The 144,179-nt window shown below is 39.4% G+C and overlaps 3 protein-coding genes, 1 non-coding gene and 1 pseudogene across 4 annotated transcripts; 3 read left to right on the forward strand and 2 right to left on the reverse strand.

The window, feature by feature from the left end:
* The first annotated feature begins 48,370 nt into the window (after positions 1–48,370).
* On the forward strand, positions 48,371–48,969 carry LOC119804519 (annotated as a pseudogene).
* A 2,660-nt stretch (positions 48,970–51,629) lies between these two features.
* On the forward strand, positions 51,630–64,107 carry Dkc1 (dyskerin pseudouridine synthase 1). The gene is made up of 15 exons (XM_038316125.1): positions 51,630–51,856; positions 52,530–52,597; positions 53,045–53,131; positions 55,002–55,093; positions 55,304–55,488; positions 56,256–56,320; positions 56,697–56,823; positions 57,180–57,310; positions 57,791–57,934; positions 59,774–59,894; positions 60,845–60,963; positions 61,411–61,514; positions 61,869–61,947; positions 62,751–62,882; positions 63,297–64,107. Exons 1-15 carry the CDS (start codon positions 51,841–51,843, stop codon positions 63,363–63,365), a joined length of 1,539 nt encoding a protein of 512 aa, XP_038172053.1. The 5' UTR covers positions 51,630–51,840; the 3' UTR covers positions 63,366–64,107.
* LOC119805630 lies at positions 57,395–57,521 on the forward strand. Its single transcript, XR_005283946.1, has one exon. It is a non-coding gene; the product is annotated as a small nucleolar RNA SNORA36 family (small nucleolar RNA).
* On the reverse strand, positions 63,165–94,520 carry Mpp1 (membrane palmitoylated protein 1). Its single transcript, XM_038316126.1, has 12 exons — positions 94,264–94,520; positions 85,247–85,390; positions 84,877–84,955; positions 81,139–81,224; positions 78,396–78,464; positions 72,918–73,114; positions 71,101–71,207; positions 70,519–70,599; positions 69,872–69,952; positions 66,939–67,141; positions 66,621–66,695; positions 63,165–65,288 (listed from the first exon to the last, which is right to left on the reverse strand). The coding sequence occupies exons 1-12, from the start codon at positions 94,363–94,365 to the stop codon at positions 65,112–65,114; spliced, it is 1,401 nt and encodes a 466-aa protein (XP_038172054.1). The 5' UTR covers positions 94,366–94,520; the 3' UTR covers positions 63,165–65,111.
* Positions 94,521–133,744: 39,224 nt separating this feature from the next.
* On the reverse strand, positions 133,745–137,251 carry Smim9 (small integral membrane protein 9). The gene is given in 4 exon segments (XM_042054372.1): positions 133,745–133,867; positions 135,223–135,323; positions 135,826–135,933; positions 137,056–137,251. Coding segments are annotated over 4 exon segments (528 nt in total).
* Between the last annotated feature and the right edge of the window lie 6,928 nt (positions 137,252–144,179).

A 144,179-nucleotide genomic window follows, 5' to 3' on the forward strand; every position in this document is an offset into this window, starting at 1 on the left:
TAAAGATTCCAATTTTAAAAATATAATTAATTTGAGGGCTGAAGAGATAATTCTGTGATTAAGAGCACTTGCTGCTTTTGCAGAAGACCCAGGTTTGGTTCCCAGCACCTATATGGTAGTTGGCAATTGCCTGTGACTCCAGTTCCAGAGTATCCAACACCCTCTTCTAGACTCCACAGGCACCTGCACACATGACAAGCACATGACATGCACATCCAGACAAGCAGACAAACACACAAACACATTAACTCAAAGTAAATAAATATTTTTTCTAAAAAAAAGAAATAATCAACAACAACAACAGCAAACTATCACTGCAAAAATAAAATAAAATAAAATAAAATAAAATAAAATAGAAAAGGCAAACCCAATTCATTGCAGGGGAAAAAGAGACGAAATACAAAATCACAATGCCAATGAAAAAGTTTCTCTACAGAAAGTAAAACAAACAAAAATCATAGAAATTGTTTTGTGACATTGTAACTAGAACTGATAACCAGGATGATATGGACATGTTTCTAGGAAAGTATATTTTACCAAACGTGATTTAGAGTGACAGAAACTAAACAGATTAAGTTCCATAGAAGAAACAGGGAAACTTGACAGTGCTTTCTAAGCACACAAAAAAGTACCAGTCCAGTTTTAGAGAAGAATTCTGCTAAAATATGGCAAGTTTGTAGTTTTTATGAGCTAAATATAACATTTATGCCAAAATCTTCTAAAGGTTTACAGAAGATAAAACCAAAGAGACTAATCTCACTTATGAATATAAATATCCGGAACAACTGGAATTTACTCCAGAAATATACAAATAATCCAGCATTAAGTAATCTATTAATAGAATTGCTGCTTTACTAGAAAAATGAAAAAAATAAGATGATCATCTCTAGAAATACTGCAATATTTTAATCAGTAAAATGCTTTACTAGTGTGGAAAAAAATGGAATTTTCTTGGCCTTAAGGCCAATATTCTCCATAGCAAGAAAACAAGGGTTGTAGAACTATCAAAATGACAGTCCATTCTATCCTGACTAGTTTGCCCTCCCAGGAGTAAAGGCTGGGCTCTGACATAGCTTCTGACACTTTTCATGGCAAAATCCACAGCAGCACTTACATCCCGGCCTACCCCAAAATAGTTCTCAAAAGCTTTGCTTGCTCCTTCTACCATCCTTGATTCAGATAAGATACAGAAATGAGATCTGGCTTCCCCAGTGACAAAAGGAGATGAGATCTCTAAGGGAAGTGGCAGATAATTTTTTTCCTTGTTACAAAACAGTATTTGAGGTACAATGGTTTTTATAGAACCTGTTCAAATAAATCCTCCATAACTCAATAGCTAGCTCTATTTTCTTGTAAAGCTGTAGAAACTGAGTAAGAAAACACTTTTTCTGTTCTTTTTTCATTATCCTCACTGTATTGGGTTTATGATTCTAACAATACATTGGTTGAAGTCCTGATTTTTAAGAAACCCAGGTGAATACACAAACAATAGTTTTATACAGTCAAACAACAAACATTTAGGAGATATAATGGAGAAAGGCCACAATTACAAATAACCCAAACTGAAAAATGCTAGGCATAAATTTAATAAGAAATGCATGAAAGTCAATATGAAGAAAACTTACTTAAATAAACTTTTTGGCTTTTCGAGACATGGTTTCTCTGTGTAACACCACTGGCTATCCTGGAACACCTTGGAACACCAGACTGGCCTTGAACTTACTGCCTTTATCTGAACTTATCTTACTGCCTTCTCTTGAATTTGTCTGTCAGCCTCCGCCTCTTGGGTGCTGGGATCAAAGGCAGGAGTTACGTTGCCCAACCAAAATAAGCTTTTATTTACAATTTTTCATACAACGTAATTTTAGTCAAATTCTTTCCCCTCCGCTAGCTCCTGCCAGATCATTCCCACCTCCCTATCCACCCAAATTCATTCTTCATTCTCCATCTGTCAAAAAATCAAAATAAAAAATCTCAATAGGACATACATAAATAATCATGCTTGGAATTCATTTTATGTTAACAACTATTTCTGGGCTCCACTCACAGAGACAGTGACAGCACCCACAGGATCTGCACAAGATCAAACCAAATAAAGGGCTCAGGAAGGGAGTGAATACAAAGTCCCACCCCTAACCAAGAAGCTATTTGCAATTGATACCTGCTGGGGAAAGGTAAACAAACATTTTAATAAATAATATTACAACAACCACATATCTACTTGGGAAAAAAGTTAAAAATATTTATCCCTTATATCTTTTTCTTTGTTTTGTTTTTTTTCTTTTTTTTCTTTTTTTTTTCTTTCTTTTCTTTTTTTTTTTTTTTGGTTTTTCGAGACAGGGTTTCTCTGTAGCTTTAGAGCCTGTCCTGGAGCTAGCTCTTGTAGACCAGGCTGGTCTCGAACTCACAGAGACAAGGTTTCTCTGTGTAACAGCGCTGACTGTCTTCAAACAGGCTCTGTAGACCAATCTGGACTCAAACTCACAAAGATCAATCTGCCTCTGCCTCCTGAGTGCTGGGATTAAAGATGTATGTCACCATGGCTGGATTTCCTTATTTCTTTTTGTATCTCTAACATCTGCACTAAGAAAATCTCCAAATTAGCACTGGACTGAGCTCCCAAGGCCCAGATGAAGAGCAGAAGGAGGGAGAACATGAGCAAGGAAGTCAGGACCGCGAGGGGTGCATCCCACGAGGGGACTGATCTAATGGGAGCTCACCAAGGCCAGCTGGACTGGGACTGAATGAACACGAGATCTAACCCGACTCTGAATGTGGCTGACAACAAGGGCGGACTGAGAAGCCATTGATAATGACACTGGGTTTTGATTCTACTGCATGTACTGGCTTTTTGGGAGCCTAGTCTGTTTGGATGCACACCTTCCTAGACCTGGATGGAGGGGGGAGGGCCTTGGACTTCCCACAGGGCAGGGAACCCTGACTTCTCTTAGGACTGGAGAGGGAGGGGGAAGGAGAGTGGGGGGAGGGGGAGGGAAATGGGAGGACATGGAAAATTTAATAAAAAAATAAAAGAACTAAAAGAAAAGAAAATCTCCAAATGCATCATAGATTTAAGAAAACTAATAAAAAGAAACCCTGCAAATCATCAAGTGTGAAAGGCCTTCTTAACATGACTCAAAATCTAGATGTTGGCAGCTGAGAAAATGGCTCAATGGGCAAAACACTTGTGTAGCATGAAGACTAGAGTGAAAAGCCAGGCTTGACAATACATGAGAACAAAGGAAGATCCTGTAGGTTTGCTGACCATCCAATTTAGCCAATCAGTGAGCTCCAGGTTCAGTAAGAGACACTGCCTTGAAAAAATAAGGTGAGAGGTAATTAAGGAAGATGTCCAATGTTGACCTCAGGCCTCTAGTCATGAATATATAGACACAAACACACAGACACCATATGTATATAAAAGTCTAGATGCTACAAAAGAAAATATTGGCAACTTTTATTAAAATACAATTTTGGGGGGTATGCATACACACTCAAAAAAACTTGAGAAAAGTCAAAATGTGGGATATCAAAAATCAAAAAAACAATGGGATGGCTCAGCACTTTGCCACCAAACTTGATAATGAATTTATTTTCTAGGATCATCTTGTCTCTACACAAGCTCTACTGTGTGGCCTCTCAAAATTAACAAATAAATGCAATAAAATTTTAAAGTGAAGCCTGGTGTGGTGGCTCACACCTTTACTCCTAGCAATTAGGGGCAGAGGCAGGCAAATCTCTGTGAGTTCGAGAACAGCCTGGTCTACAAGAGCTAGTTCCAGGACAAAGATACATAGAGAAACCCTGTCTTGAGAAAAATATTAAAGTGAAAATGAAAAAAGTCAAGTGAAGAAAATCTATACAACTCTTCTCTTTTTCTTCAAAATAGAGATTAAAACATGGAGGAATAGGACAAAGGAAATGGTAAATAAACAAACATATTGAGAAATGTTCAAAAATCATTTGGAGAGCTGAGGGCAAAGTTGCCAGTAAGAAACTTTGTTATAACCTTACTCCTCCAAGAAAGAACCCATTTACATAAAAGAGTCTGTGTAATTTCTGAGTTGCTGTAGAGATTGCAGCTAGGCAAAGCATGACCACTCTATAGATTACTGAACTATAGATTATTTATTACTGTTCCTCTACAAATCCCCCCATAAGCACAGTTAACATACACAGGTAGGTTGAATTCAATTCTGCACAGCATTTAACAAGACCTTCAACCTTGATGGGGTAAACCTCAGTGCATATCTTTGTAGTGCCTCAGTATTACCAGAATGAAGAATCAATGCTGCTTCTTATATGACATATTTCATTTCCTCCCTCCCCAATTTAACACTCATGGCACTGAGGATTTCAAGTGGAATATACTGTAGTAGACTTCAGTTTCTTTGCATAATTTTTGCAATTTATATTATATTTAATAACCCTATTGTATGTTTTTAAACTAAATTATATGACTTGAATAAACATTTTGTTCCAGTGGGAGTCACATAAAAGGTCATAGGGTTCTTTATTACACACAGTTCATTGCAACCTTAAACATTTAAGGAGAATGGTAATAGTAAGAGCGTATGAATCGACCTGTGACACTATTTTTATGGAGAAAAGTGTTCATGTTGAGTGGCATTTTGATGGTGGTGCACCACAAACCAACCTGATTGTCAATGGCTGGTTAAGTATTATGCTGTTATGAGATAATATTTGTACAGTATAAATATGCGTCTTTGCCAAGGCACCTTTTGATTGGTTTAATAAAAGAGCTGACTGGCCTGTGGCTAAGCAGGAAGTATAGGCAGGACAGCAAGACACAGAGGACACTGGGAAGAAGAGCAGAGTCTCAGCAGTCTCAAGAAAGTCACAAAGGGCTGTTTGGGCTCTGGGGACCTGGAATTCAGTGCACCCAGACCGGTGGGAGGTCCCCTCCTTCATTTGACTGCCCGGGGCAAGGTAGGCCTTTGTCTGAGAGCTGCTTGGCCTGCAAGGAGACCTGACAGTCTGCCAGAGGATCCATCATTCTTTGGGGTGAGTGAGGAGTGAGTGCCCGAACCGCGGCAGCTGCCCGGAGAGGGACCACCGACATTCCACAACTCCCCCTGCCACCAGCACACTTCCTGCTCTTCCTGCAGGGGTCATTCTCCCCGGATACTGCCTCTCTCTCCCTGTCCCTTCTCAGCTTGCACCCAGAATCCTCCCCCCTCCCCCCGCCTCATCCTCCCGTCTTTGGGGCCAAAAAATCCCACAGCTCAGCCTGTTTGGGCTCTGGGGACCTGGAATTGAGTGCACCCAGGCCCGTGGGAGGTCCCCTCCTACATTGGCCTGCCTGGGGCAAGGTAGGCCTTTGTCTGAGAGCTGCTTGGCCTGCAAGGGGACCTGACAGTCTGCCAGAGGATCCATCATTCTTTGGGACACTGCAGTCCTGATGACGACTTCTGGAGATGCACTTTCATACCTCGCTGACCTCTCAACACATTAGCACCAGTGATATTTTCTTAGTTGTTCTCAGGTGTCCTGCTCCAGTTCTAAGGCCATCCACCCAAAGGGGTCAGACTCTGGCCTCCACGCAGGTCTGAGGATTCCTGCGGAGGGGTGCGGGCTCCTTCAGATTGTGCTGCCAGGTTCGCTGTGTGGTATTCCATCCCGCCCTGCCCCCACCTTGGCCCTTTTGTCTGGGCTGCCACCCTGGGCTGCCTGGAATCCCTGATCCTGTGCACTGACATTCCATCTGAACTGGTGAGTGAATGCGGACCCTGGGGCAACCTGCCCTGGAAGACAGCACAGACCCCCTACCCCCACTTCCCTCTGCAGGCTTGTGTCTGTTTCTCCCGTCCCTGTGTCTCCCAAGCTTTCCCTAGTGTTCCAATGCAGGAGCTCCTCCAACAACATGAAAGGCAACATGACATCACCACAAGCCAGACATCCCGAAACAACAAGAATTGAACACCCTACCCCAGAAGATATAGAAGAATCCGACCTTAAACAATACTCTATGAAAATAATAGAGGACCTTAAACAGGAGGTAAAAAACTGCCATAAAGAAATGGAGATGACAAACAAAAAGGTAGACGAAATAAATAAATCTCTCAAAGATACCCAAGAAAAACAAGAAAAAGCAATCAAACAGGTAAGGGAAACAGTACAAGACCTGATAAATGAAATGGAGGTATTGAAGAAAACACAATCTGAGGGACGACTGGAAATGGAAACTCTGAGTAAACGAACAGAAACTTCAGAGACAAGTATTTCCAACCGAATACAAGAGATGGAAGAAAGAATCACGGACGCTGAAGATACTATAGAGGAAATAAACTCACAGATTAAAGAACTAAACAAATCTAACAAATTCCTAACACAAAACATTCAGGAAATCTGGGACACCATGAAAAGACCAAACCTAAGAATAATTGGGGTAGAAGAAGGAGAAGAATTACAACTCAAAGGCCCAGAAAACATATTCAACAAAATTATAGAAGAAAACTTCCCCAACCTAAAGAAGGATGTTCCTATGAAGGTACAAGAAGCCTACAGAACACCAAATAGACTGGATCAAAAGAAAGCATCCCCACGCCATATAATAATCAAAACACAAAACATACAGAATAAAGAACAGATATTAAGAGCTGCAAAGGAAAAAGGTCAAATAACATATAAAGGGAAACCTATCAGAATTACACCTGATTTCTCAATGGAAACCATGAAAGCCAGAAGAGCTTGGATAGATGTGCTACAGACACTAAGGGAACATGGATGCAAGCCTAGACTACTATACCCAGCAAAGCTTGCATTCAATATTGATGGAGAAAACAAGATATTCCAGGACAAAAACAGATTTAAACAATACGCAGCCACAAATCCAGCCTTGCAGAAAGTAATAGAAGGAAAATCACAAACCAAGGAGTCCAACAACACCCACAATAACTCAGGCATCTAGCGACCCTTCACCAGCACAACTAGAAGAAGGGAAACACACAAACTCTACTACTAAAAATGACTGAAGTTAACAACCACTGGTCATTAATATCACTTAATATCAATGGACTCAATTCACCTATAAAAAGGCACAGGCTAAGAGACTGGATACGAAAACAGAATCCAACATTTTGCTGTTTACAAGAAACACACCTCAACCACAAAGACAGACACCTACTCAGAGTAAAGGGTTGGGAAAAGGTTTATCAAGCAAATGGCCCTAAGAAACAAGCGGGTGTGGCCATACTAATTTCCAACAAAGTTGACTTCAAACTAAAATCAATCAGAAGAGATGGAAAGGGACACTTTATACTCATAACAGGAAAAATCCATCAGAATGAAGTCTCAATCCTGAATATCTATGCCCCTAATATAAAAGCTCCCACTTATGTAAAAGAAACACTTCTAGAACTCAAGGCAGCCATCAAACCACACACACTAATAGTTGGAGACTTCAACACTCCTCTCTCACCAATGGACAGGTCAATCAGACAGAAACCTAACAGAGAATTGAAAGACTTAATGGAGGTAATGAACCAAATGGACTTAACAGACATCTATAGAACATTCCACCCAAATAGGAAAGAATATACCTTCTTCTCTGCGGCTCATGGAACCTTTTCGAAAATTGACCATATACTTGGTAACAAAGCAAACTTCCACAGTTACAAAAAAATATTAGTAACCACCTGTGTCTTATCGGATCACCATGGATTAAAATTAGAATTCAACAACAATGCTACCCCCAGAAAGCCCACAAACTCATGGAAACTGAACAGTCAACTACTGACCCACACCTGGGTCAAGGAAGAAATAAAGAAAGAAATTAAAGTCTTTCTTGAATTTAATGAAAACAAAGACACAACATACTCAAACCTATGGGACACAATGAAAGCAGTGCTAAGAGGAAAGTTCATAGCACTAAGTGCCCACTTAAAGAAAACGGAGAAAGCACTCATTGGTGCCTTAACAGCACACCTGAAAGCTCTGGGAAAAAAAGAAGCAGACTCACCTAGGAGAAGTAGAAGACTGGAAATAATCAAACTGAGGGCAGAAATCAACAAAATAGAAACACAGAAAACAATCCAAAGAATCAATGAAACAAGAAGCTGGTTCTTGGAAAAAATCAACAAGATTGACAAACCCTTAGCCAAACTAATCAAACGGCAGAGGGAGAACAAGCAAATTAATAAGATCAGAAATGAAAAGGGGGACATAACCACAGACACAGAGGAAATTCAGAGAATCATTAGATCTTACTACAAAAGCCTGTATGCCACAAAATTGGAAAATGTAAAAGAAATGGACAGTTTTTTAGATAAATACCATATACCAAAGTTAAACCAGGACCAGGTAAATGCTCTAAATCGTCCTGTTAGTCGCGAAGAATTAGAAACTGTTATCAGAAACCTCCCTACCAAAAAGAGCCCAGGACCAGATGGTTTCAATGCGGAATTCTACCAGAACTTCCAAGAAGACCTAATACCTATACTCCTTAAGGTATTTCATAATATAGAAACATAAGAGTCACTGCCAAATTCCTTCTATGAAGCTACAGTTACCCTGATACCTAAACCACACAAAGACTCAACCAAGAAAGAGAATTACAGGCCAATCTCACTCATGAACATTGACGCAAAAATTCTCAATAAAATACTGGCAAACCGAATCCAAGAACACATTAGAAAAATTATCCACTACGATCAAGTAGGCTTCATCCCAGAGATGCAGGGCTGGTTCAACATACGAAAATCTATCAATGTAATCCATCATATAAATAAACTGAAGGAAAAAAACCATATGGTCATCTCATTAGATGCTGAAAAAGCATTTGACAAAATTCAGCACCCTTTTATGATAAAAGTTTTGGAGAGATTAGGGATACAAGGGTCATTCCTAAATATAATAAAAGCTATTTACAGCAAGCCGACAGCTAACATCAAATTAAACGGAGAGAAACTCAAGGCTATCCCACTAAATTCAGGAACACGACAAGGCTGTCCACTCTCTCCTTATCTCTTCAATATAGTGCTTGAAGTTCTAGCAATAGCAATAAGGCAACATAAGGGAATCAAGGGGATTCAATTTGGAAAGGAAGAAGTTAAACTTTCATTATTTGCAGATGATATGATAGTATACATAAGCGACCCCAAAAACTCCACCAAAGAACTCCTACAGCTGATAAACTCCTTCAGTAACGTGGCAGGTTACAAGATCAACTCCAAAAAATCAGTCGCCCTCCTATACACAAAGGATAAGGAAGCAGAGAGGGAAATCAGAGAAGTATCACCTTTCACAATAGCCACAAATAGCATAAGATATCTGGGAGTATCTCTAACCAAGGAAGTGAAGGATTTATTTGACAAGAACTTTAAGTCTTTGAAGAAAGAAATTGAAGAGGATACCAGAAAATGGAAGGATCTCCCCTGTTCGTGGATTGGGAGGGTCAACATAGTAAAAATGGCAATTCTACCAAAAGCAATCTATAGATTCAATGCAATCCCAATCAAGGTCCCATTAAAATTCTTCACAGAGATTGAGAGGACAATAATCAACTTTATATGGAAAAACAAGAAACCCAGGATAGCCAAAAAAATCTTATACAATAAAGGTACTTCTGGAGGCATTACCATCCCTGACTTCAAACTCTATTACAAAGCTACAGTATTGAAAACAGCTTGGTATTGGCATAAAAACAGAGAAGTTGACCAATGGAATCATATAGAAGACCCGGATCTTAAACCACAAACCTATGAACACCTGATTTTTGATAAAGGAGCCAAAAGTACACAATGGAAGAAAGCGGGCATCTTCAACAAATGGTGCTGGCATAACTGGATGCCAACCTGTAGAAGAATGAAAGTATATCCATATCTATCACCATGCACAAAACTCAAGTCCAAATGGATAAAGACCTCAATATTAATCTGAACACATTGAGCTTGATAGAGGAGAAAGTGGGAAGTACTCTACAACAAATGGGCACAGGGAACCGTTTCCTGCGCATAACCCCAGCTGCACAGACATTAAGGGCAACATTGAATAAATGGGACCTCCTGAAGCTGAGCAGCTTCTGTAAAGCAAAGGACATTGTCACTAAGACACAAAGGCAGCCTACTGACTGGGAAAAGACCTTCACCAACCCTGCAACTGACAAAGATCTGATCTCTAAAATATATAAGGAACTCAAGAGACTAGACGGTAAAATGCCAATTAACCCAATTAAAAAATGGGGTGCTGAACTGAACAGAGAATTCTCAACAGAAGAAGTTCGAATGGCCAAAAGACACTTAAGGTCATGCTCAACCTCCCTAGCCATCAGGGAAATGCAAATCAAAACAACTTTGAGATATCATCTTACACCTGTCAGATTGGCTAAAATCCAAAACACCAATAATAACCTTTGCTGGAGAGGTTGTGGGGTAAGGGGTACACTCATCCATTGCTGGTGGGAATGCACACTTGTGCAACCACTTTGGAAAGCAGTGTGGCGGTTTCTCAGGAAATTTGGGATCAACCTACCCCAGGACCCAGCAATTCCACTATTGGGAATCTACCCAAGAGATGCCCAATCATACAACAAAAGCATATGCTCATCTATGTTCATAGCAGCATTATTTGTAATAGCCAGATCCTGGAAACAACCTAGATGCCCTTCAGTGGAAGAATGGATGAAGAAACTGTGGAATATATACATGTTAGATTACTACTCAGCGGTAAAAAAACTATGACATCTTGAATTTTGCAGGCAAATGGATGGAAATAGAAAACACTATTCTGAGTGAGGTAACCCAGACCCAAAAAGATGAACATGGGATGTACTCACTCATAATCAGTTTCTAGCCATAATTAAAGGACATCGAGCCTATAAATTTGGGATCCTTGAGAAGATAATAAGAAGGTGAACTCCCAAAAAAAGATATAGTAATCCTCCTGGATATTGGAAGTAGACACGATCGCCAGGCAAAATTGGGAACTTGAGGGTTGGGCAAGACTGGCCAAGGGAAGATGGGGAGAGAAAAGTGTGAAGGGGAGAATGGGGGGAGCTCGGAGGAATGGGGTGCTTGGGATATAGGAAGGGTGGATATGGGAGCAGGGAAGCATATATCTTAATTTAAGGAGCTACCTGAGGGTTGTCAAGAGACTTGACCCTAGAGGGGTTACCAGGTTTCCAGGGAGTCGCCTCCAGTTAGTTCCTTGGGCAGCTGAGGAGAGGGAGCCTGAAAAGGCCAGTTCCTATAGCCATACTGATGAATTTCTTGCATATCACCATAGAACCTCCACCTGATGATAGATGAAGAAAATGACAGAGCCCCACATTGGAGCACCGGACTGAGCTCCCAAGGTCCTGATGAGGAGCAGAAGGAGAGAGAACATGAGAAAGAAAGTCAGGACTGTGAGGGAACCTCCAGCTGGCGACAGATGGGGAAGGTGACTGAGCCCCACATTGGAACACTGGACTGAGCTCCCAAGGTCCTGATGAGGAGCAGAAGGAGCGAGAACATGAGGGAGAAAGTCAGGAACGTGAGGGGTGCGTTCACTCATGGAGACGGTGGGACAGAACTAAAGGGAGATCACCAACTCCAGCTGGAATGGGACTGATGGATCATGCAACCAAACCCGTCTCTCTGAATGTGGCCAACAGCGGGGGCTGACTGAGAAGCAAAGGACAATGGCGCTGGGCTCTGATTCTTCTGCATGGACGGGCTCTGTGGGAGCCTTCTCAGCTTGGTCGATCACCTTCCTGGACCTGGGGGGAGTTGGGAGGACCTTGGACTTAGCATAGAGTGGGGAACCCTGATGGCTCCTTGGCCTTGAGAGGGAGGGAGGGGAGGTATGGGTGGAGGGAAGGGGAGGGAAGGGGGAGAAGGAGGGGAGGGAAGGGGGAGGAGGAGTGGAGGGAGGGGGGAGGAGGAGGGAAGGAGATGGAAATTTTTAAATATATTAAAAAATAAACCATAAAAAAGAAAAAAAAAGAAAGTCACAAAGGGAAGCAAGATGAATGTATTATGTTGAAAGAAGGTACAGCCACATGGCAGAGATTAGATAAGAAATCTTGGTTAATTTAAAATAGAAGCGTTAACCAACCTGAGCTATCAGCTGAGCCTTTATAATTAGTAAGTCTCTAAATGGTTATTTAAGAGCAGCTGCAGAGACACAGAGAAACTCCATTTATACCATACCAGTTAATTTTCATAAAAATTTGGCAAGTATGTTGCTGCCTAACATGTTGCAGAGCTTGGGAGATCTCCAGGATTCAGGCTCTACCATGAACTGAAGGTGAAGTAAAATGTAAAGATGTAGTACAATTCAAATGTAGTACAGAGTTGTTAAAAGCAATCAACTTCTTTTCTACTTGAAGAAGAATCATCCTAAAATGCAGCAATACTTCAGAGACTCAAATGGTTATCCAAATAACTTTTGGTTCAATAAAACTTGGATGATTGATGCTATTGCCTTGAAAGTGGAACTTCAGATGGAACCTAGCTCATTGTACATAATTAGTTAATATGCTGACTTGGTGAATGATTCTAATGAAGCTTCTGTAGGGGTATTGAAATGCAGTTTTACTACACACAAGCTTGACAGAATTGTAGTCTTTACATTTAGATTATGATCAACCTATTTGAATATTTGGCAAAAGATTCTTTCTGGTCAGCATTTTAAATATTCTTATGAGGGGCTGGAAAGATGGCTCAGTTGATAAGAATACTTTATGTATAAGCATAAAGGCCTGATTCTATATCCCCAGAATCCACAGAAAAGCAAAATATAGCCACTGCATCCACCTGCAACCATACTGCTTTCTTTAGGAGGCAGAGATACAATAGGTGGGTTTGCAGACTACCTGCATATCTTCAGATTTACTGAGAGATTCTACCCCCCCCACATATACACAGTGCTCATTATTCAGACCAAATTAAAAAATGTTTGAAAATTTTATATATTTACCTGTCTGTCTGTTTAAGTATGTGCATCAGATGTGGGAAGTCCTTCTGTATATGTGTTGCTTTTATTGGCTAATAAAAAAAGCTGTTTAGGCCAATGTCTTAGCAAAGTATCAAACAGAGATATATAGAGTAGGCTGAGTCAAGGAGACGCCATATAGTTGTTGAACAAGGACACACTGGAACCTTACCTGGTAGGCCACAGCCTCATGGCGATACAGATGAAAAGAAATGGGTTAATTTAAGATAAAAGAGATAGCCAGGAATATGCCTAAGCTGTTGGCCAAACAGTATTGTAATTAATATAGTTTCTGTGTGATTGTTCAGGTCTGAGCCACTAGGAAATGAAAGAGCAGTTTCCTCCTACAAAATGGCACCCAAACGTGGCCAGCCACATATTGACTCTGGGTGCTTGTATGCCTGCTCAGGGTTAGAAGGAAAGTTGCTGAGAGCATGGCTGCTGCTCAGCACCCCTGCCTAGGCAAGCAGCTGGATCAGGTCTGCTAGGCAAGCACAGGCAGGAAAGCATGACGGATTCGCACCACCATACAGAGAGACATTTCCAGGCCTCGCAGCATGTTGCATGGCAGATTTAGCTTTTACTCAGACAAAAGGGTTTATGTGCTGCACAGTGCTTCCCAGTTGAGGTGATAAGCATGGGTCCTCCCAGTAGTCCCAGAGCTGGAGGTGAATGTACCTCTGCCATAGTGAAAGGCAAAGAGAGGGAGAGCCAGCATCCAGGGCTGCCATAACCACACTGCTTACCATTTTAAAATGCTCCTTGTCAGAAAAGGATTTTAGATACACAATAAGACAGATTCAGACAAAAAGACCTCTAAACAAGACATAGTGTGTTAAAAAAATGTATGTAGGCTTTTGAGAGAGAGGAAAAAGAGTATAGACAGTTATAAAAAAGCAAACTCTTTAAAGAGACAATAAAAGTAATATAAAAGAGTACAGACAGTTATAGATTAAAGGAGTAAAAGAAAAAGAAAAGCCGCAGAAAAATGAAAAATACACAGAGAGTCTGGATTATGCATATTACTCTGTTTTCTTTGAATTTTTTGACTGTAGAGAGAGATTTGATTCTGGAGGCTGCAAAGTTAAACCAACATAAAGGTATCTTGACTTCAAAATTTGGGTCTAAGGATATGTTACTTTGGAAAAGAGGTTCTGCTTTTGTTTCCACAGAGGATGAGAACCTGTGGAATCCTTCCTGGCTAATGTGATCTGATGGAATAAGACCCCCAAAAGGTTTCTGTGAACCCTAAAATACTTCAACCAACAAACAGCAGAAAGCAGTTTGGAGAAAACTACACCCAAATTCCCACAAAATATGAGAGCCTGTGGATTCCTTCCAGGCTAATTTGGTTTGATGGAACAAGACCCCCTAAAAGGTCTCTGTGAACCCTAAAATACTTTATCCCACAAACAGCAGGAAGCAGTTTGGAGAAAACTATGCCCAAATTCCCAAAATGGGAATTTTATAAATGTTTATTTTTATTTAAAGGGGGTTGATCACAAGTGATTAATGGTCACAGTCAATTTAAAAAATAAGGAGAATATTATATAGAGATGAGTACTTTGCATTGGTATAGATCTTGGTCTATTGATACATTTTTAAGGTTGATTTTGTTATACTGTATATATATTTCTGCGCTTGTTTAAAGTATTGTGATTGTGCAGCCCATTTAAAAATGTAATGTACAGATTAATAGATAGTAATCTATAATAGTCAAACTATAGTCATGTTAGTTAATTTTTTCTAGATGTACAGATATATATTCCAGGATCTCTGTGAATTCAAGGCTAGCCTGGTCTACAGAGCAAGTTCCAAGACAGGCTCCAACGCTATGCAGAGAAACCCTGTCTTGGAAAACAAAACAAAACAAAAAATTAACAACAGAGATATATTTCAGTTAGATAGAGAGATAATATTCAACATGTCAAAGACCTAAAGAATATGACATTTAAAATGTTTTAGGTACTTAGACTTTTCTCAAAAGTGAGACATGTCTGCTCCAAAAGGAAGATGGGCATTGAAGAGTCTCCTTATGGAGTTTGTTAGTCATTTGTGTGCTTGCATAAGTATGTGTGCAGTTGTATGCACCTATTTGTGTACAAAGGCTAGAAAAGGGTGTCATCTCCCTCAGAGCTAGAGTTCTGGGCATCTAGAGGTTACTCAGCTTGTTATGTGAATGCTGGGTTCTGAACTTCAATCCTCATGACTATGCAAGAAGTACTCTTAACCACTGAAACATATCCAGTACCATACCCCATGGCCATTTTAGTTACATAGTATTGAGTTATACCTTTAAATATATTCATATGTAAAAATTTATTAGTATGTAATAAATGTAGATTAGGTTTTGAAACTCAAGCATAGCAGTGGTATATTTTTAATATATTTTCTATTGTTTTTATTATGCTATACATTTTTCTCTGTTACCGTCCCTTCTTTCCCTCTCCTCTTTTACACTCTAACATTACCATTACCCTCCAAATTTACTCAGGAGATCTTTTCTATTTCTCCTTCCTATGTAGATCCATATATGTCTCTATTAGGGTCCTGTTTGTTGTCTAGGTTATCTGGGGTTTTGGACTATAGGTTGATTTTTTTATGCTTTATGTCTAAGAGTCACTTATAGTGAGTAAATATTGTATTTATCTTTCTAGGTCTGGGTTACCTCACTCAATATGTTTTTTTCTAGATCCATCCATTTTCCTGCAAATTTCAAGATGTCATTATTTTTTATTGCTGAGTACTACTTCATTGTGTAAATGTACCACATATTCCTTATCCATTCTTCTTTTGAGGGGCATTTAGATTGTTTTAAGGTTCTGACTATTATGAATAATGCTGCTAAGAACACAGTTGAGTACATGTCCTTGTGGTATGATTGAGTATCCTTTGGGTATATACCTAAAAGTGGTATTGCTGGGTCTTGAGGTAGAATGTTTCCTAATTTTCTGAGAATTTGCTATACTGATTTCTAAGTGGCTGTACAAGTTTGCACTCCCACCAGCAATGGAGGAGTTTCCCCTTATCCCACATCCTGTCCAACATAAGTTGTCATCAGTGTTTTTGATCTTGGCCATTCTGATAGGTATAAGATGGAATCTCAGAGGTGTTTTGATTTGCATTTCTCTGATGGTTAAGGATGTTTAACATTTCTTTAAGAGACTTTCTTCCATTTGAGCTTCGTCTGTTGAAAGTTCTCTGTTTAGGTCTGTACCCAGTTTTTATTGGATTATTTGTTCTTTTGATATCAAGATTCTTGAGTTCTTTGTATATTTTGGAGATCAGTCCTCTGTTAGATGTGGAGTTGGTGAAGATCTTTGTTTTGTTAACTGTGTCCTTTGCTTTACAGAAGCGTCTCAGTTTCAGGAGGTCTCATTCATTAATTGTTGCTCTCAGTGTCTGTAATACTAGGGTTATATTTAGGAAGTGGTCTCCTGTGCCAATGCACTCAAGTGTACTTTATACTTTCTCTTCTATGAAGTTCAGTGTGGTTAGTTTTATGTTGAGGTCTTTGATCCATTTGACTTGAGTTTTATGCATGGTAATAAATATGGATCTATTTGTATTCTCCTACATGTTCATATCCAGTTATGCCAGCACCATTTATTGAATATGTTTTCTTCTTTCCATTTTATATTTTTAGCTTCTTTGTCAAAAAAATCAGGTGTTTGTAGGTGTGTGGATTGACATCCGTGTCTTCAATTTGATTCCATTGGTCAATCTGTCTGTTTTTATGCCAATACAAGGATGTTTTCATTACTGTAGCCCTATAGTAGAGTTTGAAATCAGGGATGGTGATGCCTCTAGAAGTTTCCTTATTGTACAGGATTGTTATGGCTATCCTGGGTTTTTTTTTCCATATGAAGTTGAGTACTGTTCTTTCAAGGTCTGGGAAGAATTTTGCTGGGATTTTGATGGGCATTGCCTTGAATCTAGAAATTGCTTTTGGTAAGATTGCCATTTTTACTATGTTAATTCTACCTACCTAAGAGCATGGCAGATCTTCCCATTTTCTGTGTCCTCTTCAATTTCTTCCTTCAAAGTTTTAATTTCTTCTTGAATAGGTCTTTTACTTCTTTGGTTAGTGTTACTCCAAGATATTTTATGTGATTTGTGGCTATTGTGAAGGGTGATGTTTCTCTGGTTTATTTCTCAGCCCATTTATCATCTGTATAAAGGAGGGATACTGATTTTTTTAGTTAATCTTGTATCGTGCTACATTACTGAAAGTGTTTATGAGTTGTAGAACTTCCCTTGTTTAATTTTTGGGGTCACTTATATATACTATGATATTATCAGCAAATAGTGAGAGCTTGACTTCTGATTTGTATCCCCTTGATCTCCTTTTGGTGTCTTATTTCTCTAGCTAGAACTTCAAGTACTATATTAAATAGATATGGAGAGAGTGGACAACCTTATCTTGTTTCTGATTTCAGTGGGATTGCTTTGAGTTTCTCTCCATTTAGTTTGATGTTGACTTTTGGCTTATTGTATATTGCCTTAATTATGTTTAGGTATGTTCCTTTTATCCCTGTTCTCTCCAAGACTTTTATCATAAAGGGATGTTGTACTTTCTCGAAAGCGTTTTCAGCATCTAATTAGATGATCGTGTTGGGTTGTTTGTTTGTTTGTCTTTCAGGTTGTTTATATGGTGGATTACATTGACAGATTTTTATATGTTGAACCACCCCTTCATCTCTACGATGAAGCCTACTTGGTCATGGTGGATGATTTTTTCAATGTGTTCTTGAATTCTGTTTGCCAGTATTTTATTGAGTATTCTTGCATCAATGTTCATGAGTAAGATTGGTTTGTAATTTTGTAATATCTGTAAAGATTGGTTTGAGTATCAGGGTAACTGTAGCCTTGTAAAAAGAGTTTGGCAATGTCTCCTCTGTATCTATTTGTGTGGACCAATTTAAGAAGTATTTGTATCAGTTCTTCTTTGAAAATCCTGTAGAATTCTGCACTAAAACCATCTCATCCTGGGCTTTTATGGTTGGGAGATTTTTGATGACAGATTTTATTTCCTTAGCAGTTATAGGTTTATTTAATTTGCCTATCTGTTTGTAATTTAATTTTGGTAAGTGATATTTATCCAGAAAAATTTCCATTTCCTTTAAGTTTTCCAATTTTGTGAAGTACAGGTTTTTGAAGTATGACCTGATGGTTCTCCAGATTTCCTCTGTGTCTGCTGTTATGCCCCTCTTTTCATTTTTGATTTTATTCATTTGAATATTCTCTGATGTGGGATTTCCCTCTTTATGCTATGAATATGCTTTATTGCCATTGGTTAATAAAGAAGCTGCTTTTGACCAATGGCTTAACATAAAACTAAACTGAATGCTGGGAGAAAGTAGGCAGAATCAGGGAGAAGCCATGGAGCCACCAGCAGAAGACAGATGCCTCTGCTGGAATCCATCAAAACTTTGCTGGTAGGCCATGACCTCATGGTGATGCACAGATTAATGGAGATGGATTAGCTTAGGATATAACAGCTATCTAGAAATATGTTTAAGCTATTGGTCAAACAGTATTGCAAATAATAAAGTTTCTGTGTGATTATTTCGTGTCTGGGCAGTCAGGAACAAGTGAACAGCCTCCGGCTACAATTCTCTCGCTGTCTTTTGGTTAGTTTGGATAAAGGTTTGTCTATTTTATTGATTTTCTCAAGGAACCAATTCTTTGTCTCATTGATTCTTTGTATTGTTTTCTTTTTTCTATTTTATTGATTCAGATCTCAATTTGATTATTTCCTGTCATCTAGTCCTCCTGGGTGAGTTTGCTTCTTTTTGTTTAGAGCCTTCAGGTGTTCTGTTAACTAGCTAGTGTGGGATTTTCTTCAGCTTCTTTATTTAGGTATTTAGTGCTATGAACTTTCCTCTTAATGCTGCTTTCATTGTGCCCCATAAGTTTGGGTATGTTGTGTGGTCATTTTGTTGAATTTTAGGAAGTCTTTAATTTCTTTACTTCTTCCTTGACACATTAGTAAATAAGGTGAGCACTGCTCAATTTCTATGTGTTTGTGGGTTTGCTGTTTAATTCTAACTTTAAGCCATGGTGATTCGGGTAAGGTACATGGGGTTATTCCAATTTTTTTGTATTTGCTAAGGTTGCAAGACGAGTATGTAGTCAATGTTTGAGAAGGTTCCATGAAGTGCTGAGAAGAAGGTATATATTTTATGTTTTGTTGGAATGTTCTATAGATGTCTGTTAAGTACATGTGAGGCATAACATCTGTTAGGTTTCTGTCTGGCTGCCCTGTCCATTGATGAGAGTGGAGTGTTAAAGTCTCCTACTATTAGTGTGTAGGGTTTAATTATGATTTAAGCTTTAGTAATGTTTCTTTTAGATATGAGGGTACCCTTGTATTTGGGGCAGAGTTGTTCAGAATTGGGATTTCCTCTTGATGGATTTTTCCTGAGACAAATATGAAATGTCCTTCTTTGTCACTTTTGATTGCTTTTAGTTTGAAGTCTATTTTGTTAGCTATTAGGATAGCTACACAAGGTTGTTTTTTAGGTCCATATGATTGGAAAAAATTTCCAACCCTTTACTTTGAGGTTGAGGTGTGTTTCTTATATGCAGCAGAAGGATGAATTCTGTTTTCCTATCCAATCTGTTAGCCTGTGTCTTTTATAGGTGAGTTGAATCTATTTTAGAGTCACTATTTGACACCATTTAGAGTCTTGCTATTTTAGAGTCACTAGTTTTTTGGTTGCCCCACGTTGTTCTTTGTGTTGATGAGTGTGTTTTAAGTTGCTGTCTACCCATCTTTTCCTCCAATTGGCAGAGCTGGGGGTGTGTCTCTGGTGATCTCTCCTCCAGGTGCCAGGCTCAGATGGTTGCTCCTCAAAGACGGAGTGAGGCCACAGTTCTGGCTGCTAGGCACTCCCTGAGGTCAATTGGGCCATCCTGCCTGCTCCTTGAGGACACTCAGGCCTTGCTTGCCTGCTCCTGGGAGTTTGTTTGGCCCTCTTGAAGGTTGTCCAGGAGGACACCCTGATAAATATTTTCTAGTCTGTTTTTTGAAACAGTCTCACTGTGTAGCCTTGGCTGGCCTAGAACTCACTTTGTAGACCAAGCCTACCTCAAGCCTGGTGTATTTTTAGTATTACACTGAACGAAAATTCTAGAAGCTAAGAATATTTTCAACTCTATGTGATTTGTTCCTTTAGTTACGTCAAACACTGTAGGATCTATATGGTTATACTTACACATTTTATGTTCACCTCCCCCACAATTATGCCAGCATACAGCAGTTTTGCTCAACCAATTTTTAAAACAAAGTCTTTTACTTTAACTTTTTCTTTTCTTTCTTTCTCTCTTTATCTTTCTTCTTTCTTTCTTTCTTTCTTTCTTTCTTTCTTTCTTTCTTTCTTTCTTTCCTTCCTCTCTTTCCTTCCTTCTCTTCTTCCTTCCCTCCCTCCTTCCCTCCTTCCTTCCTTTTTTCTTTCTTTTCACATTTCTTTATTTATTTCTCAGGCAAGTTGAACATTTAACTTTCTTGTTTAGTTGCTTACTTGCTTGCTGAGACAAAGTCTCATTCCATAACCTACACTGTCTTGGAACTCATACAGCCCGTGGTGTCTTCACATTCACAGAATCCTCCTGCCTCAACTTCCTATATACTGGAATTAGAGGTGTGAATCATCATACCTGCTTGTTTGATGTCTTTCAAAGTCTTGCAATGTGAAACCTCAGTTTTGAAAACATGCATTCTTAGAAAAGTACACATCTTTAATATTGTCTTCCAAAGATTGGTGGATAGGATTTGTGAAGGATAAATCCCCTACCAGGTAATTCTAAGTAGAGGCCTCCAACTGCTCTTTAATCCATGACCCAAAGAATAAGCTACTAGTTCATCCAACCCAGGACCTTGTCCTTCCTCTTCACCATAACCAGAAATATGCTCCTGTAATTAAAATAGATACCAATCACTAAGATTCTCACTTAAGCTGAGGAAATTCACTGTTCCACATAAAACAGAATTGCTCACATTTGGCACTATTGGCATTTTGGCCTGAATTCTATTTTTGCTTGTTTTTTTAATTAGCAAAGTAATAGGTTTCAACACGGCATTTTCATTTTTAATATGCTGATATTTTTCCCACACTATCCCACATCCCTGCCCTTCCAACACTTTCATGTCATATGTATACACTCCACATTTCTTTCCCTAAAACCTCTTTTGCTTCCTCTCATGATCCCCTTTCTAGTTTCCTGACCTCTATCCACACTAAGACAAAAAGGCAGCCTACTGACTGGGAAAAGATCTTCACCAACCCCGCAACAGACAAAGGCCTGATCTCCAAAATATATAAGGAACTCAAGAGACTAGACTTTAAAATGCTAATTAACCCAATTGAAAAATGGGGCACTGAACTGAACAGAGAATTCTCAACAGAAGAAGTCCGAATGGCCAAAAGACACTTAAGGGCATGCTCAACCTCCTTAGCAATCAGGGAAATGCAAATCAAAACAACGCTGAGATACCATCTTACACCTGTCAGAATGGCTAAAATCAAAAACACCAATGATAGCCTTTGCTGGAGAGGATGTGGAGTAAGGGGTACACTCATCCATTGCTGGTGGGAATGCAAACTTGTGCAACCGCTTTGGAAAGCAGTGTGGAGGTTTCTCAGGAAATTTGGGATCAACCTACCCCAGGACCCAGCAATCCCACTATTGGGAATTTACCCAAGAGATGCCCAATCATATTACAAAAGCATTTGTTCAACTATGTTTATAGCAGCATTATTTGTAATAGCCAGAACCTGGAAACAACCTAGATGCCCTTCAGTGGAAGAATGGATGAAGAAAGTGTGGAATATATACATATTAGAATACTACTCAGCGGTAAAAAACAATGACATCTTGAATTTTGCATGCAAATGGATGGAAATAGAAAACACCATCCTGAGCGAGGTAACCCAGGCCCAAAAAGAGGAACATGGGATGTACTCACTCATAATTGGTTTCTAGCCATAAATAAAGGACATCGAGCCTATAATTTGTAAAAAATCCTAGAGAAGCTATATAAGAAGGTGAACCCAAAGAAAAACATATAGTTATCCTCCTGGTTATTGGAAGTAGACAAGATTGCCGGACAAAAATGGGAACATGGGGGTGGGGTGGGATGGGGGGATGGGGGGATGGGGAGAGAAAAGTGTGAAGTGGAGGATGGGAAGAGCTTGGGGGAATAGGATGGTTGGGGTATAGGAAGGGTGGATATGGGAATAAGGAATTATATATCTTAGTTAAGGGAGCCATTCTAGGGTTGGCAGAGACTTGACTCTAGAGGGGTTCCCAGGTGTCCAGGAAGATGACCCCAGCTAGTTCCTAGGGCAGCTGAGGAGAGGGTGCCAGAAATGTCCAGATCCTATTGTCATACTCATGAATATCTTGCATATCACCATAGAACCTTCACCTGGCATTGGATGGAGAAAATGACAGAGCCCCACATAGGAGCACCAGACTGAGCTCTCAAGGTCCTGATGAGGAGCAAAAGGAGGGAGATCATGAGCAAGGAAGCCAGGACCGCGAGGAGTGCTTTTACCCATTGAGACGGTGGAACAGATCTAATTGGAGACCACCAAGTCCAGTCGGAATGGAACTGATGGAACAGGGGACCAAACTGGACTCTCTGAATGTGGCTGACGATGGAGGAGGACTGAGAAACCAAGGACAATGGCAATGAACATGAACTCTACAGCATGGACGGGCTCACTGTGAGCCTTGTCAGTTTGGTTGCTCACCTTTCTGGACTTAGGGGGAGCTGGGAGGACCTTGGACATAACATAGTGAAGGGAACCCTGATGGCTCTTTGTCTTTGGAGAGGGGTGGAGTGGGGGTATGGGTGGAAGGGAGGGGAGGGAAGGGGGAGGAGATGGAAATCTTGAATAAAAAATGAGAAAAAAAAAGAGGAACCACAATAGACTCCACTTAAGACATATTCCTTCCCCCTATTATTTGGCAGATTCTAGTGCTAGAGGACTTGGAAAGAACCTCTAACTCTTTCTCTTTTTTCTTTCCTGTTTTACTATTTCCAGTATAGTTTTTGTTTTATCTTTTTCAAAGCACTTACGTCTATTTTTTATTTAGACCAAGTCTCGTGTATTTTACATTGGCCTTGAACTCACTGTGTAGTTGGTGCTGGTCCTGAAATCCTGCTCCTCCTGTTTCCACCTCCCAAATGTTGAGATAGCAGGAGTGTATCATTGTGCCTGGTTTATGTATGTGGTGTTTGGAGTCAAATCCAGGGCTTAGAGCAAACTAGGCTAGGCTGGGAAGTGGTGGAGCACAACTTTACTCCCAATATTAGGGATGAAAAGGCAGACAGTCCTCTGAGTTAAATACAGAGCAAGTTCTGGACAGACAGGGCTATGCATAGAACCCATGTGTACTGGCTGATTTTGTGTGTAAAGCTGACATAAGCTAGAATCATAAGAGAAGAAGAAGCTTCAGTTAAGGAAATGCTTCCTTGAGATCCAGCTGTAAGGCACTTTCTCAATTAGTTATAAATGGAAGAGCGCTCAGCCCATGGTGGGTGGTGCCATCCTTGGGTGGTAGTCCAGAGTTCTATAAGAAAGCAGACTGAGCAAGTCAGGGGAAGCAAGCCAGTAAGCAGGACCCCTCCATGGCCTCTGTATCAGCTCCTGCCTCTGGGATCCTTCCTTGTTTGAGTTCCTATCCTGACTTCCTTTGATGATGAACAACAATGTGGAAGTGTATGCCATATAAACCCTTTCCTCTCCTACTTCCTTTCTGGTCGTGGTGTTTTGTTACAGCAATAAAAACCCTAACTAAAACACCCTGCTTTAAAAAAAAACAGTTTTTAAAAAGGCAAGCTAGGCTAGCATTCTACCAATTGAGCTGCAGGTCCAGTCCATTTATGTTTTTATGTTTAATCTTCTGATTACTTTTATCCAATATTATTTAGGCATTTTCTTTATTTTTTAATTGGATGCTTTCTTTCCTTTTATTGAAAGTAAATTTTTTCCTCACATAATATATCCTGATTATACTTTCCTCTCCTTCTACTTTTCACAGTTCATCCTAACCTTCCCTCCATCTAGATCCACTTCCCGTCTCTCATTAGAAAGCAAAACGGCTTCAAATGGATAATAATAAAATATAATATGATAAAAATATAATGATAAAACAAAAACACATTGGAATTGAACAAAACAAATACAAGAAAAAGAGCTCAAGAGAAGGCACAAAAGCAGAGACCTTCTTGTTCATCCACTCAGGAATCCTATAAAAACACTAAACTGGAAGCTATAATATATACACATGCTGCTTCAGCCTCTGTGAATTCATATGAGTTTTGATGTTGATTTAAGGGATCCTTGTTTTCTTGGTATCTCCTCTCTGAGTCTTACACTCTTTCTGCCTCCTCTTCCACAGGATTCCCAAAGCCCTGAGGGGAGAAATTTGATGGAGACATCCCATTTAGGGCTGAATGTTCCAGACATTATGTTTTCTGCATAATGTCTGGCTGTGAGTCTCTGTACTTGTTCCTATCTGTTGCAGGAGGTAGTTTCTCTGATGATGGCTAAGCAAGGCACGGATCTGTGATTGTAGCAGAATGCCATTAGGAGCAATTTTATTCCTATGTTCTTTCAGTAGAAAAGTAGTATTTAGTTTTACCCTAGGTCCCTGAGCTATCTAGTCTCAGGTTCTTGGTCTCCCAAGCAGTGTTGGGTATGGGTCCCATCTTGTGGAGTGGGCCTTAAGTCAAAATCAGATATTGATTGGTTACTCCTATGAGTTTTGTGCCCCCATTGTACTTGCAGGCACCATTGTAGGTCAAAAGGTTTGTAGTTGGGTTAGTGTTTACATTCCTCACTTAAGGAGCATGCAGAATACCTTACTGTACCAAAGACAATAGCACATAGGAGTGAAGGCTCTATGTAGGCATCAGTTCAACTTCTCCATGTTCAATGAGCTGTATAGGTGTTACCTTTAGCAATGGGGCCTTGCTGTAGATTTATGGAAAACAACCTATAGTCTGGACAACAGCTAAGATTGATTGGGGATTTCCATGGTGCCACTTTGGCTAACAACTCAATTAGATGTAACCCAATATTGGTTCTAGAAGCTTCATTTGGCAATAAGAGACCTTTCTTCCCCCATTATTTGATGATTTCATTTGGATTATCTTCATATATGTATATATTTTAGGAAGATTCTACTGCATAAAGTTTCAATACTACCCCTCAAATGGACCTTAATTTTAGCTGTCTCTCCCTGTATTTCCCCTCTCATCTTAATCTCCCCTCTTGATCCTTCCATTCAAAGACTCCCACCCATCCATCCATAACTATCTATTCTCTCTTTCTGAATGAGATTTATGTGCCCCCCCGCCCAGTCCCTTACCCTATACCTAACGTTATTAGTGACTTAATAGCTAATATCCACATATAAGTGAATACATACCATATTTCTCTGTCTGGGTCTGAGATATTTCACTCAAGCTATTTTTTCCATTTCTATCCATTTATCTTTTAATTTCATGATGTTTTAATAACATGGTAAAGATCTAGGCAGTGGTAGCACACAACTTTAATCCCAGCACTTGGAAAGCAGAGGCAGATGAATCTCTATGAGTTTGAGGCCAGTCTGATCTACAGAGTGAGTTCCAGGACAGGCTCCAAAGCTACACAGAGAAATCCTGTCTCAAAGAAAAAAAAAACTGAGTAATACTCCCTTATGTAAATATGCCATATTTTCTTTATCCATTCTTATAATGGATAAACATCTAGGTTGTTTCCAGTTTCTGGCTATTATGAACAGAGCTGCAATGAACATGTTTGAGCAAGTGTCCTTGTGGTAAGATGAAGCATGGTGGCATATGACTTTAATACTCGGGAAGCAAAGGTAGTGAATCTCTGAGTGTAAGATCAGTCTGCTGTATATAATGAGTTCCAGGCCAGTCAGTGATACACAGTAAGACCTTGTCTCAAAGAAAGAAAAAATACTAATCTAAAAGGGAGTGTTCTATAAAAACAAAGAATAAATGAAACAAGTAGCAAGACAGACTAAAATTTAGTCACATTAAGTGTAAATACTATAAACAAAAAGATTGTCAAATTGAACAGAGAAGCACGATTAACTATAGACACTTACAATAACAATGTTAATGAAAATGCTAAAAAATTAATGTAAAATGATAACTACATAAAGCTATGAAAGAAAACTGGGGTATATTAGCATCAGACAATATAGGTTTTGAAGCAAAAAACAAGATGTTAATTCATAATAATAAATGAACCAATTAACCAAACAATTCTAAAAGATCTCAGTTTGCAAGGCAGCTTATGAATCTGAAATATGGGGAAATACAGAAGCCTGCAGGGAGGGACAAAAAGCACTACTTGTTTGCCTGGTAAGTGATTACTGTATCAGTAAGAAAACTTCAGCTGAAACAGTGAGTTGGAAGCAGAATGTAGTCCAGTGCAAGACTTCTTAAACTTTTTTTCTACTTGTGATCCCCCTTCATCCAAGAAATTTTTATTCAACCTCCAGCACATAAGTATATAAAATAGGTATACAAACCAAGCATCCTTTAATAATAAATGATAAAGAAAAAATATTTTTAAAGTGTTTGGTATACATATAATATTATCATTTACTTTGATGAAAGCAAATTTTCATACTACTATAATGTATGTGCTTATTTATTTTTAAATAAAAAATTAAATTTTTAGCCTGCTCTATAGGTAAAGACACTTATCACCTAGTCTGAAGACCTGAGTTGGATCCCTGGAACCCTAATGGTGGAAAAAGAGCACAGACTCTTGTAAGTTGTCCTTTGACCTTCATAATGTGTACTATGGTTCACGTGTGCACATATGCTCACATACTTGTGCACACACACATACCAAATAAATATAAAAATTAAACTTACCTAAATATTTGATTCTTCAAGACATAGAATATTTTTCAGAGGTGATTGATACTTTAATTTTATAATCATCAATGTTCTTTGCATAAATATGTAGTAAAAATGACAAAAATTTAGGGCCATTCCAGAAATTGTTGGAGATTTTATATTAATCTTAAATCAAAGTCTATTTAATGACTTTTTATGAAATGCAAGCCAGCACACAGTAATTTTAAAAACCAAAGATTCTAACATAATACAATGCAAAGATAGACAATGAGGAATGTCAGCAGGAAAATACTGCAAGTCTTTGTTTTCTCTAAGTCATTATTTTTCTATAAAAGCAGAAAGATTTTATAAACCATATGAAAACATATTTTATAACATTATACTGTAATAACCTGTGCCAAGATATATGGTGGCTTGCATATGAAAAATATGCATGTATGTTCAGAGCCAAGACTTCAGTGAAGTTGTAGGATACAGCATGCAAGCATTGCCATAAACACCTTGGATTTATTATTCATTTGGTTTTGAATTAATTTTTGATAGGTATACATTTATCAAGGTTTTACTGTTGCCAAATTTTGCTCAACATCCACATTTAACCCTCTGTTGTGTGATAACCCACAGTTTAAGAAGGCGGAGTATATTGGAAAAGGTTGGGCCCTTGGACACTCTTAAGTATGGGAGAGTTAAACTCTGTCAGGCTTTTCCTCCACAATTCCTGTCAAGTACTTATCAGGCCAGCAACCATAGAGTAAACCCAACAGACAATGAAACACTCCTATGAGTACCACAAGAAACTGACTATGAGGGAAAACACAAAAAGATATCATTTAAGAGGTATAGCTCATTGGAAGAAGATTTGGGCACCATGAGTAAGGCCCTGGGTTCGTTAGGCCGTGGGTTCGTTCTCTCTCTCTCTCTCTCTCCTCTCTCTCCTCTCTCTCTCTCTCTCTCTCTCTCTCTCTCTCTCTCTATCTCTATCTCTATCTCTCTCTCTCTCTCTGGTTTTTCGAGACAGGGTTTCTCTGTAGCTTTGGAGCCTGTCCTGGAACTAACTCTTGTAGACCAGGCTGGCCTTGAACTCACAGAGATCTGCCTGCCTCTGCCCCCCCTGCCCCCCTGCCCCCCCCCAGTGCTGGGATTAAAGGCGTGCACCAGCACCGCCCAGCTTGGGTTGCCTCTCTTGTGCTAAAAATAATATTATGGGTTTTTTTCAAAACTACAAAGAAAAATGGGCAAACTGGCCAGGGGGTGATGGTGCACACTTTTGATTCCAGTATTTGGAAGGCAGTGGCAGTTGGCTCTCTGAGTTCGAGGTCAGCCTGGTCTACAGAGTGAATTCCAGGACAGCCAAGGCTACACAGAAAATCTCTGTCTAAGCGGGGGAGGCGGGGAGAGAAGGAAGAAGGGGAGGGAGGGAGGGAGGGAGGGAGAGAGGGAGGGAGGGAGGGAGAGAGGGAGGGAGGGAGGGGGGGAGGAGAGAGAGAGAGAGAGAGTGAGAGCGAGAGAGAGAGAGAGAGAAGGAAGGAAGGAAGGAAGGAAGGAAGGAAAGAAAGAAAGAAAGAAAGAAAGAAAGAAAGAAAGAAAGAAAGAAAGAAAGAAAGAAAGAAAGAGAGGAGGAGAGTTGAGTGAGCCTGGGGATGCAGGCCTACAATTCTAGCTACTCAGCAGGATGAGGCAGGAAAAATGCATTTCAAGACCATCTTAAACTACTCTCTCTTTTAGCCTAGGGACAGTGTGGTAAGGGAAGAGTTCCTTTGCAAAGACAATCAGGGTCTGGGCCATAAACCTGAGACTCCCACAGACTGCTCCCCTGAATTAGGGACTGCTAGCCAAATCTCAAAGCTCAACAAATAAAATTAATATTTTAATGTAATAAAACTAGCCAGAGTAACAACAAAATTAAGCCCAAAACCATCAGAAAGAAATAATAAAGATGAAAGAATAAACCAATGGAATTAAAAAGAAAGAAAATAGTAGATATCAATGAAAAAGAAGGCTAAAATCCTTGAAAATATCAAAAATTTACGAAAACTCTAGCCAGAGTCTTCAGAAAAACAGAAAAACAGATGGCCTAAGTTACAGAATAATAAATGAAAAAGAAAGCACTGTTACAGATCCTATAATGGGAAAAGAGCAAGAAGGAATGCAGCAACTAACTTAATTTTGATATATCTGACAATTCAGTAGAAACTAAGAAAAGCCTTGGCAGACTAAACTACTACAGATCATTCAAGAAGATATGGATCTTCTAAATAGCTCTTTAAAGAAATGGAATTTTAAGTTAATGAATACCCTTCCCAGAAAGAAATGGTCAATTTCAAATTGTTTCAATAATGAATTCAACCAGATATATTTAAGGAAGAAGGAATACTAATTGTATGCAAAATCTTTCAGAAAATGCAAGAGAGAACACTTCCCTTTTTATTTTACATACCCAGCATTATGCTAATATCAGAACCAAACAAAGATAGTCACGTACACACAAAAAAAGGAAAACTATGTCTGTATCTACCATAAACAGAAGTACAAATGCCTGCAGCAAACTACTAGCAAAGCAAGTCCAAGAATACATGACAACCACATGAAGTTTATCCAGGGAGCTCGTGGCTGGCTCAGCATTAAAAAATCATAGGAGTCTAGGGATCTTGGTAATAAAGTGCTAACTAGTAACATGTGCAAAGCCCTGGGTTCCATCTCTACTATCACAAACATAAAAAGGAATCACAGCAAAACCCTTCTCAAAAACAGCAAAAATCAAATAAAAAATAGCCAGGAAGTCACCATAGTAACAGACTAAAGAAGAAAAGCAAATTATTACTTTATAGATTAAAAAGTATCAATTCTCATTTTAAAAAAAATCTCAGTAAACTGGGCAGTGGTGGTGCCTTTAATCCTAGCATTTAGGAGGAAGACGCAGATGGATTTCTGAGTTTTAGGTCATGCTGGTCTACAGAGTTAGTTCCAGGACAGCCAGGACTACATAGAGAAACCCAGACTCAAAAAAAAAAAATACCAACATAGACAGACAGACAGACAGACAGACAGACAGAAATGCTCAGCAAATTCAATTTGTTTAAAAGTGTCTACAAAATACCTATAGTTGAGATCAGAGAGCTGCTCAGTGTTTAAGAGCAGTTGTTGATTGTGCAGAAGGCCCAGGTTTGATTCCCAGACCCCTCAAGGTGACTCACAACTGTTATAATTCAAGACCCAGGGGATCTGACTCCTTCTGGCCTTTATAGGTACCATATTTCATGGTATATAGATATGCATGCCAGCAAAACAGCCATACACATAAAACAAAAATAAACTTTAGTTGGGCGGTGGTGGTGTATGCCTTTAGTTCCAGCACTCAGAAGGCAGAGGTAGGCAGATTTCTGTGAGTTCAAGGTCAGCCTGGTCTACAGAACAAATTCTAGGACAGCCAAGGTTAAAAACAGAGACATCTTGTATCAGAAAAACAAAAATAAATAAATAAAAAATAAACTAAAAGAAGACCTATATTGAAATATTTGAAATTAAAAAAATTAAATGCTGTTATCCTTAATATTGACATGGCAAATGATATCTTTTCTCATCATTTTTATAAAATGATCATACTACAAGTTCTAAGTACAAGTAAGGCCACAAGTACTAATAAGTGACTAATTTCAATAAAATCAATTGACACAGTAATTTATAAATTATTATAGAAAAGCAAATGACTTAGAATGGTCAAACCAACTCAGAAAAAGTAAAACAAAGATAGAGGCTGAAACTAAATTTTTATGAAGTTATGCTCATCAAAAAGTATGATATTGGCATAGAAATGAACAAATAGTTGGTCAATAAATTAGACATTCAAAATCTGATATTTTGATTTTCAAATTTTTGAAGTCTTAGTTGGGCATGGTAGTTCATGTTTTTAATTCTAACATTCCAAAAGCAGGAGAATTGCTATGAGTTTGAGGCCAATGTAGGCTACGTAGTGAATTCCAAGCCAGCCTGGACTATAGTATGAGAACCTGTCTCAAATAAAAAATAAAATAAAATCTTGGTTCCACAAAAATGCTGTAAAGAGAAAGAAAAAACAAACTATAGAGTGGTAGAAAATATTTTCATTTGCATGTCCAACAAAAAAATTGTATCCAGAGGCAAAAGAAGCACCTGTCACTTAGTGTTATATTGGCTATAATATATATATATATATATTATATAATATAATATATTGATATATATGTTGTTATATTGAGCATAGTCTGACATGTGCACATGTGTGTGAGTCCAGAGGTTGACATTGGGTGTCATTCTTCAATCACTTCTCTACTTTACCTTTGCTGACAGTGCCTCTCACTGAGCCTGAAACCCACCAATTATGCTAGACTGAATAGCCAACAAGCCCCATGTTCCTCATGTTTCCACATTCTCACTTGTAGTAAGGAGCTGCGGGCTGTGTTCCTGTCGCCCTGCTCCTGATCGCCGGCTAGCTTAAAACCCGAAATAACAACACACAAATTGTATTCTTTTAAACACTGCCTGGCCCATTATTTTCAGCCTCTTTCTCACATCTTGACTAACCCATATCTAGTAATCTGTGTAGCACCACAAAGTGGTGTCTTACCAGGAAAGATTCAGCATGTCTGAACGGCTGGCTCCATCGCATCTCTCTCCCTGAGCAGAGGCATGGCAGTCTGTCTAACTTAGGAGAGGCGTAGCATCTGACTGAGCCATCTACCTCACTTCCTTCTTCCTGTTCTGTCTACTCCGCCCACCTAAGGGCTGGCCAATCAAATGGGCCAGGCAGTTTCTTTATTAGCCAATGAGAGTCCTCCATCACTCACTGATGGAATGATAGGTATACATCACTGTGCCCAGCTTTTACGTGGGTGCTGGGAACCTAACTCGGGTGTGACTAAGCTATCTTCTCAACCCTCTAAGTAATTTAAACATTACTTAAACCAATGGAACAGAAGTAAGCTAAAAGTTCATCAATAGAAAACTTAACTAATGATACACCTATTATAAGGAATATTATACAATAATTTGAAAATGAAGTAAATCTATATGCACTAACTTGGAATAATATATAGACTGGTTGTAAAAAAGGAGAGAAAATTATTGGACAATCTCATTTATGTGAAAAGAAAATTACAGATTTTCTAAGAAAATTTCTAGAATAATACCACAGAGCTAACAGCTTTTGTCCTTAGGAACAACCCTGAGAAGGGTAGGATATGGGAAAACTTCTATTCATTCCTACAATGTTTGAATTCTGATGATAAGAATAAATGTCTAGATTATTTGTGAAACACAAAAAAGAAATCAGCTTTCTTCAAAAAAGGTTAATGATAAAAACTAACTTTTTGACGGCCTTGGCTCATGTAATCGAATAAATGAAATACAATGTACTGAAAGATTTGCTTGAAAACAGACTGAGCTTCCATTTGTTAATACAAACATTGATGGCCTGCCAACACAAAGAACTGGGTTATTGTTCCAGTTGTGCTAACTAGCTTCATTACATTAGTATGCTAAATATATTATAACTATGGAATGTGTAAGAACCTAAGTCAATTCTTTTCTGTTTCTTCTGAGCATCAAACACTGAGCCTACTTTAGAGATATCAACCAATTAGGGAGTAGAAACTACTCACAAGAGCTGAATTAAACAGCACTGCCTGACCTTGTCGAAGTGTCTCATCGTTACCCTCTAGTGGCAAAATGAATTCTTGCATCCCTTAGTAATCAGGGATTTTTCAAAGATAGAAAAAAAAAAGAGCAGTCTCTATAAAACAAAACAAAAGGTTCTCAACCAGGGACTAAAAGATTAAGGTTTATGCCTAGGTTCTGTTTCCAATCTTATCTATCAAGCACAGGGCCATTTTAACAACAACAACAAAAAACTACATATGACAAAAGATCTACTCAAGTCTTCCCAAAATTATGAAACACTAACAAACTTTCCTAAACTAGCCTGTTGAAGACAAAATACAAACCAAATTGGAGGGGGGTTCGGGAGTCACCCATAAACCTTCTTCTCCAGACTCATCTTTCTAAATCAACTATTAGAAAGTTTGTTCCACTCTGAAAATGTCATTTAAATGACTCTCATTAAGGGCAGCAAGGAAAGCCACTCAGGGAGCAGCACTGCAAGCCTCACCTGCACATGTAGAGCAGAGGAACATGTTTTTGCCTCCTGCCTCCTGCCTCCTGTTTATCAATGCATCTTCAAAATAGCTGAAAACTTAGGGAAGCAGCTTGATGGTGCAAAGGATGACAGATGGGGGACTTTGGGCTTAGGAATTTGTGGAATCAAAAAAAATGATGCAGGGCTAGGCATGGTGACACACAGCTGTAATCCCAGCACCTGGAGGCAGAGACAGTCAGATCTCTGAGTTCGAGGTCAAGCTGGTCTACACAGTGAATTCCAGGACAGACAGAACTATGTAGAAATGCCCTGTCTGGGGGGGGGGAAGGGGCATACTGTTATTATTCAAAGAAATGCTCATATTTCTGCATCTATGATGGCTACATACTAAACAGAACAACATTCTTTGATTCAGCAATACAAACAACAGAAACCTTTCCAAAGACTCCTAAGAGTAAGATACTGTCTAACCCAGAAATAGAGGGGAGGGGAACCACTGGGCAGCTTGAAATTCAGGAAGTGCTCTTGTTACAAATTCTAGAAGTGTCCATGTATTATTGCACTGTTTTTATAATCCCACCCATGAACTTCTACATGATATGTGCTCTTCAATATGGAAACAGAAGAACTGGTGAATATGGACAAAATAGGGACACCAGTTGGAAAGCTATAAACACAAGTACTAGGTAGAATTGCATTTGGGGTGGGATGCCTCAGCAGAGTGCAAACCATGGCAGGGTAGTTACCACCAGCACACTTTGATTTCCCAGAGAAATAGGAATTATGAAGGACAGGGATCCATCAATGTACTTCCAGCCCCCCCCCCCAATAAAGGGGCAAGAAAGGCTAATATCTGTTTATTTGCAGCTCCCTGGGGACTAAAGTGGTTCTTGCTTTGCTAATGGCTAAAGACAAATCATTAGCAATTAGATCTTTAAGCAGAATATTTTAAAGATCTTATCCTGAGAACTCTATATATAATGAACTTTTGAGTTGTGGGCAGCTTAAAGATGGTCATATAATGTGTAGAAAGATGTGCTTTTTCAAGTGTCCCTTATTTCATAATAGCAAATGTCAGTTCCTGCTGTACTAAAAAAGCATAGTGTCATCATAAAGAATATGCTGAGAAGGGACATGATGAGAAAAGAGTTACACTGTATGGCCCCCGGTGTCCTATGATAGCTACAATGACAATACTCATTACAGTCCAAGAGGAATGCAGCAGCTTCACTAAAGTATCCCACACAGGTATCCTCTTACTGTCCACTTCCCTGTCCCTCTCTCTGTTCTCCTCACTGTGAAATGGAACTCCAGTCAGACACAGGGCACCCTTTAGAGATGTCTCTGTGGCTGCTCCAGAATACAAACTGGCATTGGGATTTTAGCCCCAACCCACCTCCCTCCACAACTGACTGTGGCAGCATAGAGTGATTGAACACAGCGGGCAAGAGGTACCAGGCCAGCCTGCTGCAGCAACACAGCTCGACGTACGATTTCACTTTCCGTCGTCCACCGGCCTCGCCTGCAGCTAGGGCGCTGAGAACAGTTACGTTTGGCGCGCCTAAAACCAGGGACTCCCCAGGACCACGTACGGCCACCCCACGGGCATAGAACCGAGGACACGAAAGCCAGGGGTGAATCGGCGCCCCTACTCACATAGCGCTGCAGCTTCCTCTCGGGGGGTGACTTGACGAGCCAACCCGTGCACACGGCGTCGCCCGTGCTCATCGTGGCCGCCAATGCCGCTACTGCGGCTTCCTCCAGCTGGGCTGGCCGCCTGCAGCAGGAGGAAGTCTAGCTAGGGATGCCCCGGGGCGGGCCCGCCAGCATAGCGCCGCCCCAAGCGGCCGCGCGACGCCCCCACCTCCGGCCCCCCGGACTTGAGGAAGGGACGGCAGCCAGGCGCTGTTCTAGAGCCTAGATGGCCAGGGCAAAGAACAAGCAGCAAAGTTAAGGAAGCCCCTTCGAGCAATTGCTGTGCCACAAGAGGCTCTGCCTCTGGAGACCCCCAAGCAGGACGACCTGCAGCTCTCACCCGAGTGCCTAGAGTGCTATCTTCATAGTCATAGTAAAGGAAGGAAGGAGCCCGCCCACGAGAAAAGCTTTAAGTGACCCAGTGGTAGCATAACAATGAAGCTGTTGCCTCCATCCACCTCTGAACACTCATGCCAACAAGGGTTGGTCTGCTGGCCTCAGAGATTCAAGAACAAAAACCTATGGCCCACATCTGTCATATATATAGTTCAGAGAAGAACTCCTCTTCCATTTTCCTGTCCCACTTGATTGCTTGCAGAGTACTGTGATTTTTCTGCCCCTTTTCCAAAGATTATTGTCTTCAGCGATGAGCTACCTGGGCAGAACTGTTTAAACATTCTAATATATATTGTCAATTTATTATTATTTTCTCATCTTATGCCCTCTCTGATTCTGGGGCTTTAAAGAATGAATATAGGGTTGATTAAGCCAGGTTGTGTGCTATGTACATACTCTAAAAACAAAACAAAACAAAACACTAATATTTATTGTGATCGTAGTACCATATGCTTTCCATTATCATAAGTGCTTCACAGCACCTACACAAACATCCTATAAAATGTATTGTCAATTTTGACCAAGCATAAGATGAGAAATAATAATAATGTTCCCTGTATATAGCACATACCCAGGAAGTCACCCATAGCAGTTAGAGTTAGTTGTCTGTCTCAAGACTTGTCTGTCTCATCCCTCTAAAGACCACCTGCTCTCTGTGAACACACTTTAAAAACTGGAAGGCACCACAATAAAGTTAGAATTAGCATCCAACAGACCATCCACGTGATGTTTGCTGGCATCTGGTCAGCTTTCTAATCTGCAATGATCTTTTCCTCTGGTGTGATGCTTCTTATTTGGAAATGACACTTAGAAGAAATAAAAAATTTACAAAACAGTTACCACGCCACATTCACAATGTCTAGGGAGAGATGACCGTCTATATGGTATGATTCATTGTCATTGTACAACCAGGGAGAAAAAAGAATTCATTTGAGGTGTTTCAAGTGGGGAGGGATTAATTTCACAAAGGTGGTACTTAGCAAACTCATTGGCAGTACAGCAGCAATGAAATCAAGGAGTGCCATTAGTCAGGGCTTCAAGGCACATCCAGAGTACAAAGCAGAGACTGAGAGTCAGTTTCTGTCACAAAGCTGGATTCCAGCTGCTGCCAACTCATGTCTCAGACCCTATTTCATTCTGACTATCATTGCAACCATCTGCCTCCTCTCAGAGTTTCAAGTCTCACATTAGCCTATATAGTCAGCCAAACCCAATTCACATGGAGAAATATAGATAAGAAACAGAGATAATATCTTTATTTAGCTTTCTTACCTCTCCAAATACAGAGGGGAAATCTAAATTGAAACTCTTCTTGCTAGTTAATACATATACACACTCATTGTACACAAAATAAAAAAGCACAGCCAGGTGGTGGTGCACACACCTTTAATCCCAGCACTTGAGAGGCAGAGGCAGGCAGATCTCTGTGAGTTTGAGGCCAGCCTGGTCTACATGGTGAGTTCCAGGACAACGAGGACTGTTACACAGAGAAACCCTGTCTCGAAAAACAAGTAAACAAACAAAACAACAACAAAAACTATAGAAACAACACATTCACACAAAGCAATGCCATTATCTTTTCTACAAGCTAAGGAAATACCCCTAAAAGAGCTCAATGGTTCCATTGTATTGTACAATTACCCAATCTAGCCATGTCTGCAGGATAGTTATTCTTCTCCTAGTTCAGGTACCATCCCATATCAATAACCTACAAACTAAAGAAAAATATATAAAACTAAGCTTTATGAACTTTTACTTGACGTGCACAAAATATAGGCAAAAGGAAGACAGGAAAAGTTGAGGAGAGGGAGAACACAACAACAATATTCTGTGGTTGTTTATAAGACTAATTGGTATGTCTAATTTATTTCCTCTATTTGCTTTCTAGCTAGGCCATCAACTGATAAAAATTCTTTTTCTAGTGCAGTGATTCTCAACTTTCCTAATGCTATGACCCTTTAATACAGTTCGTCATGTTGTAGTGATCCCCCCACAACCATAAAAATTATTCCCATTGCTGCTTCATAACTGAAATTTGGTTACTGTTATGAATCATAATGCAAATAACTATGTTTTCTGATGGTCTTAGGTGACCCCTGTGAAAGGGTTGTTCAACCCCCAAAGGGGTCAGGAGCTGCAGGCTGAGAACTGCTGGCCTAGTGGGTGAACAAAACCTTTTTTTTTCCCGGTTAAGTCTAGAATCCCAGTGATCTTGCCTGAGTATCTCACTGTCAGGAGATGCTCTGAGGATCCTGTGGATTCAAAAACATAGTCCCTCTGGTCTTCTTGTTTAAATACAACCCTTGATAAAATTTCCACTTGATAATCACATAATTCATACTATAATTCATACATAATCACATAATTCATAGCTAGAATCTATGGTTGCAAAGTTTCCTGGCATAAAGAATGTCAAATGGCCAGGTGACAGTCTCAGTTTTCAATGTGTCAAAACCAATGTCTCATCCCTGGAGAAGCATTTCTCCCATTGGGAACCAAGACTTTCTAACCAGAAGAACTCAAAGTTCTGGTTATGGAAAGAAACACTTGAAAGTGGGTTGTTATGTGTAATCATAAAAGGAGCTACTGCAGATTGCAGCTCTTAATTCCAGACATTTATCAATCCCGACCTTGGGGAAGTAATGTTGCTTAGTGATCACTAATTGAACATATAATGATTTTCTTGGCAGAAGTGCTGTTACTTGAAACATTGCAAATGCAAATATAGAGATAATCCGGTAAGCGTAAGAGCCAGAAGAAATGTGGCTTTGAAAATAAATTCATGAAAAAGTAAGTGTCTATTAAACTGAAAACAAATTACTGCCTTTCCAGTGGATATAGTCCAATTTCTGCTGCCAGGTGCCTGGTTGGCCCTTCCAGAGAATTCAACTACATTTGGGGAACTCATTGTTGGACTTGGTTGAGGGAACATTAAACAATGAACATTGATTACGAACCTATCAACTGTTTCTAGTTTTAGGGGTCTCATTTATGGATTATTCTCAACCTTGTTCACACCTCTATAAGAAAGAGCAGTCTAACCTTGAAAGGGAGGGAATTTAAATAGCAAATAGATTTTTTGTAGTGATATTTCATTTGTATTTTAATAAATAAAGCTTGCTTGAAGTTCAGAGAGTAAAACAGCCACACTGATCAGCCTTACAGACCAGGCAGTGGTAACACACACCTTTAATCCCAGTAGCCAAACTAGATTGCCATAGAAACTAGGTGGGGTAGTGGAACATGCCTTTATTCCCTTTATAAAATAGAAGGAGACAGCTCTCACACACAGTCTCATTCTGAGGCTTCCTTGAGGTAGGATTGCCACTCCAGGCTGAGAGGTTAGAGCCAGTGGCTGGCCATTTTGCTTTTCTGACCTTCAGATTGAACCCCAATTTCTGTCTCTGGGTTTTTATTAATCGTGCTACAATTTTTGGAAACTGAATTCACTTTTACAGTTTATTTAAAATAGGTCTAGTGAAACTAGGTAGGGTAGCATTGTGTTTATCCTGGGTTTAGTTTTATAGTTCATTCAGTAATTTAAATCCCATAACTAGAAGGAATCATAGAAATGAGTGATTGCTATTACAGAAGAGTTTCTTTGTCAATTATGTCAAGAAAATCATAAGAATGGCTCAATGGTTAAGAGTATATACTCTTCTTACAGATGACCTTAGTCAGTTCCTAGCACCCACAATCATGAGGCTCACAACTGCCTTTAATTCTAGTTCCAGGAGAACCAATGTTTTGGGCCTCCATGAGCACCTGAATTTCTATCTACACAACACATTTTAAAATGGTCATGAGGGCTTATTTACTATGAGAAGAGGGAAAACTTGAAAAGTACATGGCCATAGAAAATTTTTTTCAGAAGGAAAATTAGAAAATCCAAATCATAAGCAGACTAGGGGAAAGAATTACGTATCTGTATAAGGGACAATAATAAGGTTGGAAAGCTTGGGCCTTTCTATAGCTCCTCCCTCTTGTTCATTTTTTACTTGAGTAAATCTATGAAGCATGAGACTTAAAAGCCTGAAGTGCCAGGGTATAAGTTTAGATAGGCTAACCCACTCTTTCCTATGTAAACATCTACAAAGTGCTTCTTTGTAAGTGAAAGCCACTTCCATATATCCATCTTAAGGTTAAAATTTGGCTTTTTCTTTTGTTATTTCTATGAAATTTTTCATTTCAAATTATACTGTTTCTCATGTCTCACAAAAGTTCTATCATTATTGATATACTTAAAAGTTACATGAAATTGTCCCAAATCCAGATTAAATACATCTTAACTCATTCTATGAAGCCACTATTATTCTGATACCAAGATCAGAAAAAGGTTTTGAAAAGGAAATGAAAACTATAACCCAATATGGCTAATGAATATATACACAAAACCCTAAGCAAAGTAAAACCAACTAAAACAAATACATAAAAATAATTGTATACTATGATCAAGTGGGCTTTATCAACAGAACGGTGGCTTGTTCAGTAATTAACTACTAATAATAAACAAAATTTTCTAGGCATATAGGCAAAAATTGAAAAGCCATGCCCTAATATCAGTTAATGAAAAGCAAGCATCTACCAGAATCTAACACCCATTCATGACAAAAACTCTCAATAAATAAAATAAATAAATAAATAAATAAATAAAATAAAATAAATAAATAAAGAACAGAGGGAAAACACCCTGTCTCAAGCACACACACACACACACACACACACACACACACACACACACACGTATGTGTGTGGCACAGATGGGGAAATGACTTAATCATTAAGAGCACTTGCTGTTCTTGCAAGAGGACTAGGGTTCATTCCCAGCACCCACATAACAGCTCACAAACATCTGTATTTCTAGTTCTCGGGGATCTGATGCCCTCTTCTAATTTTGGATGGCATTAAACACTCATGTGGTACACAAACATACATGCTGGGAAAATACTTACATGCATAATATAAATAGATCTTTAAAAATAAAAAACAAACAAGAAATGAATCTTAGATGTAAAATGTAAAGCTTTAAAGCTTTCAGAAGACAGCAGGAGAATTCATCTTTGGGATTTGGAACTTGATAAACTCTTAGACATGGTACCATATGCATAATTATAAAAAACAAGAATAATCTGGAATTTATTGAAATTTAAACTTTTGTTCTACAAAACACATTGTTAAGAGTACAATTAAACATGCTACAAACTGGGGGGAATATTTTAAAATTGTGTAGTCTGACAAAAGATTGTGAAGAGAGCCAGGCAAGGCCTATAAGCCAAACATGTAGGAGGCTGAGACAGAAAAATTGGCATGAGTTCAAGGCTAGTAAAGGCTACATAGTGAATATCAGGCTCAAGAATCTGAGTAGAAGTCCCCAGAACCTTTGTAAAAAGCCACAAATGGTTACATATGCATATGCATATATATATATATATATATATATATATATATATATATATTCCCACACTTGTGTAGTAGCACAGAGATGGGTGACTCCTGAGAGATTTCTGGCCAACCAGCCTAGTTGAAATGGTGCACTTCTGGTTCAGTAAGAGACCCTATCTAAAAGAAGTAAGGCAAAAAATGATAGAGGAATACATATATCTGATGTCCTATTCTGGTATCCCCATATACACACATAAGTGAATGCACTCTCACACTTACATGCATGCACCATACATGAAAGAGCACAATTATAACTGGAAGTTTCTCTCCTGCCTTCTAGCTCCCAAATAATCATTCTGAGGCTTAATATTAATTATAAACTGTTTGGCCTATTAGCTCAGACTTATTATTAACTAGCTCTTACAACTTAAATTAACATATTTCTATTAATCTAAGTATTGCCATATGGCTGTAGCATTACCAGGTCACTGGCATGTTGTTCCTTGGGTGGCTGGTTGGCATCTCTCAGACTCTGCCCTTCTTCTCCTGTATCTTTGCTTATATTTTCCACCTGGTTCTATTTTGCCTTGCCATAGACCAAAAGAGGTTATTTATCAACCAATGAGAGCAACACATATTCACAGGGTACAGAAAGACATTCCACAGTATACAATGAATCTTGAAAATTACTATTGCATAATGATCTCATAAAGTAATGCATTAATCATGTTTTTGTGATTTTTGGCATTTACAGGCCTACATCATGGTCAAAGGTATAGAAGTATAGCACAAACAATTACATACAATACATACTTGATAATGAAGAACTTATTGGATCATATATTTACAGTATTATATTCAACATTATTTAAGAGTGCATATATACTCATTTTAAAAACTTACTATAAAATTCATTCATCTTAGCTGGGCATTGGTGTTGCATGGCTTTAATCCCAACACTTAGGAGGCAGAATCAGGGAGATCTCTATGAGTTTTGAGGCTATCATGATCTACAGAGCTAGTTCTAGGACATCTAGGGCTACACAGAGAAACCCTGTCTTGAAAGACAAACAAAAAATTTATTCATCTTGTGATTGCATCAGGAGACCATACTATAACTGATGATGTCTGAGATTTCTGTCCTCCCACCAGATCCCACAGTCTTTTAGCCCCCCAAAAAATCACACAGAGGTCTATATTAATGGTAAACTGATTGGCTCATTAGCTCAAGCTTCTTATTAACTTTTATAACTTATATTAACCCATTATTATTATCTATGTTAGCAACATGGCTCTGTACCTTTTTCAGTGGGGCAATCAAATCTTCCTTCTGTGGTTGGGACAGAACTGGGGAGTAATGGAGGACTCTCATTGGTTAATAAACTGCCTTGGCTTTTTGATAGGGCAGGATTTAGGTGGGTGGAGTAGACAGAACAGGATGCTGGGAGTAAGGCAGACACCTCAGGCAGTCGCCATGCCTCTCCTCTCCAAGACAGACGCAGGTTGAGATCTCTCCTAGTAAGCCACCCCTCGTGGTGTTACACAGATTACTAAATACGGGTTAAAGCAAGATGTTAGAATTAGTTAATAAGAGGCTGAAACTAATGGGTCAGGCAGCGTTTAAATGAATACAGTTTGTGTGTTGTTATTTCAGGGCATAAGCTAGCCAGGTGTCCGGGAGCCGGGTGGGATGAAAAACAGGCCAGCCCCAGCTCTTTACTACAAGGGAGGAATGAGCTTCCTCCTCCCCAGAATTCTCCTGTTCTCAATGACCCACCTCTACTTCCTGTCTAGTTATCCCGCCTATACTTCTTGACTGGCTACTGGCCAATCAGTGTTTATTTAAAACATAATTGACAGAACATAGACAATTGTCCCACACCAAACTGACAATTTCCTAGGTTTAGGCTTGTGTAAGTGCATTCTGTGAAGTTTGTCTAACGGTGAAATTTTAAAGAAAGTGTCCTATCAATAAGTAATGACACATGGCAGCATTTCTAACTATTAAAGCATTTAGTACCAGAAGCAGTCATCCATGCTCAGTGATGATTTCTCAGATAACTGTGGGAATATTGTTTTGTAAACGGCCAGATTGTGGTGAAGACAGTTTGTTGAAATACAGTCTGGGATGGGACTCTAATATCCTGAAGTACATACTAGCAAAACACGTTCTTAAATCAATGTTTATTGTCATCCGAACTCCATGGTCCCCTTTAGGTAAAGGTCTGGGATAACCAAAAACATAAATGACAAAAAATGCTGATGATAACTTGGGGAAAGAGGAACCCTTATTTACCACAGGTAGGGATATAAACTAGTTTCACAACTATGGAGATCAGTATGGATTTTCCTCAAAAAACTAAAATTATAACTACCATATAATTCAACTATACCACTCTTGGGAATATACCTCAAAGGATCTACGTCATAGCCAGGTGATAGTGGTGCATGACTTTAATCCCCACACTTGGGAGGCAGAGACAGGTGGATCTCTGTGAGTTTGAGGCCAGCCTGGACTACAGCATGAGTTCCAGAACAACTAAGGCTGCACACTACACAGAGAAACCTTATCTTGAAAAGAACAGTGGGAAAAAAAAGCAAGAAAAGAATCTAAGCATACTCATGTATACTGTAGCAGTATTCATAAAAATCAAGTTATGAAATCAGTCTATATGTCCACCAACAGATGAATGGATAAAGAAAAAGTGATACATACATACATACATACATAATGCATGCATACATGTAAACATATACGTGTGTGTGTGTGCTCAATGGAATTTTATCCAGCCATAAGAAAGAATGAAATGGAATTGAGGCATTTGCAGAAAAAATGGTGCAATTGGAGAGCGTCATGAGAAACTAGGAATTAGACAGATACCTTGTTTGGCACACATATAAGAAGAGGGGCCCTGGCTAGGCAATATCATTCTATTCATTTATGCCCCAGTGATGCTTAAGAATGCATGGGCATCTTTTATTGCTGTTCTCCAGCTGTTCCTTTCCTGGGCAGTCCTAGATGCTTGTGTTATTGCCATTTCCAAGATTTCACAGTCTTCCTTTATGCTGTCTATTCAGCATTTTGGGGGCCTTCCTCTTTGCCTGATTAAGACCCCTAGACTGTCTCAGTCATGCTTCACAAAATAAGTGAGACTCAATTATTAACAAGTATACTAGCACATGCCTATAATCCTACTACTTGGAAAATGAGGCAGGAGAATGGTGAGTCTGAAGCCTGCCTGGGTTACAAAACCAAGCCCTGTATCCAAACAACAACAACAAATACCACATTTTGTCTTGTGTGTAGTCTAGACATATATGTACATTATAACATGAAAATAAAAGAGGACTACTGGGGCAAGGTAGGGGACAAAGAAAGGGGAGAAGATGGAAAGAGACAGTAATGGGGTAAATATGTTCAAAATACAATTATATATGCATGAAAATGTCATGATGAATCTGGGTGTGGTGGCACACGTCTTTAATTCCAGCACTTGTGAGGCAGAGGCAGGTAGATCTCTGTGAGTTCAAAGTCAACCTGACCTGCAAAGTGAGTTCCAGAATCGCCAAGGATACCTGCAGAGAAACCCTGTCTCAAAAACAAAACAAAACAAAACAAAACAAAACAAAAACAGAAATAAAAAAGAAAAAAATGTCATGATGAAACCCATTATTTTGTATGCTAACTAAATTTTAAAAATAAATAAAATATAGAGCTTAAAAATTTGTTAAAAACTGAACATGATGGTGCACTGCTAGTACTTGGAAACCAAGGCAGGAGAATTGCTTCAAGTTTGAGATTAGGCTTAACTACACAGTGACCCTTTGTTTCAAACATAGTATCTGTGTGATAGACTTTTTCCTCAAAGCATCACTTCAACTTTAACATCTATATTATAATAATATGTCAACCTACTAAAAATTATCTTCTTACTTCTGTTGGTCAAAAACCTTGACATTTCAATTATATAAATGTTCCCTGTGCACAGATACACATTTACAAACTCTTACTACTGTTTCCAAACACAAGTTTTTCTTTTGCAGCTTCTAGCTTTCTAAATTGGTCTTGAGGCAATGCAGGGACTCTTTTGCTACAGATTGGATATCCTGGCTGAGAAAATCTGCTTAAGGGGAATGAGCTTTCCCTTCCTTGCTCCATCACTCACTCAAGAGAGAAAGGAGCTATCAAGAGTTAGACAAAATGCTGGGTTGTTTACTCAAACAATGGAGTCTCAGTAGTAGTTAGGGAACCTGCTGATTCCCAATCCTCCCAGCTGCCCTTAATTTCTTGTAGAGAATCAACAGAATTCACTGAGTCTTATAATTTGGAATAGTGATAGATCAAAATATAAGCCTTTGGGATTTTTAATCTTTTTCTTGTGCTGTAAAGAGATAAGTGAGCCTTTGAGTAAAATTACAGTAATTCTGTCCACAGCCTGAACCAAAAATTTAAGGAATTGTACTGTTATTTTGAATTATCTAGAACAGTGATGACTATACCATCTTACAATTATTGAAATCGTATGCAACTGATAAAGTCTAAGGGTAATGATTGGATTTGTTTTCTCTGCCATTTAAAGAATTAAAAGGCAGGAAAATCAGAAGCACAACAAGTGGCAATAAAGAAAATTCATGCACCGCAGACAGGATCAGCAGTTGAAGAAAGACATTTATTGAGTGTGAGGAAACACACACATGTAGCAGACACATAGAGAACACAGAGAAAAAAGACCCTCTGTAAAGGGTGGTGAAGATCAGGAAAAGGAAAATCCAGTCTCTTCTCCAGGGCTGAGGATTTTAAAACCTCTGAAGAGTTTTCCTTGCTTGATTTAGAGTTGGTTTGAAGAAAGATAGGCTGGTTGATTGGTCCATAATTGTTATATGGCAAGTCCTCATCTGACCTTGAATTTGTTGAGTCAGTCCACCAGGAAGGAGCCTACTGGTGGGAGACAAAAACCTACAAAGCCTTTGTTTAGGAAGGTGATGAGGAAGACACTGGCCATCTTGGAAATTCACCACCTTTATTACCTAGCCATGGCCCCTTTCTTTATCAGTCTGCCTACCTGAGGGTCTGTCTAAATCCTAGTCTTTCACAACCATACCCATGATGCCATTTTTAGAACATTTCTGTCATTTTAAAAACTCTAAGTTGATCTGGGCAAGGTGGCTTATGCCTTTAGAGTCAGAGACAGGCAGATTTCTGAGTTCAAGGCTAGCCTGATCTACAAGCCAAGCTCCAGGCTATTCGGGACACTGAGACCTTATAACAAACAAACAAACAGCAACAAACAACAACAACAACAACAACACACACACACCTAAGTAGACTTGGTGGCATAAATGTGTAATCCCTGATACTCTGGTAGCTGAGACAAGGATTTCAAATTCAAGGCTATTTTGGGCAATTTATAAGATACTGCTTCAAAATAAAAAGTGAGAAGATGGCTAGGGATGTAGCTCAACAATAGAGTTTTTGCCTAGAAAGCTCCAGGTCCTGGGTTTGATCCCTAGTACAAAACTAGAAAAAGCATATATTCACAGGCAGTCATTCCCCATGTTTTCCTAAACGTTCCATCCGCTGGTAATTAATTTCCATATCTCCATTTTTATTTTATTGTAGAGCCCTATGTGACAGCTACTCAGTAGACTGACGCAGGAGGATCATTTGACCTCAGTATTTGAAAACTAGCATATACAACATAGTAAGACTATTAAAAAATAGTTTGCTTGTTTTGCTTAGTTCTTGTAAGTTAAATCATGGCCTTTCTCATGTAGCATAATGCTTTTGAGGTACATCTATGTTATAGCATTTATTAGTACTGTGCTTCATTGCTTTTTATGGCTGAATACTGTTGCAATGTATAGATAACCCTCATTTTATTCATCTACTGATAAAAATTTAGTTATTTCCAAATTTTGGCTGTCATGAATACTTCTGTGAACATCTTTTGTGGGGAAATCCAGTTTGGTTCCATTTTGTAAATCTGAGAATCTTCTAGGAGCTAGGTATATAAGAGTAAACTAAATAGATAAAAATTTCCCTGCATTCATAAAGACAGCCAATAAACAGCAGAGGGAAGAGGTATAAAAGCCCCAAGATGGGAAAGTGCCTCTCAAACAGCCAAAGGGCTTTGTTACCAGAGTTGGGGTTGCTGCCTGTGTCCCAGCAAGGCAAGTTTTGCCACCCATCCTTTATAAGCCAATGAAAACAGCTGAATTACAGAGAAAAGTAGAAAAATATTTATTCAATATGGCCACATCGGGAAGAGGGACAAGGAGAGCCAGTGATTGCTTCTATAGTCTATCTCTGGGTCCTGAAGTAAGATTTAAGTTTAAACAAGGTGCCAGGAAATATGCACATCTAAGCAGTCTCATTAAATATGTAATCCCTGCCTATCACTGACCCATTTCTGTCCAGGATTCAGTTTCATCATGTAAGGTGGTCAGACAAGTTGTCAGGTGTTGGTTGTTGGTTTTTTACTCTTTACTCTTTGGCTTTTTTGTTTTAGTGGGGGGCAGCCAGCTCCCACATAAATCACCACAGAGTCTTATTTGTTCTTATAAATGCCCAGCCTTCGCCTGACTTGTTTCTAGTCAATTTTTCCTATCTTATCCCTGCTACCTTTTGCCTCTGGGTTTTTTCCTTTTCTTACTTCTGTATATCTTACTTTCACCATTACTCTGTGGGTAGCTGGGTGGCTGCAGGACTGGACCTTATCATCCCCCTCTCCTCATTTTCTTGCTCCTTCTTTCCTTCCAGATTTCTCCTCCTATTTATTCTCTCTGCCTGGCAGCCCCGCCTATCCTTTCTCCTGCCTACCTAATGGACATTCAGCTCTTTATTAGACCATCAACTGTTTAGACAGACAAAGTATGACAGCTTCATAGAGTTAAACAAACTCTGTTAGGATTATGCTGGCCTTCCCTGTCACCTAGCAAGATGAACCCAGACAGTAGCCTGTCCCTTTAAGAGACAAGCTCCGCCCACTCCCACTCTTCCTCTTCCTGCTGTGGCAAACTGGTCTCAGCCCTCTCCCACTCCCCCACCACATTCTGAAGAGGCAGCTCTCTATCTCTCTTCCCTCTTCTCTCTTCTCTCTCTCTCTCTCTCTCTCTCTCTCTCTCTCTCTCTCTCCTCTCTCTCTCTCTCTCTCTCTCTCTTTCTCTGTGTCTCTTTCTGTCTCTCTCTCTCTCCCTTCTCTCTCTCTCTCTCTCTCTCTCTCTCTCTCTCTCTCTCTCTCTCTCTCTCTCTCTCTGTATTTTTTCCTTCCTTCCCCTACCCTCCCAATACCCTCCTAAATAACACTTAATGCTTCCCAGCTTTCTCTGCATGGTGTATTCTGTTTCCCATCCGTGTTCCTCACCAGTCATGGTACCCGTTGTAATCTTTCAAAATGTAATATAAAAGAATGCAACACATCTTTGCATCATTAAACAAATGTTCCACAGCATAAACAAATGTAACATATCTTAGAATAATATTCCACAACAGTCAGGACTGTGTGAAATCTCTTTCTGGAAGAAAAGCTTTACTCTGGGTAGCCCAGGTTTTAAGTTTTCTTCAAGCATGAGATTCCTGGAGAATTCCACTTTCTCAGGTCCATTGTTGCAATAGTTTGACAGCCAAAGTAAGGGAAATAAGTGTCTGTTTTGAGTATCTTCATTCCTGCCAAGCCTGTTACAGCCTCTTGGCAGGAGGTGGGTGGGTGGGGATAAAACCAAGTGGAAAGGCAGGAACTCAGAAGAGAACTATTTGCACTGCCATTGCAGGGTCTCTGGGTAAAGAACGCCTTTGCTCTTAGTAAGATGGTTTATGAGTTTCCTAGTATATATCAAGTGACTTAAACCCTAGAAATTTAGTTATTGCAGTGCGTGGTTGGGTGTTCACGCGGTTCCATGGGGGGGGGGAACTCAGAGGTACCTTAAGAATGAGTTTAGATCCTTTCGCTGCTGCGTCGGCAGTCCTGCGCTGTGGTGAAAAGATGGTCTGGTTGGACCCCAATGACACCAGTGAAATTGCCAATGCCAACTCTCGTTAGCAGATCCGGAAGCTGATCAAAGATCGGCTGATCATCCGGAAGCCTGTGACCATCCATTCCCGGGCTCAATGCCGGGAAAAACACTTTGGCGCGACGAAAGGGCAGGCTTATGGGCATAGGAAAGCTCTCGAAAGGTACTGCCAAAGCTTGAATGCCCGAGAAGGTGAACTGGATGAGAAGGATGCGGATCTGGTGCAGGCTTCTCAGGAAATACCGTGAATTCAGAAGACTGAATGCCATATATATCACAGCCTGTACCTGAAGGTCAAAGGGAATGTCTTCAAAAAACGATGGAGCACATCTACAAGCTGAAAGCAGACAAGGCCCACAAGAAGCTCCTGACTGACCAGGCTGAAGCTCATAGGTCTAAGACCAAGGAAGCTCGAAAGCGCCTGGAGGAGTGCCTCCAGGCCAAGAAGGAGATCATCAAGACTCTGTCCAAGGAGGAAGAGACCAAGAAATATAGCTTCCCTCCTGTCTGTACATAGTGGCTGCCTGTGGCCTCAGGTGGATCAGTCATTAAAATAAAACAAGCCTTTAAAAAAAAGAATGAAGTTAGCCTTTCTTGGCTTCGGGGTAGATCGTTCTCTAAGGACTGAACCCCTTTCCTTTCACTCGGGGCTGCTGCTGTTGCTTTTCTTCTTTTCATTTTTTTTTTTATTTAAATTTATTTTTTAAAAAACTCTTTTATTGTTCTCCAGTTTACATCTTAGCAAGTTGATTTCCATATCCTAAAAACATTCTGAGGAAGCTTCCAAAGGGACAGTGCCAAGTGCAAATTCTTGCTTGATAAGAAAATACTGCAATTTTCTGGATTGTTTTCTAATCAAGTTTCGCATAGACTTTGTACCTTTGGGAAACTCTCAGACAAGTTTCAAATAGGGCACCAAGAGAAACCAAAGGTATCTGCTAAACAAAAGATGGATTAGGGTTATAGGTGCAAGCACTCTGGAGCCAGAGCACCGAAGACTAGAAATCTAAAAGAAGTCAATCTTTGCCTGTTTTGTTGTTGTTGTTGCAGAGAAGGGGTGAAACAAGGTCTCATTGTGCCCCCGGTCTATCTTCAAGCTCACATTCTCCTGTTCGGTCTCCCTTCTTCTGTAATAACAGCTGTGCACAGTTAAGTTTGAATCCATTTTCACATGGATGGAGTTTTTCTCTGGTTTGTGTATCTTTTCTCTTACAGTGACACTTGCTATTGGTTTTCAGGCCCACCCACTTAATACAGGATGACCTTATCTCAGGAGTCTTATTTTCACTGGGTATGGTGGTACATACCTGTAATCCTAGTAACAGGGAGATTAAGAGAACACCTCACTGTGAGTTCAAGGCCTTTCCTGTCTCAACCCCATCTTCTAAAAAAATAAACAAAAAACCCAAAATCCTTACTTTCATTACATTTGCACACACCCCTTTTCAAATGAGATCACATTTATTTTGATCTGGAGGTTAGTTTGTGGAATAGATAGCTTTACATTTTTTTCCCCTCCGAGACAGGGTTTCTCATTGTGGCCCTGGCTGACCTGGAACTCTGTAGACCAGGATAGGCAAGACTGACCTTAAACTCGTAGATCTGCCTGCCTCTGCCTCATGAGTGCTGGGATTAAAGGTATGGGTCACTACCACTCAGCTCAGAGGGATCACTCTTTAATTTACTAAAGAATCCTTAAAGGATTATTTATTTATTTACTTATTTAGAAATACTGAGAATCAAACCTAAGGCCTTGGGTATGCTGGGCAAGCACTCCACTGCTGAGCTTTATCACCAACCCTTAAAGTATTTTAAGCACATACTGAACCTGAGTTTAATGGCACTTTCAGGCTGCTGTGTTAAGACAATGAATTTAGGAAAAGTAGAAAAAGGTGGATCTGCAGGAAATCACTGGAGAAATAGAGACATTATAATGATGGTGAGAGAGACATAAAGATGAAGCAAAACTACCAGATTCTGGAACTCTCTAAAAGCAAAATCTTTCCTAAAAGATTTGAGCATAGATATAGGATAAAGATGAAGCTAGTGGACAAATGGAGAATGAGTATTTCAAATTCACTCAACCAAATATTTAACAGTGGGGTATTATAAAATAATAATCCTTAGTTCTAAGGGTCTTATCTGTAAATAATCAATTCTGATCATTGCCATTATTACCAAAATAAATTCCAGAAAGACTAACAATTGGGCAAGGAAATACCAATTTAACTAACAATAAAACAAAACTGAAAAAAATCTGATTTTGGCATTGCATATCAGAAGAAAAGAAATAAATACTTTTTGTTGTCAGCAGCAACTAACTGGAAAACTATAAGCAAATGATTCCATTTACAATGAATTATTAGATAACTAATGATCTACCAAATTCACTAGAGTTAGGTTGTGTATCCAGAAAGCCAAAAGAATATACCGAGGTAGAATAGGAAATAGGGTGGAGGAGGATATGCCAGAGATTTAACATGCAAGGCAGCAGCACGGATTAACAGCCAGAACAATCTATCAGAAAAAAGTCAGGGCTTAATTCTGGAGCTGTTACTTCCTGGCTATTACTTATTGCAGTCACTAGAGCTCTGTATTTGCCATAGGTCACGGATGTGGAGTTAGAACCGATGTGTGCAGGTTAAGTGTGAGACATATACTGGAAAACTTAAGGCAGGAAATAAAGTAAAATATTACATACTGCTACATATTGCTTCCATGTTAAAATAACATTTCAGATGTCCAGGGTTATATAAAATTAACTATTGAGAATAATTTTCATTCTTTTTAGTTTGATGAGGCTGCTAGAAAATTTAAAAGCTCGCACTCAATTCTTATTGGCCAATACAGTCAAAACTTGATAGGAATTTCAAGAAGTAAACGGCTTTCACTTTCACTCTCTGTACCTCAACATCTTTTTCAATTGAGACTGGCATGACAACAAACAGAAAATGTCGGTATGAGTTAGAACTAGATAATATTTATAGAGTGCTAAGTAGGCCGTCCATGTTCTGAAGCAGAAAATAGACTGAAACCGAGGACACAGTAGATGCCACGCCCACCCGCCCCAGACTGCAGCTGGGCAGTCCTCTCCGAGGTTCCAAAGCGTGGTAAGGGTTGGGAGGAGTTTCCAGGCGCCTGCGTGCTCGCAACTCAGTGGCCGAGTCAGCCAATGGGATTGAGCAGACAGCCCGCGCGTTCCTTGAGCCCCCCCCCCCCCCCCCCACTACCCATCCTCCTCGCCACTTCCTTTTCGTTGTCCCACCAATTTAGGGAGGTGCAACGGTGGGTGGGTCCTAGCGGCGGGGCCTGATCGGTTTCAGACGGTAGGAGTCAGCGGTTCCTAGCTGGTGGCTGCTTGGGCGGGACGCACGCGGTGCGGTGCAAGATGGCGGATGCAGAAGGTAAGGATTACGGGTGGCCGTGCCGTGAGACCTGCGCGGCCTTCTGATAAACCGTGAGCTAGTGATAGTGAGGTTGTATCGTGATCCGCGGTTCCACGCGTTCCCGCCCTCAGTTTGGCCGCGTCTCCGCTAGTTCCTTGCTCTATAGGTGAATGCACGAGTGCGAGAACCTCTAGTGACTTAAGACTCCATTAGGTCCGGGAAAAGACTACACCCGGTTCCCTTCCAAAGGCATCTCAGCCGTGAAGGCGACTCTGTCGCGATAAGGAGATGTGATAGCATTTCTGCTGCCATTACACAGGATATTACTAAAATGAAGGTAGCAAAGGGGCAGGAGAGCGAGTGTAATTCAGACTTGCAAGAAAATTTTAAGAGATCACAAGCCCTTACGGACGATGCAGTGGTTGGTTGTGGAACTTTCCAGCCTGTGAACAAGCACTTCCCTAAGTATATTTGGCCTTGCCACAGCCACGTGGAGAACCCGAAGAGAAACCAACACGTGCTAGAGTCATTTACCAGCCAAGCCATCTAGTGTTTGGCATCACAAACGTTTTTTCTTCAGTAATGCTAGACTTAAAAATATTTTCTTCTGTTTGCCCAGATTTTGGACTTAAGTTTAAACTTTTATTTGTTTTTTAAAAAAATCCCCAATTCTTAAATTTTTTTTTTGTAGTAATTACTTTGCCAAAGAAGCATAAAAAGAAAAAAGACCGGAAGCCATTACAAGAAGATGATGTAGCTGTGAGTAGGAAATGTTTTACTTTGCTTTGACATGAGAGAGATAGAGATAATTTAAACACACTAAAGGGGGAAAATGCTTTAAAATATTCTTAATCAGTATGTTGGTACTTATTGGTCCTTACGTAGAACCAGTAAAAACCTGAAATAACAACTCCTAGAGGAGTTTTCTATCATGCACGGCTTACTAAATGGTGAAATGTTCTCCCTGAATTTTTCTTACTTATTCCATCAGCAGACCCACAGTACTGTTGAAATATTTGGTCTCAACTTGCTATCCCTAAGGTTTCGTGAGCTCCTTTTTCAATTGTCTTTCAAACATCCTAGTGACACTCAGTTTCAGAAATCAACACCCCTTCCCTCTTGTTTCTTTAAAAGGTGTGCACTTCTGTCCTAGTATTAGAATTGTCCTAAGTCAGGTGGGAAGATAATGTTTCTACTCTCTTGAAGGAAATACAACATGCTGAAGAATTTCTTATCAAACCAGAATCCAGAGTAGCCCAATTGGACACTTCTCAGTGGCCCTTGTTACTAAAGGTATGTGCTGTGTGTATCAGAAGAATGCTTGAATTTCATATTATTTCTAATTAAACAGCTAATAAAGTGTGCTTATTGCTAGCCTGGGCATGGCGATATGCATGCCTTTAATCCCAGTGGGCCAGGCCAGCCTGGTTTACATAGAAAGACTCTCTCAAAATAAAAATAAAAAAAAAGAATGCTTAGTGCCAGCATGTTTTATTTAGAAAACTGCCAAATAATGCAGGATTAAGGCAGTTTTTCAATGTATCTGAGATGAAGGACTCATTTTTTAAATTTGTAATTCATCCAACATTGTTCTGGAACATAGTACGTCACCAAAATGCTCATTATTGTCAGTTTTAAACAGTTGCACTTCTGAAATCATCTTTTGTAGACTGTTTCAGTGCCTAAGAGTATTTTGAAGCCTTAGATTCAAAATAGAATGTTACCTTGGACTAGACACTTAACTAACTTCACTGAATCTATTAGTTGCTCTTATTTTCTCTTAGGATGATGTGCTGGGAGTTATGGCAGGTATTCTATGAAGCGTGCTTAATGGTTCCTGATTGTATGTCATAGATTTTATGGTTATTATTTAGGGACTTAATGGTGACATTGAATAATGGGTTGAACTAAAATTTATAATTTTCACAAAGTGGATACTAGCTATGAAGTTACGACATCTCTTAACAAAGAGGGTTTTTAAATATAAATTTTTATTAATTAGGGTGGATGAAATAGGTGGTGCATACCACACATAACATGCATGTGAAAGTCAAAGGACAACTTGCAGAAGTCCATTCTCAACTAACATGTGAGTTCCTGAGGTTGAACTTAGATTGTCAGGCAACAGGCATCCTTACCCACTGAGCCATCTCACTGACACCATCAAGTATTTTAATAAACCATATGTATGTGTTAGTAAAATAGTGAGGTTTGTTTATATCATTCAACCAAGTTGAATTTGGATGTTGGCCCTGGAAAAATAGCTAGCACACAGAGATGGGAGAAACAATTAAACAAGCATTGCTCTTTGTAGTAGGCATAATGGAACTAAACTGATGATGAAAGATGGGCTTTTTAGTTGGTGAATTCTTCCTGACTAGTGGCTAAGCCTTAGTCAGGAGACTGAAAAGGAACAGACAAATCAGAGGTAGGTAGGTATCTGGAACAGAACCAAGCTGCCCATGTCGATGAAAATTGCCAGCTGTCTTCAATTTGGTTGATCTGAGAAAGTCAAAGCTATTTTGTGTTTAAAGATTTATTTAATGTACACCAGTGTTTTGGCTGTATATAATCTGTGTGAGGGTGTCAGATGCCTTGGACCTGGAGGTGCAGACAATTGTGAGCTGCCGTGTTGTTGCTGGGAATTGAACCTGGGTCCTCTGGAAGAACAACCAGTGCTCCTAGCTGAGCCATCTCTCCAGCCCTGTTTGACAATACCCTCCACAAGTATTTTTTTTTTAGAGCATTGACTAAATTCTCAGATTTGTTCTTTTCTCAATAGTATTGGGAGTTTCCCCAGTACATAAGAAAGCTTAATAGTGGAGCTGGAGAGATGGCTCAGAGGTTAAGAGCACTGGCTGCTCTTCCAGAGGTCCTGAGTTTAATTCCCAGCAATCACATGGTGGCTCACAACCATCTGTAATGAGGTCTGGCGCCCTCCTCTGGTGTGCGGGCATACATCGAGGCAGAATGTTGTATACATAATAAATAAATCTTTAAAAAAAGAAGGCTTAGTAATGTATCACACCAATAATGGTGTTAATAATAGAAACAAAACTGTACATTTAGGGGCTTGAAGGACTGCCATGGTTGGTAGTGGTACTTATTGACTCTTATTTTCCTTCTATGAATGTGTTATTAAACTTATATTATTGCTTTCTAGAATTTTGATAAGCTAAATGTAAGGACAACACACTATACACCCATTCCTTGTGGTTCAAATCCTTTGAAGAGGGAGATTGGGGACTATATCAGGTAAGCATGGTGAAATGGCTCTGTCCAAACTTAAATTATTTTGAAATGAGTACTTTCACATTAGTTATTCAAGGAAGTGGTAGCAGCTTAAAACAGTTTTGCCCTAAATATGTATAGTCTATATATGTGATTTATTTGTTTTTTTGTAACTCTTCATAATTGTTTTTAGACCACAAGAACAGGTGGTAACAATTTTTTTTTCTATTTTAGGACAGGTTTTATTAATCTTGACAAGCCTTCTAACCCCTCTTCCCATGAGGTGGTAGCCTGGATCCGACGAATACTTCGGGTAGAGAAGACAGGTCACAGTGGCACACTAGATCCCAAAGTGACTGGTTGTTTAATTGTGTGTATTGAACGAGCCACTCGTTTGGTGAAATCACAACAGAGTGCAGGTGTGTAGAAGAGAGAGTAGGGGCTATCTCTTTACTGATTGGAAATCGTTCTATACTTGTTTCACGTCTACATTTTGGCTCTTGGAAACTGTTTCTTTAGAAAATAAAATATTTGGTTTCTATATAATTTTGTTCTATGACAGAATCTGGTGGTTGTTTTTTAAAAGTCCACATACTAGGCATGTGTATATGGAACTAACTAGTCCATTGCTAGTGCTGGGGCATGTCCAGTCTATGCTTGCTGCTGTTGCCTTTTGTTTTTGTTTTTTGTTTGATCTCTGAGACAGGGTTTCTCTGTAGACCAGGTTGGCCTCTCCCTCCCAAGTGCTGGGATTAAAGGCATGTGCCTCCACTGCCCAGCATGCTTGCAGCTGCTTAACTCTGGTTATATTTCTTTCCCAATTGTCTTTCCTTCACTTTTACTGAAGAAAATTATTCTTAAAGTGCAAGGCGTTTTCCAGTCATTCTAAAGAGTGGGTATAATTGTTCTTTTTCCTTCTTTTTTTGAGACAAGGTTTTGCTGTGTAGCTCATGCTGCCTTGAAAAATCTGTCTTCCCGTCTTGGCTTCCAAACTGTTGGGTTTAGTTTGTAGGCATGTGCTATGACTGATCCAAGAAAAAGTATCTTCATTTCTCTTCCCTATGCACAACATTGAAACAAGATCTTGGATTCCCTGCTGTTTCTGCCATATAAAATGGCAGTGGTAGAACATAATGTAAAACAGAAAATTCAGTAGCCACACCTGACTACTCTTGTCATTTTTCAGGCAAAGAGTATGTGGGAATTGTCCGGCTGCACAATGCTATTGAAGGGGGTACTCAGCTTTCTAGGGTAAGTCTATATAACTTAGGGAGGAGGGTACCTTTGTTGATTTTGGTGTCTGAACTCCTAAGTATCTGAACTCAGGGAAGTCTTCCTGGCTAGTAGACCTTGTGCCCTTTTAAGAACCTCCTGGGTGGAGAACAGCTGGTGGGTGATAAGGGGTGCCCTCTGACCATGCCTTTACTGAGGAAGAAGTTCTGATCAGTGCTGAGCCATTCCTCAGTTGAAAAAGAGGAAACTGAAATATTTAGATCTTAAATTATTGAAAGAAAACTTTTGTATTTGAATTATGTCCTTAAATTCCTGAACTATGCCTCTTTGTCTTATTTAAAAATGAGCCCACATAATGAATAGGATTTCTTTTTGTTTTTTGCTTTGTTCTTAGGCCCTAGAAACTCTGACAGGTGCCCTCTTTCAGCGACCCCCACTTATTGCTGCAGTAAAGAGGCAGCTTCGAGTGAGGACTATCTACGAGAGCAAAATGATAGAATATGATCCTGAAAGAAGATTAGGTGGGTCATTGGGCCTATACCAGGCTTAATTGTTTTAGACTTAAGTAGGTAGGGTGCATTCTCAAGAATTCTGTTATGAGTAGAAGCCTTAAGTATGTTGTGTACTCATACACTCACTATTCCCTGTATCTCTTAACTCTAATCTTTTTGTTAGTTTGCTTTAGATAGGGTTTCTCCATTATGTAGCTCTGGTTGGCCATGAATTCACAGAGATCCACTTGTCGCTGTCTCCTGATAATACAGTTGGGTACCACCATGTCCAGGATTTTTCTAATCATAATGGTTCAGTTGGAGGGGGAAAGTCATGCATTTACTCCAGAAAATAGGTGTTATTTGTGTTTGTGTGTTTGTCTTAGGAATCTTTTGGGTGAGCTGTGAAGCTGGCACTTACATTCGGACACTATGTGTACATCTTGGCTTGTTACTGGGAGTTGGTGGTCAGATGCAGGAACTTCGGAGGGTGCGTTCTGGAGTCATGAGTGAAAAGGTATGCAATTATGGGATTAGTTTTAGAACTGATTCTTAGACTCTGCCTTTGGTAGAAGTCTACTTTATATCTTTTAATGAAAGATTTCAAAGTGTTGATTTCAGGTCAGGGCAGCTTCCCTGTTTTGTTAATTAAATTTGACACATTGAAATTGGCTAAGGGAAATGACTGAAGAGTATTACTCTATTCATACACTTCTTAGTCTATACCAATCTTGTTTAAAGCTTGAGTGTTAAGAACACTTGACAAACATTTGCACACAACCTGGGTTCCATTCCTAACAGTACCAAAAAATTGGAGTGCCTACCTAGATCTAAGATGGTAACATGTACAAATACCCCAAAGGAGATTCCAAAGTCTCATAATGAGCCTGAATTAGAAGACAATGTGTAGTTACATTCAGGTGTAAAAAAATTTGGGGGTCTGATGGATTGTTATACAGTATGAAGACACAGAATTTATTATCTGACTGTTTTTCAGGACCATATGGTGACAATGCATGATATACTCGATGCTCAGTGGCTGTATGATAACCATAAGGATGAGACTTACTTGCGGCGTGTTGTTTACCCTTTGGAAAAGCTGCTGACATCTCATAAACGTCTGGTTATGAAAGATAGTGCAGTAAGTTATAGATTAAAAGTTCATGTTTGTAGAGAATGTTGCTCCAAAGATGAAATGTTAATATTGTGAACTCATATTTGTGTATTTTTATTTTCATTGTGGTTACTCCTCCCCCCTTTAGTTTTATAGATTTCTCTCTGTGCCACTAGTAATAGGAACATTCATGGCTAGGTTTGTTAAATTAGGTTAAACCCAGGTATATATATCACTCTAAGTAGAATTTCAATAATGTAAATTTATCATTGAAAGAGTCTTTGTCAAGCAATTTTGTTTAAGTACTAAACTATCAGTGATACCTAAAAAAATGCCTTCCTTTAATTTGTTGCTCTCTGTGCCTAAAATAATCTTGATTTATTTAAGTTGCTATAAAAGATTGTGTCAATAGGTAAAGGTTAAGACTAGAGAGTTTCAGAGATATGGTATTTCCTGTAGGGATTTCAGTGAATTGGTGCTTCTGTTGAAGTACATTATCATTTGAGAAAATATAATCCAAACTTCACTGAGCCGATCATCAGCTCTTAATTGTGTATTCTCTATATCACCTTATAATCAGAAACGGTCCTAATAATTAAATAAATGTTATTTAGTCATAAGATTTTTTTGAAAGACAAATTTCTGTATATTTAAATATTAAAATATGTATAAGTCTTCTGAAAACCTATACCATAGTTCATAATCAAGGGAAAAAATTGAAGAAGTAATACTAATGTGTGACACTAACAGGAACTGAAAAAGCTTAACCACATAATTGTGTAAATGTGATATGCCCTTCTTGTGCTTGGGTCAGACTGTTGGCTTCTGAGTGAATTTAAAAGAGAAGTTAGAATTTGGTCAGCAAGAGATCTATTTAAGTAAAGACAAGATGATGAGAGGTTTACACATGCATTGAGGGGGGTCACAGAACTGGAGAAGTGGCCTTAATTTGTACTTATTGGCTAATAAATTCCATATAGAAATGTGGATGTGATTTAACAGGTCTGGTAATTTTGTTAGCAAGTTGCTCTGGGTGTTTGTTACTGCTTCATCTCTAGCAAATGCACTATTTTTCCTGACAGATTCAAGAGCACTCTGATAGAAAATTCTGAGGCAGGTTTTTTTTAAATCATGCTTTATTTGTATGTGTGTACATGCATATGCACAGAGGTTGGTCAAGGACAACTTGGGGTAGTTGGTTCTCTCCACCATGTGAATTCCAATGATCAAACTTGGGTAGTACCTTTACTTGCTAAGTCATTTATCTTGCCCCCTAAGACATGATTCATTTTGTTTTATGTGTACGAGTATTTTATGTGCATGTATGTCTGTACCACATGCATACCTGGGGCCTATGGAGGTCAAGGATCCCCTTGGACTAGAGTCACATTGTTGAGAGCCACTGCATGGGTGTTGGGAAACCCAGGTCCCCTGTAAGAACAAGTGTTCTTAACCATCTCTTATCTACCAGGTTTTGGTTTATTACTCTAGATGACAACATTCATGGGCCATCTGATAAAAGTAGAGTTCAATACCCTGCTTGTATAGACCAGTGAAGGAATAGAAGAAGCATTCTTATTTTTATTATATATGTTTTGTGATATGTGTATGTGTGTTTGGAGCTCAAAGTTTCCTTTAGTATTTTGTAGTCTGAAAATTTTAGAGCAGTGCTAGTACATGATAGTGTTTGTTACTATTCTGTGTTCCTTCATATGCCATTGTAGTTGATAGGCTATCGGTGCTATTATTCCTATTTCCCACTCTCACACTACCTTCCCCCTTATAGTCATCCTCTGTTCTGGTATGGAAGTGGAACAGGGATATTGGAAAATAACATCTGGACCACATGTGATACTGTCTCCATAGGTGAATGCAATATGCTATGGGGCCAAGATCATGCTTCCTGGTGTTCTCCGATATGAGGATGGCATTGAGGTCAACCAGGAGATTGTGGTCATTACCACCAAGGGGGAAGCTATCTGCATAGGTAAGGAGGGGGGTACCTCTCATTTCAGGAGTTGGGGCTCTGTACCTTCAAAACTAGGCTTATTGTGGGCCAGTCCTGTGTCATAGTCCCTCAGTTTTATCTAATTAATGGTGTTTCCTGGGCTTTGTATAGGTAATTTATGAATAGACAGGTTAGTCAGGTACAGATTAAGGAGAAGTGTTGCACATTTATATGTTCTTGGCTCTTTTGTGAAACTCCAAGAGTAAGAGTAGTCATGGTTGTCTGATAATTGAAAGAGAGATTTTAGTTAGCTACTTGTAGTTCATATCAGTGACTTTTTTGGTTTTTCAAGACAATGTTTCTCTGTATAGTCTTGACTGTCCTGGAACTTACTCTGTATACTAGGCTGGCCTCAAACTCATAGATCCACTTGCCTCTGCCTCCCAAGTGCTGGTATTAAAGGTTGTGTGACACCATTGCCTGAATCAGTGGCTTTAATTTGTAAAGGCTTGGCTACTAATGGATTGATATCTCTTAAAACTTACAGTGCTATGTGGCCTTCTCAATAAGTCCAAGCTATTCATTTAATAATCCTAATTTGCACCAGAAATAAGTTATGTCACTAGGATCCCTTTTCTTAGTTCTATGAATAGATGGGGGTGGGGTACCTGTGTAAAGTCCATTCTGATACCTAGCTAAGTGTTCTATAGACCTGAAGGCAGTATGCACATCATTGCTGTACATGTCCAGAGGTACATGCCTTGTTACATGTTTCTTCAGTTGCTTTTGTTGAGTGGTTTTTAATTTGGTAAATTTAATATTACTTCAAATGTTCCTTGCTGTTGTAGAGACTTTTTTCTATACATACATCCTGAGCAAAAGGAGCATCAGTTAAGATAATAGAGCTCAGGACTTAGGAATTCTGAAAAGGCATAAAACAGTAGAACTCATTACTAGAGCATTCTTTTTTCTCTTTCTAATGCCTATAGCTATTGCATTGATGACTACAGCAGTGATTTCTACCTGTGATCATGGTATAGTAGCCAAGATAAAGAGGGTGATCATGGAGAGAGACACTTATCCTCGGAAGTGGGGTTTGGGTCCAAAGGTAAGTGGCACTGGGTGGTAGCCCTTGCTGGGTTATATTTGTGTTACTCATGCAGCTCTTTGTGCATCCCCATTGCAATAGCCTGTTATTATTTGGGACTCTAGATAATTAATGGTGAGCAGAGGCATTACTTAAATCATCACTGTTGGGTGGTGAACTATGACTGTCAAATGTGAAGGAGGTCTCTTGGTTTCTGGAGTATCCACAGTGAAAGTTTTTCTTGGTTTTTCTGGACAGGGTTTCTCTGTGTAGCTGTCTTGGAACCCGTTCTGTAGTCCATGCTGACCTTGAACTCAGAGATCCACTTGCCTCTGTCTCCGAGTACTGGGATTAAAGCTACATCGATCTGGGGAAGGTCTTTTCACTCAAACCATTGCAAAGTTAGATATTGTGAACATACTGGCTACTTCCTGTATTGATAATAATCTATAGTTTGAAATGCTCTAGGCAAGTCAGAAGAAGATGATGATCAAGCAGGGCCTTCTGGACAAGCATGGCAAACCCACAGACAACACCCCTGCCACCTGGAAACAGGACTACATTGACTATAGGTAAGGATAGTGCCTGGGACTGGGGTGATACTTACCATTTGGTCTTTGATAATAAGTGAGACAGGAGACCAGATAGCCAAGGGGAGTTGGAGGCTTTTATTTGGGGGCAGCTGCTAAATGCTAGGCCACAGGTCCTAACACTGCAGCTCAGCTTTCTTTTCCTTCTTTGGTTCTATGAAGCCTAGGTAACTACTACTATACAGGCTTGATCCTACTTACTAGTCAGGGTATGGACTATGGAGAGAATCACTTTAGGGTTGCCCAGTATCATTGAATAACAGTGCACGTGACATGACAGAACCACCATGGAAAGCTCTTCCATGAATTTAACCTCATATTACCTCTGTCTTTCAGTGATTCTGGCAGGAAAGCACTGGTTGTTGAAGCAGTACAAACCCCTCAGTTAACTGCTGATGCAGTAAAAGTCATAAAAGTAAGTGGTATGACCTGTTTGAAATATGCTTTAAGCCAGGCTAGCCTAGTCTACAGAGCAAGTACCAGAGCTACATAGAGAAACTCTGTCTTGAAAACTAATAAAAAATGTCTTAGCTACCAAGGCAGGCTTTATCCATGCTATAGTCCACACTCAAATATTGTTTGATAATTGAGGTTGTGTTATGTCTGCTGTAGGGGAAGTGTGGGCTTAAGAATCAGACCTAGGCTCTTACCTCCGCTGTGGCAATAACCTCGTATGGAATGTGTGTGATACATTTTGCCTTTATCCTGGGTTAAATGATAAATGTGCTGAAGTCAGAGGCCCTTAGTAAACTGAGCAGGGGGCAGAATTGACAGATACCAGCAAAGATCTTCAGTCAATACTAGCTTACTCTTTAAAGGAAGAGTGAAGACCATGTTGGTAACTTGCCTTCCCAAGGTTGGGGGCCACTGTCATTATAATCCCAAATGGTATGTCTGCAGTTAGAAACGTGGGTGACTAGTAATAAGCTATGTGGTTGACCTGGTGATTTGTGCCTATTTGAGCATCTAAGAGAGCAAGGAGTTAGTTTACTGAGGCAGCCTTTTTAAGGTCTTCTATACCCCAAACTGCTTTGGCATACCCATTATGTCCCATGGCTTACTCTGTATACTATTATTTAGTGAGATACTGTCTTCAAATCTTTAATAAGTCAGGCACTATTCAAGTTTATAGACACAAAATTTACTGCTGGGTTTACTTGGAATCTTTCTTGGTAACTTCCAACATTTCTAACTGGATGAATTATTTTTATATCTCAGAGGAAGCGGGAGAGTGAAAGTGATGAGACCTCTCCAGTAGTTCCCCAGTTGATGAAGAAGGAAAAGAAGAATAAAAAGGATAAGAAGCCTAAAACTATGCTGCTAGAAAGTGGGGGCGAAGCTGGACATGGGGTATGTGTAAACCTTGGGTACCTTTGTGCTGGCTGAGTCTTTGACAGGGATTGTGGTGCAGGAATGGGGTTCCACCATTTCCTCTTTTGGGCTGCCCCGTATTTTGGATTTTCCCTATCTGTACACACACCCCTGCCCTTCTGTGGACAGACAAGTAGGAGCACCCAGCATTTTAGAGCAATGGATCTTGATTTGAATTATGTTGCTGGTTGGTGGGGAAGAGTATCTTGATTACTTAATGCCCTTGTGAAAGTAGACCTCTAGGACTTTACTGAGAAGTAGTTCACAGGCAAAATTTGTTTAATCCCAAATGTCCTTACAGATCCTGAACAGACTTGACTGCAATTTACAAGATTTCTTTTGGGAAGAGTCAAATATTTTGGCAATGGGTACTTATTTTTTTTCTTTCTTTAGGACAGTGATACCAACAAAAAGAAAAAGAAGAAGAAGAAAATAAAAGTGGTGGAAGATATGTCTGAATAGTAAAAGCAACTTGAAGCATTATGTCAAGCTGGGAGAAGAAATGAAAGCCTTATTGAGAAAACATTTTGTTGAAGGAGTAGAACAGAATACAGAGTTCTGGTACACTTTAGCTGCCACTTGTGATCTCAGTGGTTAGGGTGTAGCCATCTTGTCCTGTCCTGTTTTAAGGATATGAGAGATGAAAAGCAGGTTTTTGCCACTGACCCCTCTGCTTGAGTGGGGGAACACCTTCAGACATGAAACTGCCTAGTAACTGTCTGCAGCTGTTTATTAATGGCCATTTTAAACAATGCCATAAATAGTCCTCTCCTAGTTTGCTTTTTTAAATGTTTGTAAAACATTTAGCATAGCATAGGACCTTCTGTGAGTAAAAGAAGAATGTAATTAAACAACGTTCACTGGGGAATTCTTATCTGCAATATCCTGTGAGGGCTGATCTATTCTGGTATCAGATATGTGTCTTGCTGGTCTTATAGTGTCCATGGTGTTTGGGCTAGCATTCTGTGCGGTGTTGTGTTTGGGGCGGGGGGGGGAGGGGGTGGCAAAGCATTCCCATATCCTCCTGTTTTAATGTTCATTTTCTTTTGAAGAATGGATTTGTTCATTGCTGGGAAAAGAATGTGATTTGTAGCTTTTTAAAAGTATTTCTGTTGGGTTTACTAACTGATAATAATCTTAGGCTGGCAGAACAAAAATGAAAATATTTTTATTAAAAATGGGAATCTCTCTGTCATATTTGAAATTTGCTTTTCCTTTGGCAATTTTGTGTCTTCCATTGGCATTGGGGCCTATCACGTGCACTTAGCTGCTCTCAAGGGGGATTAATACAAACCCATTGTTCTCCAAAGTAGATGCATTGTGTAGTGTGTCAGTGAGTCTTGGGGGTATAACTGTTTTGCTGGTAGAAAACTGCCAGTTCTGGCATGAACTACAGGGTAAGAAGGGAGAAAGGTTGGTTACAAATGACTGTTTAAATGTGTTCAAAGCCAAGAATACCAGCAGAAGTTTTAAACATTTGTGGCACCTGGGCCTAAGCAGGTATGAAATGCCCGACTGACCCCTAGCCCTCAGCTCCTGTTTATTTAAGATATATTTTCATTCATTCTAGTATGACTTAATAGGAAGCTTAAGAGTGCTCACAATGGCTTCTACTAGAGAAGACAATTTATGCTCTGTAACCACCAACCAGCCTTTAGAGACCTGTAGTAGCAGTGGCAGGTTTTTCAAGGACATTGCTGTAAAGAACCTCACCTCTATGTTAAATCCAGAAAAGCATCTTGCCTGGTAGGTTTAAGAAGATAAAACCTGGCTTTTTAGGGGATTGTGGTGGAGATGTTGAAATGTAGTTACAAGGTCACTAGCATCTTAACACAGCAGAGTTTTTTTTATTGCTTTGGAGGGTTTCTCTAGAGCAGCTGTTAGATTTTTGGCATCTTAGAAAGTTTCAGAGCATAAAGATAGTATAGTTGCAAGTAAAGGAGCTCAGGCATCAGAGGGATGAGGACAGTTGCTTTCTTTGTGCAGCAGTTGCATTGGATAGTACTCACTGCCAATTTCCAGAGATCATCTTGAAATCTAGGTAGTAGGAAAATTAAACTTCAGCCCTTTAGTAGCCTGAGTGAGATACTGATATACTTCGCACAGTTGCAGATAGCTAGAAGATGAAGCAGCCCTGTTTGATTTAAGCAAGGGGTGGCATTCCAAATGCTGGGGAGAGGCTGGAACAGGTTCTCCAATTCTGTAAGCTTAGTAAACCCAGGAGACAGGTACCCACTGTGGAGAACTGCAAGCCTGGTCAAAGGCTTCTTGCAATTTCTTAAGAGTTTCATCAACACCATTATTCACCAAAGAGAGGTCAAAGTAGTGAGAATATTGACTACGGATGGCTTCAGAGTCCTTCTGCAGCTGCTGCAGGGCTTCAGTCTGCAAAGAAGAGAGCCATAGCTGAAGCAGCAGCCCCAATTCATAGTAGCCAAGGGAAGGTTTTGATCAGGTACTGCTTATATTAACTGGTTCCTTATCTACTATTATTTTTCCCTTTTTTTGTTTTTTTTTGTTTTTTTTCAAGACACCGTTTCTCTGTGTAACAGTCCTTGCTATCCTGGAACTTGCTCTGTAGACCAGGCCAACCAAGATCTACCTGCCTCTGCCTCCCAAGCTGGGATTAAAGGCATGCACCACCACCTGGCTAAAACAGTTCTTTATGCTGTGACCTCTAAACATCAAATTATTTTCATTGATACAGTATTTGCCAAGGGTGGTGTGGCCCACAGGTTGAGAACCACTGTACTAAAGATCCCAAAGTAATTCTAATTATAAATAGAGCCCTCTGAAAGGCCAGTAGCAACCTAGCATAGGCTTCATTAGCACCATCCACTTAAGCCTCATCCCTTCGTACATAGAAAAGCCATTTTAACAACTACTATGAGTTGTAATCCTAGGATAAGGACAAAGATTATTGACAATAGGCTTCTAGCTCCAATGGTTAGCGTTAATAAAAATGTATTGAGAAATACATGCCATGGTGGTGGTGGTGGTGATACTTTTAACATTATCAGAGTGAAATACCCAAGTACAGAATTAGAAAGGAATGATAAGATCAAACCACTAACCCAATGGAAACAAGAACTAAAGACAGCCAGAAAATTCATACACAAGCAACACAAACAGCTGTTTTGTTTGCGTGACAGTCTCAATATATATATATGTTCTGACTTTGAACTCTAGCCCAGGCTGGCCTCAAACTCTTAGTAGTCCAGACTGGCCGTGAGCTTGCTATGTAACTTAACTAAGGCACTGGACTCTTGATCCTCCTTTTATCCCTCCTCCGATGCTGGAATTGTGACTCTCAATAGTAAGAAAATAATCTCTTACAGTAAAACAAAGTGAAGTACCACACTTACAAAATATAGGCAAAAAATTTAAAATGCAATGAATGACATGCTATAGAGGAAAGGAAACAGCCACTCTTGCAGGCTCCTTTCCCTTTGTAGCCATACTGTACCCCATGGTGGTTCTGGTGCCACCTCTGTCCTTCATAGCTTCCTCTGCTCTGTCATGAATCATATCATTTACTCAACTGTCCATCTTAGTTACAACATCTGTATTTTCTAGGAAAATGACTGGGCGTGACTTGTTTAATTACTATCTTTTGAATGAAGTATGCATGCCCTTTTGTCTTGACCTTGGAGGAAACAGCTAATCATGATCTAGAAGGAGTGAACCTCCACCCACCTTGCATGACCCCTTTCCCACCTGAGTGCCCTGATCAGTAGGTTCGATGAACACAATGAAAGGTGAAAGCTCAGCTGTCCGAACAATTTTCAGGGTCTAGGAAATGAAGGAAAAAAAGACAACAAACCTAGCTGTCAAAGTGTATTCCTTCTAATAAAGCATTACCAATCCCCAATACCACTTAGCATTGTTCCCAGTTACTACTGTTCTTGCATCAGGCTGGCTCCATTAAAAATTTAGGAAGCAAACCTGAACTTCCAAGTTTCCAGGAGGTCTACTTTTCATCACCCCTCCCCCCATTTTATGGGTGAACCCATTGTTCTTTGTGTGCCTACCCACCTGGGGCTCAATGTCAAGGATGGCAATCTTGTCCTGCTTATGAATCTGGTGCACTGTTTCGAATTTAGTGCCAAACATGTTGCCCTGATAGCTGCCAAATTCCAAGAACTCGTTGGCAGAGATGTTCCTTGTCATTTCCTCTGTTGAGATGAAGTGATATTCCTTTCCATCTTCTTCATTCTTCCTTGGTGGCCGTGTTGTATCTGTGTACAAGGACTCTCTTGATCCTTGCCATCTCTTAATGGCTTGGCCCAAAGTGTCTGTATGGAAACTCTACCCATGTTTGGGGCAGATAATATAACAGAGATGTTCTTCCCATGAACTCCTGAAGGGCTGATGTTAGGATGTAGTACAGACCAGAAAATCCTTCCACCCAGAATATATTTAAAATTCAAGAGACAGCCCCATGCAGAATATTCACATCATTCTTCCCACATAAAGCCAACAAACCCAGGAATACTGAAACTTAGAAATGACAGCTAAAACTTAATATAAAATCTACAGGCTGTGGTAGAGAATTTCTGGAAATCTGGTTTCTTTAGAAAAATAGTTTATATGTGTGTGTGCACATGTATGTTATGCCCATGAAGGCCAGAATAAGGCATATGGTGAACTATGCCTGGGCAGGGCGAAGCCAGAGGAAACTGGTGGAGGTCCATAGCGGTCCTGACGTGTAAATCGGTCGTCCGAACTGGGTATAGGGGCGAAAGACTAATCGAACCATCTAGTAGCTGGTTCCCTCCGAAGTTTCCCTCAGGATAGCTGGTGCTCTCGCAGAACACAGTTTTATCTGGTAAAGCGAATGATTAGAGGTCTTGGGGCCGAAACGATCTCAACCTATTCTCAAACTTTAAATGGGTAAGAAGACCGGCTCGCTGGCGTGGAGCCGGGCACATGGAATGCGAGTGCCTACTGGGCCACTTTTGGTAAGCAGAACTGGCGCTGCGGGATGAACCGAACGCCTTAAATCTGTACCTTAAGATCTGGAGGTACAGGTGGTTGTAAATTGCCTAATGTTGGGTTCTGGGAAGCAAACTCTGGTCTTCTGCAAGAACAGCAAGCACTCAGTCACAGAGCTATCTCTCTAGCCCTGTTTCTTTTTTATGACATGGAAAAAAGAACACATTGGTTTGATTTAAACATTTAATGGCTGGCAATTTCTCAGTAGGTAAAAGCACTTGCCACAGAAAGCTTATGACCTGAGTTCAACTCCTGGAACCACATATGGTGGAAGGAAAGAACAGATAAATTAGGTAGACAGTAGAGGGCACTGAGAAATCATTTATAAAGTAATACACGTAAAAGTTAGTTCTTGCTTAGTATTTTTTTCTTTTTGGTTTTTCAAGAGAGGTTTCTCGGTGTACCTCTGGCTGTCCTGAAACTCACGTCCTAGACCAGGGTGGCCTTGAACTTAGAGATACACCTGCCTCTGCCTCCCCAGTGCTGAGATTTAAGGCACATTCTACCAGGCATGGGGTGGGGCAGCCTGTATATGGCAGTTCTGTTGAACTTGTCCATATTGGGTTTCATGGTCTGAGTTGACTGACCATGTCTCTTTCTCAACAGGACACTAGAACAATTTACAGATGGTTTTGAGCCACCATGTGTTTGCTCTTTGGAAGAGCAGGCAGGGCTCTTAACCGCTGAGCCATCTCTCCAGCCCCCATTCACAGTCTTAATTTTGTGCCATGGGACAATAGTCTGTACCCTGTCACTTGTGTTTTAAATAAATGCTGATTGACCAGTAGCCAGGTAGGAAGTATAGGTGGGGCAACAAGAATTTGGGAAGAGGAAAGCTCAATCTACAGTCATCATCCAGACACAGAGGAAGCCAGACACAGAGCAAACAAGATGTGACTGCCTTGCTGAAAAATGTACCAAGCCACGTGGCTAACACAGACAAGAATTATGGACTAATATAAGTTAAAAGTTAATATGAAGCTTGAGCTAATAGGCCAATCACTTTATAATTAATGTAGGCCTCTGTGTGTTTACTTGGGACTAAACAGATGTGGGACCTGGTGAGACAGAAACCTCTATCAACAATTTTTTTTTCAGTCAGGGTTTCTCTGTATAGCTTTGGAACTTGTCTTTCAAGTTGCTCTGTAGACCAGGCTGGCCTTGAATGAACTCACAGAGATCCGTCTGCCTCTGCTTCCTGAAAGTTGCAATTAAAGGTGTGTGCCACCACTGCCCAACAATTTTTTTAAAAATGTTGTTTACTACAGGTACTGTTATATGGAATAAGAGAAGAAAACAAGTTATTTTGTTATTTCAAGCAATTATAAGTACACACTGGTGTGTGTGTGTATGTGTGTATGTGAGAGAGAGACAGAGAGAGAGAGAGAGAGAGAGAGAGAGATGCCATGATGTGCATATGAAAGTTAGAGGACAACCTATGGGAGCCAGTTGTCTCCTACCATGTGGGATCTAGGGATCTAATTCATGTTATTAGGGTTAGCAGTCCTCTTCCCAGCCTGCTCATAAGTACATGTTTATGTTTCTAAATTTTTAGGTTTTGTTTTGTGTGTGTGTTGGTGCATATGTTCATATATAAAGGAGATGTTGGGTAACATTTTTCAGGAGCTGTACACCTCATTTCTTTTTAAGATAGGGTCTTCTCATTAGCTTTGAGCACAATCAAGAAAGCTACAGATCTTCTATCTCCATTTTCATGGGATTCAAAGTGCATGCTACCATGCCAGGCTTTTCAACGTGGATTCCAAAGACTGTATTTTAATTAATGTAGGCCTCACATTTTCCAAGAACTTATCTTCCCATTCCCTAAAATTTCAGTGCTCATTATTAAACATTTAAAAAAACAGGACCATAAGACATTTCAGAAGAATACTGATGCTAAATTCAGTAATATGATATTGCTGCCTGTCTCTTAGGCATAATGTTCCCCTGTAAGGCACCTGAGAAATACTTACATGGGACAGGGTATACAAACTTCTCTGGATTCTGGCTGAGCAGAGCATTCTTAATATGGCTGCGACCTACCCCACTGGCTCCTGTGTGAGGATAAAGAAAACCTTCCATCACTTTCATCCAAAAACATTTGTGGGAACAATACAGGGAATGGGAGATGGATTTCTATATCCCAGTGCTCAAAGTGGCTACAAGATGAAAATAATTTGATGTTACAACAGTCCGTAAAGCCATCAAGAAGATTTGAAGCCACCTTGTAGCTTCAATTCCTTAGGATCTATTTGCACGAGAAGTCTTTCTAAGGCTCAAAAGTTAAGATGTAGAACATAATTGCTATTTCCACAGAGGAACCAGCTACTGTGTAGTTTTCTGTTTATTTTGTAAGCCAACCAAATAGGTGGACAAATATAGAAAACCTAATCTAAAAGAATTAGATGCTAAGTAGAAAAACTTGTAATGAGAATTGGATCCAAATAGATTACTTGTAAGATCCAGAAACTTCTTTATAACTATAATGCATGAAGTTGAAGTATCCAAAAGACCACACTTCATTTTTTCCTCACTGCCTTTTTTGAAGAAGGGTGGACACATAAGAATAGAAATAAGGACAGAATTGTGCTCTTGAATTAGCAAAGCTGTGAAAAGATACCGATTAGCACCAGGGTCTTCCTCTTGAATGCAGGGAGTCGGACAACTTCCTCATAGGAAACAACATCCAACTGGTCAAAAACTAGAGACAAAGAAAATCAAACCATATTAATTTTCAGAGGTGGAGTGGTAAAGCACTGGCTGGGGTTAAGGAGCTGACACCTGATCCAGCAAGGAGATATAGTTGAGTGTGGTGGTGTAGGACTGCAATCCTAGCACCAAGGCCTTGGCTCTAAAAAAGAAAATAAAATAAAGGGAGAGAGACCATGGGCATGAAATTAGGGGTGTTTGCTGGGAGGGATGTTGGATATTTCTATGTGATAAGGAAGTATGATACATAATAAAACAAAGCAGAAAGTGGACAGACTACTAGCCTTCCAGAATAGGCATTGTCATTGTCTTTCTGACTGTAGTGAATTTGTGAAGATGAAATGTGTAAGGGAAAACCAAAAGAAATGGAATACTTTCTATATACTAAACATTCCATTGCATACTGCATCCTCACCTTTTTCCTTCTGGTTAAAGAGGTGGAGAAACACTCATGCTACTGGGACCTTGGAGGAAGGAGACACAGAAAACTTACTTGAACTGTGCTTAGCCAGATACTTGTCTTTATACTTCTTCTTCTTCCCAAAGGGACTGCAGCTTGGAGCTTCATTTGGTGCAGATTGAGCCACACTTGCCACTCGCCTGTGAGAAACAGATGACCAAAGCTCAGTAGGTCCTCAGTTTAAAAGTATGTGACTGATTAGAATACCTACTTTCTTTTCTGTAGTTAAGTTTTGAGACTGACCTACTTCTTTTTTTCCCGATCGGCCACAAGAGGGCGCCAGACCTCAGGACAGATGGCCGTAAGCTACTGTGCTGCTGCCGGAAATCGAACTCGGGACCTCTGCACACACAGGCAGTGCTCTTAACCACTGAGCCATCTCTCAACTCCTGACCTACTTCTTTGTAAAGTTTTTCAGGCAGAGATGGCCTCACCCACCTCTTTTCCTTTCTTCTCCGCAGTTTTATGTGGTCACCCAGGTATTTGGCACTGGAAATGTTTCCAGGAAAAAAAAATAATCCCACCCCCACTTAGTACAGCCTATTCTTCTACCTTTGAGTTGAGAGCTGGAAAATCAGGCTGACACTCACTTCACCCTAAGAAATATACAACAACCCTAATCTATAAATGAAGCACAGGTATGCATATATAACACATACATGGCTAAAGCAATAACTTTAGTAAGAATACCATCTATTACTGTGTAATTTATGCTGATGTTTCTATGCATTATCTTTTGTTTTGAGACAGAGTCTATGTAGCCCAGGTGGCACTGAACCTGCCTCAGCCTTGAGCATTCTGAATTACAGGCCTGAGCTATGATACCTGATTCTCACTTAAAAAAAAAAATACCTGTTACACCCTACTAACTTGATTCATGCCTCATTAATAAGTCATGAGTCACAGCTTTACCTTGTGTTCTCCTGGGTTTTTCTCAGTTATCTGCCTTTCCTGATCTTCCAATGCTCATTACCAGATGTTAGCTCTGAAAATGGCCCAGAAGACACAGACAGCATACTCAAGGCTTTGACTAATATCTTCAAGGTTTGCACTGTATTTCCTCTGTTGCTCTAACATTAAAATTTATTTCTATAAAACATGTCCCATGTTTTGGTGCTATTTATCATCAATGGAAATGGGATCAATAGACCTCTGGCTTAAAACTAAAGGTCTATAGTATGTTTGCAGAGCTGACCCTTTTGGTATTGGATAGATAACTGGATAGGTTGCACTCATGTATTTAGGAATGTGTGTGTGTGTGTGTGTGTGTGTGTGTATCACATCAACAGTTAGTGAAAAAAAGAGGCCATGAATTTCAAAGAGTATAAAGAGGGATATATGAGAGGTTTGGAAGGAAGAAAGGAAAGGGAGAAATTATGTAATTATAGTATAATCTCAAAAAAAGAAATAATTAGGTCTGAACTAATAATCTTTGAGGTTGTAATGTTATTTCCCACAGGCAGAAGGTCAACAATGGATATGGATTTTTCTACCACTCTAATGGTCATGTGGGGCAGCCTTGCACTAAGTGGGCAATCTGACTGGAGGACAAGAATCTGTATAAAGGTCACATACTTAAAATGTGCCAGTTTTAGAAGTTTTCTTAAAAACAGTACTGAGTGGTTAAAGACATGCAGGAAGCAGGAGGAGGGTTCTATAACTGGCTCCTTTGCCTGCAATAAATGACCATAAAATGAACCATATCAACTCCTGTGAACCATTCCTTATCCATTGCATAAAGGAAACTAGGACATATGTTTAGGAAAAATAAAAAATATACACAAAACAGATTTCTGAAGCTAAGCAATTAGCTACAGCAGGGGCTTTCCACCAGCACAAACGTAGCTCACCATTCCTGCAGCTCAGGAGAAGGGATCAATCCTGCAGATTCCTTAGAAGAACCTTCCACCCGCCCCTGCCACCAGTTGCTGTCATCTTTGTTGATAATCTGGATAATGTCTCCAGTAACAAACTTCAGTCCTGCCTCCTTACAAGGGATAAGATTGTCCTTTTTGGGATCATAGTCGAACTGTGCTCTCATGAACATCTGTAAAAGAAGGCAAAGAGGACCTCAGGAAAAACACCAGTGGCTAGAGAGCATATACATTAAAAAGTCCCACTGTAAGGAAATGGGAAATGAGCAGGATTGAGGCAAGAATGGTAGCAGAGACTCAAACACGTGCAGCTTGGATGTTCCTAACTACTTACTGTTGTGTTTGGAAAAGAACCAAAACTAATTCTTCTAGTAAGAGGTATCTTCCATGAAATGCCTTTCTGGGTCAACATGTTTCCAGCTATTGAATCTCAGTTATCCATCTCAGAGTACAGATCTGCTACCATCCATCTGAAATGGATCTGTTTCCTTGACAAGATACTCTCATGAATATGGTAAAGTTGATAAACCCTTCTCTAGAGGACAGTCTAGCAATATAAATGTGTTTATCATCTTCAAACTTTGACATTTTTGCCCTACCTTGATTACTATGCATTTATCTTACATAAAAAGAGCTGCTGGTAATGATTATGTAGATAAGCATGTGTATCACAGCATTATTTCTAAGAGTGAAGTACTGGGAACAATTTAATTTCCTAAGACATACTTATTTATTCATGACAAATGGTTAAGTATCTGCTGAGCATATTACCAGTATATTATATATTTGTAACACAAAAACTCAACCTGTAGAATATCTAATGTCCTTGGCAATCCTGCTGACTATATGAAATAAGAACATTATTGAACAAAATAACACCCAGAATGATCAATTTTTTTAAAAAAAAAGTCATAGAAAAAAGTGACTAGAAGAATTATATTAGAATGTAATACTGATTTTTCTTGGTTAGTTTTTATAATCAACTTGACACAACCTAGAGTAATCTGGGAAGAGGGAACTTCAATTGAAGAATAGCTTCAGAGTGGCCTGTGGCCACGTCTGTTACAAATTGTCTTGACTGATGACTTGATATGGGAGGAACCAGGCCATTATGGGCAGCATCATCCCATCATCATCATATGGGCAAGAGGGCTAGTGTAAGAAAGCTAGGAGAGAGCAATCAAGAAGAGAGGAAGCTAGTGAATGGCATCCTTCTGTGTTCTAGCCTCAGACTCCTGCTTTGAGTTTCAACCCTAGCTTCTCTCAAGGATACATTGTGACCTGGAAATGTAAGCTGAAATAAACCCTTTCCTCCCAAGTTGCTTTAAGTCAGAATGTTCTGTTATAGCAACAGAAAGCAAACTTGGACAATGGTTATCTGTGGTAATAACATTAAGGAGCATAAATAAAGCTCAAACAAATAATGAAAGAAATAATGAGCAGAAAGAATTTAAATAGAAAACCATTGAGAAAACCTAAAAGGGTCAACTGGCTCTTTGAAAAGATTAATGAAATTAAGAACAGGAAGGTTACAGTTTACTAGTAAAAAAGCCACATATAATGGCCCACTCCTTTAATTCTAGCAGGTGGGCTCTGTGAGTTCAAGGCCAGCTTAAGTCTACATAGTGAATTCCAGGACAGCCAGAGCTACATTGTAAGACTCTGTTTCCAAAAACCAAAGCAAAAAAACAATTTACTAGTAAAGATCTTAAAGATATTAAAAGGTTTTAATAGGATATTGTGATAATTAAGCATGACTGCCCACATCTGTAACCCCAACAGATGGTGGCACATAGATGAATCTCAGAAACTTGCTGGCCATTCAGCCTAACCAAAATTGTGAGAGACCCTATCTCAAGGGAATAAGTCATTGAGCGGCAAAGAAGAATACCCAACGTCCTCCAGTGTCTCTGAGAGTACACACAACTCCACACACATGTGTATATGTATACACACACTGAAAATGTAATCTTATGAACAATTTCACATCAATACATTTGATGTGAAATACAAGGATCCTATGGTTCTTCTCTGGTCAAATTTTGAAACAGCCGAAGAAATAAGTTATTCTTACCAAAATACAAATAGCAGGGAATTCTAAGCCTCCAAACTCATAACCATAATACCCAAATCTTACAAGAATCTTCTAGTCTCTCTGAGGATCAAGAATATAAAAATCCAAAATGAAATAGTACATCAAACACAGCAATTTATTATAAGGATATGAAGTCACAATCAAACAGGATCTCATTCAGCAACACAAAGTTTGTGACATTAACATAAAATGGAGAAAAATCATACGATCTTGTTACTAGTAACACACAAAGAAAAAAACCAGAAGGTAGCTCCTTGAATCTAATGAATACCTTCAAAAACCTTAAAGCTTGGGGCTGGAGGGATGGTTAAGATGGCAAGTACTGCTCTTCCGGAGGACCTGAGTGTGACTCCCAGCACCCATATTAGGTGGCTCACAACCAGCTCCAGGGAAATCTTGATATTTCTGGCCTCTGTAAGCCCCTGCACTCATATGCACATACACACAGACACATAATTAAAATAATAAAAATAAACTAAAAAATCTACAGTCAACATACTTTACAATGAAATACTAAAAGATTTCTCTTCTATACTGAGAAATAAAGAAGGATTACACCATCACCACTTCTACTGGGATTTTAAAAAGATGCCTCCTTTCTCCAAAATGATATGGAGATTTAATGCAGGGATAAATACATAGACCAACTACACAAAATATGCCTATATATATGGCTTACGAGAAAAGTGATGGGGCATATATCATATGAACAGGATGTTTACTTCAATTAATAGTATTGAGCCTATTGATATCCATATGAAAAAAATTGAAACCTTGACCTCTTATTTTACAGTATCCTACACAAAAATCAATTTAATTCTACATGGGTTTAGAAAAAAATATAGAAGAGTGTCCTTTTGACCTTGTAAGCAAAAAGAAAATTAAACAAAGTGCTAATTATATGAGTAAAAAAGGTAGCAATTTTGATTTCATTAAGAATCTTCTTTAGTCATTAATGGTACCATTAAGAAAATTAAAAAGCAGCATATTTGAGATACACATGACAAAGGACTCTTTGCTTCAGAAAATATGAGGGACTCCTACAATTTGGTAAGAACAAAATTTAAGCTTTACCGAACAAGTATATTTAAGTGGAAAAAACATATAAATAGTAAAGGAAGCTTTTCACAATTATCAGAAAAATACAATGAGAATTATGACATAATATGTCCCAGATAATGGCCAAACAAACAAAACCAGACAATTCTAAATTTTGGTGAAAATATGGAAGAAACAGAAGTGTCATACAATATAAAATGGAACAACTACTTTCAAAGACTGCTGGGCAATATCTTCTAAAATTAAAGCACACCTGTGCCTTAAAGCCCATCAATTCTATCCCCCAAAGTAAAGGTATAAAGTACACATCCAACAAAGTTCATAGCAAAAAAAAAAAAAAAAAGCTGGAAACCTAAAAGTTCTGCAGTATCAGAATGGATGAGTAACTGCAGCACATTTATACAATGAATCAGAGAAACTGAATCATCTATTGCTACAAGTAACCTGGATGATTCATTTAAATACAATTCTGAATAAAATGCAATGGCATTCAAAAGAATTCCTACTATATAATTCAATTTATATAAATTTCAAAATGAAGTAAAACTCTCATGTTACAAGTCAGGGTTGTGGTAATAAGGCGTCATAGATGCTGGATATATTCTGCTGTGGGACAATGGTCTTGTACACCGTAAAGATTTGTCATTTTTATTGGTTTAATAAAATGCTGATTGGCCAGTAGCTAGGCAGGAAGTATAGGCAGGATGAACAGACTAGGAGAATTCTAAGAAGAGGAAAGGCTCAGTCTGCAGCTGTCATCCAGAAGCAGAGAAAGCAAGATGAGAATCCCTCACTGATAAAAGGTACCAAGCCACGTGGCTAACATAGACAAGAATTATGGGTTAATTTAAGTTGTAAGAACTACTTAAATAGTATGGCTGAGCTAAGAGGCAGAACAGTTTATAATTAATATAAGCCTCTGTGTGTTTTGCTGTGACTGAATGGCTGCAGGACTGGGCAGGACAGAAACTTCTATCTACAATATTCTGACTTTTGAATTGGCTCAATTTATGTGCTCAGTTTTATACTTGTGATCTATTCACTTTGTTATATGTATGTACATAAACAACAAAACTTCAATTTAAAAGTTTAAGACTATACTATCATACTACAGGTAACCTATGATAGAAATTTCAGGTTTGATATTTTATTTATTTTTATTCGTTTTTACTTATGTTTACATATGTGTAGTTGCCTGTGGAGGCCAGAAGATCAGATCCCCTAGAGCTAGAGTTATAGACAGACTACTGTGAGGTACCTGATGTGGGTACTATGAACCAAACTCAGGTCCTCGACCATCTCTCTAACCTGAGATATTTTTAAAAACCAAACCTTTTGCACATCCATTTTCCAAGGTCCTGTCCCATCTATTCCTCAACTACTAATAACCTGTTTCTATCACCTCCATCACTGTCTTCTTCCTCAAAGAAAAAGGAATAAACTGCTGAGTGTTGAGTTGGTGTAGTGCTTACCTTCCAAGGATGAGGGAACTCAGTTTAACCCTCAGAACTCACATTAAAAAATTAAGCTTAGTGTCATACACTTTTATAAACCCAGAGCTGGGAAGGCAGAGACAGATCCCTGAGGCTCTCTAGCCAACCAACCTAATCTAATTGTTGAGATTCAGACTAGGATGGGGTTCAGTGGAACTTTGCCTCAAAAAAAGGGAAACTAGTGAGATTATCTCAGTTGATAAAGTGCCTACCACACAACCATGAGGACCTAAATTTAGATCTCCAGAATCCACTCAAAAGGCCAGACACGATGATGTGTTCCCTGTAATCCCAGTACTGGGGGAAGAGGGTTAGGGAAGAGACAGGTCAATACCTGAACCTCATTGGCCAACCATTCTAGCCAAATCAGGAAATTTCAGGTTCCCTGAGAGACACTGCTTCAAAAAAATAAAGGTAAAGTGAGGTAAAGAAAACACATTTAATATCAACCTCTAGCCTCCACACTCATACACACACATGAATTCATGCACATACACACTCATAGGACACCCCTACATATAGACAAAGATGAATGACACCTGAGGAATAACACCCAAGATTGTCCTCTGCCATCCACACATGTGCACTTGAACAGAAATAAACAAGCATACAGACACAAGAAAGAAAAGAATAAATAAGAAAAAGAGATGAGCTCTTATATTTTAGTTGAGAAAATGCATAATAGGATCCTACACCAAGCAGATAAACACCTGTAAGAGACTCAGAACTTAGTTATAGAATTGTGTCACTTTTAATAAAATCTCAAAGAACTCAAAACAGCACAACAGAGAAAATGGTATTACATACCTGTAGTGCAGGAAGACGACTCTGCTGATTAGGAATTACTTTTAATGAGATCATTCCTTTGGTTTCCTTCTATTTAAAGAAAAATGAAAAATGAGACTGTAAAGAAAACTAACTTGGGTGACATGAGTTTCTACTATAGAACCATCTTTATAGTTTGAGCTTTGGTCAGATACTACTTCCTGAACCATGAGAATGTCATATGCTCCCTATGCCAGCATAACCAAAGACAAAAATAATAAAGCAAAACCTCATGACTTTCTCCTCTTCTGCTCTTGGTCCCCAAAAGATTCCTTGAACTTCCTAAAATGATCACAAATATACCCATACTTTATTCCATCCCAATGCAAAGATTGCAAATATTATAGTCACATATAAATATGATGCACACATATGTATTTTTGTTTCTTTTGGTTTTGGTTTTTTTATATAGCTGAGGCTTTCCTTAAACTATGACCTGTAGTAGTATGTTTTCATCAGGACTGCCGGCCCACAAATAATGACAGAATGTAGATCACTAAAAACAGGTTAATTAAGTCATAAGAGCTAGTTGTATATATCATATGTCTGACCTCTGGTATCTCTGAAACACCTAGATTCACCCCAAGTTCCTCTATCTTCCTGGAAGTACCGCCTATTCTCTCCTGCCTAGCTACTGGCCTTTTAGCTCGTTATTAAACCAATTACAGTGACACATCTTCACACAGTGTAAATATTCCACAACAATGATCCTTCTGTGTACTCGGGTTTTTTCTTTGGGCTGCCAGCTTACAAATAATGACATGGAGACTTAGTATTAATTAAGAAAAGTTGGCCTTAGCTTAGGCATGTCCCACTAGTTCTTGTAAATTAAATTAACCCATTTATTTTAATCTATGTTCTGCCATGTGGCTTGTTACTTCATTTCTCCATACTGTCCGTACTGTTTCCTCTACATCTGGCTGGCGACTCTGCCTTCTTTTTCCCAGTGTTCTCTTTCTGCCCAGAAGTCCTGCCTACCTTTTTATTATGCCAAACACAGCAATACATTTTCACACAGGTTACTTCTGCATCAGGCTCCCAAGTGCTAACACAACTAACTACAAGTAAATACAAGTTTAACTTGTTATTTTTTTAAAAAAATTATTCAGTTTGGTTTTGTTTGCTTGTTTTGAGCCAGGTATCATTATGGAATACAGCCTGGAATTCACTATACGGCCCAGGCTAGCCTGGAAATCAAGTGATAGTCTGCCTTGACCTCCTAAGAACTGTTATTATAGGCATGAGCTATTGCACCCAGCTCAATGATTTTGTAATTTTGTTACTCTAAGTATAGATGATCATCCTCTCATTTTCTTGCAAGTTGAATAATAAAAATACACGTAACTATCACATACAAATGTTTTCAAATTATGTATATATTGTATAATGGCTAAACAGTTAATTAACGTATGTATTGCCTCACTACTAATTTTTGTTGTGAGAATACTGAGATCTACTCTCAGTACTTTTAAAAATATAATTCATAGTTATTATAGTAACCATGCTGTACTACGAAGTTATTTTAAATGCATTCATCTTATTTATGTGGAATTTTATAGCTTTTGTTGCTCCATGATCCCCACCCATCCCTAGTCCCTGATCAACACCTTCTACTCTCTACTTCTACAGGTGTGCCTTTCTGGATTCCACATATATATTAGTTTATGTGATGTCTATCTTTCTATGTCTGGCTTGTTTATACAATGTCTTCCTGGTTCACCCATGTTGTAACAAATAATGAGATTTCTTTCTTGTATAAGACAGAACAGTAAGTATTCCATAATATGTATATACCGTATATTTCTACTGCATTGGACCACTGACTCCAAGCCTGCCTAGAATGAATTGTGGCCAACAGTTTTTTGTTTATTTTCTCTGGTTTCATATTAGCTTATGTTTTTCTAATAAGAATTAGATTTCTCTAGAATGATCAGCTCTTTTCTTCTTAGAATATGCTTATTTATAAGCAGCCAGTATCAAAGACTCACTTGAAGAGTCAATTTTCTGGCATCACTCTTGTTATTGACTATGATATTACTGGGGAATCCAGTAATAATTAGGTAGCATATTCAAAAAGGGAGTTTAGAGGGTTTCAGGAAAGATGTATTCATACAAGTATGCATATCCTCAGGAAGAACTCTCTCTCTTGCTGGATCTTTTGAGGATGTCCATACCTGTGTGAAACTGGTAACTACAGGAGCAGGTTTGGCAAGTAAGAATAGGGACATAAATACCTTTTCTAACTTCTTGCTGAATCCACTGAAGGACAACTGATATAGACATTAAAATCAGCTTGTTGAAGCACAAGACAGAATCAAGAATATGGCAAAATGTCAGGAAGAGCAAACAGGAGAGGCAGCCCAAAAACCACACACAATACTGCACATAAAAGATTCTGAGAATACAGACTGAATGAAGGTAACCCACCTACTCAAAGCCAGAGGAATACAGTAGGGATTCAGAAATACCAATACACACCATAATCTCTAGATGTCCAGCACAACATTCTTGTCATTTTATGAGACTGATGCTCAGCTATTGGCCCTGCTCTGCAGTTTTACTAAATTAAAGCAGAGAAACATGATTTCTTGAACAGAATATCAGAAGATCAGAAGTGATAATAAGGTAACAATGCTTTTGCAGAGAAATGAGATATAGACCCCAGTGCCCATTAACCCTTCATGAACACAGAAGACAGTCTTTATCTAGTACAGAAAATACGCACCATTGCCTTCTGCAGCTGGTCTACTGAGTGATTAGTCACATTTGTGCCATTGATTTCTAGGATCTCATCCCCCACGTGAAGGGAGCCTGCCATTAAAGAAACAAAAACCTCAATGTACAAAAGAGTAAAAATTCAAACAATAGCTGTCAGTATAGCTCAAGAATACCACACAAAAGAAACCACAATCTAGGGTATTTTAGAAAATAAATAAAACTCAGTTATTAGAAATATGTAACTAAGAGAGAAAAAACAAATATGGTTCAGAATCCATCTAGGACAGTTCAATACTGCCTTGTCCTTCCTGATATCAGTCATCCAAGAGCTTCATAAAAGCATCTCATCTTTGAATTCCTGGAATTAGAACAGCTGCCAATTCCAGGAGACTATTAGCCAGTGAGTTCAATGTTTCTTTTTTAAAAATTTTATTTCTATTTCATGTACATTGGTGTTTTGCCTATATGTCTATGTGAGGGTGTCAGATCCTCTGGAACTGGAGTAATAGTTGTTAGCTGCTATGTAGGTGCTGGGAACTGAACCCTGGTCCCGTGGGAGAACAGTCAGTGTTCCTACCCACTGAGCCATCTCTAGCCCCTAGGTTCAATGTTTCTTTGTTATTGTTAAACTAAACCTCCAATGTATTTTTATTTTATTTAAATTATTTATTTATTATGTATACAGCATTCTGTTTGCATGTATCCCTGCAGGCCAGAAGAGGGCACCAAATCTCACTGCAGATGGTTGTGAGCCATAGGAATTGAACTCAGGACCTCTGGAAGAGCAGGCAAAGCTCTTAACCACTGAGCCATCTCTCCAGCCCTCTAATGTGCTTTTAAATGGTTATTCAATGTTAAAATTCTATGTGAAGGCTGGTTACCAAATTCATGTCATGTTACCTTGAATTAAAAAAAAAAAAGAACAAAAAATATAGTAAGGGCCAGGCAGTGGTGGTGCATGCATTTAATCCCAGCACTGGGGAGGCAGAGACAGGTGGATCCCTGTGAGTTTGAGACCAGCCTGGTCTACAGAGCAAATACCAGGACAGGCTCCAAAGCTACAGAGAGACCCTGTCTCAAAAACCAAAAAAAAAAAAAAAAAAAAAAAAAAAAAAAAAAAAAAAAAAAACCCAAAAAAAACCCCCAGTAAAACATAAAAGGATAGGAATTAATGATGTAGGAGACTCATTGGAATAGCCACACTCAAATATTAGGCATAATTTCTAGTATCGTACAGGCTATCTGCAGCTGCAAAAACATGCTATATTTTAACTTATTATTCTGTTCTTTCATTGCTCCCTAAAATATATTTTAGTAAATGATGCATCTGAAAATTGCTGGCACTCTAACATTAAGGAAATACAATAGTTAATTATAATTACTTAATTTTGGTTTCCTCATTTAAGCTGTTTATAAAATAAATAAAATTATTATTTTATAATAAATGAGAAAATCCAAGCTCCAGGAAGGTAGAGAAACAGCTTTGTTTACTGTTACATATCAGTCATATGTAATGGGTGCATATAGTAAAGAGTCACTTATTAACTAAATGGGAAAAATATCATTATAAAACAATATATAAGAAGTGCAGAGGGCTGCTTGGTGATGGTGCATGCCTTTTATCTCAGCACTCGGGAGGCAGAAGCAGATGGATTTCTGAGTTCAAGGCCAGCCTGGTCTGCCGTTGGCCACGCCAGAGGAGCAGCAAGTTACAACTGAAGTTACAGGTGTCAGCCCAACAGAAGGGAATCCTCTGATGGGCCAATCTTGTTTAAGCAAGGCCACCGGACTTCAGATCCTGGAATGTCTTTTGCTTCTGCTCTGCCTTTCCATGTTTGCTGCAGTTCTCTTTCTCTGGTATCTAGCATGGTGTGAGTGGATGTGGGGAGATCTCCACAGCCTGTAATATAGTGATATCTCTCAGAAACATCCCGTTCTACCTGTGGATTATCAAGATGACCCCTCCCCAAGCTGTACTGTCTAATTTGATAATAATAATAATGATAGCTTATGTAGAGTTTTGGTGAATAAAAATAAATACAAGGATATGTTTCATAGCCAGGGTCTGTGAGTCTCACCTAAGGAGCTGCATGGATTGTAGCTCAAGTTAATGATTAACAAGTGAGTCCCAATAGCCCGGCTAGTTTAAATTCTCTTAACCTTAATATTGGGAGCTGTGCTCACAGGTCTCAGAGTGCATCACAGCTGAAACAAAGCTTTGAAAATAATGAAGTTAGACTAAGATATTTTTGTTAAATAACTTCGAGGGGAAAAATCCAAGAAGACAATCTAAAGTTTTAGAAAGGCACTTAGTTGAATACAGAACTCTTTAAAGTCAGGGAATAAGAACAAAGCAGCCCAATTATTACTGGCTGACGTACTCTCCTTGCTAGATTTGGTTGATGACCAAAGGTGATGATTAATTCCTTATACCCATTTATGTCCTTAATCTCCTGATAAAAAACTACTAATGAATGGATATGTACCGTAAAGATTTAAAGTAAAACTGACTGATTCTTTTTCATATATAAAAGTTTAGGTTTGTGATTCCTTTAAGATTCCTTATAAGATTACCTTTAAAGATAAGTAATAAAGTAATTGGCCCTTTATTTGTAACTGCAAAATGCAGCCTGAGAGTAAAAGACCTTGCTGGCCACATGGTTAATCTATAACAAGTTGCTTGGGTATGAAGTATGTGGGTTCTTAGGATAAATTGGTTTTTGCCTGTAATACATAAAATGTTGAATCATATGAGGGAGATTAAAAACATTTTTTTTACCTATATTCATTCACTTGAGAAATGGAATGCAACTGTTTTGACTCTTATAGTGCCTGAAAAATTCTGTTGGGGTATAAAGGCTATAAAACAACATGAGCCGGGCGGTGGTGGCACACGCCTTTAATCCCAGCACTCGGGAGGCAGAGGCAGGCGGATCTCTGAGTTCGAGGCCAGCCTGGTCTACAAGAGCTAGCTCCAGGACAGGCTCTAGAAACTACAGGGAAACCCTGTCTCGAAAAACAAAAAAAAACAAAACAAAACAAAAAAAACAAAAAAAAAAACAAAAAAGAAAACAACATGAGATGAGAGAGACAGAATAAAAGGAGAGAATAAAGAGAGAAAATAAAGAAGAAGAAGAAGAAAGAATAAAACCATCAAGAGAGTTTGTGAGTGTCTTTTTCCCTAACGCCCCTCAGATAGAAAGTTTAGACTCACTGACTATGGATTCCTGTCAAAGCCCTGTCTGTGCTGCTGGAGGCTGGTCCCCCAGACAGCAGTACTAGTCTACAGAGTGAGTTTCAGGACAACCAGGGCTACATAGAGAAACACTGTCCTGAAAAACCAAAAGAAAAAAAAGAAGGTACAGAGGAAGAGATGGTGGTACTGAGTAGTTTATACTAAGATCTTACCATGTAATTTTCTAAAGAGTCAGTTTGGATATTTTTTTAAGACAAGTTTTTTTTCTGTGTAGCTCTGGCTGTCCTGAAACTCACTTTGTAGAACAAGCCTGTCTTGAACTTAGAGATCCACCTGCCTCTGCTTCCTGAGTACCGGGATTAAAGGTATATGCCACCATGCCCACCTTAAAGAGTCAGTTATTAACTCAAAGAATCTCTTGGCACTTTCATGAAAATGCTATCAGTTTTGAGGACTATAAACTTCATGTCCCACACCACCGAATAGAGAGTAAATAATTAATCCCAGAATAAAACTAGACTTAGGATCCCCTCCTCCCTGCCAGAGTACCTTGTCTATGAATCATGCCACCATGGAGAATTCTGGCCACAGTACATGACTGTTTTTCATTCAGCTTCAAAGTAATTCCCTGGAATAAAGGCAGTGGAACAGTAAGCTTTGTTTTAAGCCCTTTCTGAAGATAATCTTTAAAGCATCTAAAGAAAAAATTGCAGAGAACAACATTTCCATTTACATCAGGGTCAGTTCTCAAGTAGAAAAAGCAGGAAGCTTGCTTGCTTTGAAAGAAACTTGAGATGGGGACAAAAAACAGTGAAGCTGGCAGATTGTACAATTCCATGAGTGGCCATTGGCAGTTTTATGGCCCAATGATTTCACTAGTAGAGAATAAATGATGAATAACAATAGGACAAGAGATTACCATGGGCTCTTCTGTGATCTTCTCAAACTGTATGAGACGTACTTTCCTTGCCTCTTGCCCTTTAGAATGGGCAGGGCTACCTGGAACAGTAGACCCATTGGTGTACATGTCCTCAGTGGCAACATTCAACTGATTCAATGCAGTCTGTCAAATGAAAACAGATTAGTGGATAAAACAGCAAAGGCCCATGGTCAGTCAATTATCTGTAATTAAAAACTAAAAAGCTTTGAAAACCCAGTTCTTTCAGATAAAGGAATGATTTTTTTATTAAAAATATTCTGAGGGTTTAGAAAACTCAGTGGTTAAGAGCACTGGCTGCTCTTTGTGAGAACTTGGGTTCAATTCTCAACACCCGCATGACAGCTTACAACTGTCTGTTGAGATGCAAAATAGTACAGAAATTGCAAAGGGCCAAACATAAACACCCACTTACTCTATGGTCCAGCAATCCTACTCTTAGGGGTTAATCCAAGATAAAAAAAATCTGTCTACATAGGAACTTGTATGCAGATGTACATAGCAGGTTTGTGTTCCCAATAGTCCACCCAAAAGGAAACAACACAGATGTTGACACACAGGAAAATACACAAGCCAGTTGTTCATGAATACAAGAGGTCAAACTACAAAATAAAAGAGATGAACCCAGAAACCTGTTAAATAAAGGAAGTCTTATTAAAAAGAATATGTACAATATGATAAAATGTATGTGAGATTTTAGAGCAAACAAAACTATTGTAAATAATTAAGACAGTAGTTGTCTTGAAGGGAAAGGACTGGCATAAGAGAATTAGAATGCTGGTAATATTTGATACCATGATACAGTGTATAATAGTATACTCAAGATTTTTGCATTTTACTGTATTTAAAATTTACCTTAAAAAGTAACCATAAACAAGCTAGGCAGTGGTGTCGCACACCTTTAGTCCCAGCACTTGGGAGGCAGAGGCAAAGGCAGGTGGATCTCTTTTTGTAGACCAGCCTGGTCTACAAATCAGAGTTCTAGGACTTTACACAGAAAAACTCTGTCTTGGAAAACTAAAAAACAAACAAACAAAACAGCAACAACAAAACAAAAACAAAAACAAAAAACATGGACAAATATGAACTCTAGACAGTGATATACCTACTGAAGTTCATCATACTGAAGTTTATGAACAAATATGAACTCTAGACAGTGATATACATACTGAAGTTCATCATACTGAAGTTCATGAACAAATATGAACTCTAGGCAGTGATATACATACTGAAGTTCTTTGGGGTGAAATATCCTGACATCTGCACCTTGCCTTCAAATGCAAAAAAAAGTGGATAGATGGGTGGTTCTTGGTAGATATATGTGTTAAGGCAAATAAAGCAATATGTCAATTATAGAAGCCAGAATGATAATTTTTTCATCTTTTCAGTAAGTTTAAATTTTTCCAAATATAATATTGGTGAAGAATAGCATTAAGGGAGTAAAAAGGGGGACTGGAGAGAGAGCTCAGTGGTTAAAAGCACTTGTTGCTCTTGCAGAGGACCTGAGTTTGGTTCCCAGCACCTACATAGTGGCTCACAACCACTTGTAACTCCAGCTTAAGAGCATCTGATACCCTCTTTTGGCCTCTGTGGGCACCAGGCACAAAGGTGGTGTATAAACTTACACACAGGTGAAAACACCCATAAACTATAAATAAATACTTTAAAAGAGTGGGAGAATGAAAAGGGAGCTGGGGAGATGGCTCAGTAGGTAAAAGTGCTTGCTGCCCAAGTATGAATACCTGAGTATAAATTCTCAACACCCACATAAAAAGCCCAGCAAGGTCATCTATAATCCCAGCTTTTTCTGGGGTAAAGATGAGTACCAGCAGGGCTTTACTGGCCACCAGTATAGCTCTAGGTTCAGTGAGAGAGCCTGTCTAGAGAAAGTATGATTTAAAAAAGTACTATGGCAAGACATCTGGCTTCTGTGTTAGTGCATGGTTGCACACAATTGTATGCATGTATACATATAACACACACAGAGAGAGACAAGGTGTAAAAAATAGTAAAAAGGCAAGCCATTAGGTACGGAACTGGAACTCTTGTACCTGCAGGTAGGCACATAAACTGGTAAAATATTATTGGGGTATCTCTCCTCTGAATTTCATTAGTTATTTGCAGAAGAACAGATGAGAGGTCACATTTTGGAACAAGACCAGCTTACTAATGACTACACCACCCATTCAGCAATCATTAACTGCCAACAGATCCACAAGGAGGGTCTAATATATACACAAAGAAATGCGGATGGACTCAATCCTGTATAGGTCTTGTAGCATTGCTTTTTAATGTCATACAGTTTAAAGTTTCAATTACTTGAGAGTAATTTGAAGACATTTTACCTTTCTTATTCTACAAATGTTTGTACATAAAATATTAAATCAAAACCAATATAGCAAGTCAGAGGAGGAAGAACTAGTGTGAGCTTGGTATGTGGATACAAGCTGAAAATGAAGAGCAGCTATATACTAGCCACACCCAGGGGTAGCCCTCAAGGACACTGGGAGATGTGGAAGGTCTTCTCAATAAATAGAGCTGTGAAAAATATATCTTCCCACTCATTTTTCTGGGAGAAAGAAGTCTTATGTGGGAATATATACACTGCTGGAATGAGTTGAGCGGCCCGCCCATACACAGAGGGAAAAAGGTGGAAAGATGAGGGGCAAGGAGGTTTTGCCTAGAAACTTGCAAGACGTTATGACTTATAACATAGGTATGCTCTTCAAAAACTGTCAACTTACTGCTTCCTTTGTAATGGAAAGGACAATGAGAACTGAAATAGTTTCATTTACTGGGTATGGGTAACCTCAGATGAGGGAAGTGTTGAGAAAGAGAAACTGACTTGTTTTGCAGCTAAAACGTCCAAAACTCACATGACATGGTCATATGGCATTTATGTTGTAACACTATTGAAAAGGTTGTAGTTTGAAAATTAACTTAGCAACACAGAACTTCACACAAATCCGAGGTACTCTACAACAACAATCCAGTGGCATTATAGTCATTGTGTGGGATGACACCCTGTAGCCCTGACAAGGGGGCTTAGAGGTAATTTTGAAACTGTTTATGTGAAAAATAAAACAATGTGAAGATAATTATGCTACCTTCACCACAAACAGTGAAAAAATAGTGTATTCACATTTACTTAGAAACATACAAATAATCTTTGGAAGGCACAGTGATTATTTCTAGAAAGGGAGAAAGTGGTTGGCTACAAGATGGAGTGAGAAGGAAATTGCTTTCATGAGCTGACTTTACTCACCATACCTTGCAAATTATGAACTATGTGTATAAATTACTTTAAGAAAATAATTTAGATTTATCCTTTAATTGTAGCACTTAGACAGAAGCAAGCAGATCTCTGTGAGTTCGAGGCCAGCCTTGTCTACAGGGCTATACAAAGAAACCCTGCCTCGAAAAAAATAAATAAATACATAAATAAATAAACAAAATAAAATAATTTAGCAAAATAATATATTAAGTAGAACTTAAAAACCTAGAACACATCACTTAACAGAAAAATGTACTGTCTGAATTAGATTTCTGGCTCTTTTACTAACTGCTGGGTAACTTTGGATTCTTGACCTTCTTGCACTTCTGTTTCTTCAACTGTAAAATGAGGATAGTAACAGGATGACTTTACTGGGTTGCAAGCTTAATATAATACTTTGAAGCAGTTGGTAAATGTGGGCCATGGTTACCATGCTACTGTATAGCTCTCTGTTGTGAGTGCTGACATACTAATAATACTGAAAGATGCCACTAAAGAAAATACTCAGCATTCAAAGCCTCATGTATCCCTCCATTTTATATCACAATGATTAATTTCTATTCAGGAAAATGGAAGTCTACTGTTCCCACCAAGTTCTCAAAACAACATCCCTTTCTACAACTGGCAAGATGGACTTTTCTGACACGAGTGGAATTCCCACTTAAGTTGGCAGTCTGACTACTTATGTGGATCTCATCCTCCCTTACTTCTTGTCTATCTATTTGAACCTTTAGAGACAGGGTCTCATTATGTATCTCAAAGGGGGCTGGAATCACAATCCTCCTGACTCAGACTTCCAAACACCAAGATTATAGGCACACACCACCACACCCAGGTTTTCAGAGCAAAGTGGTATTCCCACTTTGCTGGAGAAAGAGAAAACACACTTTTCATATCACCCATGGAGAAAACATTAAAGCATCACCAAGGATAACAGATTTCATTCAATAATTCTCTAAAAGACAGAAAGTAGGCAAAGGAACAGTCACTGATCACTCAAGTATTTAGCTAAGAAGAAGGGCCATACTGCTCCAAGGGAGTCATGGGCTGGAAACATATTCAAAAGCTGTGACTCTGTGGATCAGCTCCACTGTCAAGGCAAGAAGGCAGAGGGGCCAAGTCAGTTGGACCCGATCAGAACTTCTCCAGAGAACAGCATTTCTTATCTCATAGGCCAGAGCTCCAGAACACAGCCATACAACCACCTCAAGCTGCAAAAAAGGCTGGAAAAGTAAGAATTTAGCTAGATTACATCTTGCCATCCCAAACAATATCAGGGATCTGGAAAAATTGGAACATTAGTTCAGCAACCAACTACAACAAGATTAAAAATCACTGACTTTCACATTTTTGGATTCACCGACAGACAAATCTTAAAAAAGTTATAAAGAACATTTTGTAAATGCAAGCAATGTAACAAATTAAGATATATATGTGCTAGAGGCTGAGAAGTTTAAAGAGATGGAGAAAAGTACTTAATCTTGTCCCCTTAGAAAGGTGAGCATCAAAAGTAGTATCTGCTTGGACAGCTAATCAAAAAGGATATATTTTCTATCTTTTTTTGTTTTGTTTATTTTGGGGGGGGCAGGGTTTCTTTGTGTAGCCCTGTCTGTCTTGGAACTTGATCTGTAGATCAGGCTGACCTCAAACTCACAGAGATCTGCCTCCCACGGCCTCCTGAGTGCTGGAATTAAAGGCACGTGCCACCATCTTCTAGCTATAATTTTCTTTATTGTGACTACATATCTTTGATTTGTTTAATTTTAAAAAATCAAGAAATTCAATCCAGGTGACCCAGCTATCTTGTTCTCCATTTCTGTCTAGGACCAGAGGCTGGTGTCAGAGGTCAAGCGGTTTTACTTACCTGATCCGCTGAAGTTAAAGTCAAATTACCTCTAGACAATTTGGTCTTTTAAAATTATAAATATGATGGAAGGTCATAGACCTATCTATGAATAGTTAAACTAATTTTGAAAGAGAAGTGGTAAATATCAGTCTAACTAGTTTCAAAATTTATTATATAGTTTCAATAAAGTCTTATTTATAAACTAGGTATGGTAGCACATACCTGTAATCCTAGCACATGGGAGGCTGGGGCAGAAGATTAAGTCTGAGAGTAACCTGGAATACGAAGGGAGTTTGCAATAATCCTGGGCTACAAAACAAGACCTGGTATCATGTTGTCTTCTTGAACTCTGAATCCCATGCTTCTATTTTAACTAACTCCTGGAGTCTAAGGCTTATGAATTATTTTACTGCAAATGGTTTGTAAACATTACTTTTTGACCTCAAAATACGGATCACAAAGTAGAGACAAGAACTTTCTTTTCTTTTTTGGTTTTTCGAGACAGGGTTTCTCTGTTGTAGCTTTGGAGACTGTTCTGGAACTTGCTCTGTAGACCAGGCTAGCTAGCCTTGAACTCACAGAAATTCACCTGCCTCTGCCTCCTGAGTGCTGGGTTTAAAGGAATGCACCATGACTACCTAGCTAAGAATTTAATTTTAATCAGCTAGGCCTGGTGGTGCAGGTTTGTAATCTCAACTCTGGGGAGTCTGAGACAAGGAGGGCTGCCAAGAGTTTGAAGTCTGCCTAGGCTATACAGTGAGATGATATTTAAAAAATAAAACAGAACAACAAAAACTGCCAGGCATGTTAGGGTTAAAGGTATTATTTTAAACCCAGCACTCTGAAGGCAAAGTCAGGCAGAACTGTTTTGAGTTTGAGGCCATCCTGGTCTACATAGTGAGATCCAGGCCAGCTAAAGCTACATAGTAAGGCCTTATCTTAAAAGAAAACCAAATAAACAAATAATAAAAACAAAGAAATGGTTTGATGAATGTTGTTTTATACATAATCTCAACACTGGTCTAATGGCTATGCAGAAACCAAGGGCCAAGTATTTGAAAATACAGTTCAGTGTTTTAGGTGGAATGGAGCTGTTTGTGTTTCCTGTTTTATTTCAATGGAAGAAGCCTGTGCCGATTTGTTCAGAGTGCACTGGACAGATAAGCAAATCAGCCAAGGACCTTTAAACATGTGGCCTTTGGATTGATATATGTATTTAGTACCTGAGAAGCAAAGCTCTAGTTAATGTATGATTTTAAGACAATGCCTGCCAGAAAATTCCTGATTCTTGGGCTTTCCTGTGTCTCCAGTTCTTATCATTTATAGTTAAATAGTTCTAAGCTCTATACTTCCTTAGGGAATTGTTAGTTTCATGGCTTCTCTAGCTTTTTTATTGTAGTTTTCCCCTCACAAAGTGAAACAGTTATGTCCATGTTAATAGTGGGTACTTGTGGACATCAGATGGGCTCAGCCAAGCATCTACACAAGACTGGCAGGTGATATTAAGGTCCTCCCAGGCTCTTCTTCTGTATTTAGGGTCACTCATCTCCTTGGACTGGGCATTCTAAGTTCTCCATGTGGAAGCAGTTGGCAGAGGGTCTAACAGTAGATTGAATAAATGTTTGTTCATTCCTGTGCTCACTAGTTCATTGCCATTTGTTCTGAAGCCAATTACTTTAAATGAGAAAGTCAACTATATTTGTCCCTGCTCTATTCACCCCCACTACCCCTGCCCCCACCTCTGCCAAGTTATTTTCATCTATTTTTTTTTTAATTTCAACTTCCTTTGAGAAACTGTCTCTGCCCTTTGAACTGTGCTACAGATGTTTCCTCTGAAGGAGGTGCAGGGGGCTGTGAAACACTGCAGAGTGCCCAGCATTGCTGAAGCCTGCATTTTGTAGAATACAGGATGTACGGGGCAAACAGTACTTCAGGCAAAATGGAATAGCCTATAAAGAAAACACCAAGGTTCAATGCAATACATTCCATGTACAATAGCAGAAAGCAAGTCAGGGAGCAGCATGGTCAGTGAATCTGCTCCTGATTATCATTCTACCAAAGAAAGAGCACCTTCTTGGGTCTGGCTGTCTCATTTGAGAATGGGATATTTCCATTCAAAGTCTGTTTTCAGAGAATGTACACTAGAAAATAAAATGTCATTTTAAAATTATTTAGTCTTTACCAAAATTTTCTCACTACTTAGTATGATCTGTCAGTTTTCTTCCTTTCCTGTCCTTCACTTCCAGGATATTTATGACTTTATTTTTTAAAACCGGTAAGACTTAGATACCTTACAGATAGGAATCTGGTTTTATTGTGGTCACAGAGGCTTAAGTAGATTAGTGTTTTACCACATAAATTCTGCTCTTTGCTCTTTGATAAGACACTGAACTAGAACATCAGGAACAGATGTTTCTTTCAGTAGTCATGACATTTGGGGGTCTGCTAATTCATTCCTGTAAAAAGTTAAGTACATTTAGTTGTGACAATTAAAAATGTCCTGAAGTCTGACTTGTTGGCTCATGCCTATAAGTCCATCACTCTGGAAACTGAGGCAGAATTGCCAGGAGTTCAAGGCCTGTAAGGACAATAAATAAAGTTACAAGCTAGCCTTAACTACAGTGTGAGGCCTTAAACAACAAACAAAAAGCAAAATGTCTTCCTACTTGTCAGCAGGAAAGATAAAATTTCCTGACATTTAATTGGTGCACAGGTTCTTCCCCTAAGCAGTGAACTGCTCTGTCAGGGTTACTAAAAGAGAACCGTGGGTGTGGAGCATAGAAAGGCAAGATTAAATAACCGTTCTTCCAAAACTGGCTGGGGGAGGGGAAATGACACCAGAGGTTAGGAAAAGAAAACAAAGAATTGGGGAACCAGAATACAACTGTCATAAACACATTTTTTTCCTTATCAATTCTTTACTTTTCTTTTTTTTTTCCCTTCATCTAAAAAAAAGGTGATCAAAGCACATAAGAGGGTTTTTTGCTCAAGGTACCATTCCTGCAAAGCTTTTTGGTTTTATTTTTCCCAGTTTCTGAGCTGTAGAAATGGCTCAGCCGTTAAAGACTAGGATCACAACCAAAAATATTTTTCTCAGTTTCACCTAGTATTATCTTTGAACATTTTAAGTAATGTATGTTGTTTAATAGTTGTACCTGCTTGTCACAAATCCAGCTTTGCTGTATCGTAAGCAACTCAGTAAATCTCCCAGAAGGAACTAGAAAGTAGAGGAAGCAGGGTAAGGGAGCAGAAGTAAGCAGGGTTCACACTATAACCTACTGAATTTGGGGGAGACATGCTACATAGAATATAATTCATAACCTCTTCTGGGGGCCTCTGACACAGGAGATTAGTAGTTATTTACTGTTTAACACTGGAATATGAAGGCTACACTAATTTACAACGAAGTACAAGGGGACCTGCTGAAATGAAATGCAAAGGGACACTGGGTGAGCTCTTTAGAGCACGAAGTTGGCTTTCACAATGTCTGTGAGACTGAACACAAATGATCAACAACCAACCAGGCAGATCTTCTCTTGGATGTGTTCCTTAAAGTCTTTCATTTTTCTTCTTAAAGTCTTTCTGTTACCATCCATGAGCAAGTTTTCTTTGACCTCAGTAAGCATTTGGTCCTGGCCAGCCTACTGGGATTTTCACCTTGGAGGGCTGCCCCAGACAACTATTCACCACACCCAGATCTCAGTATGAACTCGGCCCAAAGCGAAGGCCTCCACCCTGGGAACAAGACACTCAAGATCAGGTCCTCCGGGGCAGATCACCCAGGAAGAAGGCTACGGATAGGACAAATCCAGAAGTAGATGGAAAGGCCTGGAGCCGAGACCCAACCCGAACCCCGAGGACCCCAGAGGTCCAGCTAACCTCAGGTCGGTTGCGCTTCTGTAGCAAGTGTTCCAGGTAGAGGTCCGAGAGCGCGGTGCGCATGCTATTCCCACCCTCGCCTTCGCTCGACTTGAGCGTCATCTCGCAGGAGCACGGACACCGGGACACTGGAGCTGCAGAGTTTAAGCCCGGGAATCGCAAACCGGTAACCGCGGCCTGTTCGGAGCCCTGGGAGACTGAGGCGGAGGCGGAGGCGGCGGAGGCGGCGGAGGCGGCGGAGGCGGCGGAGGCGGCGGAGGCGGTGGAGGCAGCGCAGACGGCAGAGGAGAAAAGGAACTAGAGCTGCGCCAGCCCCAACCCCGCAGGCTAGGAGCCAAAAGGACTGGGTGGAGCAGTACCCACGCTCCGCCTACTTCCCGCCCTGGCCCGCCCCTAAGCCCACCCACGCCTTGGCCTTCCTCGTGCCTAGCGATTGGAGAAGGCGTACCTTAGGGCTGCTAGGACGCTCTGCTCTTGCCACGCCTCTGCGGGCCCGAGTTGCGCAGGCTGCAGCCTTAGAAGATGGAATTCTGTCTCGCTTTTACCCGCAGGCCTGAAATACCGGAGCAGATCCAGAAACGTTCAGCTACTGCATCTGCCGCCCCTTTACTATCCATGAGTTGCAACCAGCAGGCCCCTGGTTCCTAGCAAGGGAACCCAGGAGTTGATTTTATATCCAGATAGCTGGAACCATAAAGGAACCAGCCAGCTTTCCAATAAAGCCTGAAGAATACAGGGGGTTGACGAGATTCAAGGCTCTTAAATCAGTGTGGTCACAAGGCCAATACATCTTTCAGGTTTAGACTTGTGAAAATGCCTTTACGCTCCTCTGCTGCTGGTACCATCATTTATTTTGGTGTATGCTGTTCGGTGATGAAAGATGGGATTGCCCTCAAGAGTGTTTTTACTTACCTTAGGCCAGCTCTCCCACTGTTTTTGCCACACAATTTCTAGGAATCAGCCAAAGCCAATGGAACAAACAATTTTTAAGAATCAGAGTAAGATCCCTAAACATCCAAACGCCCTGGAGACAAATAAAAGGCTTTCTGAGCAAAATTAATGTTTACTGGGCCTAAAGGCTCCTTGGGAACCCTGTCCTAAAACCATGAGTTCACATTATTAATAACTTAAACCATACCCATATGCCTAGAGGAACTAGTTTTAGGTGGAGAAAGAATGAAAGACAAGAGAAAAGGGGAGGGGAGAAGGAAGGAGGAGAGATTGGTTCAGAGAAAGAATACATGGAACAATGTTACAGAATGGACAACCCTGTAACATACATGTGCACATATACAAGGGTACTAAACAATAAAAATAGATGAGTAAAGAGGGTCTTTTATTAACTGAATCTGGAACTGGAAAAGATGAAATTGGGACCTTGCTTTATGTGATATGCAAATGGGGATGGACCTCGTTAGTGGACTGCCTAGCCAGCATGCCAAAACCAACAAAACAAAAATAAAAACAAAACAAAAAACCCATATATATATATATATATATATATATATATATATATATATATATATCCCTAGCATTTGAGAGGTAGAGGTATAGGTAAGAGGATCAGAAATTCATTGTCAACCTCAGCCACATAGTGAGTTTGAAGGCAGCTTGGGATACAAAGACCTTGTCTCCAAAAGTAAATAATAAAAAAATAAGGAGAAATAAGAACTTCTAAAAAAAACCGAAAGATAACCAGGCATACTGGCACATACCTGTAGTCTCAGTATTTGGGTGGTAAATACAGGAGGATCTTGAGTTTAAATCCATCTTCTGCTACAGGGTGAATTGATGCCAACTTGTGCTGCATCAAATACTTTCTAAAACAAAACAATTCTTAAACTATAAGGGAATGGGAAGATGACTAGGATTACTTACTGTTCAAACATCAGGATCTGAGGTTTTTGTTTTGTTTTGTTTCCATAGTTCTTATTTTATTTAAAAAATAAATTCTTTTTTCATACATCGCATACCAACTGCAGTTTTCTCTCCCTCCTCTACTCCCATTCCCCACCCTCCCTCCCCTCTCCCCAAGATTCACTCCTGTTTCTCTTCAAAAAATAAAAAAGCATGCCAGGTGGTGGTGGCACATGCCTTTAATCCCAGCACACGGGAGGCAGAGACAAGTGGATCTCTGTGAGTTTGAGGCCAGCCTGGTCTACAAAGTGAGTTCCAGGACAGCCAGGGCTAGTTCCAGAATAGGCATCAAAAACTACAGAGAAACCCTGTCTCGAAAATCCAAAAATAAAAAAATAAAATAAAAAAACGGCCTCCTAGGAATATGCACTGAACATGGCATAACAAGATACTAGTAAAACTAGGCACAAATCCTCACCAAGGCTAGACAAGGCAATCCAGTAGGAGGAAATGGGTTCCAGGAGCAGGAAAAAGACTCAGAGACAGCTACACAAGCATAACGTATATGGAGATGCCCTAGCTCAGACCCATATAGAGTGCTTGTGATTGCCACTTCAGTCTATTTGAGTCCCTATGAACCCTGGTTAGTTGATTCTGTGAGTGTGTTCTCCTGATGTCCTTAACCCCTCTGGTTCTTATGATCCTTCCTCTCCTCCCCATCTTCCTAAGGATTCCCCCCCTGTGATGGAGGACTCTCATTGGTTAATAAAGAAACTGCCTTGGCCCATTTGATAGGCGAGCCCTTAGGTGGGTGGAGTAGATAAAACAGAATGCTGGGAAGAAGGGAAGTTAGTATGCCTCTCCTCTTTGGGTCAGACACGATGAAGCTCCGGCCCAAGAAGGACGTACGCTAGAATCTTCCTGGTAAGACACCACTTCGGGGTGCTACACAGATTATTAGATATGGGTTGGTCAAGATGTAGAGTAAGAGGCCGAAACTAATGGGCCAAACAGTGTTTAAATGAATACAGTTTGTGTATTGTTATTTCGGGGCACAAGCTAGCCAGGCAGCCGGGAGCTGGGTGGGACGAAAAGCAGGCCTGCCTGCAGCTCCTCACTACACCCCTGGTTCCCTCTAGTGTTTGGCTGTGGGTCTGTGCATCAGCTCCCATCAGTTGCTGGATAATGTCTTTCTGAGAACGATTATGCTAGGCACTGAACTATGAGTATAGCAGAATATCACTAGAAATCATTTGGTTGACTTACTTATTTTTTAATTTTTATTTTTCCATTCAATTATTTACACTTCCTTCCCTCCTCCCAATCCTCTCCCGCTCCCCCACTCTCCCTCCTCCCTCTCCCACCCTGCTTGAGAGAGGGCAGGGAACCCTGCCCTGTGGGAAGTCCAAGACCCTCCCCCCTACATCCAGGCCTAGGGAGCTGTGCATCCATATAGGCTAGGGTCCCAAAAAGCCAGAACATGCCGTAAAAAACGTCCCAGTGCCTTTATCAATGGCTTCTCAGTCAGCCCCCTTTGCCAGCCGCAATCAGAGTCCGGTTTGATCACATGCTCATTCAGTCCCAGTCCAGCTAGATTTGGTGAGCTCCCATTAGAATAAGCTCACTGTCTCAGTGGGTGTTTTACAAAATAGAAACAGAAAGGTCATTGCCAAACTCCTTTTATGAATCTACAGTTACCCTGATACCTAAACCACCCAAAGACTCAACCAAGAAAGAGAATTACAGGCCAATCTCACTCATGAACATCGACTCAAAAATTCTCAATAAAATACTGGCAAACCGAATCCAAGAACACATTAGAAAAATTATCCACTATGATCAAGTAGGCTTCATCCCAGAGATGCAGGGCTGGTTCAACATACGAAAAATCTATCAATGTAATCCATCATATAAATAAACTGAAGGAAAAAAACCATATGATCATCTCATTAGATGCTGAAAAAAGCATTTGACAAAATTCAACACCCCTTTATGATAAAGGTCTTGGAGAGATTAGGGATACAAGGCTCCTTCTGCTTTTCAACTGGACCTTGGGAGCTCAGTCCATTGCTCTGATGATGGTCTCTGTGTCTGTCTCCATTAGTCGCCGGACGAAGATTCTATGGTGATATTCGAGAAAATCATCAGCATGATAGTAGGGCAAGGACAGTCCAGGCACCCTCTCCTCTGCTGTCAAAGGACCTAGCTAGGGACATCCCCGTGGACTCTAGATCCAAGTCTCTTGCCAACCCTAAAATGGATCCCTTAATGTAGGTATCTTCTTCCCTGCTCCTATATCTGTCCTTCCTCCATCTCCACGCTCCCACTCCCCCAAGCTCTTGCCAGTCCTTCCCTTCTCCCTTCCCTCTCCCCCTCTCCCCTTCCCCCAAACTCACTCCCACCCCTGCCCCACCCCCATGCTCTCAACTTTTGCCCTGCAATCTTGTTTGCTTCTAATTTCCAGGAGGATCTATATATGGTTTTCTTTGGGTTCACCTTGTTATTTGACTTCTCTGGGCTTGTGAGCTATGGGCTTAATGACTTTGGTTTATGGCTAGAGTCCACAAATTCATCTTTTTGGGTCTGAGTTATCTCACTCAGGATAGTGTTTTCTATTTCCATCCATTTGCATGCAAAATTCAAGATGTCATTGTTTTTTACCACTGAGTGGTACTCTAATATGTGTATATTCCACAGTTTCTTCATCCATTCTTCCACTGAAGGGCATCTAGGTTGTTTCCAGGTTCTGGCTATTACAAATAATGCTACTATGAACATAGTTGAACAAATGCTTTTGTAATATGATAGGGCATCTCTTTGGTATATTCCCAAGAGTGGAATTGCTGGGTCCTGGGGTAGGTTGATCCCAAATTTCCTGAGAAACCGCCACACTGCTTTCCAAAGTGGTTTCACAAGTTTGCAATCCCACCAGCAATGGATGAGTGTACCCCTTACCCCAAAACCTCTCCAGCAAAGGCTATCATTGGTGTTTTTGATTTTAGCCATTCTGACAGGTGTAAGATGGTATCTCAAAGTTGTTTTGATTTGCATTTCCCTGACCGCTAAGGAAGTTGAGCATGACCTTAAGTGTCTCTTGGCCATTTGGACTTCTTCTGTTGAGAATTCTCTGTTCAGTTCAGTGCCCCATTTTTTAATTGGGTTAATTAGAATTTTAAAGTCTATTTTCTTGAGTTCTTTATATATTTTGGAGATCAGACATTTGTCTGATGTGGGGTTGGTGAAGATCTTCTCACATTCAGTAGGATGCCTTTTTGTCTTAATGACAGTGTCCTTTGCTTTACAGAAGCTTCTCAGTTTTAGGAGGTCCCATTTATTCAGTGTTTCCCTTATTGTCTGTGCTACTGGGTTTATACGTAGGAAGTGGTCTCCTGTGCCCATGCATTGCAGTCTACTTCCCACTTTCCCTTCTATCAGGTTCAGTGTGGTCAGATTTATATTGAGGTCTTTAATCCATTTTGACTTGAGTTTTGTGCACAGTGATAGATATGGATTGATTTTCATTTTTCTACAGGTTGACATCCAGTTATGCCAGCACCATTTGTTGAAGATGCTTTCTTTCTTCCATTGTATACTTCTAGCTCCTTTGTCGAAAATCAGGTGTTCATAGGTTTGTGTGTTAATATCCGGGTCTTCTATTTGATTCCATTGGTCGACTTCTCTGTTTTTAAATGCCAGTGATATTTGGTTCTATCCCGAGTTCTGGGATAACCAGTCTCTGGTTCCTGGGCATCCATGCAGTGTGAGGTGTGGGCTACCTCTCACATGGTATGGGTAGACTTCAAGTTGGATCAGTCATTGCTTGGCCACTCCCACAAGTTCTGTGCCACTATTAGCCCAGCACATTGAGCATGCAGGACAGAATGTAGGTTGGAGGTTTTGTACTGGCTTGATGTCTCAGTCCCAATGCTGGGAGAGTTGCCTAGTTATAGAAGATGGCAGATTTGGGCTCTATATCCCCCATTACTAGGAGACTTCACTAGGGTCACTCCTGTAGATTCTAGGGAGTTTCCACTGCACTAGGTTTCTACATGGCTTCTCAAATGCCCCTCAGTTCCAGTCGTCTTTTCCACTATTCTCTCCATCCATCACTTCCCTATCACCTGATCACCCTGTTCCCATCTACACCTTCCCCTAGTCTACTATCAAAATCTATTCTATTTCCCCATCCTAGGGAGAGCCATTCAATCCCCCTCGAGCCCTTCTTGTTACTTAACTTCTCTGGGTTTTTGGATTAGCCGTTACTTAACAGCTAATGCCCACTTATAAGTGAGTACATACCATAATTGTTTTTCTGGGTCTGGGTTACTTCACTCAGTTTTTTTCCATTTCCATCCATTTGCCTGCAAGTTTCCTGCTGTCATTATTTTTTAAACATTTGAGTAATATTCCATTGTGTAAATGTACCACATTTTCTTTATTTATTCTTCTAGGTTCTTTCCAGGTTCTGGCTATTATGAATAAAGCTGCTATGAGCATAGTTGAGCAAGTGTGTTTGTGGTATGATGGAGCATCCTTTGGGTATATGTCCAAGGGTGGTATAGCTGGGTCTTGAGTTAGAACAATTCCAAATTTTCAGAGAAACTGTAATATTGATTTTCAAAGTGACTGTACAATTTTGTACTTCCACCAGCAATGGAGGAGTGATTCCTTCATTCCACATGAATTGTCACTTATATATTTTTTTTATCTTAACTGTTCTGACAGGTGTTAAGATGTAATCTCAAAGTAGTTTTGATTTGCATGTCCCTGATGACTAAGGATGTTGAACATTAAGTGTTTCTCAGCCGTTTGAGATTCCTCTGTTGAGAATTCCCTGTTTAGAGCAGTACCCCATTTTAAATCAGATTATTTGATTTATTGATGTCTAGTTTCTAGTTCTTGAGTTCTTTATATATTTTAAATATTAACTCTCTGATGGATGTGGAGTTTTTACATTCTGTAGTCCACTATTTTGTCCTATTGATGGTGGAGGACCTGCATTTGAATTACCAACATCCACTTTAAAAGATGGTCATGGCCACACATGCTTATAACCCCAGAGCTATGGAAAGAAATAATAGGATCTGTTGGATTCAGTGAGAGACCCTGTCTTAAGAAAATAGGGTGAAAAGTAATAGACCAGAACACATAGGTCATCTTCCTTTTTCTGTATATTCACGAATGTATGAAACTATACATACAAAGATGCCTACACCTCTCTATTTCTGTGTTTCTCTCATACACATGTAGACACACAAAAAATTAATAATAAATATAATGATGATAAGTATTGTGGGACAATGGTCTTGCACCCTGTAATGATTTGTCACTTGTCTTGGTTTAATAAAATGCTGATCGGCCAGTATAGGTGGGGTGACAAGACTAGGAGAGTTCTAGGAAGAAGAAAGGCTCAGTCTGTAGTCACCAGCTGGACACAGAGGAAGCAAGATGAGAATGCCTCACTGATAAAAGGTACCAAGCCATGTGGCTAACACAGACAAGAATTATGGGTTAATTTTAGATATAAAAGTTAGTTAATAAGAAGCCTGAGCTAATAGGCCAACCAGTTTGTAATTAATGTAGGCTTTTGTGTGTTTCTTTGGGACTGAACAGCTGCAGAACTGGGCAGGACCGAAACCTCTGTCAACAAAAAAGGACTTGATATATATTAGCAGAAAGTATTTTCAATACATAAAAGCAACAGAGGATTCCTGTTATGAATGTATAAAGATGTTGTACAGCATTATCCTCTGAACCAAAGAGCCACCATCTTCATTAATTCATTTGTGTCTGCTATCAAAAGATCATCGTAGTTAGATGTGTTAACAGTAAGCCTTTCCTCATAGAAGAAGGGCACATGGGAGGTCATAGGACCCTCACTTGAGTTTTCAGCCATTGCTCTCAATAAGTTGTATGCAACTTTGTCCTAATTATTCAGGTTCCTTGGGAAGGACTAGTGTATATAAACTGTGAAAAGTTAAGAGAATGAAGACCCATCTGTGTGGCTATGGAGAAGCCATCATCCATGTAGGATAAAGGCTTTCAAGTGCGGGTTCTTTGCTCTAATCAGTGGACCCTCACCCAAGCTCTTAAGTAAGCCCAATAAACTCCTTGGTTTTCCATGAAGAACTTCCATTGACTACAACTTTGGTTTGTCACTGGGGCCTTAGTAGGAATGGGAGCAAAAGTACTACAAATTAACAAGAAAAACATAGTCCAGTAAAGAAGTGGACAAAAGGCATGAATAAACATTTCACAATGAAGGAAATACACACAGTCAGTGGCCTTGATATGCTCATATATTTGAATGGTTAGTCACCAGGGAGTGGAACTTTTTGGTAGGATTAGAAGGATTAGGAGGTATGGCCTTCCTGGAGTAGGTGTGGCTTTGTTTGAGGAAGTATGTCACTGGGGGTGGGCTTTGAAGTTTCAAAAGTCAGGCCCAGTGCCACGCTCCATCATTCTGTCTACTGATCAGGATGTAGCTCTCATCTACTGCTCCAACACCTGCCTGCATGCTGCCATGCTCCCTGCCATGATGATAATGGACTAAACCTCTGAAACTGTAAGTCAGTCTCCAATTAAGTGCTTTTCTTTTTTTTAATATTTATTTATTTATTTATTATGTATACAATATTCTGTCTGTGTGTATGCCTGCACGCCAGAAGAGGGCACCAGACCCCACTAGAGATGGTTGTGAGCCACCATGTGGTTGCTGGGAATCGAACTCAGGACCTTTGGAAGAGCAGGCAATGCTCTTAACCAGCTCTCAGGAGGAAGAGGCAGGTGAATTTCTGAGTTCAAGGCCAGCCTGGTCTGCAGAGTGAGTTTCAGGATAACCAGAGCTACACAGAGAAGCCCTGTCTCAAAACCAAACAACCACACAAAATGAGTTCCATCCCTAGAATAGGACAGAAGGTAATAGAAAATCTTTCTTTAAAAAAAAATTGAGGGGTGGGTGGGAGAACTGTGGTTGGAATGTAAAATGAAATTAAAAAAATAAAAAATATGGGTGATTACAAAAAAAGTCTATAAATAATTATGAACATTTATAAACTACTCTCAACACTGCTGGTGTAGTGATGAGCTGTGGGCCGGCTTCCCACCACCCTATGCCCCAAAATAACAACACACAAACTTGTGTTTCTATATACTAAAAGTCAATTATAATTTTAAAACATAGAATTTCAGCTATACATTGTGTCATATTCCTTTAATCTCAGCACTCAGGAGACAGGCAGACAGATCTCTATGTGTTCAAGGTCAGACTGATCTACATAGGGACTTCCAGGACAGCCATAGTGAGACCCCATCTTAAAACAAAACAAAACAAAAAAATTAATCAACCAAAGAAACAAAGAAGACATACCATTTATTGGAATAGAGGTATGGCTCTAGTTAAAAATACTTGCTGCTCTTGCAGAGGACCTGGTTCAGATCCTGGTACATACATAGGATTGCTCACAAGTGCCTGCAATTCTAACCCCAGGGGATCCAACACCATCTTCTGTACTCTGAGGGCACATGCACACACACACACACACACACACACACACACACACACACACACACACACACTTAAAACTAAAACAAATCTTAAAAATTAAAACAACCTCTTCATTGTAATATCTAAAACAGTCAACTATCAAGGGATTAATGAACTATACACTTATCTTTCATGAAGAGAAGTATAAAACTCTACAGAATTAAAGAAGAGTTATTAATGAAGAAATAATTTGTGTCTATAATTTAGAAGACTCCATTTCTTCAAGTTGTCACAGCTGAATCTGTTCTACAGAGTCAATGCAATTCTGGAAAGTTTATGGAACTTACCAATTTATTTTTTATATGTATGGAATTATAATAAAACAAAAATAGTCAAAGTAGCCAAGGTATGGTGGCACATCTTTGTGATTCCAGCATTCAGGAGACTGAGGCAGAGGATTTCCATAAGTTCAAGGTCATTTTAGAATACACAGTAAGACTATCACATAGAACAAATAAAAAGAAGGAGAACTGGAAATATGTTTCACTGGGCAATGGCACTTCTTTCTCTTGCAGAAGGCCTAGGTTCAGTTACCAGCACCCACATGGTGACTGACAATCATCTATAAATCCCATTCCTGTGGATCTGACACTGCTTTCTGGCTTCCAAGGGTATTAGGCACACACATGGTGTGTATACTTATATTCAGGCAAAACACTCAAATGCATGACATAAATTTAAGCAAATTTCAAATAGAAATAGAATAGAGGGAGAGAGAATCAGAAAGAGTGGAATAGAGTAGAATAACCAGAGTACCATAGAGAAAATGTTGGAGAACCAGTCTTCTAAATTGTAGTAACTTATGGTATGGCAATGAAAGGAGTGTGGCTTAGGCATGTAAAGTGAGTCAATGAAATAGAAGAGAGGAGCCTAGAGACACATTACACGTATTCAGAAACTTGATAATATAACTGAGGTGGCTTTGAATAGTAATAGTCTCACTGAGTAGTAATAGGCATACTAGGTACTCAAACAGAAACAGAGACTAATTAGGGGTGAAGCAAATACTGGATCCACACTACTGTAGTTGGAAGGACTGAATACATAGTGACTCCTTGAGCAAAAATTAGCTGGTATGCTTCCTGGGACAAAGGTGAGAATGGAAAAGTACTGGAGGGCAAGGTGGCTGACTCAGAGCACAGATAGGTGCTCACACAGCTGTCTTTCAACATTTCCATGACTTTTATGGTCGGCTGGCTTCAGTTCAAGGTAGTCATTGTTCAGAATCTGCTTTTGCTCCTTGGAATTTATTGCTTCTTGGAATTTATGACAACTATTTGCTATTCTTGATTCCTAGAACTGCTTTTAGGTACAAAAGTTCAGTTCAAAGTTCATGTGTGGAAAATTATAACTTTCAACAAAATGAAATAATGAGATTGAAGTCATACTACAAAAAATTAATTTCAAATAGCTTAAAGACATAAACATGAAAGGCAAAATTAAAAACTTTCAGAAAAATAATATGTTAGAATTCCTTTATGTCTTTGGTGGATAAAAGGGTTTTGTAAATACCAAAAAGTAACAATTATCATATTAAATACTTCTCATCAAAAATATCATGGGGTGGGGCACATACCTTTCATCTCAGGACTTAGACACAGAGGCAAGCGGATCTCTGAGTTGGAGGCCAGCCTAGTCCTTAGAGTGAGTTTGAGGACAGCTAGGGCTACACAGAGTAATACTGCCTCAAAAAATAAACAATAAATAAATAAATAATAAAATAAAATAAAACTTAAAAAATCATGCCAAGAGTGAGAATGTAATCTTCAAATAAAGACATTTCCCCCAAGATCTTACAAAATATTAGTATATAGATTATAAAAGGAGTTCATACTGACCAATAAGCAAAAGTACTAATCTAAAAGAATAGGCAAAAGGACTGAGGAGGTGACTCGGCAGTTAAGAGCACTTTTGCAGAAGGCTGGGGTTTAATTTCCAGAACTTCCATTGTGGCCCCAAACCCTCTGTAACTATTTTAGGAGATTTGACATCCTTTTTGGCCCTTGCTGGTATTGCACACATGTGGTGCACAGACATATATGTAGGTAAATGCCCATGTAAATGAAATAAAAGCAAATCTTAAAAATAAAGAAAATCAATTACAACAAAATCTGGCAAAGTTGTGGTGGGGGGAAGGAACCCTTATTCACTGCTGATGGGAATGTAAACTAGTGCATCCCACTATGGGAATCAGTATGGATATTCTTCAAAAGAATACATACTCAAATGAATTAACATTAGTATCTGCTGTACAGAAATTTCCTCTGAATTGATACATTATCTTTCATATGAAAGAGGAAGGAAGACTCAGGAAGTTAAAAACCTTAAAAGTCACAGAAAATTGAAACAAGGTTTACAAGACACATCTCTAAGGTTATATAAGCAGTAAACCATTGTTACAGAGGAGAAACTCTCTCGCCTGCCAGGCTTCCTACAAGTTTTACAGGGAGCTATTGACATACAGCTTTTTTGAGTGATTACCTGAAGCATGATTAATAAAAACTCAAGAGAGAAATGGGTTCAACCTGAAGGCCAGAAAAGCAAAGCAGCCAGCTACTGGCTCTTACCTCAACCTTAGTCTGAAATGGCAATCCTTCCTCCAGGAATCTCAGAATGAGAATGTGTCTGAGAGCTGTCTCTTCCCATTTTATAATCCTTTCTAGGGCTGGGATTAAAGGTGTGTACCACTGGGATTAAAGGCATGCATCTCCTGGTTTCTATGGCAACTAGTGTGGCTACTGGGATTAAATATGTGTCACCACTGCCTGGCTATAAGGCTGACGAGTGTAGCTGTTTTACTCTCTGATCTTCAGGCAAGCTTTATTTATTGAAATATAAATGAAATGCCACTACAATTACCCATGCTGAAGTGAGCTTTTCAGTGATTCATCTACCTTTGAGTTAGCCACACTCCTGTAGGTAACCTTTTACCAATTGTGCTAGCTAACCTTATATCAAGTTGACACACAAATCCGAATCGATGAAACCTTAATTGAGAAAATGCCTCCATGACATCCACCTAAAAGGCACTTTCTCAGTTAGTGATCTATGAGTAGGGCTCAACCTGTTGGGGGTGGTGCCATCCCTGGACTGGTAGTCATGGATTCTATATAAAAAAAAAAGCAGGCTGAACAAGCTATGGGATGCAAGCCTATAAGCAGCACTCCTCCGAGGCTTTGCCATCAATCAGTTCCTGACTCCAGGATCCTGCCCTGTTTGAGTTCCTATCCTTACTTCTTTTGGTGATGAGCAGCTATGTGAAAGAGTAAGCTAAATAAACCCTTTCCTCTCCAAATTGCTTTTTGTTCCTGGTGTTTCATTTCAGCAATAGAAACCCTAAGACATGAAGTTCTTGTCAAATAAATCCTTCACTTCCTTGTTTAGAGTTACTCCCAGATATCTTATGCTATTTGTGGCTATTGTGAAAGGGGATACTTCTCTGATTTCCCTCTCTGCTTCCTTATCCTTCGTGTATAGGAGGGTGACTGATTTTTTGGAGTTGATCTTGTAGCCTGCCACGTTACTGAAGGAGTTTATCAGCTGTAGGAGTTCTTTGGTGGAGTTTTTGGAGTCACTTATGTACACTATCATATCATCTGCAAATAACGAAAGTTTAACTTCTTCCTTTCCAAATTGAATCCCCTTGATTCCCTTATGTTGTCTTATTGCTATTCCTAAAACTTCAAGCACTATATTGAAGAGATAAGGAGAGAGTGGACAGCCTTGTCGTGTTCCTGAGTTTAGTGGGATAGCCTTGAGTTTCTCTCCGTTTAATTTGATGTTAGCTGTCGGCTTGCTGTAAATAGCTTTTATTATATTTAGGAATGACCCTTGTATCCCTAATCTCTCCAGGACCTTTATCATAAAAGAGTGCTGAATTTTGTCAAATGCTTTTTCAGCATCTAATGAGATGACCATATGGTTTTTTTTCTTCAGTTTATTTATATGATGGATTACATTGATAGATTTTCGTATGTTGAACCAGCCCTGCATCTCTGGGATGAAGCCTACTTGATCGTAGTGGATAATTTTTCTAATGTGTTCTTGGATTCGGTTTGCCAGTATTTATTGAGAATTTTTACGTCAATGTTCATGAGTGAGATTGGCCTGTAATTCTCTTTCTTGGTTGAGTCTTTGTGTGGTTTAGGTATCAGGGTAACTGTAGCTTCATAGAAGGAATTTGGCAGTGACTCTTGTGTTTCTATATTATGAAATACCTTAAGGAGTATAGGTATTAGGTCTTCTTGGAAGTTCTGGTAGAATTCCGCATTGAAACCATCTGGTCCTGGGCTCTTTTTGGTAGGGAGGTTTCGAAATTGAAGAGGATACCAGAAAATGGAAGGATCTCCCCTGCTCGTGGATTGGGAGGATCAACATAGTAAAAATGGCAATTCTACCAAAAGCAATCTATAGATTCAATGCAATCCCAATCAAGGTCCCATCAAAATTCTTCACAGAAATTGAGAGGACAATAATCAACTTTATATGGAAAAACAAGAAACCCAGGATAGCCAAAAAAATCTTATACAATAAAGGTACTTCTGGAGGCATTATCATCCCTGACTTCAAACTCTATTACAGAGCTACAGTATTGAAAACAGCTTGGTATTGGCATAAAAACAGAGAAGTTGACCAATGGAATCGTATAGAAGACCCGGATCTTAAACCACAAACCTACGAACACCTGATTTTTGATAAAGGAGCCAAAAGTACACAATGGAAGAAAGAGGGCATCTTCAACAAATGGTGCTGGCATAACTGGATGTCAACCTGTAGAAGAATGAAAGTAGATCCATATCTATCACCATGCACAAAACTCAAGTCCAAATGGATTAAAGACCTCAATATTAATCTGAACACACTGAGCTTGATAGAGGAGAAAGTGGGAAGTACTCTACAACAAATGGGCACAGAAGACCGTTTCCTACACATAACCCCAGCTGCACAGACATTAAGGGCAACATTGAATAAATGGGACCTCCTGAAGTTGAGCAGCTTCTGTAAAGCAAAGGACATTGTCACTAAGACACAAAGGCAGCCTACTGATTGGGAAAAGATCTTCACCAACCCTGCAACTGACAAAGGTCTGATCTCTAAAATATATAAGGAACTCAAGAGACTAGACAGTAAAATGCTAATTAACCCAATTAAAAAATGGGGCGCTGAACTGAACAGAGAATTCTCAACAGAAGAAGTTCAAATGGCCAAAAGACACTTAAGGTCATGCTCAACCTCCCTAGCTATCAGGGAAATGCAAATCAAAACAACTTTGAGATATCATCTTACCCCTGTCAGATTGGCTAAAATCCAAAACACCAATAATAACCTTTGCTGGAGAGGTTGTGGGGTAAGGGGCACACTCATCCATTGCTGGTGGGAATGCACACTTGTGCAACCACTTTGGAAAGCAGTGTGGTGGTTTCTCAGGAAATTCAGGATCAACCTACCCCAGGACCCAGCAATTCCACCATTGGGAATCTACCCAAGATATGCCCAATCGTACTACAAAAGCATTTGTTCATCTATGTTCATAGCAGCATTATTTGTAATAGCCAGATCCTGGAAACAACCTAGATGCCCTTCAGTGGAAGAATGGATGAAGAAACTGTGGAATATATACATGCTAGAATACTACTCAGCGGTAAAAAACAATGACATCTTGAATTTTGCATGCAAATGGATAGCCATAGAAAACACTGTTCTGAGTGAGGTAACCCAGACCCAAAAAGATGAACATGGGATGTATTCACTCATAATCGGTTTCTAGCCATAATTAAAGGACATCGAGCCTATAATTTGGGATCTTTGAGAAGATAATAAGAAGGTGAACCCCCCCAAAAAAGATATAGTAATCCTCCTGGATATTGGAAGTAGACACGATCGCCAGGCAAAAATTGGGAACGTGAGGGTTGGGTGAGACACGGCCAAGGGAAGATGGGGAGAGAAAAGCGTGAAGGGGAGAATGGGGGGAGCTCGGAGGAATGGGGTGCTTGGGATATAGGAAGGGTGGATATGGGAGCAGGGAAGCATATATCTTAATTTAGGGAGCCACCTGAGGGTTGTCAAGAGACTTGACCCTAGAGGGGTACCCAGGTTTCCAGGGGAGACGCCCACAGTTAGTTCCTTGGGCAGCTGAGGAGAGGGAGCCTGAAAAGGCCAGTTCCTATAGCCATACTGATGAATTTCTTGCATATCACCATAGAACCTCCACCTGACGACAGATGAAGAAAATGACAGAGCCCCACATTGGAGCACCGGACTGAGCTCCCAAAATCCTGATGAGGAACAGAAGGAGAGAGAACATGAGAAAGAAAGTCAGGACCGTGAGGGGTGCGTTCACCCATGGAGACGGTGGGACAGAACTAACGGGACATCATCAACTCCAGTTGGATTGGGACTGATGGAACATGAGACCAAACCAGACTCTCTGAATGTGGCCGATGGTGGAGGCTGACGGAGAAGCCAAGGACAAAGGCGCTGATCTATGACTATTCTGCATGGACGGGCTCTGTGGGAGCCTCCTCAGCTTGGTTGATCACCTTCTTGGATCAGGGGGGAGTTGGGAGGACCTTGGTCTTAACATAGAATAGGGAACCCCGATGGCTCCTTGGCCTGAAAAGGGAGGGTGGGAGGGTATGGGGGGAGGGGAGGGGAGGGAAGGGGGAGGAAGAGGGGAGGAGATGGAAATTTTTTAAATAAAAAAAAGAAACCCTAAGACACCAATACTCCTGTAAGTAATCCCAATAAGTTAATTAGTTCACCAAGCTAATGAAGATGAGATTTTTATTTGGTCTGTTATTGGTGCTTTATCTGGAGTGAATATGTTTGTTTGGGTTTTCCCAGAAAAACTCAAACAACAGCACACAGTAGAGATACCTACGTTCCCATGTTTGTTGTGGCGCAATTCATAATGCAAAGTCATAGAAGCAGCCTTGGGGCACACCCATGGGTGAATGGGAAAAGAAAATGTTTGACTTTATTTAATTATAATCTTGTCATTTTTTCAGGAAGTAGACAGAACTGTAGATCATTGTGTTAAACCAATTAAGCCAGACTTAGAAAACCAAGTATTTCATATTTCACTCATGTGGAATTGACTTGGGTGTGTGTGTGAGAGAGAGAACTAATAGGGATATGAATATGAGTATGAGCAGGAACAAGGAAAATGAGGGGTTAACTTTGAGTAGGGAAAATATGATCAAAAGGATTTATACACATGTATAATTTCACAGTGATGCCAGGTATTGGTGGTGCATGGCTATAATCTCAGCAGTCAGGAAGTAGAAGCAGGAGGATTTCTCTAAAGCCACTCTGAGGGGGCTGGAGAGATGGCTCAGAGGTTAAGAGCATCGCCTGCTCTTCCAAAGGTCCTGAGTTCAATTCCCAGCAACCACATGGTGGGTCACAACCATCTGTAATGATGTCTGGTGCCCTCTTCTGGCCTGCAGGCAGACACACAAACAGAATATTGTATACATAATAAATAAATAAATAAATAAATAAATAAATAAATAAATAAATAAAACGAAAGCCACTCTGGTCTATATATTGAGTTTCAGGCCTGCCATGGGGTACATAGTGAGACCTTGTCTCAAAAAAACTCATATTTTATGCAATAAGTGTATCTTACTTATAAAGGATTATAAAAAAACTGGAGGCACTAATCAGAAAGATAAATGACATAATTAAATATTTTTTAAAGCTAGGAATTCCAGGCATTGTGACATGTATTTGCATATCTAGATACTCAAGAAGCTGAGGAAGGAAGATTCTTTGGGTCTACAAGTTTGGTGAAGTCTGGCAATATGGTGAAATCCACCTTCAAAGAAAAAAAATTCTGGGTATAGAATGAACCTGTAGGGTTCGTTCCTGTATTTTCAGCACACATGAGGCTGAGATAAGGAATTGCTGTGAGTTCAAAGCCAAACTGGTCTACATAGTAAGTTTCAGATCAGCCAAAGTCAAAGAGCAGTATCTTGTCTCATATACAAAATAAATCATCAAAGAATTAACCCAATATTAATTTTAAGATTTAAAAATTAAACTGGGTTTAGTGGCACATGCTTTTTAATTCCAGAACTTGGGGAGCAGAGGTATGTGGATTTCTTTGAGTTCTAGGCCAGCCAAGGCTATACAGTGAATCCCAAATTATTTTATCTTAATGAAAAATTATTTTATGTGTATGAGGGTGTAGTTGGAGGCTGCTTGTTCATTTCCTGGATGCCTAGGCCCAAGATAACCACACAGAAACTGTATTAATTAAAATACTGCTTGGCCAAAGACTCTAGCATATTTCTTGCTAGCTCTTACATCTTAACCCATTTCTATTATTTTATATTTTACCATGAGGCTCATCGTTTACTGGCAAGTTTCCAGATGATATCTTTCTTTTCCAGTGGCTACATGACTTTTCCCTGACTCCACCTACTCTCTTCTCCTCTATCTGCTTGGAATTCCCACCTTGCACTATTCTGCACTGAAATAGGCCCAAAGAAGCTTCTTTATTAACCAATGGTATTCACAGCATACAGTGGGGAATCCCACATCACATCCCCTTTTCTGTCTAAATAAAAAGGAAGGTTTTAACTTAAAAACAACAAGATTATATACAACAAAACAGTTACCAACCAGTAATTCCAGTTACAATATTTATATCCACTTTATCTTTTATCGTAACTAAGGAAAACTGTAACTATCTATTCTTCAATTCTATCAAAGACTCTAGAAGGATATAATATCACCTAAGTAAACAGGATGTGCATTGCAAGCAACTTTCAAAGTTCTAGAATTGTCAGAGACATCTCACTGCCTGGACAGTTAACAAAAGTTCTTCTGTATCATTGGGGCATCCATTTTCAGCCTATAGGTCCATAGTAAAGAAGACTTTTCCGTGAAGCAGGAAATTGCAAATACAGTTCTGCCTATATTGGCAGCTTGTCAGTCATTTTCTTCTGTGTCCTGAAGAATGTCTGGCAGACTCTTTCACGAAGCAGGAACCCTGAAGGACCATCTCACCTTCTTTAGGCAAGTTTAGTAGTCATGTTTTTTTTTTATTTTTTTTCTCATGGTTTATTTTTTTTTATATTTAAAAATTTCCATCTCCTTCCCTCCTCCTCCCCCCTCTCTCCATTCCTCCTCCCCCTTCCCTCCCCTACTTCTCCCCCTTCCCTCCCCTTCCCTCCACCCATACCTCCCCTCCCTCCCTCTCAAGGCCAAGGAGCCATCAGGGTTCCCCACTCTATGCTAAGTCCAAGGTCCTCCCAACTCCCCCCAGGTCCAGGAAGGTGATCGACCAAGCTGAGAAGGCTCCCACAGAGCCCGTCCATGCAGAAGAATCAGAGCCCAGCGCTATTGTCCTTTGCTTCTCAGTCAGCCCCCGCTGTTGGCCACATTCAGAGAGACGGGTTTGGTCGCATGATCCATCAGTCCCATTCCAACTGGAGTTGGTGATCTCCCTTTAGTTCTGTCCCACCGTCTCCATGAGTGAACGCACCCGTCACGTTCCTGACTTTCTCCCTCATGTTCTCGCTCCTTCTGCTCCTCATCAGGACCTTGGGAGCTCAGTCCAGTGCTCCAATGTGGGGCTCAGTCACCTTCCCCATCTGTCGCCAGCTGGATGTTCCCTCACGGTCCTGACTTTCTTTCTCATGTTCTCTCTCCTTCTGCTCCTCATCAGGACCTTGGGAGCTCAGTCCTGTGCTCCAATGTGGGGCTCTGTCATTTTCTTCATCTATCGTCAGGTGGAGGTTCTATGGTGATATGCAAGAAATTCATCAGTATGGCTATAGGAACTGGCCTTTTCAGGCTCCCTCTCCTCAGCTGCCCAAGGAACTAACTGGGGGCGTCTCCCTGGAAACCTGGGAACCCCTCTAGGGTCAAGTCTCTTGACAACCCTCAGGTAGCTCCTTAAATTAAGATATATGCTTCCCTGCTCCCATATCCACCCTTCCTATATCCCAAGCACCCCATTCCTCCGAGCTCCCCCCATTCTCCCCTTCACACTTTTCTCTCCCCATCTTCCCTTGGCCCAGTCTCGCCCAACCCTCAAGTTCCCAATTTTGCCTGGCGATCGTGTCTACTTCCAATATCCAGGAGGATTACTATATCTTTTTTTGGGAGTTCACATTCTTATTATCTTCTCAAGGATCCCAAATTTATAGGCTCGATGTCCTTTAATTATGGCTAGAAACCGATTATGAGTGAGTACATCCCATGTTCATCTTTTTGGGTCTGGGTTACCTCACTCAGAATAGTGTTTTCTATGTCCATCCATTTGCCTGCAAAATTCAAGATGTCATTGTTTTTTACCGCTGAGTAGTATTCTAGCATGTATATATTCCACAGTTTCTTCATCCATTCTTCCACTGAAGGGCATCTAGGTTGTTTCCAGGATCTGGCTATTACAAATAATGCTGCTATGAACATAGATGAGCATATGCTTTTGTTGTATGATTGGGCATCTCTTGGGTAGATTCCCAATAGTGGAATTGCTGGGTCCTGGGGTAGGTTGATCGCGAATTTCCTGAGAAACCACCACACTGCTTTCCAAAGTGGTTGCACAAGTGTGCATTCCCACCAGCAATGGATGAGTGTACCCCTTACCCCACAACCTCTCCAGCAAAGGTTATTATTGGTGTTTTGGATTTTAGCCAATCTGACAGGTGTAAGATGATATCTCAAAGTTGTTTTGATTTGCATTTCCCTGATAGCTAGGGAGGTTGAGCATGACCTTAAGTGTCTTTTGGCCATTTGAACTTCTTCTGTTGAGAATTCTCTGTTCAGTTCAGCGCCCCATTTTTTAATTGGGTTAATTGGCATTTTACCGTCTAGTCTCTTGAGTTCCTTATATATTTTAGAGATCAGACCTTTGTCAGTTGCAGGGTTGGTGAAGATCTTTTCCCAATCAGTAGGCTGCCTTTGTGTCTTAGTGACAATGTCCTTTGCTTTACAGAAGCTGCTCAACTTCAGGAGGTCCCATTTATTCAATGTTGCCCTTAATGTCTGTGCAGCTGGGGTTATGCGCAGGAAACGGTTCCCTGTGCCCATTTGTTGTAGAGTACTTCCCACTTTCTCCTCTATCAAGCTCAATGTGTTCAGATTAATATTGAGGTCTTTATCCATTTGGACTTGAGTTTTGTGCATGGTGATAGATATGGATATACTTTCATTCTTCTACAGGTTGGCATCCAGTTATGCCAGCACCATTTGTTGAAGATGCCCGCTTTCTTCCATTGTGTACTTTTGGCTCCTTTATCAAAAATCAGGTGTTCATAGGTTTGTGGTTTAAGATCCGGGTCTTCTATACGATTCCATTGGTCAACTTCTCTGTTTTTATGCCAATACCAAGCTGTTTTCAATACTGTAGCTTTGTAATAGAGTTTGAAGTCAGGGATGGTAATGCCTCCAGAAGTACCTTTATTGTATAAGATTTTTTTGGCTATCCTGGGTTTCTTGTTTTTCCATATAAAGTTGATTATTGTCCTCTCAATCTCTGTGAAGAATTTTAATGGGACCTTGATTGGGATTGCATTGAATCTATAGATTGCTTTTGGTAGAATTGCCATTTTTACTATGTTGATCCTCCCAATCCACGAGCAGGGGAGATCCTTCCATTTTCTGGTATCCTCTTCAATTTCTTTCTTCAAAGACTTAAAGTTCTTGTCAAATAAATCCTTCACTTCCTTGGTTAGAGATACTCCCAGATATCTTATGCTATTTGTGGCTATTGTGAAAGGTGATACTTCTCTGATTTCCCTCTCTGCTTCCTTATCCTTCGTGTATAGGAGGGTGACTGATTTTTTGGAGTTGATCTTGTAACCTGCCACGTTACTGAAGGAGTTTATCAGCTGTAGGAGTTCTTTGGTGGAGTTTTTGGGGTCGCTTATGTATACTATCATATCATCTGCAAATAATGAAAGTTTAACTTCTTCCTTTCCAAATTGAATCCCCTTGATTCCCTTATGTTGTCTTATTGCTATTGCTAGAACTTCAAGCACTATATTGAAGAGATAAGGGGAGAGTGGACAGCCTTGTCGTGTTCCTGAATTTAGTGGGATAGCCTTGAGTTTCTCTCCGTTTAATTTGATGTTAGCTGTCGGCTTGCTGTAAATAGCTTTTATTATATTTAGGAATGACCCTTGTATCCCTAATCTCTCCAAAACTTTTATCATAAAAGAGTGCTGAATTTTGTCAAATGCTTTTTCAGCATCTAATGAGATGACCATATGGTTTTTTTTCTTCAGTTTATTTATATGATGGATTACATTGATAGATTTTCGTATGTTGAACCAGCCCTGCATCTCTGGGATGAAGCCTACTTGATCGTAGTGGATAATTTTTCTAATGTGTTCTTGGATTCGGTTTGCCAGTATTTTATTGAGAATTTTTGCGTCAATGTTCATGAGTGAGATTGGCCTGTAATTCTCTTTCTTGGATGAGTCTTTGTGTGGTTTAGGTATCAGGGTAACTGTAGCTTCATAGAAGGAATTTGGCAGTGACTCTTGTGTTTCTATATTATGAAATACCTTAAGGAGTATAGGTATTAGGTCTTCTTGGAAGTTCTGGTAGAATTCTGCATTGAAACCATCTGGTCCTGGGCTCTTTTTGGTAGGGAGGTTTCTGATAACAGTTTCTAATTCTTCGCGACTAACAGGACGATTTAGAGCATTTACCTGGTCCTGGTTTAACTTTGGTATATGGTATTTATCTAAAAAACTGTCCATTTCTTTTACATTTTCCAATTTTGTGGCATACAGGCTTTTGTAGTAAGATCTAATGATTCTCTGAATTTCCTCTGTGTCTGTGGTTATGTCCCCCTTTTCATTTCTGATCTTATTAATTTGTGTGTTCTCCCTCTGCCGTTTGATTAGTTTGGCTAAGGGTTTGTCAATCTTGTTGATTTTCTCCAAGAACCAGATTCTTGTTTCATTGATTCTTTGGATTGTTTTCTGTGTTTTTATTTTGTTGATTTCTGCCCTCAGTTTGATTATTTCCAGTCTTCTACTTCTCCTAGGTGAGTCTGTTTCTTTTTTTCCCAGAGCTTTCAGGTGTGCTGTTAAGTCACCAATGAGTGCTTTCTCCGTTTTCTTTAAGTGGGCACTTAGTGCTATGAACTTTCCTCTTAGCACTGCTTTCAGTGTGTCCCATAGGTTTGAGTATGTTGTGTCTTTGTTTTCATTAAACTCAAGAAAGACTTTAATTTCTTTCTTTATTTCTTCCTTGACCCAGGTGTGGGTCAGTAGTTAACTGTTCAGTTTCCATGAGTTTGTGGGCTTTCTGGGGGTAGCATTGTTGTTGAATTCTAATTTTAATCCATGGTGATCTGATAAGACACAGGTGGTTACTAATATTTTTTTGTAACTGTGGAAGTTTGCTTTGTTACCAAGTATATGGTCAATTTTCGAAAAGGTTCCATGAGCCGCAGAGAAGAAGGTATATTCTTTCCTATTTGGGTGGAATGTTCTATAGATGTCTGTTAAGTCCATTTGGTTCATTACCTCCATTAAGTCTTTCAATTCTCTGTTAGGTTTCTGTCTGATTGACCTGTCCATTGGTGAGAGAGGAGTGTTGAAGTCTCCAACTATTAGTGTGTGTGGTTTGATGGCTGCCTTGAGTTCTAGAAGTGTTTCTTTTACATAAGTGGGAGCTTTTATATTAGGGGCATAGATATTCAGGATTGAGACTTCATTCTGATGGATTTTTCCTGTTATGAGTATAAAGTGTCCCTTTCCATCTCTTCTGATTGATTTTAGTTTGAAGTCAACTTTGTTGGAAATTAGTATGGCCACACCCGCTTGTTTCTTAGGGCTATTTGCTTGATAAACCTTTTCCCAACCCTTTACTCTGAGTAGGTGTCTGTCTTTGTGGTTGAGGTGTGTTTCTTGTAGACAGCAAAATGTTGGATTCTGTTTTCGTATCCAGTCTCTTAGCCTGTGCCTTTTTATAGGTGAATTGAGTCCATTGATATTAAGTGATATTAATGACCAGTGGTTGTTAACTTCAGTCATTTTTAGTAGTAGAGTTTGTGTGTTTCCCTTCTTCTAGTTGAGCTGGTGAAGGGTCGCTAGATGCCTGAGTTATTGTGGGCGTTGTTGGACTCCTTGGTTTGTGATTTTCCTTCTATTACTTTCTGCAAGGCTGGATTTGTGGCTGCGTATTGTTTAAATCTGTTTTTGTCCTTGAATATCTTGTTTTTTCCATCAATGGTGAATGCAAGCTTTGCTGGGTATAGCAGTCTAGGCTTGCATCCATGTTCCCTTAGTGTCTGTAGCACATCTATCCAAGCTCTTCTGGCTTTCATGGTTTCCATTGAGAAATCAGGTGTAATTCTGATAGGTTTCCCTTTATATGTTATTTGACCTTTTTCCTTTGCAGCTCTTAATATCTGTTCTTTATTCTGTATGTTTTGTGTTTTGATTATTATATGGCGTGGGGATGCTTTCTTTTGATCCAGTCTATTTGGTGTTCTGTAGGCTTCTTGTACCTTCATAGGAACATCCTTCTTTAGGTTGGGGAAGTTTTCTTCTATAATTTTGTTGAATATGTTTTCTGGGCCTTTGAGTTGTAATTCTTCTCCTTCTTCTACCCCAATTATTCTTAGGTTTGGTCTTTTCATGGTGTCCCAGATTTCCTGAATGTTTTGTGTTAGGAATTTGTTAGATTTGTTTAGTTCTTTAATCTGTGAGTTTATTTCCTCTATAGTATCTTCAGCGTCCGTGATTCTTTCTTCCATCTCTTGTATTCGGTTGGAAATACTTGTCTCTGAAGTTTCTGTTCGTTTACTCAGAGTTTCCATTTCCAGTCGTCCCTCAGATTGTGTTTTCTTCAATACCTCCATTTCATTTATCAGGTCTTGTACTGTTTCCCTTACCTGTTTGATTGCTTTTTCTTGTTTTTCTTGTTTTTCTTGGGTATCTTTGAGAGATTTATTTATTTCGTCTACCTTTTTGTTTGTCATCTCCATTTCTTTATGGCAGTTTTTTACCTCCTGTTTAAGGTCCTCTATTATTTTCATAGAGTACTGTTTAAGGTCGGTTTCTTCTATATCTTCTGGTGTAGGGTGTTCAATTCTTGTTGTTTCGGGATGTCTGGATTGTGGTGATGTCATGTTGCCTTTCATGTTGTTGGAGGAGCTCCTGCATTGGCGCCTGCCCATCTCTTCCTTCAAAAGGAGCCCGGAGGCGTTTGGTGTCCTAGACCAATCTTTGCTGTGACTGAAACTGGTTGGATCTCCCCAGTGTCAGAGGAGGACCTATTCCTTGCGTCACAATCTGAAGAAGCCTGCACTCCCTTGCAGGAATCCCCAGACCTGCCTGGAGGCCAGAGTCTGATTCCTCTGGGTGGATGGCCTTAGAACAGGAGCAGGACACCAGTTCAGTGGTGGAATACCACACAGCGAACCTGACAGCACAATCTGAAGGAGCCCGCACCCCTCCGCAGGAATCCTCAGACCTGCCTGGAGGCCAGAGTCTGACCCCTTTGGGTGGATGGCCTTAGAACTGGAGCAGGACACCTGAGAACAACTAAGAAAATATCACTGGTGCTACTGTGTTGAGAGGTCAGCGAGGTATGAAAGTGCATCTCCAGAAGTCGTCATCAGGACTGCAGTGTCCCAAAGAATGATGGATCCTCTGGCAGACTGTCAGGTCCCCTTGCAGGCCAAGCAGCTCTCAGACATAGGCCTACCTTGCCCCGGGCAGTCAAATGAAGGAGGGGACCTCCCACCGGCCTGGGTGCACTCAATTCCAGGTCCCCAGAGCCCAAACAGGGTGAGCTGTGGGATTTTGTGGCCCCAAAGACGGGAGGATGAGGCAGGGGGAGGGGGGAGGATTCTGTTTGCCCAGCAGTCATGTTTTTTGTGGGTCCTGCATGTCCATTTCATCAAGCAGTCCAGGCCAAGAGCAGTTTCTTGCCCAAATGGCTAACCAACTCCATAAGGAGCCTCTTTGATGCCCATCATCCTCTTGAAGTACTTGGTGCTCCAGGAGCAGATGTGTCTCATTGTCATAAAGAGTCCTAAGTTTTTAAAACATTTTAAATTCCATATTCTGTCAATCTTTGAAAGGTTTGAAGAATAACTATCCATCTGAAATATATCTCTGTACATCTAGAAAACCTAAATAACATGACTAGCAGCTTGGTGATTATAGATGATAATCTATTAATCTATATTTCTTTATTATACATTGCAGTTTTAAATGAGCTGCACAAACACAATACCCTAATCAAGAGTAGAAATATACATATAACAAAATTGATCTTAAATTTGGATTAATAATGCAAGATCCATACCAATGCAAATTATTTATCTCTATAGCATATTCCATCTTTAAATGTAAGCAAACATTTATAAACAATGTTTGGGAATGTGGGCATAGTTCTCTCCAACTGCTTCCTACTTTTTGTTGGGTGAAGTAATTTTAGGGGTTTAAAGAGACCTTTCAGGGGAACTTGGTTCATCGGACCACATTAGTCTGGAAAGGAATCCACAGGTTCTCATCCTCTGTGGAAACAAAACTAGAACCTCTTTTCCAAAGCAACATATTGTTAGATCCAAATTTTGAAGTCAAGATACCCTTAAATTATATATGTTGATTTAGCTTAGCTGCCTTTACAATAAAATGGCTCTCTGTACTTAACTCATTCACAGTCAAAAAATTTAAAGAAAACACAATAATATACATAATCTAGACTCTCTGTGTATATTCCATCTTTATGTGGCTTATTTTTCTCTATTCCCTTAATCTATGACTGTCTGTACTGTCTCTTTAAAGACTTTCTTCTATTTTTTGAAACAATTTACTTCTTTTTATAACTTTCTATAGTCTTTTTCTTCTTTCTCCCAAGCCTACATACATTTATCCAACACCATGACCCATTTAGAGTTGTTTTTCATCTGAATCTGTCTTTATTGCATATCTGTAATTATTTTTTGACCAGGAGCATCTTGTTTTTTCCTCACAGACACCATCTAATTGTTTGGCCTCCTGAAAGAGCCAGAGCTGTTTGTGCAACTAGCATGAACCAGGAAGCCTTCTTAAAGGAGCTGCACAGTTTTGGCTGCTACCACTGACTCAGGAAGCCTTTTCTTAAAAGAATTCCACCTCTGCTTGCTTCTAGCAAACAGAGCCCACCAAAGAAGATGCTGCTACCAAAAGTTAACTCTTTCTTTTGTGTCGAGAATTCCTTTTTAAGTTTTCTCAGGTTTCATGTGAATATAGTCGGCCCATGTTAGCTCACCTGAATGTATGTCTGTATAATACATGCATGCCTGGTATTCACAGAGGCCAGAAAGGAGGCATCATATTCCTCAGAATTGAAGTTGAAGACAGTTGTGAGGCACCATGTAGGTGCTGGGAACTGAACCTAGGTCCTCTGAAGAACAGTAAGTGCTCTTAACCTCTGAACCATCTCTCCAGTCTAAAATAACAAGATCACAATCTCTCTCTTAACAGGAAGGGTCTCAATTTGTAGACCTGGTTGTCCTGGAACTGACTCTATAGACCAGAATGCCCTTTAACTCAAAGATCTACCTGACTCTGCCTCCCTAGTTCTGGCATTAAATGTATATATCACCATGCCCAGCTAAAATAACATAGTCTTAAGGACACCTTAAGGAGAGCTGAGGGCCTAAAGTACAAATATGTACAAACAGTATGTGGAATAATATTTTAAAACCTTAATAAGATCATGGAATATTACCCAACAATTGTACTTTTAGCAATTCATGTAAAAGAACATAACAGTATTTAGAGTGTCTGGCTGTACCAAATCCTTTAATAATAATACTGAGTAACTAGTATTACCTACTCAGAACAGTGCCTAGTTTACTGAAAATATTCAATACATATCCCTGGACCGAATAATTTTAAACTCTGAAGTAAGAGGGAAAAAGAAAATTAAAATTTAAACTATTACTTGCATTACATTCACAATACCAAATAAACAGAAATACCTTAAATACTATATTTGGAGGTAGTTAAACCACATGTTATGTTCACTATGTTAAAAAAGTAGTTTATAAAATACTCCTTATTTTATCCTCTGTCAAGATTTGTATTAGTCTATCAAAGGTTTCTAAAATTTGGTGAGCAAATGACCATATTTACATGTGATTAATCCAGCATCTCTCAAACCTAATTGATGATAAAGTCCTGTTGTTTCATAACATTTATTTAAACAGAAGTATTGCTTTACAGACTTTAAGGAACAAGTAATATATGCATTAATTAAAATCTCAAAGGGAGTATGGTTCTTTGAATGAAAAATTTCCCAATAGGCTCATAGGAAGTGGCATTATTTGATATGTGACCTTGTTGGAGTAGGTATAGTCTTGTTGGAGGAAGCATGTCACTGCAGGGTGGAGAGGGGTATTGAGGTTTCAAATGCTCAAGTCAGGCCCAATGTCTTTCTTGTTTCCTGCTGCCTACCAATCCAGATATAGAACTCTTAGCTCTTTCTCCAGAACCATGTCTGCCTGTACACCACCATGCTTTCTTTCATAACAATAATGGACTGAACCTCTGAATATAAGCAAGCCCCAATTAAATGTTTTCCTTTATAAGAGTTGCCATAGTCATGATGTCTTTTCACAGTAATAGAATCCTAAGGCAAGAAGACACATTAAATTGTTAACATTTATTTCTTGGGTCTATAATTTTGAATACCTTTTTCTTTCTGCATTCTCTGTAATAAATATTACTTTTATAATAAAATCTGTAGTAAAGCTCTTTATGTTTTTCAACTGTGTCTTTTAAAGGAAAAATGAAAGCAAGGATATTTTAAGATGGAAAAAGTAATTTAATGTCACTTTAAGCACACAGCAAATTCTCTAGCTCTTGGGACCTGTTGAGTTAGATACCACACTTTCCCCATTAAGTCGTCCAGTTCTTCAGTAAACTGGTTCACCTACGAAAAAGCTAAGAAAAGAATAGATGATGATTAATGCTGAACTGTTTATGTTCCTATCTACTCTCTTGATTTGCATGGTGTTACCATATAATCATATTATCTGCTCCAATGTGGTCTGTGTGAGGTGTATGCACACATATGTGCAAATGTATTTGAAGTGAATACTACTATGTAAATGCCTTTAGAAACCAGAGCTCAGTGTCATATATCTTTTTCAATGATTTTCCTTTTCTTTTAATTTTTCTCTATCTCTGTCTCTGTCTCTGTCTCTCTGTCTCTCTCTCTCTCTCTCTCTCTCTCTCTCTCTCTCTCTCTCTCTCTCTCTCTCTCTCTGTGTATGTGTGTGTGTGTGTGTGTGTACATGTCCAAAGTCTAGGTTCAGTGAAGAGACTTTGCCTAAAAAAAATTAAACAGAGGACTTGGAAATATCATTAAAGTGATAAAAGTGCTTACTGCTATGCAAGTTTAGAGAGCCAAGTTTAGGTCCCAGCCCCATGATATTGGCATAGTCGTACTAACCTGTAACCCAGTGCTATGGGAGACAGAAACAAGAACAAGACTCCTGGGTTTGTTGGTTCCTAGCCTTCCTCTAGATTCAATGAGAGACCCTGTCTCAACCAGAATAAAGTGCACAGTGATACAGTATAACACCATGCCCTCTTCTGGCTTCAGTCACACATTTGCAAACACACACACACATGCATGAACCACATACATGTACTATACTCACATACAATAACATAAAGCACACACACAAATATACTTGTAGTAGGATTCAAAAGTTGTGACAGAGTATTATCAAATAAATTTATTAATTGAGTCATCTCTGCAGCCCCTATATTCAGTTTTTAATAATAATTTGGGCTAAAATGCATGTTTATTATACCTTGTTTGTTTTTATTCAATAATGTTTTATAAATATTTTCCCACATAAATATTCTTCCACTTGAACATTATGGTGTGTATATGAATATATTGTGCTTTAAGTATTCTTCCACTTAAACATTATGGAGTGCATATGAATATATTATGCTTTATTTCTGTTTAGACTGACAAACATTTAAGTATCTTTTTCTCAATATTATAAGCCATACTACACATTCATTGCATATGTATGTTTGTATACTTATTAGTACCAGTGAGTCCTCTTGGTTGTTAGCAGAGCACTGAGCAATTTACCAGTTTTCCCAGGTGACTGCCTGAGGTAATGAGCTGATGGCCTAATCATTCATGGTAGCTGCAGCTTCTGATAAACAGAAATATACAGGATAAAAAAGGGGGCACAGAGAGACTATTGCAGTCCATACTGTGAAATATTCTAACCAAAAATGTTACTGAAGCTCCATTGTGTGTCCATTACCATGCTCCCTTTATGACTATAGACTCAAGACTTCCTTTATTTTTACAGCAAAGAAATTAACTTTTAAATGTTTTTTTTTATTTCCTGGGTTTTGTTCTCTTTTTAAAATATTTAGAATTGATTTTATTGAGCTATACAATTTTCTCTGCTTCCCTCCCTTCTGCTTTCCTCCCCTTCTACCCTCTCCCATGGTCCCCATGCTCCCAATTTACTCAGGAGATCTTGTCTTTTTCTACTGCCCATGTAGATTAGATCTATGTATCTCTCTCTTAGAGTCCTCATTGTTGTCTAGGTTCTTTGGGATTGTGATTTGTAGGTTGGTTTTCTTTGCTTTACATCTAAAAGCCAATTATGAGTGAGTAATATGATATTTGTTTTTCTGGGTCTGGGAGTTATATCACTGGAGTGGGACAATGGTCTGTATTCTGTCAGTTATATTTTAAATAAATGTTGATTAGTCAGTAGCCAGGAAGGAAGTATAGGCAGGACAACCAGACAATAAGTAGAGGCAAGTTGATGAGAACAGGAGAATTCTGGGAAGAGGAAAGCTTGGTCCACAGTACTGACCCAGCCACAGAAGAAGCAAGATGTGACTGCCTTGCCAAATAAGGAACCGAGCCACATGGCAAATACAGACAAAAATTATGGGCTAATATAAGCTATAAGAGTTAATAAGAAGCCTGAGCTAATGGGCCAATCTGTTTATAACTAATGTAGACCTCTATGTGATTTCTTTGATTGTGGGAACTGGGCAGGACAGAAAACCTCAGTCTACAAATGGTGCCCATGTGGACAACTGTATCCACATAAAGCCTGAGAAAGCCTGGGAAGTTATTCTAAACAACAAAGAATAGAGTTAAGCACAGCTTATTGATAGCAGCATTTTCTCAGGTGGGCTCTGTTTGCTAGAGGCAAATGCTCTCATTTAAGAGAGGCTTCCTGACTCAGCTTTAGCTGTAGAACTTTGCAGCTCTTTTAAGAGGTCCTGCCACAAAACATTTAAATGGTGTTGATGAAATGCTGACCATATGCTTTTTGGTTTCAGCTGTAGAAGAAAAAAAGCTGCACTGTTTTAAAATGCCAGCTTTCTGGGTCATCCTACCAGCACAAACTCTGACTCTTTTAGGCAGGAGGTCTGGTTACAGAGCAATTGAATATGGTTTGTGAGCACACTGCTGCAGCTTGCTTGCTGGCAGGGACCTTGAAATGCCATAGAGTTGTGGCAATAAAAATGGCTACAGCCAGTACCTCCACCATGAGGCTGGAATCTCAGAAAGCTAAGAAATGGGCTAGATCCAGCCACCAAAGCCACAGCTTTAACCTTAGCCATATCGCTTAGCAAATTAAAGACTCATCTGGTCAGAAAAAAGAGAGATATACAATAAAGAGAGAGTCAAAGATGAAGAAAACCTTTAAATGGTTTACAGCATGTTAAAAATATATGCAGGCTAAAGGTTAAAGTCCTTAAAATAAAAAAGAAAGAGAGTAGTTGGGTGTGGTGCCACACACCTTTAATCCCAACACTTATGAGACAGAGGTAGATGGACCTCTGTGAGTTCAAGGCGTGGTGGTACACACCTTTAATCCCAACATTTGGGAGACAGAGGTAGATGGACCTCTGTGAGTTCAGGGTGTGGGGGCACACGCCTTTAATCCCAGAACTTGGGAAGAGGAGGAAGGTGGATCTCTGTGCATTAAAGGACAGCCTGGTCTAAAGAGGGAGTTCCAGGACAGCGAAAGATACACAGAGAACCTGTCTCAAAGCCAAAAAGTAAAAGTAAAAATAAAAGAAATAGAGGTTAAAGTAAAGCCATGTAAAGATGGAAAATACACAGAGAGTCTGGATACTGTATATTATTATGTTGTTTTTGAATTGCTTGACAGCTGAGGAAGGAGCAACAGCTGTTAAAAGACATTTGGATATAAATGCTGCTGGATTAATAAAACACAAATATTTTATAAATGCCTTGACTTCAAAATTGAAGTCAAAAGATATGTTACTTTGGAGAAGATGTTTTGCTTTTGTTTCCACAGAAAATGAGAGGATATGGATTTATTCTGAGTTAAGAAAAATCAGGTTTGATCAAAGAAGATGACCTGAGAAATCTCTGGTAGGAACAGATGGCCCAGATGTCTGAGTTCTACATCCAGAACAGATTCAAAATGCTGCCTGAGATGATCAAGCCTCACAGGATACTCCAGTCAGAACTTGATCATAATTCAAAATTTTCTCTAGGTCCTCATAAGATTATCAGTGTCCCCAACAAGCAGGAAGTAGTCTGGAAAACTATGCCCACATTCCGAATGGACTATGGATATTTTCCTTTATTTAGAATGTTGGTTGCAAGTTGTTATGGCTAATGGTCAGGAGAAAAGCTAAACAAAGGATATTAGAATCAGAGTTCTAGCTTTTTTTTTAAAAAAAAGAGGGGGAAGTGGTGTGGGACAATGGTCTGCATTCTGTCAATTATATTTTAAATAAACACCGATTGACCAGTAGCCAGGCAGGAAGTATAGGTGGGACAACCCGACAGGAAGTTGAGGTGGGACAATGAGAACAGGAGAATTCTGGGAAGAGGAAAGCTTGGTCCACAGTCCTGACCCAGCCACAGAAGAAGCAAGATGTAACTGCCTCGCCAAATAAGGCACCAAGTCACATGGCAAACACAGACAAGAATTATGAGCTAATATGTTATAAGAGTTAATAAGAAGCCTGAGCTAATGGGCCAATCAGTTTATAACTAATGTAGACCACTGTGTGATTTCTTTGGGACTTAATGATCACAGGAATGGGGCACAACAGAAAACCTCAGTCAAAATATCACTCAATATGATGTTTTCTAGATCTACACATTTGCCTGCAAATCTCAAGATGTCATTTTTTGATGTGTAGTACTCCATCATGTAAATGTACCACATTTTCCTTATCCATTCTTCAGTCAAGGGGCATGTAGGTAGTTTTTAGGTTCTGGCTATGACAAACAATGATGCTAAGAACATAGTTGAGCACATGTCCTTGTATATGATTGAGCATCCTTTGGGAATATACCCAGAGGTGGTATTGCTGGGTCTTGAGGAAGGATGTTTCCCAATTTTCTGAGAAATTGCAATACTGATATCCAAAGGGCTGGACCAGCTTGCATTCCCACCAGCAATGCAGTAGTGTTCCCTTTCCCCCACAACCTCTCCAGCATAAGTTGTCATCAGTGGTTTTGATCTTGGCCATTCTTACAAGTGTGACAGAATCTCAGACTTGTTTTGATTTGCATCTCTCCGATGGCTAAGAATGTTAAACACTTCCTTAAGTGTATTTCAGCCATTTTAGATTCCTTTGTTGAGAGTTCGCTGTTTAGGTTTATACCCACCCTTTTTTTTTTACTGGATTATTTGTCCTTTGGATGACCAACTTCTCATGTTCTTTGTATATTTTGGAGATCAGACCCCTGTCTGATTTGGGGTTGGTGAAGATCTTTTTTCATTCTGGAGACTGCCGTTATGTCTTGTTGACTGTGTCCTTTGCTTTACAGAAGCATCTCAGTTTCAGGAGGTCCCATTTATTAATTGTTTCTCTCAGTGTCTGTGCTGCTGGGGTTCTATTTAGGAAGTGGTCCCCTGTGTCAATGCATTCAAGTGTATTTCCCAGGTTCTCTTCTATAAGGTTCAGTGTGGCTAGTTTTATGTTGAGGTCTTTGATCCACTTGGACTTGAGTTTTGTGCATGGAGATAGATTTGAGTCTGTTTTCATTCTTCTACATGTTGATGTCCAATTTTGACATCACCATTTGTTGAACATGTTTTCTTTTTTTCCATTATAGTTTGCTTCTTTGTCAAAAATTAGGTGTTCATAGCTTTGTGGATTAATATCTGGTTCTTCGATTTGGGTACATTGGTCCTCTTGTCTGTTTTTATGCCAATACCAGGATGTTTTCAGTACTGTAGCTCTGTAGTAGAGTTTGGAGTAAGGGATTTTGATGACTCCAGAAGTTCCTTTAGTATACAGAATTATTTTGGATATCCTGTGTTTTTTCTCTTCCATATAACATTGAGTGCCATTCTTTCAAGGTCTGTGAAGAATTTTGCTGGAATTTTGATGGGCATTGCATTGAATCTGTAGGTTGCTTTTGGTAAGATTGCCATTTTTATTATGTTAATTCTCCCTACCCCAAAGCATGGGAGATCTTTCCACTTTCTGGTGTCCTCTTCAATTTCTTTCTTCAAAGATTTAAAGTTCTTGTCATACAGGTCTTAAGCTTGTTTGGTTAGAGTTACTCCAAGATATTTTATGCTAGTTGTGGCTATTGTGAAGGGCTATATTTCTCTGATTTTTTTCTCAGACTATTTATCATCTGTGTAAAGGAGAGTTACTGATTTTTTTCGAGTTAATCTTGTATCCTGGTACATTACTGAGAGTGTTTATGAGTTGTAGAAGTTCATTGGTAGAATTTTTGGGGGTAGCTTATGTAAACTATCATATCATCAGCAAATAGTGAGAGTTTGACTTCTTTTCTGATTTGTATCTCCTTGATCTCCTTTTGTTGTCTTATTGCTCTAGCTAAGACATCAAGAACTATATTGAATAGATATGGAAAAAGTGGTCAACTTTGTCTTGTTCCTGATTTCAGTGGGATTGTGCTGAGTTTCTCTCCATTTAGTTTGATGTTGGCTGTTGGCTTGCTGTACATTGCCTTTATTATGTTTAGGTATGTTTCTTGTATCTCTAATCTCTACAAGACCTTTATCATTAAGAGATGTTATATTTCGTCAAAGGCTTTTACAGCATCTAATGAGATGATTATGTGGTTTTTATTTTTTAGTTTGTTTATGTGGTAGATTACATTGACAGATTTTTTTTAAATTTATTGATATTTATTGAGCTCTACATTTTTTCTGCTCCCTTCCCTGCCGCTCCCCTCCCCACTTCAATCCTCCCCCAAGGTCTCCATGCTCCCAATTTACTCAGGAGATCTTATCTTTTTCTACTTTCTACTTCCCATGAAGATTAGATCTATGTAAGTCTGTCTTAGTGTCCTCATTGTTGTCTAAATTCTCTGGGATTGTGGTTTGTAGGCTGGCTTTCTTTGCTTTATGTTTAAAAACCACCTATGAGTGAATACACGTGATGATTGTCTTTCTGTGTCTGAATTACCTCACTCAAAATAATGTTTTTGAGCTCATCCACTTTCCTGCAATATTCAAGCTGTCATTATTTTTTTTCTTCTGTGTAGTACTCCAGTGTGTAAATGTACCATATTTCCTTTATCCATTCTTTGGCCAGGGGGTATTTAGGTTGTTTCCAGGTTCTGCCTATGACAAACAAAGCTGTTATGAACATAGTTGAGCACATGTCCTTGTATATAATTGAGCATCCTTGGGATATATACCCAAAAGTGGTATTGCTGGGTCTTGAGGAAGGTTTTTTCCTAATTTTCTAAGAAATTGCTGCACCGACATCCAAAGGGGCTGTACCAGCTTGCATTCCCACCAGCAATGCAGAAGTGTTCCCTTTATCCCACAACCTCTCCAGCATAAGTTGTCATCAGTGTTTTTTATCTTGGCTGTTCTTACAGGTGTAAGATGAAATCTCAGAGTTGTTTCGATTTTCATTTCTCTGATGACTAAGGATATCTACCATTTCCTTAAGTGTCTTTCATCCATTTTAGATTCCTCTGTTGAGAGTTCTCTGTTTAGGTCTGTACTCTATTTTTTTATTGGGTTATGTGATCTTTTGGTGTCCAATTTCTTGAGTTCTTTGTATATTTTGAAGATCAGACCTCTGTCTGATGTGTGGTTAGTGAAGATCTTTTCCCATTCTGTTGGCTGTTTTGTCTTGTTGACTGTGTCCTTTGCTTTACAGAAGCTTTTCAGTTTCAGGAGGTCCCATTTACTAATTTTTTTCTCTCAGTGTCTGTGCTGCTGGGGTTCTATTTAGGAAGTGGTTCCCTGTGCCAATGTGTTCAAGTGTACTTCCCACTTTCTCTTCTATAAGCTTCAGTGTGGCTGGCTTTATGTTGAAGTCTTTGATCCATTTGGACATGAGTTTTGTGCATGGTGATGATATGGGTCTATTTTCATTCTTCTACATGTTGATATCCAGTTATGCCAGCACCACTTGTTAAATATGCTTTCTTTTTTCCATTTGATATTTTTTGCTTCATTATCAAAAATCAGGTATTCAAAAATGTGTGAATTGACATCTGGGTCTTCTATTCAGTTCTACTGGTCCTCCTGTCTTTTCTTATACCAATACCAGGTTGTTTTCAGTACTGTACCTCTGTAGTAGAGTTTGAAGTCAGGGATTGTGATGCCTCCAGAAGTTCTTTTATTGTACAGGATTGTTTTGGCTATCCTGGGTTTTTTGCTTCTCCATATGAACTTGAGCACCGTTCTTTCGAGGTCTTTGAAAAATTTTGCTGGGATTTTGATGGGTATTGTGTTGAATCTGTATGTTGACAGATTTTTGTATGTTGGAAACATCCCTCCATCTTTGGGATGAAGCCAACCTGTTCCCTGGTGGATGATTTTTCTGATGTGTTCTTGGATTCAGTTTGCCAGTATTTTATTGAGTTTTTTTTTGCATCAATTTTCATGAGTGAGATTGGTCTGCAATTCTCTTTCTTAGTAATGTCTTTGTGTTGTGTGCATATCATGGTAATTGTAGCCTCAAGAACTCTACAGCATGGACGGGCTCACTGTGAGCCTTGTCAGTTTGGTTGCTCACCTTCCTGGACTTAGGGGGAGCTGGGAGGACCTTGGACTAAACATAGTGAAGGGAACCCTGATGGCTCTTTGTCTTTGGAGAGGGGTGGAGTGGGGGTATGGATGGAAGGGAGGGGAGGGAAGGGGGAAGAGAAGGGGAGGAGATGGAAATCTTGAATAAAAAAATGAGAAAAAAATATTTTGGCAATTCTTTTGTTTCTATTGTGTAGAACAATTTGAGGAGAATTGGTAATAGTTCTTTGAAAATCTTGTAGAATTCTGAGCTGAACCCATCTGGTCCTTGGCTTTTTTGTTGTTGTTGGGATATTTTTGATTACTCTTTCTATTTATTTATATATATTTAATTTGCTTATCTGGTCTTGATTTATTTTTAGTAAGTGTCATTTATCCAGAAAGTTGTCAATTTCCTTTACATTTTCCAATTTTGTGGAGTACAGGTTTTCCAAATATAACCTGATAAATCTCTGGATTTCCTCCATGTTTGTTGTTATGTCCCCCTTTTCATTTCTGATTTTGTTAATTTGGATATTCTTTCTTAGCTTTTTGGTTAGTTTGGATAAAGGTTTGTCTATATTGTTGATTTTCTCAAAGAACCAACTCTTTGACTCATTTAGTCTTTATATTGTTTTCCTTGTTTCTATTTTGTTGATTTCAGATCTTAATTTGATTATTTCCTGCCGTCTAGTTTTCCTGCATAAGTTTGCCTCTTTTTGTTCTAGAGTTTTCAAATGTTCTGTTAACTCACTGGTGTAGGATTTTTCCAGCTTCTTTATGTAGTCATTTAGTGCTATGTACATTTTTCTTAACACTGCTTTCATTGTGTCCCATAAATTTGGGTATGTTGTGTGGTCATTTTCATTGAATTTAGGAAGTCTTTAATTTCTTCCTTTTTTTCTTACTTGACCCATTGATGCTTCGGGTGAGCATTGTTTAATTTCTATGTGTTTGTGGGCTTTCTAAAATTACTGTTGCTGTTGAATTCTAATTTTAATCCATGGTGATTTGATGAGATACATGGGGCTATTCCAATTATTTTTGTATCTGTTGAAGTTTGCTTTCTTACCTAGTATGTGGTTAATTTTTGAGAAGGTCCCATGAGGTGCTGAGAAGAAGGTTTATTCTTTTCTGTTTGAATGGAATGTTCTATATATGTCTGTTAAGTCCATTTGAGTCATAACGTCTGTTAGTTTCCTTATTTCTCTGTTAATTTTCTGTGTGACCAACCTGTCCAGTGGTGAGAGTGGCATGTTGAAGTCTCCCACAATTAGTGTGTGGGGTTTAATGTTTGATTTAAGCCTTAGAAGTGTTTCTTTTACATATGAAGGTGCTCTTATATTTGAGGAATAGATGTTCAATACTGAGATTTCCTTTTGAAAGATTTCCTGTGACTAATATGAAATGTCCTCCTTTGTCTCTTTTGATTGAGTTTAGTTGAACCTATTTTGTTAGATATTAGGATAGCTATACCTGCTTGTTTCTTAGGTGCATTTGATTGGAAATTTTTTTCCAACCCTTTACTCTGAGGCAATGTCTGTCTTTGAAGTTGAGGTGAGTTTTTTGTATGCAGAAGAAGGATGGAGTCTGTTTTCGTATCCAATCTGTTAGCCTGTGTCTTTTTATAGGTAAGTTGAGTCCATTTATATTAAGGGATTTTAATAACCAATGATTGCTAGTTCTTGTCATTTTAATTTTTGTTGCTGGTGATGGTATTGTATGTGTTTTTCCATTTTTTGGAATTTGCTGCTGTTAGATCATCTATTGTCTTTGTTTTGTGTGTGTAACTGACTTCCTTGGATTGGAATTTTCCTTCTAGTACTTTGTATAGGGCTGGATTTGTGTCTAGGTATTGGTCGAATCTGGTTCTGTCGTGGAATATCTTGTTTTATCCATCTATGGTGATTGAAAGTTTTTCTGGGTCTAGAAGTCTGAGTTGGCATCTATGGTCTTTTAATGTCTGCATAAGTCTTGACCAGTCCCTTCTGGCTTTCAATGTTTCCATTGAGAAGTCAGGTGTAATTCTGATAGGTCTGCCTTTATATGTTACTTGGCCTTTTTCCTTTGCAGTTGTAATATTCTTTCTTTATTCTGTATGTTTAGTGTTTTGATTATTATGTGGTGAGGGGACTTTTTTTGATCCAGTCTATTTGGTGTTCTGTAAGCTTCTTGTATCTTCATAGGCATATCTTTCGTTAGGTTGAGAAAGTTTTCTTCTATAATTTTGTTAAAAATATTTTTTGTGCTTTTGAGTTGGACTTCTCCTTCTTCTATACCTATTATTCTTAGGTTTGGTCTTTTCATGGTGTTCCATATTTTCTGGATATTTTGTATTAAGCTTTTGTTAGATTTAATGTTTTCTTTGACCAATGAATCTATTTCCTCTATTGTATCTTCAGTGCTTGAGATTCTCTTTTCCATCACTTGCATTCTGCTGTTTATGCTGCATTTGTGGCTCCTGATCATTTTCTCATAATTTACATTTCTATAATTCCCTCAGTTTGTGTTTTCTTTATTGTCTCTATTTCAGTTTTCAAGTCTTGAATAGTTTCTTTCATATATTTGGTTGATTTTTCTTGCTTTTCTTTAAAAGATTTCTCGATTTCTTCCAATTTTTTATTTGTCCTTCCCTCCATTTCTTTGAGGGAATTATTTATTTTTTTCTTTAAGGGTCTCATTTTTTCTTCTAAAGTTATTTTTTAGCTCATTTTCTTCTGCTTCATCTATATTTGGTTGTTCAAGTCTTGCTCTTGTAAGGCCACTAGTTTTCTTTTCTTTTCTTTTTTCTTTCTTTTTTTTTTTTGTTTTTTGAGACAGGGTTTCTCTGTAGCTTTGGAGCCTGTCCTGGAACTTGCTCTTGTAGACCAGGCTGGCCTTGAACTCACAGAGATCTGTCTGCCTCTGCCTCTCAAGTGCTGGGATTAAAGGTGTGTGTCACCACCACCCGGCAGGGCCACTAGTTTTTATTGGTGTCATGTTGCTCTTTGTGGTGTTGCGTGTATTCTTACCTTGTCTATCCATCTTTTCTTCTGATTGGTGTAGATGAAACTGTCTGTGTCTATGGTGATCAATCTTCCAGGTGCCAGTAGATCCAAAGTTCAGATGGTTGCTCCTCGTGGTGCAATCAGGGCCTCGGTTCCAGTCACCCCATTGGTCACTCCATGTTCCTGTATGTTGCTCAGTGCTCCCAGGGGTTGCTTGCAATACCAGGGATCTTGGTCCTGCACCCATGGAGTTTGCTTGCTTAGGGCTGTTTCTGCTGTGGTTGCTGCCTTGGACCTGCTCTGGCATAGGTCGCTGTCTAAGGCCTCTTCCAGTGAAGGTTGCTGGCTCAGGCCTGTTACCCCAGAGGTTGCTGATTCACATATGGTTCGCAGAGGTCTCTGGTTCGGGCCTACTCTCTCAGTAGTGGCTCCCTTGAACCTGGTCCTGCGGAGTTCGCTCAATCAGGCCTGCTCCAGAGGAGGTCACTGGCTCAGGCCTGTTTCTGCAGATATCCCTGGCTTGAGCCTGCTCCTCTGAAGGTCCCTGGCTTGGGCCCTGTCCGGCAGAGTTCTCTGGCTCAGGTCTATTCCCTTGGAGGTCCCGGATTCATGTCTGGACCCACAGAGGTCTCAGGCTCCAGCCTACTCCCTCAATGGTCGCTCCCTTTTCAGTTTTTGTTCTCTTCATCAAAAAAAAAATCATGTATCTCCTATATCTTTTACTTTTTCTTTAATGTTATTTTCACTAAAAATTTATCTTCATTTAAGCTCTGGTTGCCTTTAAAATAATGTGTGCAATATCTTTTATATGTTTTCATCAATGTATCTTGTGTTTTGTGTTTTATTTAAGTGAGGGTTTGCTTTCACACTGTCATATTTTTCTTAAGAAGAAGAAACAAGACCTTTCTTACCACTCATTATCTGTTTACTTTTCCTTTCACACAAGAAAGACAGCCACCATGTGATATATATGGAAACCTGCCATCCAGATGCTCCCTTGAGAAAAGACTTGTTACTCTAGCTGCTCAGAATACTGTAGGTAGATAACCTCTAGAGTTAAGTCCTTCAAAGCTTGCCTCTGTTGCAGAGATCTGCCTTGTACTTCTTACTGAAACCCCCATTAAGTAATGCTCAAAATGTGGTTATGGTGGTCTGATTCAGAGTACTATAGGACAAATCTGATGGGATCAACCAAGGTTTGGTGGGACTTATAAAGAAGTTCATGTACTTCCCTCTGCCTTCTACAGGCTGATCAATACCTAGCTACAATACCCTGGATACCAAATTACTGCCTTCCTGTGTGCTTCTAGAACATATGACCCATAACATACCCTTTCTATAAGACTACAGTTCCTGTCATCCAGTTCAAAGTCTAGAGAATCTGGGTAATACTTGCTTTTTTTTTCTAGTATGGTAATGGGTCTTCTTGGTTAACAGATCTATGTACTAAAAACAAGTTATTTACCCCAGTTACCATACCCTGTATTAACAAGGGCTTATAAAATGGTAACCATCACAAACACTCCTATTTGGAAAGGGGGAACAATGAGAGAGACAAGGGAGTAAGAATTTTTGAATCCTACTAGACAGACCTTTATTAGGTTCAGATTCAGAATTCTAGAAGGAATTCTCTGGTCCATTGTCCACTGTCTGTGAGGCTCTTTAAATCATTTATTCTCTATGGCTATCTCCACAGCAACTGTTGAGGAACATACCCTCCCTAGGGGCCTTCAAAGTTGGTGAACTACTGTAATTAAATATTGTTTACAACTGATGACTCATTTAAAGCCAGCTTGTTTTTTCCCTTGGCAATAAATTTCTCTCAAAATCATAGCTAAGAATAATCATTGAATCTGAAAGGAATTTGACTTTTTTGACTCTATATTGATACTTTCTACTCTCATCTACTTAATCTTGAAAACTTGACAGTTGTTCTCTGGCCTCATATCTTTTAATATCCTTGGTTGCTGTCATAGGTTCCTCATTATGCTCTGTCTCTTACCATATACTGAAGCTTTTTAAAACGGCCTTTCAGAGTTTGATACCAGAGTTCTTTTCCTTGAAACTCTCTCTCTTAATTTCAAATGAGCAGCTGATAGAGAACCTGAGTGTTTCTATCCCTCTAACCATTATATTTCCTTTCTTTTCATCTCCCCATTGAATAGTAGCTTACGTGAGGCAGCAGAGGATCCCCATTAGTGCTATGGTGACAAAAAAAGCAAAAATGGCTGCTAGAGGTATGGAGCTCTTGAAGAAATCTGACAGATGATTCTTTAACTTGCTTGTCCAAGACCTCTGGAGTCCTTCAGAAAAAGGATGCACATTCATTGATAAGACATGATGTGGGATTTCTCTCTGTATGCTGTGATTACCATTAATGAATAAAGAATTGCTTTGGACCTATAGGAGGGCAGAACTTAGCTAGGTGGGGAAAACTAAACTGAATGCTGGGAGAAAGAAAGGTGAAGTGAAGAGAAGCCATGTAGCCCACCAGAGACAAACGCTGGTTAGAACTTTAGCCAGTAAGCCACAGCTACGTGGTGATATACAGATTAATAGAAATGGGTTAAATTAATATGTAAAAGTTAGCCAATAAGAAGCTAGAGCTAATAGGCCAAGCAGTGTTTTAATTAATATGGTCTCTGTGTGATTATTTTTGTTCTGGGCAGTCAGGACAAACAAGCAGTCTCCCTTCTACAAAGTCAAGGCAATCAAACAGTTGCCTCAGATATTATGGTCTTGGAGTTGCCCAGAACACATGATATATGTACTTTGCTGTGTTGCCTCAAGATGAAAACATTATTCTAGAAAGGTACTCTCACAGGGGTATAGTTTTATGTTATCATTCAGATGGGAAGTATTATATTCACCTCAAATATCTTTAAGGGGTGCTTTGTGACAGTGAAACACTGTATGATAATAAGACAATCGTAACATGTTGTTACCTTGAATGTGTGTGAAATTGTTAAAGAAGGCTGAGGGAAGTTAATGCCCCAGAAAGAGAAAGGAGAAGGTCATCATCCCTGTAGAACAAGAAAGAGTAAAAACAATTGGGAAAAAGAACTTTTGGGAAAGCCTGCTATTTAACATGAAGCTGGAGATGTTGAGCCTTCCCCTTAGAACATTTGGAGACAGGGATATGATGCGACTACAAGGAAAGAGGCTGGGGAAAACTAAACTGTCTACTGCATGAAGTTGAGAGGGAACAACCATTTATAGAACTTGAACTCAAGAACAAATCAGATCAGCATGTATGTGTCTAGTAGAAATAGATCATTGAAGCATTTCCCACTGTACTATAATTATTTTTTACCATTTTACTACCTTTGTGAAACCTTCCCTTAGTCACCAAAAACAACTTTAATTGCTCACTTGTCCTTAGGGAGCATTTGTCAAAACAGCACGAAAACAATTTTTTTCCTGACCTGAGACTTGAGTCTTTTGTCTTTCGAAGTCAGGAACATTCATCCTAATAGCAAATACACCCATTGCACCTGATTTCAATCCTGATTTTTCTTTCAATTCAAAGGTAAGTAAAGCTGAAGGAGGAGTAGGTGTCTCTAACAAGAAACAAAGCACAGGGCACAACAGTCCTACGCAGAACAGCTTCAAAGGCTTCATGGACTCCTGCTTTGTCTGAAAAGTCAAAACCACAATTGTTCATTTATTGCAAAAAAGAAAAAAAAGAAAAACAAAGAAAAAAACTTCCCGCTTGCCACACACAAAGGAAATTCATTGATTTATACCAGTGAGTCCTGACCACAGTCTGTGAGTCTCCCAAGCAAAATACATCCTCACCTACTAAACAATAAAACAACACCCACAAAACTATGTTCTGTTGGGTGCCATATTTCCTCACCTTTGATTCCTATATCTTATCCATCAGAGTAAGCCTTTTTGCTTTATGAACTTCACACGACCCCTCATCATCATCTCTGTTCTTGCTTTCCTTTAGCCTTTTCTACAGTAAGCAAGCAGATCTTGTAAGTAGTAGTCAGATTAAGTCTGTGACCTCATGTCCTACTAAGTATTCCTTGATCACTGTGATTCAGCTCTATTTCTTCTTTAATAAGCTTGACTTATTCTTACCTTGGAATTGTTTCACTTCTTATTCTCTCCTCAGAGAATTCTCCCCAACCCAGACATGTTTATGTTTTATTACCTCACATGTGTAAAGTGCTCAAAGATCATTTTCTCAATAAATATTTCCTTGGTATCCCTTTATTAAAGTTGTCCTACTTTAAAACAAACCACCTAATCACTTTACCTGCTTGAGTTTTTGTTGTTGAATATTATTTTAAGTTGTGTTACATTCATTTCTGCTGTGGAATGCTTGTTTAATGATGCAAAGATGTGCTGCATTCTTTTATGTTGCATATGTTTAACTATGAAAAGCTGTGTTACTTTGTCTGCTTTAAACACCTGATTGGTCTAATAAAGAGCTGAATGGCCAACAGCTAGGAGGAGAAAGGATAGGCAGGGCTGGCAGGCAGAGAGTATAAATAGGAGGTGAAATCTGGGAAGAGAAGATCAAGGAGCCAGAAAAGGAGAAGGAAAGGAGAACACTGGGGGCCAAACCACCCAGCTACGCAGCAAGCCATGGAGTAAGAAGCAAAGAAACGTATATAGAACAGAGAAAGATAAAAGCTCAGAGGCAAAATGTAGATGGGATAATTTAAATTAAGAAAAGCTAGTTAGAAACAAGCCAAGGTAAGGCCTGGCATGCATAAGAAAGAACTAACCTCTGATTATTGGGGAGCTGGTTGGAGGACCCTCTAAAGAGTAAAGAGTAAAAAATTCCAACTACAAGTTTTCTCCTCAACTTTATCAGATCTACTTAATATATCTCATCATTTATTTTATTCTGTGTCTTTCTAAACTATCGTATGAGCTGCATGAGTACAGAGGCATTTTTTGTTTGTTACTGAACATTACCTATAACATATTCAGATATTTAATAGTTTTTTATTATTCTGTGTTTTGTTTAAGTTTAGGAACAAATATGCCTTGATGTGAGCATAAGGCAAACTTTTGGGAGTGAGTCAGTTCTCTCCTTGTATTTTGTGACCCAGGGATTAAATTCAGGTTGTTAGGCTTGTGAGATAAGTGGTTTTATTTGTAGAGCCCCAGCCCAATAAATATTTGAATGAATGAATGGCATTTCCCATGAATGATGAATAGTCATAAATGATCATGAATGATCCAATAGTCATTCACCTTTTGCTTTTCATTTTTATATACAACAAGCAAAAGACTAAGAAACCTGAATCCTACCTTTCCCAACCAGTAAACCTTGCTACAGAAAACTTGCATTGGACTTGGAAGACAGCATTCTTGGCAAGAAAATCCTTGATGAGGTTCAGATGGCCTAACAGCTAATCTCACTCAAAATGTGAGGAAGAGTAGCTTCTCATTAAGTCAGTCATGCATGCAGCTGGAAGCTGTGCTGTTGTTTTACATGATAGAACCATGTTGTACATCCCTTTTTGGCTATATAGTCAGGCTGTTCAGGTCATTTTGAGTAGCTGGGAGAAAGCCTTCTATTTTGCATTCCACTCCCCAGTGTTGCAACATTAGATAAATAAAAGGCTATCCCAGAGTGCAATGGTTTTGGTTACTTGTTTTTTTTTTTATTCTGAGTGAAGTAGAATAAGCTAGTAGAGTATATACATGGTTGTGGTAGCAAACAGTACAGAGGGTAGCAGTGGCAGTAGAGTAGTGACAAGTTTAGAGAAGGCAGAGAGTTGGGTGGAGGACTACAAGTGTTAGTCATTGAAAAAGGTCCTAAGTGCTACTAAGACTTAAAGTCTGAGAAGTTGAACACCCTAAGGCTAGCAGTTGTAACATTAAGGGCTTCTGACTGTTGTTAACTGATATTGTCATCAGCTGCTGTTTAGAACTGAGAACTTTTTCTAGTTGCCAAATTATGTAGAACAGTAAAACCTGAGCACCTACAGCTGAAAGTTTCTGATTTCTAAGGCCAGGGTTCATAAATCCTGGTTATCTTGACTTGGCAATATATTCTTCTGATGTGGGCACCCTAGCCCATAGGGTTTTGCCACTGAAACACCCAAGACTGCTAGCACGAGGAAAGTTTTTCTTTACATACCCATAATTTCCATCCAAGTATAACAAAAGGACCCCGGATATCTCATTGGTAAGAATATGTGGGGCTTTCTTAAGATATTTATAACTGGTACAGTTATTTACAGTTCTGACAGGGCTTGAAGAGAGGTAGGTCTATTGTGAAGCCACTTACCTGAAAATTAGCTAAGCAGAAAGGTAGCCAAGCAGTAAGATTGAACTGTGATATTTAGAGGATTAACACCTTCAAAGGAAGCCAACCAGTCATCCTCTTTAAGTCTCTGGAGTTCCAAGTAGAATTCAACCACTCTATGATATCATTAACCATCTTTGACACTCAGGTAGGCTCTAGTTTGTAGTTAAATGCACAGACATCTTTTTTCTACCTATGTATGCGTATGTGTGTTGATACTTAAACCCATTCTCATATTCTAACTATATTCTCTTAGGTGTGAAAAATCCAACATATTTTTACTATATTGTATTTACTTATAATTACATTATTTATTACCTGATAATGTACATAACAAAATTTAATGAATAAAGATGGTATTTCATATTATTAAGGGAAACCATTTAATATTTCAGGATTAAGAATATTTACCTGGGAAATACAGGAGACCTGAGAAGGGAAAGTGACTTTCCCCTCACTTAGTTATGATTTCCATCACTCACTAGCTGATAGCCAGGAATTTTTATATAACTGACTAGATCACCTGCAAAAATAATTATAATCTCTTTTCTGAGATCTATCACAAACAAATTTATTAAGATAGCTAATAAACTATGTCTTAAGTCCAATATCCTTGTGAACCAAGTAAACAACAACCTCTGTTTTAATGATTTTTATCTCAACTAGCAGTCTTTTCACCAGCTGACAAGACCGACACAGAGCCCGTCCATGCCGTAGAGTCCAAGCCCATCGCCATTGTCCTTGGCTTCTCAGTCAGCCTCCACCATCAGCCACATTCAGAGAGTCTGGTTTGGTTTCATGTTCCATCAGTCCCATTCCAACTGGAGTTGGTGATCTCCCGTTAGTTCTGTCCCACCGTCTCCATGGGTGAACGCACCCCTCACGGTCCTGATTTTCTTTCTCATGTTCTCTCTCCTTCTGCTCCTCATCAGGACCTTGGGAACTCAGTCCGGTGCTCCTATGTGGGGCTCTGTCTCTATCTCCATCTCTCGCCAGATGAAGGTTCTATGGTGATATGTAAGATATTCATGAGTATGGCTATAGCATGTGGCCTTATCTGGCTCCCTCTCCTCAGCTCCCCAAGGAAATAGCTGGGGGCATCTCCCTGGATACCTGGGAACCCCTCTAGAGTCAAGTCTCTTGACAACCCTAAGATGGCTCCCTTAATTAAGATATATGCTTCCCTGCTCCCATATCCACCCTTCCTATATGCCAAGCATCCCATTCCCCCAAGCTCTCCCCATCCTCCCCTTCACACTTTTCTCTCCCCATCTCCCCTTGCCCTCGTCCCAGCCCACCCCCAACTTCCCAATTTTTGCCCGGCAATCTTGTCTACTTCCAATATCCAGGAGGATAACTATATGTTTTTCTTTGGGTTCACCTTCTTATTATCTTCTCAAGGATCACAAATTAAAGGCTCGATGTCCTTTAATTATGGCTAGAAACCAATTATGAGAGATTACATTCCATGTTCATCTTTTGGGGTCTGGGTTACCTCACTTAGAATAGTGTTTTCTATTTCCATCCATTTGAATGCAAAATTCAAGAAGTCATTGTTTTTTATCGCTGAGTAGTATTCTAGCATGTATATATTCCACAGTTTCTTCATCCATTCTTCCACTGAAGGGCATCTAGGTTGTTTCCAGGTTCTGGCTATTACAAATAATGCTGCTATAAACATAGTTGAACAAATGCTTTTGTAGTATGATTGGGCATCTCTTGGGTAAATTCCCAATAGTGGAATTGCTGGGTCCTGGGGTAGGTTGATCCCGAATTTCCTGAGAAATCGCCACACTGCTTTCCAAAGTGGTTGCACAAGTTTGCATTCCCACCAGCAATGGATGAGTGTACCCCTTACCCCACAACCTCTCCAGCAAAGGCTATCATTGGTGTTTTTGATTTTAGCCAATCTGACAGGTGTAAGATGGTATCTCAAAGTTGCTTTGATTTGCATTTCCCTGATAGCTAAGGAGGTTGAGCATGACCTTAAGTGTCTTTTGGCCATTTGGACTTCTGCTGAGAATTCTTTGTTCAGTTTAGAGCCCCATTTTTTAATTGGGTTCATTAGCATTTTAAAGTCTAGTCTCTTGAGTTCCTTATATATTTTAGAAATCAGACCTTTGTCAGTTGCAGGGTTGGTGAAGATCTTTTCCCAGTCAATAGGCTGCCTTTGTGTCTTAGTGACAGTGTCCTTTGCTTTACAGAAGCTGCTCAGCTTCAGGAGGTCCCATTTATTCAATGATGCCCTTAATGTCTGTGCTGCTGGGGTTATACGTAGGAAACAGTCTCCTTACAGGTCTATTTAAATTGCTCGCCTGGTCTTGATTTAATTTTGTTATATGGTATTTATCTAAAAAATTGTTCATTTCTTTTACATTTTCCAATTTTGTGACTTTCGTAGTAAGACCTAATGAGTCTCTGAATTTTTCCAGTGTCTGTTGTTATTTCCCCTTTTCATTTCTGATTTTGTTAATTTGGGTGTGTGCTCTCTCTCTCTCTCTCTCTCTCTCTCTCTCTCTCTCTCTCTGACTTTTGATTAGTTTGGCTAGGGGTTTGTCAATCTTGTTGATTTTCTCAAAGAACCAGCTCTTTGTTTCATTAATTCTTTGAATTGTTTTCTGTGTTTCTATTTTGTTGATTTCAGTACTCAGTGTGATTATTTCCAGCTTTATACTCCTCCTGGGTGAGTCTGCTTTTTATTTTTCTAGAGCTTTCAGTTGTACTATTAAGTATCTAATGTGAGATTTCTCCGTTTTCTTTATGTAGGCACTTAGAGCTATGAACTTTCCTCTTAGCACTACTTTCTTAGTGTCCCATAGGTTTGGGTATGTTGTGTCTTTATTTTAATTGAATTCGAGGAAGACTTTAATTTTTTTCTTTATTTCTTCCTTGACCCAGGGGTGGTTCAGTAGTTGACTGTTCAGTTTCCATGAGTTTGTAGGCTTTCTGGGTGTAGTATTGTTGTTGAATTCTTACTTTATTCCACAGTGATCCGATAAGACACTGCTGGTTACTACAGTTTTTTTTGTATCTGTGGAAGTTTGTTTTGTTACCGAGTATGTGATCAGTTTTCGAGAAGGTTCCATGAGATGCTGAGAAGAAGGTATATTCTTTCCTATTTGGGTGGAATGTTCTATAGATGTTTGTTAAGTCTATTTGATTCATTACATCTGTTAGTTTTCTTATTTTTCTGTTACGTTTCTGTCTGGTTGACCTGTCCATTGGCAAGAGAGGAGTGTTGAAGTCTCCTACTATTAGTGTGTGTTGTTTGATGTTTGATTTGAGTTTTAGTAACGTTTCTTTTAAATATGTGGGTGCTTTTATATTAGGGGCATAGATAGTCAGGATTGAGATTTCATCTTGATGAATTGTTCCTGTTATAAAGTGTCCTTCTCCATCTCTTCTAATCGATTTTAATTAGAAATCAATTTTGTTAGATATTAGGATAGCCACACCTGCTTGTTTTTTAGGTCAGTTTGATTGAAAAACTATTTCCCAACCCTTTATGATGTAGGTGTGTCTTCTATCTATCTGATGAATTCATTGGTTAATTAATAAAGAAACTGCTTGGCCTGATAGGTCAAAACTTAGGTGGGTGGAGTAGATGGAACAGAAGAAGGAAGTGAGGCAGATGGCTCAGACAATCGCCATGCCCCTCCTCTCTGGAACAGATGTGATGGAGCCAGCCGCCAGATCAGACATGCTGAATCTTTCCTGGTAAGACACCACTCATGGTGTTATACAGATTATTAGATATGGGTTAGTCAAGTTGTGAGTAAGAGGCTGAAGCTAATGGGCCAAACAGTGTTTAAAAGAATACAATTTGTGTGTTGTTATTTCGGGGCATAAGCTAGCCAGGCAGGTGGGAGCCAGGAGGGAATGCAGCCTGCAGCTCCTCACTACACCTTTATTCTGAGGTAGTGTCTGTCCTTGAGGTTGAGGTATGTCTCTTGTAAACAGCAGAATGCTGGATCCTGTTTTTGTATCCATTCTCTTAACCTGTGCCTTTTAATAGGTGAATTGAGTCCATTGATATTAAGTGATATTAATGACCATTGGTTGTTAACTTCCGGTTATTTTTTGTTAGTAGTGTTTTTGTGTTTCCCTCCTTTGAGTTGTGTTGGCAAGAGGGTGATCTGATGTCTGTGCTATTGTGGGTGTTGTTGGATTCCTTGGTTTGTGATTTTCCTTCTAGTACTTTCTGTAAGGCTGGGTTTGTGGATACATATTGTTTAAATCTCTTTTTGTCATGGAATATCTTGTTTTCTCCAT

Source organism: Arvicola amphibius, chromosome X (assembly GCF_903992535.2).
Source record: "Arvicola amphibius chromosome X, mArvAmp1.2, whole genome shotgun sequence".
Taxonomy (NCBI): domain Eukaryota; kingdom Metazoa; phylum Chordata; class Mammalia; order Rodentia; family Cricetidae; genus Arvicola; species Arvicola amphibius.

Coding starts and splice junctions, on each gene's coding strand:
- Dkc1 (XM_038316125.1), top strand. Junction 53,132..55,001: donor AGTGGCCCTTGTTACTAAAG/GTATGTGCTGTG, acceptor ATTGCTTTCTAG/AATTTTGATAAGCTAAATGT. Junction 56,321..56,696: donor GGGGTACTCAGCTTTCTAGG/GTAAGTCTATAT, acceptor CTTTGTTCTTAG/GCCCTAGAAACTCTGACAGG.
- Mpp1 (XM_038316126.1), bottom strand. CDS start 94,365: ATGACGCTCAAGTCGAGCGAAGGCGAGGGTGGGAATAGCATGCGCACC. Junction 69,953..70,518: donor GAAGACCCTGGTGCTAATCG/GTATCTTTTCAC, acceptor ATCCTCACACAG/GAGCCAGTGGGGTAGGTCGC. Junction 66,696..66,938: donor TCCTTGACATTGAGCCCCAG/GTGGGTAGGCAC, acceptor TTCATTTCCTAG/ACCCTGAAAATTGTTCGGAC.